Source organism: Cyprinodon variegatus, unplaced genomic scaffold (assembly GCF_000732505.1).
Source record: "Cyprinodon variegatus isolate N-32 unplaced genomic scaffold, C_variegatus-1.0 Scaffold709, whole genome shotgun sequence".
In the NCBI taxonomy this organism is placed as follows: Eukaryota; Metazoa; Chordata; class Actinopteri; order Cyprinodontiformes; family Cyprinodontidae; genus Cyprinodon; species Cyprinodon variegatus.
The window spans coordinates 96,321-228,745 of record NW_015151162.1 but is presented as its reverse complement, the minus strand read 5'-3'; the positions used below and the strand labels follow the sequence as shown (position 1 = coordinate 228,745).

Genomic DNA, 132,425 nt, shown 5'->3' with positions numbered 1-132,425 from the left:
CTCTTAAATGTGTGACATGTGTATGTAAAACAAATTATTCCCCACTTTACTATTCTTTGTCAGTTAGCGCTGCCCATCACTATAATGTTTCATTCCTAATATATAGTGAAATTAGGCCAATAGGCTTTAACTTTAACAGCTTTAAGCATTCAATTATTTTCTTACTTGAGCTCATCCTCCTCAATGAAGCCACTCTTGTCCTGGTCAATGATGTAAAAGGCCTTCTTGACATCATCAGCACTCTTTCCAGCTAGACCGCAAGTCTTGAAGAATTTCTTGTAGTCGAATGCATCTGCACATGAAATCAGAAGAGCTTATTATCCTGCTAAAGACCAAAGAAAAAAAAAGCAGTAGAGATAAATATAGTTAATGGTACTTAAAAAGCACAGATAGAAAGCAGTGAATGAAATACCTTTGCACTCATCCAGGGCTTTAGTAATGTCAGCATCATTCAGTACACCTGCGAAAGCCATTTTGATCTGCAAGGATAAAATATTGATTACCACAAACTTTCTTAAAAACAGTTCACCTTAAAGTGAATGTTATATTTATATAAAGGACATGGTTATTGGTCCCTTGATAGAAAAAAATCAAACAATCTAAAGAAATTTTAAGTGAACCACATAAAGTTAACAGCATGTGCTGCATACACAAAAAGAATATAATGTTCTGTCTTGTGTTATCTTTAAGAGATTAAACAAGACTAGAGAGGGTCCAGGTTTTAAATAAGTCAGTCCAATTCTCTCTGAAGTGTAGGTTTGGCATTTCTTGATTCCTTCCAAAGAGCTGAGCCTTACATGTGCAACTATTGCAAGATGCTGAGGTTTGACCAATAATCCATGTCTCCCCATCTCTCTCTTTTTTTTTCTTTACAACTGATGCTCCCAAAGGTTGCAACTTAGTCTATTTCTTTAGATGCTGCATTGCAGTGGGAAGTCCTCAGTAAACCCCAGTGTAGAATTAAAAAGGTTTTCTCAAAGATGCAAGGCTTGATGCAAAATCCATATTCTCTCTTTTCTTTCCTTTCTTCATTCAGACTCACCTTAGTTGTATCTTTTGCTTTGTAGGGTACAGATGACACAGACAAGACTGGAGTCGACTGCAGTGACCATCCCAGTGCTCCTGATGACCTTTTATATACTCTCAGGCTGTGGAAATCTGAAGCATAAGATAACTGACACCGTGCTGAGGAGGAGGACTAGGGGAAGAAAAAGGAGGGCCTCGTACTGCAGACAGATCTATTTTAAGTTTCAAAAATGAAGACGCTTAAAAGGTGCGTTTGAAAAAGTCTTTAATGTCCCTAGCTGCTAAGAATAGGCCAGCGCACTGCTGAGGTGGGCGAATTGGAAGGGCTGTTGGCAACCCACAACCATATTCATGAGGATACTGAGAATGCATGCATTACAACTGGAGTAAGTTGGATAAACTGATTGTTTTACTACTTTTATCACTTACAAGTTGCACAATATGTTATAATCTGTTTTTGTTTTATTTTGGGTCTTAGGTTTAATTTTGAGTAGACCATATTTTTTGTTACTAAGGTATTGTTTGTATACTGTGTGGAATGCATTATAAATTCACTTTGTAAGGAATTTTGTGATTTGTGATTGTGTGATTTGTCTTAAATGGGTGTATGTGATCATCCTTTGAAAAAATATTTCATTTTTTTCTTAGACCATTTATATTTTTCTGTTTTAATGGTGAATAATGTTTACAAATGGCTAAACAAATCTTAGTCAGTCCTATTTTATCTACCTTATCCTGATCTATGCTATGGGCTATGGAAAAAATATTTATTCTAGAGGGCAGATAACATTCTGTACATACTGCTCTGTTTTGTAAGAGGCCTGTTTAGTTTTTTTTTTTGTTTGTTTGTTTTTTTTTTGGGGGGGGGGGGGGGGTTTTTTTTTTTTTTTTTTTTTTTTGGGTGTGGTTGGGGTGTTTGTTTTTTGTTTTGTTTTTTTATATTAAAACATAGAACAACAATTGAGAACCTTTGAAGAGGGTAAAGCAGTAGAGTTTTGACCCATAGGTGGCAGCACCATGCTGTGGGGTGATTTGCAGTCACCTCTTTCTGTTTTGAACACTGCCTGACTGTAACTAGGTGAGGATGTCATCTGATAGGGATGAGGGTTAACATTTTGATGACCAGCAGTGCCCTGGAAATTAAAAACCCATTTGTATTGTAACTTGGCCCTGCAATAAAAATTAGCTGTTTGAACTAATAGCAAGCCCACTGCTGAAACTGTTTCTGCAGTGGGCTTGCAATTGAAGAAGATAAAGTTGGTAATTTGTTAAAAGCCATTGTAACCCTTTGCAGTGGATTTGAGCCAGAATACAGCCTAGTTGCTGAGGCAGCGGCTGTTAATAGCCGTCCTGTTGCCACAGCAAATCGTTTAACTGATTATGCAGTACTTGTTAAAGAAATAGATCTTGGACTTGGTCATCTAATTACATGAAGTCTGGCAGCTGTCTATTGCAGAACTCTCTGGATCTAAAGATGCATGTGAGCAAAGCCCCAGGGCAATTCCCAGCACATTTCCAATGCCCTGGCCAAAGTCCAGCCACGCTCCCCTTCCCATTAACCAATTATGAGAACAAGTGCCAGGCGAGTCATCTAGCCCATCAGTTAGCACCTCTTGAGCATTCAAGAACCGTGGCAAGTGAGCACTCACTTGACACTGGCTGTGTCTAGTGAGTCCATTGTGTTGAAATGATTTCAGTTAGGAAATGCAGCACACTCAGCCAAAGACTGACCTGAACAAGGTGGCTTCACACCAAAAGAGTATTTATTCCTGGTTTTTCACTCTTCCTCAAAAGTGCAGATGGTGTTGTACAGTTTGCACAAGTCATCATTTCTGAACACATAACACAGTTTGAGTAACATTAACAGCAAAATATGTCTTCTATGTTGAGAAACAGTTCGCAGGCAGCTCATAAATAAGGTATAAAAAATATTCTTTCAGCTGTTGATTAATGAATCTTTGAGGAGTTTGCGGTTCCATGAAAAGAAGTGGATGTTGGTCAGTGGAGATTTATGCCTTTACGAGGGCAGCAAACTCTGCAAAGGTAGAGAAAAACTCTGTTAGTTCAAGAAAGAAGAAAATATTTGCAAAATATATTAAGATAATACTAATTGAGCCAATTCTCATAAAAAAATTACGATTTCTACAACTTAGAGACCAAAGGGAAAAACTCTCAATTGGTATGGTTTTCGGATTGGTAGATGTAACTTTACATAAAAAGAACAAGTAAGGATGCTTTTCCCAGTCTGTTTGCAAGGAAATACTGCCCTGCCTTGTAACAAAAAATGTGCCTTATAGAAAAATAAACTACTACAAAATTCTCTGGAAGGACATCCGCCATTTTTAACATTGGAGATGTCGCCCTTTGGCAGTCAGAGTGCTCAGCGATATCTATAAAGATTTTGAGGTTTTTTCAGGTAGTTCATCAAAGTTTATGTGAAGAACCCTTACCATCAACTCCGATCTTGCCATCACCATCACTGTCACCAGCGGCAAGGAAAGCCTTGGTCTCCTTGTCGGTGAGTGCTCTGGCACTGGCAGAGAAGTTCTGCAGGAACAGCCTAAAAAGTAGAAAAAACAGTGAGTTTAATTAATGGCAAAAAAGCTTTAATGAATTCTTTAAATGTGTTTTGTTCTTGGGATTGTTAAGCAAATGTAATATATGTACAAGTAAGTCAGAAGATAATCAATTTGCCTTAAATGAGGCCATTTTAAATGTACTGATGAAACAACACTGTATTGTAATGTCAGGTTTTCTGAAATCCTAAGGCCAATAGGCTTTGTCTTTAACAGCTTTAAGTCTTCAAGTATTTTCTTACTTCAGCTCCTCCTCCTCAATGAAGCCACTGTTGTCCTGGTCAATGGTGGCGAAGGCCTTCTTGACATCATCGGCAGACTTGCCAGCCAGACCACATGCCTTGAAGAATTTCTTGTAGTCGAAGGAGTCAGCAGCTGAAAGAGCACATTGCAACGTCGTTAGTGCAGGATAGGTAAGAGAGCTGATCGTAAGGTAACTACATCTTGGAGTTTCTGAGGCTCTGCCTCTCTGTTTACACCTACTTTTCAGTGTAAATATTGCAATGTGCCAATAAAAGAAGAAAGTGAGTTATCACCTGCGCAGCCATCCAGGGCAGCTTTGACATCAGCATCATTGAGACCAGCGAAGGCCATTTTTTTTTATTCTTGGAAGGAAAAGAAAAGGTGAAAATTAGTATTCTAAATATTAAGAAGTTGTCATGTGGTCATAATGCAAACAGTTTAACTTTGCATATTCAGTTAAATGCATCAACACAAATGAACATGGAAACACTGCCTGTGATCGGTTCTGTTCTGAAGGTATAAAGTCGCACAACAGTAGCTAAGCCCTGAATATAAAATAGTCTTTTCTCTGCTCTAGCTTTAGGTAAGAGTTATCTCATCTTTTACTGTACAATCTCCCATGGTAAATATCCATGCTTCCCCTGAGCTAAAAATCTTCCTTTTGCCTCAGAGTATTTCCTCGCAGCCCTTTACTGACTGTTCATCCCAAAGTGTTAAGCTGTGATGGCACTTAGTAAGTGATGCTTTCCCCAGTAGACCAAATCACACAAACATTAGTATCTGCCGTACATAGAGAAAAAATCAGATGGCAGCAGAACATATTAATCGCTGCAAAAAACATTATTCTTCCAAAAACACTGATCCTCTGAAACCAAAAGGCCGTCTCTTTTCGTTAACTGAAATGTCCTGAGGTCCGTGTGTTTGCTGCCTATGTTGGCTCCATTTCTCCCTACAGCTGGTAGTCCACAAGGATACCCTTCCTCTGAATCCTTTTCACCCCGGAGTGTGATCTGCAGGAGTCGGGGTAGCATTTAGAAGGTTCCCGTCCCACTCACCTTTGCTCTGCGTTGAGGCGAGTGAAAACCAAGGCGGACTGGAGTGATTGCCAAAAGCCTCTTTCCCCCTCTCTTATATATCCTTGAGCAACACCATTTACAGACGTTTGAGTCTCAGTATCAGGTACCAAGATGCATGGGTTTCGAAAAAATGTGTCTAGTAGCCTAGATCTATTTTTAGGTGAACAAATGAGGATGCTACCATGTGTGCATAGGCCTATAGCTAGACATGTGGAAACCTGAGCAGCTCCGAGACTCCTCGGCTACATTGCACATGTTGCAATCATATGATGATTTACAACCAAAATCTAAAATGTTGGTTTTGATGTTGAAGACCATAAATTTGTATATGTGAGTGTGCAAGGCATCGGCAGACACTTTATCCTGCGACATGATGAGAAGTCAACACTAAGGACAAGCAGCTTCTTGGTGTTTGATTTCCCGATTACTATAGAGACAAAATAATTCTTTAAGGCCATAGGCACAACTTGTTGCCATGTGCTCTAGATCTCCCGAAAGGATTGTTGAAATGTTACCCTTTATAAAAATGTTGCTGGGATGATCAGCTGTGATTTGTGAGCTTTTTTCTATCTTTGCACCAGGCAGATTATTCTTTACTGCTTTATGTATTTATATTGACAAGCAAGAAAATAATGCAATGAGTTCTTGAAATCTGAATACATCTAAACATGCACATAGTATTCAATCACTTGCTTTTTGGTTATTATAAACTGTATAAATCACAACTATTATTTTCATTTTTCATCTTTCAAATTAAGTAATAGAGCTTTAGACTCCATTGACCTCTGCCTATAGGTAGATTATCCTCTGTGCAAAGCATAGGATACAGTATCTTTACATGAGTTTCAGGGAACCTCCACAGGCAGGGTCACATTTCAGATGTACCAGCACGTCTAAACCGGAACAGGACTTTGAGGTCTCTACTACCAGATATCTGTCCTTAGTAGGCAATCTGCCAATCATCTAGACTATTTTTTGCATCCCAAAGTAAATTTTGTGTAGCTGGTTGACAATTTGATGACAAATCTTATTTTCATTTCGTTTGCTTATTTAGTTGTCAGCCATTTGGGCCCAATAAATATAAAGATTAGATATTTCAAATGGCAGTTAATATTTCAACCAGACTCCCCTGTAATTTGACAGTCCAGAAAGATGAACAAATCCTAATAAGGAAATCTGGGTACCGGTACTTTATTTTTGTAAATCAATAGATTTCAGTAAAGGTGATCTTAAGATTAATTCCAAAACATTGGTAAAATTGGACTTGGAATAATTTAAATTAGAGTTTTATTTTTGCTGTTATTAGCATTATACATCAATCATGTCATTATGTATGCTGTAATAGGACATATGATAATTATTTGAACAATGTTGAAATGCATATGAATTATACAGTCAAAATAAATGACAACACCGAAAGAGGAAAATAACTAAGAAACTGCCTCCACATGTGGTTACCAATTACATACTATACAAAAAGAAATATACATATACAAGTGAGTTATAAACAGATGTGCAAAATAAATAAATGTAAAGAGAACAGTTACAAAAGCACATAAAAAGAGAAAAAATTTTGGATATTTATCTTAGGAATCCACAAGATTGAAAATCAAATAACCCAATCCACCTTTAACACTTTAAAACTATAGTTTTTCTTGGGTACATCTAAGTATGTATTCCATAATTTGGCACCTCTCTACTAAACTGATAACCGAACCCTGAAAGTGAAGTATTCAGTAGAGTGTTGTGCTACAGCTTGCCTAGGTAAATAAATATCAACTTAAGAGCCATTTTTTAAAATAATTTACCAGTTGTGTGTGGTTTGTTATTACTTTTATAATAAAAAAATACATATCTGAGAGGTACTGATATCCTAAATATGGAACATTGAATATTGAAGAACAGAAATAAGAACAGAAATATTTTATCATCAAACTAAAGAAGAGCCACATTACCGGAATAATTTCCCCTAAACTGAACAATTTTTATCCAGAGCTTAGTGAGAAATCCAATGCAATTAGATTAGATTAGATTAGATTAGATGAGCTTTATTGATCTCACAGTGGAGAAATTCACTGGTCACATATTGGCATAGTAAATAAAGAAGGTGCAAACAAGGAGAAAAAGGTGCATTAAGAATAAACAATATATATACAGTATATCCAGGTACATACAGTATATCAAAAACATTCATGTACATGATCTGCTCTATTGTTGAGCTTGTGTGTATCATGTTAATGCGTTTGCCTATCTTAAAATAAAGAAAAAAAAATTTCTTCAATACCCTTAGATTATATTGATTATTTGTCCTAAATAAGTGCAAATGAGAGTTTATGGACGTGAAACTCAAGACAGGTCTGGGATATGATCTTGTGGTGCTGCAGCCCATCTCTCGATCCTTCATGCTTGCAGCAGAAGGACAGCTTTAAATATTTGTCTGGTGTAAAACATAAAACATATATCTAGATACAAGATGACATTTTTACACTTTGGTTCACTCCACTGTACAGAGGTGGTCAGCCTTTCAAAGACCAGACAACATACACATGGGGTAAAGCTATTTGATCCACACACACTCTTGAAGAGTAATTTATAAAGAGCAGTCAAACCAATGATCAGATAGATTTTGGTTTGTTGTTCTGTCATTTTCGGGGATGTGGGAGGAAACTGGATTATCTCGAGAGAACCTATGCATGCATAGAAAGAACATTCACAGCCCGGGTAGAAAGCACCCAGATTCAAATCCAAAAGCAAACGAGATCTTAGTAATGTTGTGTGCACCTTCAACCTTTCTACGTCAAGATCATGTTGAACTAACTTTTTTCTTTTGCTAGTTTTTCTTTGATCAATTACTCAAGTTCAGGTAAATTGACTGCTGAGTTTTATTTTCTAAATGATATCAGATTGAATTATAACAGATTCACCGTTGGATTTATGTCTGGGCTTTAACTAAACCATTCTAGCAAATGAATATGCTTTTATCTAAATACTTGAAAACCCAATTTCCAAGTATCCTGAAGACAAAAGGTTTTCCTCCAATATTGTCTGGTTTTTGGCTGCATCTATTTTTCCTATAAGTCTGAACAGCTTCTCTATCTGTACTGATGAGGAGCAATCCAAGGTAATACAGCCACCACTAGGTTTAAAGCTTGAGATGGTGTGATCAGGGTGCAGTGCTAGTTTCATTTCTTCCATAGCATTTCTATATATTGTGTTACTGTGCCCAACATGGTTCCTGATCCTTGGTCTTGATGCCGTTCCTCCTGAAATATTCTCAGATAAATGTCTGGGGTCTTCACAAAACAGCTGGATATACACACATTAAGTTATGCACAAGTAAATCCTATTTTCTGATTAGGTGATTTCTGAAAGATGTTAACTTGACTGGGTTTTATTTCAGGTTTTCAGTTATAAGAGTGTTGAATATAAACACAAGAATAATTTTCTCCATAATTTTTAGTTCACTAGATCTGCACCTTTGAATACCTCTAAGAGGGCCTAAGAAAATGTGGCTATGTCTATGAATGAACTCAAACAGACAAAGGAAAAGTCAGGAAACAGTGGTCTAACACCTGAAATCCATTTATTACTCCATTCAGAGAACCAGCTGGATTGAACACACATATCCAGTTTGGGCCCTTTGTCTGTTAAATGTTTCTAGGTGTTAACACATCAAATGGGAAACAAGCAGGCAGGTACAGAAGTTTAGGGACATTTTTTTTTCCATTATTCATTGTGGAGGGAAAATAATCCCACTGGGAATCAGAGAAGGAGCACAGGGATCTGGTCTTGTGAATTTATTTCTTCAGTTTAAAAGATCACAGAACTCTGCAGGAAGGAAAAAAACAGACAGAAGTTAGTTTCTGCAGAAGAATTTTCCAACAGCATTTATCATTTTGGCTGCTGTAGGATTATTCTCCTGTGCATATGTTAGTTTTTTTGCATCGCTTTTCTTCCAATTCTCTACAGTAAAATACCGTCTATTCCAATTTTGCCATCACTGTCTTTATCCCCTGCTGCCATCAGCGTCTTTGTTTCGGCCACTGTCAGCTCCCTGGCAGCTGGGCAGAAGTTCTGAAGGAACAATCTAAAAGAGGACCAAACAATAAGCATCACTATATAAACGTTTAGTGGGAATTTCATATCTTTAAAGGGATTTAAATGTGTGGCGTTTCTACCTAAACCTTATGTTTATCAGAAAAACATGATATGCCCTAAATATCTGTGATTTAACTTGTCTTTGGGGAGGGCAAATGTGGTTTATGTGGCACAGTTGCCCTTACTTCAGCTCCTCCTCCTCAATGAATCCGCTCTTGTCTTGATCCAGGACTGTAAACACTTTTTTCCTGTCTGTCTCAGACAAGCCAGTCAGTCCAACTTGTGTGAAGAACAACTTGAAGTCAAATGTGCCCGGAGCTACAGTATATTGGTCAGGGAGAGAGAGGGGGGGGGGGGGGCATAAAATGGAGCAACCAGAAGAAACAGACACATGCCTGAGTGAGTGGTCAATTGCTGAATGACATGAAAGAAAGAATAGTGGGAGCCTGAATAGAGATGTCGCTTTTACTCTTTCGCTCAGCTGACTTTCTTTCTTCAGCCAATGACATTTACCAATACACACCCTAAAGCACTTCATGGACTTTGCTCCTATCCTGCTCAAATTGCACAAGGAAAAGGAATATTGCCTCAAGTATTAATACAGACTTAGATGCCAAAAGCTCTTAGCTGGTGGAGGAGCTTTTTATAAGATTCAGATAGCTCAAAGGATTCAGTGTAATACATGTGCAAAATAAATCAATCAATTCACAGATTTACAAACTCTAATGTAACTATTCTATAACCACCTTTATTTAAAATATATCAACTTTTAATGACATTAGAAGTATAGAAATGCTAAAAAAAAATTTCTCACATGCCTTAAACATCCCTAACAGGCAGGTTTGGGTGAATAAAGGGCATAAAAAGCACTGACATTTTCTTTTCTATGGAGCAAGCTATTGAGCTTTGCATGCCTTGCCATGCAGACATAATTGCTAAAGATAAATAATTAAATGTCTCTGCATGTGAAGAGGTTTATAGCTTGCGTGTTTGGGTCAGCTATGCAAATGATGTCTGATGGAAACTCTTTGGTATCGTGTTGGTAACTAGTCTCCTGCCTTATGTTTGCCTGGTAACCAGCACAATCCCTGCCTTAAACCCCTTGTGAACAACATATTGTGCGAGGTTTCTTCCCCTGAGAGCGTTGTCACTGTCTTCTTGCACATATATGCTGTGTGTGTCATAGTGAATAGTTTTGTTGCTTCAATTTTTTTTTTTTTTTTTTAAGTATGTCTTCTTGCATGCAAGTTTTCGCATCTTGTCTGACTCACCTTGACAAGCTTGGACTGCAGCATTGATGTCCTCATCACTCAACATCCCAGCGAATGCCATTTTCCTCAGGGGCTACCTTAGGGAGACTTAAAAAAATGCATGGAAGAAACACAAAGTGACAGAAGTGGAAACATGCTCTTTTTATATCAGGTAGCAGTTTCTGTGAGAAATAAGAGCTGTATATTGATTGATTACTCCCTGGGTTTCTATAAAGACATGAACACTGTTAAGAAAAGACACCAATTAGCACTTAGTATGTAGTCTTTACAAGTAAGATGACTGCAGTCTGAAATATAAATATTTAAGAAAACTTTGCTGGGCAGAAGAAGAAATGAGCCTAAATCTTCAGAAAATGTTAGTTGAGTATAGAAAATTGATAAAAGAAAAATAAATTGTAAATAGCGTTAAATTGGTAAAAAGAAAAAGAAAAAAAAAGAACTGATTTTTTTTTTTACAGATAAGATACAAACAAATACCTCCTACAGTGAAACAGATTTGTCAGCAAAGGATTTGGGAGAAAAAAGGGCACTCACCGTGTGGGTGATGCTTTCACTCTCGGAGCAGATGATGTTGTGGATCTCTGCCTCGTTTGCTATGCACCCGAGTCACAGACACTCTGTTGCAGATTCGTGATCTGGAGAGTAAGAAGCAACCTGACGTATCAGTCCTCAATCCCAGAGAGATTTCCTCCATGCCACGCATTGCCTCCTCCTCCTTCATCAGTTAATCAGAGCAGATAATTCTGTCATTCATAGCCCTACAGTTTTGCAAACTCTCAGTCATATCAGAAACGCTTTATAATAAAAAAATCTGATTAAGACAAATGTTAATTTTTTTACTGTACCATATTTCAAATAGCTGGTGATCTCTAAAAGTGATATAAAGAAGCCTATAAAGCATACTTATGAAATGTTGCAGATAGAAATTTTATTTTTTTAACTCATAATCAATTCACTTCAACTTTTGTTTGAAAAAGCATGCAAAAATATGCATCTAATCACAGAGTTTCATATAAAACATTGTCTTCTAAAAAAAGAAAAGGCCATAGAAAATCATATGGGTATTATTTGATGCCAAGTATCATTTTCAGTTTCATTTATTTTTTCCATTTTAATCACACTATCAAATGTTATTTAGATTTTATATGATAATAGGCCATATTATATAGTATTACTGGGAATAATATGCATGACATTGAAAGTTTTTTGCACCTAAACATCTTAAAAATTTTGTCTGCATTTGTTTTAGGCTGTTTTTTTCCCCAAGATTGCATTGTACTTAGATCGATCCTTTTTCTCATCAACTCTGGCCAGCATATGAAGGATGTCTTAACAGTGATATATAGTGTTAGTTTTTAAACACAATAATGTTTTATGTTGGCTGAAAAAAATAAAGAGGATTTATTCCAGATGTTTTCTGATTAAGCCAGTAATGCAGCTGATAAAAATTGATCATCAGGAAGTCTCTTCTTTAAGAGGCTCTCATACAACAACCCTGGCTTCAATCAGATGCCTCTTCTGCTACACTATAAGGCAGACCCCTATAGAAGATCATTCGTGCCCACAACTAACACTGTCCACTTTTTGATGACATTTATAATCTACTAAAACGTTGTGTTCTTCTTTCAGTTAAAAAAGAACTAAATAAAATCAAACTAAATGATACTTGTCCTGATAATATATTATTCCAACTGAGCTTTGGCTATATGCAACTACTCAAGAGTAACCATGGACCTCAACTGGTTTTGAATCAATGCTCTTTTGCCTTGCCTGTAAATTTGGACAGATGAACATCTCTTTGTGGTTTTACAGCTGAGTCATATTTTTTACCATAATAATATGAAGGGTTGAATAACTGTGGAATGTCTAACATACATGTTAAGCATGTTGTTCAGTGAAGTAATTATCCCTTAAACTTCTACCACAACTATAAAACCTATCTGAGGTGTGTTTTCACATATCAGTGTTTTATTTTCTTAAATGAAATCTGTTAGAGCTCTCTGTAGCAGTTATAAGCAGAGATAAATGAATCGGTACCATTCAGAGCCAGAGGCGTAGCCAGAAATTATTTATAAGGGTGGCCAGGCCATAACCAATGTACACTGAGGGGTGGCCGAAAGTGGATAGGCACCGGAACCTCACTGTCATTCTACACTGTTCCAACAGAAAAAAAATAACGTACAAAACATCCACATATTCTAAATAAAGACTAACTATACTTTCCTACAGTCTTTGCTAACAAATAGATGCATATATTTAAACATCTGTAATTTCTAGATAAAAGGTGAATAAAACTCAGTTTTGAGTTCTTGGGCGTAAATCTTTTCCATTGTCATTACTTACGTACTTGTATCAATAAACATTCTGCATAAAATTTATATTTACAAGCACTAATATCTACATAAATTGATTATTTGGTAAGTTTTTATTGATATTGTTATTTATCTCCTAGATGACTTTCAGAGACACATATTTTTCTCTTTGTCCCATATAACACAAAATCTAGTTCTGAAAAGAGCATGAATTATGTACTTATCATCTTTGATGTTAGTATATTGATGTGTATATTTAACCAGGGGTGGCCATGGCCACCCCTGGCCCCCCATCTAGCTCCGCCCCTGAAGCGTCTGATGTGAGAATCTGCAAAAAGGTTGAAATCAAACGAGCCCCCATTTGTCCACCAATCATATTTCTCTCCCGGTAAATAAAACCAGATATTTATTTATGGGTGGTCGTAAATCCCGAAATAAACATTTTATGCAGGTACACAGTCTTCCGTTGCGTAACAATCACGTCAGCCAAGTGCTTGGGAGTAAAAGGCTTTCCTCGGCTTTGATACAAATCACTGAATTCACTTGACCGATAAGAAAACTACGTGTTGATTGGCTATGCCAGTGTGACGTGCAGGCTTTCTGAGCCTTGATTGGTTTATGTGCCTTTCGGTCATAGGGAATTATACGCCCTTATCCCATGATGTACAGGAACATGGCGCTTTGGATGAGAGGTGTTTCATGATACCAGTGGGTTGTTTTTTTCCTTACGTTTATTTAAATAACGGCTAGGTGTATTGATTGAACATGACAGCTCGTGAAAGGAGGACGCTGTCTTTTGTCTACATAGACAACGAAACGCTCCATGTCCGAGTGGCGTTTGCTGTCGTCAGCTGAAACTCCTTAGCCTCAACATGCTAGCTCAAGCTAGTTAGCCCGGTGGGTAGCAACTGTCCAAAACAGTCCAAAATATGGTCCCGTAAGATGCTTACACTGACAGTAAGCTAGCAATCAATGAGACCACGCAATTTGGCACAGTGTCGGACGTATATTTAGGATAGTTTCAGTGTGCTAACATATCGTTGGCTAAACTTGGATGATGGAGAGACGCCATGGATTTGTGTTATTCCTGGTTACCGGGATTTTTCTGTCTGGATGTTGGTTCTCTGATGCTTTCCCTCTTCACGAAGCTCGCAAAACAGGTAAGGATGCTGAATTCATTTTAAAAATCCAAATAATTCATGGTTAATGAATTTATACGTAAACATTCATGTTAGCTAGCATTTGCTGTCTGATGCTAACAAGCAGCTAGAAAGCTAACGCCAGCATAACAGTGTTTCCTGCTGAATTATGAATATTTGTTATTCACTGTTTGGGTAAAACTTTGCTCATGAGTTTCAAAATGACGTTATATTACTTATGTCTTGAATGAATCTGTAAATATTTTAGAACAATTATGAGAAAAGCAACACAAGTGAGTGAAAGTCACGACCTAGCTAATTGATAACCCGACAAGCTAATCATAAACAAACTTTGCTTGAATCTGCCTCTAAGAGAAAATCGTTTTTTATGTTATAGTTTATCTGCTTCCTATCTAACGGGAAATCACTTTATTATGCCTGTAATGCATTGTGCTGTACATTTTATAAAGAGTAAATTTTAACTTTCAGGAGGTGTTTCAGAGAAATATCCCACTGTGGTTTATCAAGAGTTCACATGGGAGCATTAAAAGAACATCTAAATAACAAAAAAGTCAGTTGTTGAAATCTGTTGGGTTATCATATAAAATTACATTTACATGTTTAGTTAATCTCAGTCCTTCTTGGTGGTTAGTTGACTTGTAATAGTTCATTAATCTATCTAAATGGCCACATTAGTAACTTAATATATGTTGTATTATCATCCTGATTTTTAAAATGGTAGCAGAGAACTATCTGTATTAAACCAAAAATTACATCCCGATTGAATATTTTTTTTAATTGAATATCATATCAAATGTCAAATATTTATATGTATTTATTAGTGCTGCGCCGATGCCATTTTTTGGCCCTGATACCCTCTACCTGGCTGTGGAGTATCGGCCGATACCATACCGATACCATCTGTTTGAAATTGATGTGCGTGTGTGTATATATGAATAACTGAATACTACTCGGATGTAAAATAATTGCCATCATTGCTTTGTCAAGATGCTGCCTACCTTTGTGAAGCAGGAAAAAACACTAATACAAAGTGAATCCAGTAGAACCTTTTATTGCCTACCTGGAATGGGTGACAATAGTTGAATAAACTTTGGGCTCTCAAAATGGTATTGGTGCGCTATTTTTCAGTACTCGCCGATACCGATGCCACCATTTTAGTGCAGTATCGGAGCCCCGTCTGATACTGGTATCAGTATCATTGCGACACCAATATTTATACATATTTTCAATTTTTAGAATTCTAAACCTTTTTGTCAGCTAGTAGAGAACATATTGATGCATCAGATCAGTTGCTTTTCATGAATAGCGTCTTCAAAACATTAACAGTTTAATTGTTTAAAGGGTCCTTGGGTTCAGATAAGTCAAACATTGTTTTGTCACCTATGGTATAGTCAGTCCTGCAGTGTTGTGAACAGGAACAAAAATATAATGGATGATTTTGAATATGTTAACTTCAATTATTATGTTAAACCTCAAAGCTTTGCCAAAATTACAGAGAGCATGGGCAGCTATGATTCTTGGGTATGATTCCCAGTTTTAAATCATAAAAAACCTGTTCTTGACCATGAAGGGTGGGAGTAATTTTAGCGATTTGATGTGAATTCAATGTAAAATTGGTATGAAGATATAAACCCGTCAATTGGATTACTGGTTGCTACTGTATGGCTGAATAATCGGAAGCTAAGCATAATGGGAGATGTGGCTGAACAATTTAGCAAAAATTCTATATTGCATAAAAGGTTTCTTCACATAATATTTTAATGAAAGAAAATCTAAATTGGGTTTTTCAGTTTTCTTTCCCTTTACACTAACCACATGTGGATGTTTCACTTCAGTTTTGTTGTTTTCATTACCTTGAAAGCTTGTTTGTCCATAGTTCATTGTCACAGAACTTTATTGTTGTTTGGAAAAAGGCTTACTTCTACTCGCATGCATGGTTCATCTATTCCTGCATCTATTCCTTTCTTTTAACATATTACTGCCACCCAAAGGGCTGGACTGAGAAAGTCATTGTCTTACTCTTGTTAAATGTAACAACTGAAAATTGAGTGCCTCTGCGAATTGAGAATTGCGTTTTGTAGTGTTGTGATTATATTGCAAATGAAATTGATTGCCCAGCTCTACTGGGAACGACTGGTTGTTATTTTGTAGATTGAAGAAATTGAATTTTCCATGATTACTGATCCTAATATATATTTAAAATATATATTTTACATTTCACATCCTGAAAAGAAAACTAAGGGCAGAAAGGCCCCTATACTAACATCAGCTTTAGCAAATGTCAGTCATGGCATCAAAATAAAGGAACACCAGTCTTTGACGGCATATATTGTCTTTAAACTTGTTGGACGTAAACAACATAATAATAACATTTTTCTGTGTGTTTATATTAATAAGCCCCTAACTAAAAGGGTTCTGAAAATTAACATTTCTTAAACATTTTCCTAAGTTTAGATATCAGTTATTGTGAATGCATGCTAGAAATATGTGTTGGATATTTTATACACTACAGAGTAATGTAGGTGGTTCAAAGCTTTGTCTTGTAACCTTGGGTTATCAATAGAGACAGAAATGACTTGACTTCACCCACCTTGCTTGTAGTTGGTCAGAAAACTCTTTGATGCTGATTGTTTGACAGCCTTGTATCTGTCAGTCTGACCAATGGCAGCTGTGGCGACAATGCAGCTTACCACCATCAGTATGTGAAGTGTTGAACAAGTAAAGGTCATTTTCCATTTAACCGTCTCATCTCATATGGAGAAATGTCTAAATTCTCCTTCTTCTTTTAACATTTGTTCACCAAAATAGTTAAGTGTATTGCAGAGTAAAGTTAATGATTGCATATGAGCATGACAGAATTGTCTCAAAGGCTTAAAGAATAAGCTCTTTAATGTTTATAGCACTTAATTGTTTTACCTACATCACGGGACCTCTCACGAGTAAGATTATATTGCTGTTATCAATCCATCGTTTTTAATGTGCTAATTTTCTTAGATCCAGGCATCTCCTTCAGGGTATATTCTATATGAAATGACCTGAAATAAAGATTTTAGTTATTATGACATTGAAATTAACTTAAAGGATTATGTCAAACTGATTTACATCCACAGATATGTCCAAATCTAACAAGCCTAGTTTCAGGAAGTAGGTTGTCTGTCTTTCTAGATTTCCTTTATTAGGGTCCCTCTCTTCAACCTATTAAGAATACAGCATTAAAAATGTCTAAAGCTAAAGGTAAAAAGGTAAATTGTTGTCAGTAATGTTTAACCAGTAGATTTTCTAATCTTATCAGATCCTGTAAATGATTAGTAACAGTGTGGTTGCTCAGTTGCAATGTAGCATTACAGGAAAGTAATGCATGAACCCATTTTTTATGGTTTTATCACCCCACCACCCTTTCTTGCCACTCCTGTTTGGCCTACATTAAGCAGTGCATAAATAGTAGAGTGGATGTCCAGTTTTGCTAAATAACAGAAAGACATTCAAAAGTTTTCAAATGATATCACGTTAGCTATTGATTTCAGGTTGGTTATCGTCAATTAAAGTCAGATGTACATTTCTAAATTTTCCTGCCATTATTTATGTGTTTTAAAGCCAGTTCATGGTGGTATATATACCCTAGGGAACATTGGCTGTAACCCATTACAGCGCTGTTGTTTGCTGTTTGTATACCAGTCAGTCAGGAAAGGTTATCACACTACAGGCATAATTATCTGTTATAAAGCTGCCAGGGATAACAAATTGTATTTGTATGGTACAGAGAAAAATAGATGCTGATGTTTTCCAAATTCTGGAAAAGTGTCATAGTCTTTTGATTTTTTTTTTTTTTTTTTTTTCATTACGAAACAAACCGAAAAAATATTTGTAAAAGTAAATAAACACAACTCTTAATTTTTCCTTAGAAAATTATTACTCTTTCTCATGGTAACAAGGAGGTAATTTGCACAGGGTTTACCCGATTATTAAGCAATTAATTGGAAAAATAATCTACAGAATCGTTAGCTGCAGCCCTATGCTAGTTAGAGTGGTGGTACATTGAAAACATGACAAGTTTTTGTAAATATTTCCAGATGTCATGAAAGAGGCATTTAAAAGTACAGTTGTGTCTTAATTAAAAGCATGCAATATTCATAGAAAGGACATTAGATTTCATAACTTAATGTAAAAGCAATTTCAGTTGTCTTCCTTTTCTTTGTGATCAATTATTGCTTCACCTAACTTCATTATGAGTCAAAAGAAAAAAAGACAAAGGTGGATATTGGTAAAATACTATCTGTAGTTTATTGAAATACATGACATTAGTGGAGACCTGAACCCCCCCACCCATGGGAGACCTAACTTTATGTTACTGAATGTTAAAGATGATCAAAGACAGACAAATCCTGAACCATCTAGACAATGCAGTTTTCTGTTCCCTACAAATGGGTCAGCTTCTCCTCTGTGAAAATAACTGCTGAAATATGCAGCACAGCTTAAATATGACATGACTTCTTCCTACTGTGTTGGTCCTGGAAGAGCAGGATAGTCTGTTTGAGAACTCTGCCAAGTCACAATGCGATTCTATGACTCAAATGAAACCTAATATAGAAAAACTGATCCCATGCATAAGGGCTGTGACCAGGCTCCTGTTGGCTCCATCTGACTGCTGCAGGAGCATCTCTTGGGGTCCTGAACTTCCTTCTCACTTGTTATACTTGAAGAGACAGCAGGGTATTTGCACTGAATGCTTCCTATATTTAGAGGATTTTGCACAAGGTTGTTTTGAAATTCAACCCTATTATTGTTAGCAGGATTTTACAATTGTAGGTGTGTGTTAGTGCCTGCAAAATTCCACTGGCATTTTGTAGATTTACCGACTGTTCAAAAATTCATTCCTTTTCCTATGCTTGCTAGTATGAGGGTCTTTAGTTAGACTTTTCAGCTGGTTTAGATTTTTGAGTTAAGTGAACATTGGGGTATACAGTATATAATCGTAATTATTGAAAATGTAATTTGTTGTAATAATTTAGTTTCAAAAGTGAAATTGTACCATACATAGGTAAAAATTAATAGATTCATTAAAGACAGGGATGCATTTCATGCATTTGTTTGCTCTTCATTATGGTTATGGCATCTTGGTAATTTAGGACCAATAAAAAAAAATGTTTGGTTATGAAATTATATACCCATGTTACAACCTTCACAATTAGAGGGGAGACTGCTGACGTGATGTTTGTCATTGACAACTTCCACAAACAGGGTTGGCTACAAAAGGTCATGGGTAAAGCAGCTGGGTTTTCAGAGTGCTATATACAAACATGTTAATGGAAAGGTCATTGGTAGAGAAATACTGCAAGTAACAAAGGTGCCTGAGCTACTTTTAGAGGACTGTACAGTAGAGGTCATTTAGGATTTTAGCAGAGGCTCATAAGGTGTGACTGGGGCTGAAATTGGTTGTCTCTTTCAGATCACAGTTGTGCACTAAACACACAAATATAAACCCCTCATTATGAACCATGTGTCCTTTTATATACTGCTGTTTTTTTTTTTTTTTTAGATTAAATTAAGGTCATATTAAGTTTCCAGTGTTAAACAGAAGACGTGTGCACTGGTTTTATATTCCAGATCAGATTCAAATTAGTCTGAAATCCATTCAGACCAGCATCTTGCAGGAAGGACTCTGGAGAGGAGGTTTTATTTACACTGTTGATCATTTCAATAATGTTATACCAATTAAGAAAAATCTAAGATTAAAAATTTTTTTGTAGAGCAAACCACATATGTCCATTTACCTCTTCAATTTGAGTTTTGATTTCAGATATTTATAGAGAATCCCTGTATTTATACAAATTTTTGAAAAAAAAACAAACAACAAAATAATTCCTTGTAAAAGCAAAGTAGACTGATTTACTACAGTTATCTCCCTGCTAAACTAATGAAGTGATGTATAAAAAATAAACAAAGCAAGGTGTGTATGACGTCATCTGCGTGCGCCGGCTACCATTCATTCATCCTGTCCGCTGAACTGCAGCTAGTTTTACTCACATGCCTGGAAGATGTCTAGTGCTACTACCACAGATGATCTTGCTCTCCAAATGGAATTGAACGATTCAGATTAGCTAGCCGAATTAATATAAGGGGTAGGGGTCACAGCTCCAGTCCGGCGCGCAGATGATGTCATACACACCCCGCTTTGTTTAAAAAAAAATATAAATATAAAAAATATAACTGCAGATGTCTGGGTGACACTGATTCGTCTACATTTTATGAATGCTGCCGTACCATAAAGAATTAATTATGAACAGTTTAGTTTGTGCCTTCAACTCGTTGCCCAAAGGAAGACGTTACTTGGATATAACAAAACCAAATATCTTCAGAACAGCTCCACATGACAAAACTAATATGGGTGAGTAGAACATGATGTAATAATGTAAAATCAAGGGGCCAATGTAAAAAAAAAAAAAGTGTTACCCTTTAAGACCATTTTGAAAAGACTCAACCATGGATGTCCACAGGTGATCATCATATACACTTTTCACATATGTATTTAAAAAAAAAAAGAAAAAGACTTATATATATATATATATATATATATATATATATATATATATATATATATATATATAAATTTCCTTCATCCCTGTGCAACTTCCTAATTAGCTATCGCAAAAAAAAAACTCAAAAAAATGAACATTTAGCATATTGTCACTTGTTGGAGACCATTTTAGGCTTGCATACACATTTCCTGAAGAGCTTAAAGACCCCAGCAAATCCTAATCTCGCCATCACTGAACATGTTCATTTATTGTGTATAAGAGTGTTGGTCAAATGTGGTTTCAGATGATACTTCTAGTGGTAGCAGGAGGTAAATCCTGCTGCACTTGAAATTGAGGAAATCAGTCTTGGGAAATCTGAAAATGCTTAGAAGGAAACTGAGGTGTACAAACCACTGTCATTGTCTGCAGCATCAGCTCCTTCTCTCTAAGCTGTTATCATGAAATAAGCTTTGGGTTTAATTTTTTTGCCCCCATTGTTTATAGATATACCTAAAAGTTATCTTGTGATGTGGGTTGGCTTCAGTCTAGAAGCTGAGAGGGGCAGTGGGTGGGCTGAAAGGCTGTTGTTAAAACTGCTGCTCGATTTGCTAAGCCAGCAGCATCCTCGGTCGAGAAACCTCACACCTGCTGTCCCTGCAGCTGCACCATCAGCCACTAATGGGCCCGCGGACGCCCTAATCGCTGTCTCTGAACTAGAAGCTGGGTCAGGGCTTGGAGCTCAGCATAACACTGCTTTTTAAACCTGCAGTGGGGTGCATGGTTGGTACACAGTTGTCTGAAATGAGCCTTTTTCGTGGTTAGATTCAAAAGAAAATGCCTGTCAGTTGCTCTCTTTTATGTTTTGGTCAGACTTTTTTTACTTTAACACTTCTTTTTTGTATTTTTTTCATTCCAGATGCACACACAGGGGGCACTCTGCCTGTCGCTCTCTACCTGCCCTTGACCGTGTCATTAATCGTTCTGGTGGCACTGGTGGTCGTCCTAGTGAACTGTTTGACCTGCTGCAAGGAAAGAGAGATCAACTTCAAGGTGAGAGTCGTGCTGTCAGCTTGTTACAGGAGCTCCTGATATGACTTCTTTTTTTCCTTTTAAATTTGGGTTATTTGCAAAAAAGTATTGACTGTTACTGTGTTGCATTGATCAAACCTCAGGTATTAAATATCCTACAATTTATTGTTGCTGATGCAGGAGTTCGAGGACCATTTTGATGATGAGATCGACTTCACTCCGCCTGCAGAGGACACTCCTTCTATGCAGTCTCCAGCAGAGGTTTACACCCTCGCTGTGTCCCCCGTTCCACTGCCAGGGCCCCCACATCTTCAACCTCTAGCCAGCATTACAGGTATAATATTAAAGCAATTCAATAAGAAGTTAAAACCTCAGCAGGACTGGTAAAGGAGGCTGAAATTCCAGACACTGTGCCTATAATCCTTTGTTAAACATTAAAAAAAAACATTTCTCATTAAATTTATTAGATTTGGATGGTTGTTAGTAAATTGGAGGTTTAAAATGACCCAAGCAAAAAGTGTTAACAGTTAGAGATGTCCTGATTTTATTTGGTTCATGTTTGTGTTCCAGAAACGTCAAGCGGTTTCAAAATAGGGCGCCATAGTTTGAGTTACATCCAGGAGATTGGCAATGGCTGGTTTGGGCAGGTAAGGTGTTTTTGTTTTTGGTGCGTGCTACATGTATTTTTTTTTTATTCTGATTGTTGATTAATGTATTTTGAAGAGACATAGGTCAGCTAGTAAAACAGATATAATTAAAATTTGCTCTGGTAATGTATTTTTAGTTCAGAAGTCTCCTAATACTTTAGCTTGTGTTTATTTACTCTAAGGTCCTGTTAAGTGAAATATACACAGACCCCGGAGGAGCCAGAGTGGTGGTAAAGGAGCTGAAAGCTAATGCCAGCGCCAAAGAGCAGAATGACTTTCTGCAGCAGGGCGATCCATACAGGTAAGAAAACACAGTAGTCATTTCAAACAAAGGGCATTATAGATGTCTTGGTTCTTATGTGTACTATGGTGCTAAGTTCTGTGCCAGTGGTTGTTAATTTGTAAATTTTGCCCCAAATGATCATAAATAAAATAAAATAAATATATATATATTTCACCTGCCTTTACGTCAATTATATTTTCTACATTGTGAATTCTGTTTTAAAACTCACATGTTGGATTTTAATACAACAAATCCATTTGGAAAATGTGTTTTAAATTGTTAATTTTTTATGTGGAGATATACATTTTTTAATAAGTGAAATTTGCATTAATTTGCAGAGAATTAAAGACTATTGGAAAAGGGTCATCAGAGCACATATTGATGACCTTTTACATTCAGAAATCTTTATTGGTGCTACCGTTTCACCTCACAATCCATCACATACATCAATGACCTTTTCTGTCCTCACATTAGCAGCATTACACCGACTTCTTTAACAGCTACTTAACGGAACCTGATATCGGTGAGAGGACACTGATGTGTGTGATGACAGCATTATAGAAAACCACTGCACAGTCAGAAAGCCACTTATTGTTTACTGTGAAATGGAAGATTGAATCCAAATGTGAAGTACCCCATGAGATGATAGCACAGGCCTACCCGTTACAGCAACTTTTTTATACTTTTCTCCTGTGAGATGCACTAAAATATGATACAGTGGTCCATTATCATTCAACTGGTAAACTAGTTTTCGTGATTATGTTGATTAGGAAGAAATGTATTTTAGATATCATAAATATATATTAAGTCAAGCTGATCAATGTCAAAACGGCCACTTAAAATGTATAAACATTTCTAGTTGTATTAAATGTAATTCTAAATATGACAATTTTTTTTTTTTTTTGAAATTCAGTTTCTGCTGCCAAAATGTACTTAAGAAAATAGGTTATTACAGTTCTGAATAGGAATGTTGTTTAGACCAGAAATAATCTTATTTCAGTGATCTGAAAATGGAACAACAAAGAGGAGAGTCCTTTAATAAATGTTAAAATATTCTGCCGTACTCCACTTCATACTCCACTTCATATAAACTTGCACATTAACTCTAGCAGCAATCTTCTCCTTCTCTGTCTTCCTCTCCTTGCAGCTGTAGTGCTGTTTTAAATACATTTTTTATTTTCTTTTTCTACACTAAAATCTTTAGTTCCAGTGGGGTACAATAGGTACATTCTGTCTCCTGTTCTCATGGTGACTCATCGAATCGGGCCTCCACTGATAATGGCTTTTCATCGTTGTTAGGCTCTTGCAAAACTTTGAGTGGACCTTCTCAAAGATTAAATTAACTTAAAGGAGCTGTTGTTAGTTTCCAGTCTTACGCTACATTAATTTGGAGTATAGTCTAAGTTTGTAAAACTTGCTTTGTGAAATAGGCCTCTTAAATGAAGGCAGCTCCTTTGTTTCCTGTCTTTCTCTACTGGATGAACTGATTAATTGAGGGCCGTTTCTGAATTCACGAGAACGCGAGTACGGACTCGCGTTCTCGTGAAGTTCGGTCTTGGCAAGGACAAGTCTTCTCTGATGCATACTCTATAAAGAGGGCAGGGCGAGAACAACATCCGGGGATTTGGTGCATTCTCGATCTGGCGTTCTCGGCAATTGTAACAGCACTCGGGCTGAGGCTGATGACATGTCACGAGTACACGAACACGCTTAAGAACGCATATTGAGAAATGATCTAGGTGTGCCTGACCTCAGTAACAATGACTACAATGACCAGACACTGGATTAATCACTTCTTTGGGTTATGACAAACAGGGAGTAGAGGAATTGGCTTCAGTTCAGGAAGTAGTGGAGTTGTGCATAGAGCCCATTGAATTTTAGAAATAATTTAGATATCATGAGATAGTACTGTGTGGGCAGAAAAACATGAAATTCAGAGAAATGTAAATAGAAGAAAGTTTTAAACTCAATAATTGTGACAAATTATTATATCTTTTTTATTTATTTTTTTTTTCACCAAACATAATTTTTTCCACAGCTGAATCATTTTAGTGAGAATACTGCGAAAACTATTAAATTACTGTTAGCTGTTCGCTCGGTTTTTCTTTTCTTTTCATCACATCTTATTCTATTTTGAAAAAAAATGCAGAACGAAAAGGTTAAGCTTTTCTTTTTTGTTTTACCTAACTGATGTGACATTTAATTTAATTTTTTTATTTGTTCTCAGAGTGCTGCAGCATCCAAATATCCTCCAGTGCCTCGGACAGTGTGTCGAGGCCATTCCCTTCCTGCTGGTGTTTGAGTATTGTGAAATGGTGAGTGAAGACACATTTTCAAATTTCAACGATTCAATCATTTAATAATGGACAAAAACAGCTGAAAAGATCATATTTGTATCGATATCCAGAATTGTTGAGTTGAAATAGCTCTTTGGACTTCAATGCAGCACTGCATCAGATTAGAAAATGTAAAAGTGACTCATGTTTTGGGCAATTTTGACTAAAGGATTAACATAGAAATTCCTCCCATGTGCATCAAATTCACTCATTGGTCGTCATGCTCAGTGATTGTTGATGTTTTTTCACTTGGTTGAAGCAGTGCTGTGCTTTAACTTAGGGGAGCTCCCTCTCCCTCCATCTCTTCTTCCCTTCTTCAGCCAGTTACATATTTACAGTAAGCCCAGGACTTCTCACATTCCCCCCTCGCCCAGTAAAGGAACAGGCTCCATTTACACTCCTCTGGTGTCAGCTCTACCAGTTGCTGTGTTTGTGCTTTTTTATGGGCAACCCGTTCTGGTCATTGGCAGCTGTTGAATGGATTCCTCAGAAGACGAAGCTGTAGCTAAAGAAACTTACAGTAACTGTTGAATAACTCTTGAGTTTGTTTCCATTTCTTGTTACAAACTTTGGCTTTATGTTTGTTCTGTAGATTAACATCTCACTAAGCTGCTTTAAGACTTTTGTATCATTTTGGTTGTGTAGACTGTAACCTGGCCTTTTTAGCATACTTCTAGCCTTGGTGAACTTCTACCTTGCTGCCCGTTTCTCTAACCCATTTATCGTGTTCAGCAGAGTCCAGTGGAATTAGTCTAGCCTGGGGTTGCATCATCCTGTTGGTTTGGGGTATTGTCAGCTGCCCACACTTGGCAGAGCTTCTGGCATTGTGGTCTTTCTCAGCCAGCTCTAGTAATCCCTCTGACAGCACACAGAAATAAGTCAAGGTGAATGACTTGCCACAAGTCATTAGGGAGAGGAGCGTGTGATGAACGAGCAGGTCTTGTATGTTGTAGGTGATAATGTGTAAGGGGAAGCACAATTGAGTGATGTGTATGCTCGTTATCCCTAGCTGGGTAAAGATTTTAAAGTGCTTTAAAAGGAAGCCGGATGAACATGTGTTTTCTTTCTTTGAATTGGGCAACAAGAGCAAAAGTTGAAAGGTGTCCTCTCGCTACTTTAGGTCGTCTCAGTCATCATCTAGATGTGCAAACCTGAAATTTAACCCTACGGCTGCCGCGTGAACAATTTGAATCCTGAAACAAAATAATCGAGTGTAATGTTTCCTCTTTCTGACTAATGATTAATGGTGTGGTTTTTTTTATTTCTGTACAGTAACTGGGTCACACTGATTTGGAGCATTTGGACACGGACGTAGTCCGGACGTTTGATTGAAATTCAGACATAGCCTGACTTGGGCCCTTTAAACTTGTCGACACAAGTTTACATCAGGCAATTTATTACATAAATTTTATCCTCATTAAAATAAATAATTGGTAAAGTTCTACATGGTTACATGGTTTTACATAAAGGTCTATGTAACCATTACAGTTAACATTTTTGGCCAATTTCCTAACCTGGATTTTATTTTTTTGACTTGCTTGGATTTTAATCCAGGGACTAAAACATTTTCCAGCCATGGAAACTCATAATTCAGCTTTAAACAATGAACAATGTCACAATAATTTAAAGAAGGAAACATTTTTTTTTACTCCTTAAAAAGCTATTTCTTTTTAATCAGAACTATATTTACTTAAGACAGCGGTCGCTCATTTTAGTTTATTTAGATATAGATTCTTACTTAACCTATTAATCTCTGTTCAACTCACCTGGTTTCCATAAATGGATGTGTAAAAGTTGCTTAACTGCAATCATCTCAGTCAGGTGTGTGATTTACATTTCCTGGTAGCTTTCCTTGGTTTATTTATTTGACTTTAGGCTGTAAACAGACTGACGGTAATCACTAAAATAGCTTCATGTCTTCCGAACGGTATACTAGGCTACTTATGGGGGGAAAAAATCCTTTTAGTGATTATTTATAACTTGATACTGAAGCAGCTGGGCTAAACCTGAACTTTGTACATTATTGTTTGTTTTTGTTTTAGCTTTTTTTATAACAACAAATTTTCTGGAAACTACATTTAATTACCTACTCCTAAACATTAACAATACAGATGGGCAAAAAAACCTGAGGCCTTTGTAGAACAGTTTCTGTGCTTAAAATGACATGCAAGTGGAGTGTATGTGCTTAGTAGATGACATGAGAGTGTAGTTGGTTGCACAAGATTTCTTAAAGTGGTTTTATAGTTAAAGGGGTTTTTCCGAGATGGCGTAGCTGTCATAAACTGTCCGTTATCTGTGAGGATGGACTTGCCAGGTGGCACTGAGATAAAGAGCGTTTAAAGGAGCCTGCATACAAATCAGCTTGTGGAAAAATTTATTCATTGTAGTTATTCTTATGTAAACCCTAATAAAAATGGATTTGCATGATTAGCTGCATTGCAGGAAATTCCCTTTAAAATTTGTTATACAATAATGCACAAACAATCTGTTGTGTTTCAGTGACTGATGGACACAGGTGTGTTATAAAGCTTCGGCTGAGATGTTGTTGAAAGTCAAATTTACTGTCTCTTTGGCATACCGCCCAGGGGTTAACTATTTGTTCCCATTGCACCTCATGATTGACGTCTCACTGCTCTGTTGTCATGCTGCTCTGGTCAACTCCCAGTGATAATATTTCTGAATGGGTTTTATTTATTATTTTAAGTTTTCATATGACTGTTTTATTGTATTGATTGTAAATAGCTTCCCAGAAGTCACGGTTACAGGGTACTTCCTTGGTCTGACCTAGACGCTCTTATTTATAAATCTCTGTGACACAGCACTGAAGACCATTGAATAGTGTTACCCTTATTTGGCTCGCTCTCACATAAAGTGCTGAAAAGACAAGAAGGAGGGGTAGTCTACTGCCCCTTAGTGGTAATGCCTGCACATTGCATATTAATACAATCCCTCTATTTATCTCTTACAGAAGGAATGTCTTTTTTTTCTCCTTTTTTTTATGTTTGTTTAGAATGGGTTAACAGCTCTAAGTTTATCTTTGCTTGACTCTGCAGGGGGATTTGCGAAGCTATCTGTCTCAGCAGGATTGGACAGTCAGAAACGCTGAGTTGCTGCAGCTGCAGAGGATGGCCTGTGAAATTGCTGCTGGTGTCACTCACCTTCACAAACACAACTTCCTGCACAGGTAGCACTTCAGAACTGCAACATCTAATTAAGCTCACACACTTTTGATCTACTGAGCTAAGCATTATGTTTTGGGCGGCTGCTGTTTAAGGCTGTCGGTGACACTAGATGTATATACATGAACAGAGTACGTTTTTTTTTATGATTACGCAAATCAAAACGTCAACGACATCAGCCTAATGGTTAAATCAGGCTTTGATTTGTAAACAAAGTTATTTACAAGGTATTTAACTATCATATAGGATGTCATAAATGATGTGAAGGTGTAGGTCAACGGTAGTATTTGACTTGCACGCTGTCTGTCCAACCAGTCTCAAGATTACCAGTGTTTTCCAAAAAAGGTTTGTACAGCAGAGAGGCTGCGTTTCGTTTTCATTTTTACCACAGCCAGCACTGGTTGGCTGTCTGCCCCCTACAAGCAGAGCTGCAGGGAGACGTTAAGAACTCTGTGCTTGCAGGTTGAGGTGGGGCTAACATACGATGCTCAGTTCATCAGCTCTATTTTGCATGCTCAGAATAAGCTTAAAGGGTTCCAATTACACAGCTCCAATGCATTGCCACAGTGTCAGCTGTCCCCTGCCAGAGGGATATGATGATTCTGCTCTTCGTATGTAAAGGGATACCCTCATATTGGGCGTTGTTTTAATCCTTGTTACAACTCAGTGAGGTCTACAGGATTTCCTCATTATCAAGGTTCTTTGTTGAGTTCAACTCCGAATGCTTAAAAAATGTTTAAAATCATGATGTAAAGTGTAAAAGGACAGGGTGTACTGCTCTGTGAAGCTACGTAAGAGGGGAGGGCACATCGCAGCAACACAGACAAAAAAAACCCCTCAGGGAAATGCTGTGTGGGCTGATGTCCCAGGCTGAAATCTCAGCTGTGCTATGCAAGGGTAAGAATGAAGGTGCCAAAGAGCAAGACTCAATCAACAGCATGCCAGTTGAATAAATTAGTATTAAGAAACCTTAAAACAGCACATCTTCTTTGTTAAGTGTTTTTTTTTTCTGTTATGAAATAACTTTACATTATTTTGTAGGAGTCTTTATCTAGTGCTGAATACGTTTTCTCCTGCCTTGAAACATTTCTCAAAATCATTTATACAAAAAAGGTTCACATTGTCACCTGCTTCGTTATACAGCTGCTTTTTAAAAACTCATTATTCTTTTCTTTTTTTTGTGTGTCATCCTTTAAAAGTTCATCTTTGAAGTTTAAAATTATGGTTTCTTTTACGTTTGTGTGAATAATAGTTATTGGTAGGATCATTGGAGTCCTTTTTGGGAAACTTAAAGTAAAATGTTTTGTAAATTACCTCCAGAACTTAAAGTATACAAATTCTTGAATAGGTTAGTTTTTTATGATTCCAATTTAGTCGTTACTTAAGTATGAAATCTGCATCCAGTAGGAATATTATTTGTTTTTGTTTATAGTATGAAAGGTTTTAAGTATGTTAAAAACTCATAATTTCTTCCAATATTTTATTTTTAAAAAATAAGAAAAGCTGTATCTTTTCAACCCAATGCAATCAAATTACAAATAAGGAATTAATGTATGATTTTTGTTTAATTGCAGTTTATTTCATTTTTTTTACCCTGTTAATATATAAAAAGTTTTTCATATAAACAGACATTTCTTTAAAAATTTGAACTTTTTTGACAAATTGTGACACTTTAACTTTTTTTTTTAAACAGACCTTTTTGAGTAGATTTTAAAATCTGACAATTTTGAATGTTATTTTTGAAGAAATAAATAGTGACCTCAGTATGACTGAATATCAGAGTAGAAGGGTTTGCATTGAGTCCACAGATACCTAATAGGTATTTAAGCCTCTGGCCATATAATGACCTTGTAGGGCTAAAATGTGGAACATGCTTCCCTCCTTGCTGTGTTAGTTACATGTTGACACGTTAACCAACAGCAGAGGACATGGGAGCGTTTTAAAATACATCTTCATTTTTCTTTTCAGAGGTTCTAGTATGGCTGACGGTTGGCTAAGCCATGCATGAACGCACAAGGATATAGGTGTCTACAGCGTTTGTCATTGGGTGTTTTAAAAAGCACTCTGTAGTGAGAATGCTGGAGGGGAATAGAGTAACACAAGCCTGGATTCCCTGTGAATTAACCACCATGTCTTATTTACATGCAGAGCTTTAGAGCGTGTTATGCCCTCTGCTGGCAGACAGACATAAGGATCTTTAAGTCTGCTTCCTTTCCAGATATATCTGATGATGTGTATCTTAGCAAACATATATCTTCTGTAAGAGATTTGTTTTAATACGAAAAATGACGAGGCTTCTGGTTCATTAATCATATGTAATTCTTCAGACTTCTATCTTTAGAACTATTTTTTGGCCTTTTCTTGCATGGAGATAAATTAAGCATAAAGAAAACACTTGCACAAAGGAGATTAATCATTGAGCCTCTTCAGATGTCTAATAATCTTGTTTTTCTGTGTTCTTGCAGTGATTTGGCTCTAAGGAACTGCTACCTGACTGCAGATCTTATAGTTAAAGTGGGAGACTATGGGATTGGACCCTATAGATATAAAGTAAGGACATTTTGGTTTGTTTCCCTCTGTGCAGTAATTGGATGGTTATGTCATTCTTGTAATAAGCTGCATAATTACTTTATCTGACAATAAGTAACAACATTCCTTCTCACACTAACAATCAAAGATCCTGGGTTTTAAAATACAGTTATGTGCAAATAATCTTTATCTGCAGTTTAGATTCAGTGACGTATTCGTTAAGTCTGGAATAAGGAAAATGTGAAAAGGTAGAAGTGAACCTGCTTAGTTAACTCCAACACGTTGAAAATTAAACAACTAAGTCAGAGAATAAAAAGCTCTGATAACTAAATGTTGTTTTTTTTCTTTTATCAAGCTCCAAAGTAGTTGAGCTGATTTTCATTTAAAGCTCTTTTCTAAATTTCTGTTCAAAATGTTTCATCACTAACTACGTTTACATTGACACAAATAACAGGATCAAAAATGTAAACATATCAGGCTGGCGATTCTAATCCGATTCTGATGGAATGCTTGCTACATGTACACACAAGCCATGGTTTGATAATTTTATTTAGAGTCCATTTAAACAGAGATTTAGGATTTCCGAACAACCAAGATTTATGTTGGATCGGGAACATTTTACACATGCAATTGTAGCTACTGTTAATCTGGAGATATCAACCATACATTAAAGCACATTAAAACCATTCAATGCATGTGGAGTTAATTAGTATTGTCTACATTCATATTATCACTGGGCTGCTCTCACTCGCCATAGATTTTCAGGACCTGGAGGTGTGTTTTCCTCAACAGTGACACAATATTTTGTCCCTTATCTTTACTGCCCATTAATGTCAACATGTTCCTCCAACTCTGGAGAAAGTTGCAGCTAATACAGTCTTTCTCACCGTGTCATTGGAAAGATGAAATGTTCCCAGTTATCTAGAGTTATGCAGTGATCAACATATAACATCTGTAGAATATTTGATAGTTGGATTTTACAGCCAGATATATTTAAGTTACTTACTAATGTTATTTCTTGATCTGAAACTCTGTTTTGATGTTTAGTCTGTGAAAAAAAAAAAACACCGGATGGTCCAATAATCACAGCTAAGGCTCTACTCCCCCTTTTGGATCTTCTTCCCTATGACTTATTTTTAATCTGTCTTTTTTTATTTATTTCTGGCAAAAGATGTAGTTAAGGTTTTCTGACTATGGTAAATTAAAACTCAGCTCACTCTCACAGTTAAGAATTATATCAATCAACGCTATTTTAACTTAGCAACTGCACAGATTAGATGTGCTCCATCTGAGCCGAAACAAATGTTGCCTTTGATCAGACATAGGGCACATTTCATCGCAGAATTCAGATTGTCCTCTCTGTAACTTGATTTGCTGCATATGTCTACAGCATTTGGATCTGCTACATTCCTGAAATACTGCTGAGCCGGCAGTTATGCCGTCTGAATTTAATACTTAGGAGGGAAGGTCACCCAACAAATCTATTTCTGTAAGAAAACGGAACCAATGTCATAGATTTGCTGCATCGACAGCTGCTGAATTTCTCCTCTTTGTCAAGGTTTTTGCTGGGTTTGTCCAAATCCATTCAGAGTATGACACCACGTTTAAAACAATCCTGTTTCTGCAGGAGGATTACATCATCACAGAGGATGATGTGTTCGCACCCCTCCGGTGGCTGGCTCCCGAGCTGGTGGCAGAGCGCCATGGGGGGGTGATTACGATGGAGCAGACCAAGGCCGGAAATGTGTGGTAGGTACACATATGTTTGCTCTGCTAGTCGCCTCATAATGAGTTCATCAGCAGCAAACGGGTGACTAAGTCCCGCTGGAGTATAGAGGAAACAATAACAATGTCCTGTGAATTAGAAGAACACAGGAGAATGTTTTGTGTTGTTCACAGCTTGGGTCAACACCTAAAATATTTTTAGATGTTTTTTGCCTGCAGAAATTAAGTTCAAACATTTTTTAGAAATGTCTTTCTTTTATTTTTATTTTTTGCATAGTGTTAACCGTAATTAACTCTTAGAACTGGCCTCTATAGAGTGAGTTTTAAATTCCAGCTGTCTAAGTTCCTGCTTTACTAGTACCAGTGATACAGTTAATGTCTCTAAACATATATATATATATATATTGATCAAATATAATCATCCTTTACCTAACAACTCCCACTTTCAAAAATAGCAGATGAAATACCCAGCTGATGAAGTATATGCTCACAATATCATTTTTAATTATGTAGGGAAATGTTCCACTAATGTTAAAGTTAATTAAAAAAATTTCAGTGCTGCTATTTTTCATTAAAATTTTATAAAACATACGGTTTCTTGTTGACCTCTTTGAAATGATGGCCTATTACACAGTAGTAATGTGGCTATGTAATAATCAGACTGAAGTCCTCAAGTTTCCCAAATTTAACATGCTAATCAAAGACTGAATAACTTCCTCATGAGAAAGAGAGGAAAGGTGAAAATAGGAACATATTCCTTCTGATATCATCATAGGAGCATTTTATTGCCTAGAGCTTAGAGCAGTACATTAGATGTTGGAGAGCCTTTAAGATCACCGGTTCAGACCTCAGGCAGTTGCTCTGCAGCCCGGAGCAAGACCCTTAAACACCAGACTGCTCTCTGGTTGCTATTTGGTGAGGCTGCTCACAGCTTCCTAGATGATGGGTGAACAGCTCTACTGAGGACGCCATCTCCTCTGCTCTTCACCTGAGCCTGACACACCTGGAGGAGAAGAACACCCACATGCTGATGCTGTTCCTGGACTTCAGTTCAGCTTTCAACACCATCATCCCACAGCATCTGATAGGAAAACTGAAACAGCTGGGCTTCAATACACCCCTCTGCAATTGGCTGCTAGACTTCCACACCCACCTCAGCCTCGTGCTGTTCACCCTGATGACACATGACTGCGTCCCCAGATTCTCCACCAATCACATCGTGAAGTTTGTAGACAACACTATGGTGGTGGGCCTCATCAGAGACGACAACTACCAGGACTATATAGAGGAAATGGAACAGCTAGCGGGCTGGTGCAAAGAAAACAGCCTGATCCTGAAGGAGATCATTGTTGACTTCAGGAAGAATTGGCCCAACCTCGCTCCACTGCTGAACAGCTCAGCTGTAGAGGTGGTCAGCAGTACCAAATTCCTGGGGGTGCACATCACAGACACCCTCTCCTGGACTGTAAACACCACCTCACTGGTCAAAAGGGCAAAAAAGCATATGTACTTCCTGTGGAGGATGAGGAGAACCCACCTGCCCCCACCCATCCTCACCACCTTCTACAGAAGCACCATAGAGAGCGTTCTGACCAGCTGTCTCACTGTGTGGTCCGGAGGCTGCAGCGCCTCAGACTGGAATAAAGTGAGGAGAGTAGTGAGAACAGCAGAGAGGATGATCAGGGCTCCTCTTCTCCCATTAAAGACATTTCATCCCAGTGCTGCATGTCCTGAGCCTGTAACATTATAAATGACCCCTCACATCCCCACCATGGACTGTTCTCCCTGCTGCCCTCTGGGAAGATACTTCACAGCATCCGATGCAGGTCCAGCAGATTACAAAACGGCTTCTTCCACACTGCCAACAGACAGCTGACCTTTTGATTAAAAAACTCATACTACAGTCTCTGCATCACATTGATAACGGCAAACCAAATTACTGCACGTTTGCACCATATAAATTTAATGCTCTTAATTTCCATATCAATGCGTTTTTGCATCATGTTTTTTTTTTCCTCCCACACAAAGTGCAGCAGTGATCAAATGTAAACAGTGTAAACACAGAGCTGCCACCAGTCCAGTTGTCACCTTTAGCTTAACTGATGCAGACCCATCTTGCACCATTCTGTAACGAGCAGAACATAACTAGTGTTTGACAATTAGAGATGTTCCCCACATCTATCAGCCTCATGCATGTTTTTTTTTTCTAATCTTTTTTCCCTGTAGAAAAGGAAATGCATAACCGTTTTATTTTGTTTTAATTAGCAGTAGTTGGCTGAGTAGCAAAGGTGTTTAAAGAGATTAACCATAGCAGCCACTTGTTGTCTCTTTTCAGGGCCTTGGGGGTCACATTGTGGGAGCTTTTTGAGAATGCCACTCAGCCGTATCCACACCTGTCCGACCGTGAGGTCCTGCATCATGTAATCAAGGAGCAACAAGTCAAGCTATTTAAACCACAGTTAGAGCTTCCTTATTCTGACAGATGGTGAGTGAATTCAGCCTTTATCCGAAAATTGTATTTTCATTAAGAAGGTAGATTTGAAACAAGAATTTGCTGTGCTTACTTGCAGGTATGAGGTGCTGCAGTTCTGTTGGCTGTCTCCTGAGAAGAGAGCTACGGCAGAAGAAGTGCATCGTTTGCTCATCTATCTGCGAATGCAAGGGCAGAAGGACATGGAGGAAGATTTCGAGCAACGCTGGGATGCACTGAAGCCTAACCCAACCACAAGACAGACTGTTAGTCACTCATCTTTCCCGATCCTGGATCAGTTCGCTGATGATGCGTTGCGACAAGAGATAGACGAAGTTTTGACCATTACGGAAACAAGCAAAGGTCTCAGCTTTGAGTATGTTTGGGAGGCAGCCAAACAGGACCACTATGACGGCGCCCTCGGGCGATCCAGCATGGACACTACCCTGAACTACCAGAGCATGTTCTTCCCTGTTTCCAGGGAGGACATCCAGGCTCATTTCCCTGATCCTTTACCTGTCACCGGAACAGCTGGAAGTAGTAACTCTGCAATAGGAATACCTGGTATTGTCCCAGTGTTTGATTCACAGAAGTCATCTAATGGGAATGAATATTATATACAGCTTGAGGAACCAGGTGAGAGCGCTGACAGGGATGTTGGGAATGGAGAACAGGACACAGGCTTTACTTCTGGTCAGAAAGACTTTGTTTTATTACAAGATGTCCACCTTGATGAGTCAAGCACAGATGCTGACTTTTTTCACCAGAGCATTGACTCAAAGGATTCTTATTTACCAGACAGCCACATCTGGTCATCTCTGGAAAACGACAGTCCATACCACACTAACATTTTCACTGAAGAAGGTTCAAAGCATGAAGACTCTCCCTCCTGGAGGCGAAATTTCCTAGAGCTCCCAGATCGCAGTGGGAACCCTTTCCTTGATGGCGCTCTGGAAGGCGAAGAAGTGAAACCAAATCCAAGCTATTTTTTGGAGGAGGATTCTTATCAGTTTCCTATAAAGGAAGAGCGAGAGAACACGGATGTGAAGAGGCCTAACAGCACTGAAAAACTGGCTGATAACTTTGTGTTTCTCAGAGAACAGAACCTGATGAAAGAGAACTACAGTTTTTCTAATCCACAGCAGAGCTTTCTCGTACCCGGTGTTGTCCATGAACCGGAAGACGCGTTCAAAATGAATTCTTGGGATACCTTGGAGACTTCAGGCAGCTTAAACACGACCGATATGCATTTCACACCTGCAACAAGTAGCACAGCCTCTAGGGAGGATGTTTTAGATTCTCCAAGCACTGACTTGGGGCAATTTTTGTTAGAACATGAAATTCTCGTGCCTTCCATTACAGTGGTTGCAGATGATAACACAGAGAGCCAGAAGCCAGTTAGAAATGGTTCTTCCTCTGAAGACCTCACTCTACTGCAATCCTCAGACAGGGCTGTAGACTCCGGTTTCAATTCTACCTCAGAGAGGTTTGAGCCCATTACTAACAAAATGGGCGGCCATATCCCGTTTTTCTCTGACAGTGCCACTATAGACTCTTTTTCCACAGATGCCAAAATCTCCAGCCTTGAAGATGACCCTGAAGTCTCAAAAGCCGTAGGAACTAAAATGCCTGAAAACCTTCAAGATAATGTAGTTAGCTTTGAAAATGAACCGAATGGGGACCTAACAAGTAACGATCCCCTGAGTGAACTGATTGAAGACACGGATCTAGACCTGGAAACGAATCTGTCTGATCAGGAGGAGTCTTTCTTGGAAACTAATGGACATCCACTTGTTAGATCTCTCCTTGTTTCAGGTCCGTCTTTGGATCAGATAAGCCAGGACAGTTTGCTAGAAGACAGCATGTCCACCACTGTCCCAACCATCGACAATTCAGCCGAAACGCCGGATTCTCTCGACTCTCTAGACATTCATCGGTTGGCGGAGCAGGCGGAGGACCTGAGCACTCAGATACCCCAAAACAAGCTTCAGCCTCCTTACAAGATATCAGACAGCGGCTATGAGACGGAGAACCTGGAGTCTCCTGAATGGAATTCTCAGCCAAATGTCACAGACTGCTCTCCTGTGAAAACTGACACCAGCATTTCCAACGGCGACGAGTCAAACGCGCATGCTGTCGCCACAAATTTGGCTCCTCCAAAAATCGTCATCTCCGAGATTGAGGGTGTGCCAGAAACTCGGAGTGAGGATCACCAGCCTGAGCCTGTAGCCCCTGCAGAAGAACCTCCTGCTGGCAGCAGCTACAGAGACTCCGCCTACTTTTCCGACAATGAATCTGAACCAGAGAAGAAGGGGGACGAGTTGACTGCAGGAAGTGCTACAGACGACACATGGACGAGGAACCCTGAGGGTCCGACTCTGAGAGATTACAAGGAAAAGGATATTGATGCATTATTTAGCCAGCAAGAAACTGAAACTGTAGAAACTGATGACCAGGACCTTCATCCAGTGACGACTTCACATATTAAAGAGGAACTAAAAAGTGGGGTGGCAGATGCTTCAGTTCACCACAATGGAAGAGAACCTGAAAAACAGACGATCAAAGACTCCTTTCCTGAAACATCCAGCCAGTTACCAGATTTAGAAATATCCCCTCTGCCTGTTGATACCTCCTCAAACGCAACACTAGAGGGTAACGTTCATGCTAAACTGACCAGAACCTATGCCCACGACGGCCATAAAATCAAAGAGCCCGACGTGGAGGGCCGTTACCTCGGCAGGCGGGATGGTCCAGGATCGGAGGGACAGGAAGATGGCGGGGATGCTGACGAGGAGGACGAGAACAGTGAGGACTCTGACGACGACATGCGTCCGTACACGTTGCACAGCTCCAGCTCCGACAGCGAGGATGACACGGTGCACGTGGTGCCGATCATTGTGTCGGAAGACGTCACCGGCAAAAACCTGAAGAGCTTATTAAAACCAACACACCTGAGCATCGATGCATCGTCTTCCCCATTTGCTGGGAGGTACAATGCAGAAAACTCCAGAAGAGCTGTGTCCTTCTTCGATGATGTTACAGTCTACCTGTTTGACCAGGTAATGATTTCTTTCTCCCCTACCTTTCTATTACAATTCATTTTTAATAATTAATAGTAATCCTTTTTACTTATGGTACCAGTTGGCCAATTTTTATTCCTAGCCTTAAACATCTAATTAAAACTAAAGCACTTTTTAAAATGATCTGTTATCTACAACTTTGTTTTCCTGGTTTGATACGATGAGCTATAGAATCCTGTGTCTTCTAACCACTGGGAATAGGATCCTTATTTGCTGGATAATAGTTCGGGAAAGAAATGCTGCTTGTTGGTTGAACAGCATACCCTTTTTATGCTTCGGCATTGTGTACGATTAATAAAGCTTTCATGTGGGTAATGGGGAGGGGTTTTTACAAACTCATTTTAGCTGTGATGCTAAAAACAAATATAATTCAAGTGTTTTTTTTTTTTTTTACTCTTTACAGAAGAACCAACAAATGTGTAGGCCTTTTTTTAATGTGTCCTAATTGTTGTATTCACGTTACCTTGTAGGAGACTCCAACAAAGGAACTGGGAGACCACTCGTCCGGCTTGAGCAGTCAGTCCCCAGAGCTCGGCAGTCCTGTTTCCACAGCCAGCTACCTTAATCGCTTTCCTAACTCTGAAAGCTCAACCGATGAGGAGGGTAAGTGTTAGAAGCCCCTTTAGAGTTTTAATTGTTATGGATAAACTTCAGTCCTGACATGCTGGGTTAATTCTCACAGGTGGTGGTTTTGAGTGGGATGATGACTTCTCCTCGCCTGGGCCTGCCTTCCTGTCCAAGATTGAAAAAGACCCCGTTTCTGGTGCTGTGCCCTCTACTCCCCCATCAGCAGGACGCACGCTTCAGCCGACCTGGAGCAACTCCTCTTCCTATTCCCGTTTCTCCATCTCACCGGCAAACATTGCCAGTTTCTCCCTTACACATCTCACAGACTCTGACATCGAACAAGGAGGCAAGTGGAGCTTCCAGTTTCAGGAATCATTCCGCTGCTCATTTCTCAGGGTTATGTTTTATATGTACGGAGAAGGGCAACAGGGGTAAAGTAAAACAAATTTATAAAACTTAAAGACTAAAGTGATATTTAAAAAAAAAAATGATATAGATACCTCAGCTATTTGATGCTGTAAATTGGTACATTCTTTGCATCCCTGTCCCTTTCCTGCCTACAAAACTCATTACCACATTAGAGCCATCGATTCAAACTGCATTTAAATCTATATTGTGTTTTTATTTACATAAACTTTATCTTTTTTCTTTCTTTAAAGCTTTATAGAGCAGTATATAGAGCAGTCGGTGTCAATTTGGCTTTTTGCTTCCACCGCCATTTCACTTTCATCCTGTTCTTGTTTTATTTTGTGGTGGGTTCTACCTTTTTTTTTTTTTTTTTTTTTTAATTCCCTGATTTTGAAATTTCTTCAAAATGTTATATTTTTCCCCTAGAAGACAACAACCACAAAAAAAAAAGATTTGGGAATTATGTGGAAGCTTATCCAAGGCTATGAATGAAGTAATGGTGTTAGTCATAGATTTAATATATGATCACAACAAGATGCATCTTGAAAGGTTTATTTTTTCCCTCTTTTCTTTCCATCAGGAAGCAGCGAGGATGGAGAAAAAGACTAAAGCATGGAGCGAAGGAACCATTATTGGTGACACTACTGAGGAAGCTGTCCTTTTTGGGAACGTTGGAATGAGGACACGGTTTTTGAAGTGCTCCCCTCAGGCAGAACCGTTCTCAGAAGAATTGGCGTTTAGACTAAAAACGGACTTTCACCCAATATTCAGACGGATGAACCCCAGTCCCTCTCTGAGCCACATGTATTGGTGTAATTTTTAGTCCAGTGCAATTAAAAAGACAAATCTGCTGCTTTATAGACTTATCATGCACATTCCAGGTGTGTATCAGCTTCCTTTCCTTGCCTGCTCTCTGTAAAGTAAAAAAAAAGAAAATATTTTGGATCAATGAATTCATTCTGAGCTGGCCAATAATCACTGCAACCAAACCAGAATAAGCTCTTTGATCTCAGCAGCACTACAATTAAACACCTAACATTTTATATTCATCAGTGCTTTCTTTGTTGTTCTCTCCTTCATGTTGTGCAATTATTACAGTGGTTGCCTTTTCTTCGTTTCATCTATCTTCCGTTGGAGTTGAGTGATTCTCCTATTTGGAGATGAAATTCTGTTGAATCCTTGCGTAGCAGTATTTGAATGAAAAGGACGAGGAATGCAGATGTACCAAACAACCTGTAGAGGTGACGCACTGTATGTAAGGAACACTTGCAGTAAGCTGAGGTTGTTATTGTTTTTATTGATTCTCAGACCTAACGAGGTCAGGGTTCAGCTGTCAAACAGTTGAAACGTATCCCTGATTATTGATCTTTGTAAAGCTTTATTTTAATTGAAACCTGCAGGAATTTTTCTTGATTATTCATCCCTGGGTCTAATCATGGTGCCTGTTGATCCAGCGATCCTCCTTCCTACCTGTAACTGTCACTACAGATATTTCAAATTGTTAAAAAAAAAAAAATTTTGGATAAGCAAGAAATCTCTATTTTGAAAAAGGCAATGAAGTAAGTTGTTTGTAAACAAATGTGCAATGAATTTTCATCGTGTTGATTGGAAGGTCTGGTGGTCATGGTTATGTGACGTGTAGGGAACACTATTAGAACAAACATAAAAAAAAACACTACAAATATTTATGGCTGCTGTTGTAAGTTGTTATGGAAGGTGTCATGCCTTTTTTTTTTTATTTGTTGTATCAAATATGGAAACTTTTAAAAGCCTTCTTTGCCGACCATATTTTGTATATCACTTCCTGTATTGCATAGCTCAATACTAACTAATCATCTTCTGCTGTAATGAGCTTTCTTTGGATGATAAAACCACTTTAAGAACTTCTCACTGGCTATACTTCACCTGTTGTAGATCCCCCACCTCTCTGTTGACACCATATCGACCACTAAAAACAGCAGCCTGCTCCTCAGTTAAACTTGAACACCTATTTAAGGAAATTTTATTTGACCACAGTATACATTTGCTTAATCTTGCACATTTGAAAAATGTAACTTAATGTTGAGATGTTCTAATGTGTATATATGGATTCTGTGTTATTTTTCTGTTTGTAAATTGGGGCGGGTACAAAAAAAAGCTGTAATAACCGAGTTGATCGGTAGGGAGTTTCATTTTGTAACTTAAAGCTGAGTAAAATCAGAGGAACATATCAGTCGTCCACTAAAAGCGGTTAAATTAAGACGCGGAAGCAGATGTGAATTCATTCTGTCCTTTAAACCTGTAGATTTTAAATATTTTTACTTCATATTGATCATGCTTAGTGTAATTGAATGAAATGTTTATAATTACACTGTTTAATATGAAAATAAATGCAAATGGACTTCTAAATAAGGCTTTTGTGGTGCATATTTTTTTGCGTCAGTAAAGGAAGATTGCAGAATCGTTTCCACGTGTAGGTGATGTTTGACTGGATTTACCTGGTGAGTTTACAGCTTATCTTGTCTAACTTAAAGGTATAGAGGAGGATTTATGCGAATTTTGGATTAAGTGAAAATGGGGACGAGCACGTAGGATGTCCTTACGTCAACATATCACCACAATGATTGATATTTAAGAGGACCACTTATTTTGATGATCCACCCGGAAAAAGATCCTTCACTATACCTGACAAGAATTGCATCAGATTTTTATGTTCTGATATTCCCAATCCTCCTAATTTAACTTATATATTACGTTAAAAAATGCAACATGGAAGAAACAAACAAAATTATCAGCATAAAATCAGGAAAACCGCACAAATCCAGCTGTTTTGTCACTGTGAGGCACATTGGATAATGGAACAGTACTTTGTCTTTATTTCACATTTCAATACTCTTTATAACACATCTGGTCATGTTATGATGCCAACACCTGCTGTGGTGTCAACCGTCTCTGCAGGGGGGGTGGAGTGCATGAACAGAAACATTTATTTATTGCAAAAAGGACTGAGGTGTCCCCGGGTGGAAAAGACAAAGATGTTTCACTCTAGTAAAAAAGCTCTGTAAGCAAGTCGTAACACTGCAACAGCAAAGGGCAGGACAGAAAGAAACCCATTTTAACAGTGTATTTGGAATGACTTTAAGTGAATCAACAAAAATGAGAAGAACTAAAACCCAGTCCATTTAAATGACACTGTTCACAGAGATACCAAAGCATAGCCCTTAATTAAAATCTTTCCCTCTTTTCCCCCAGCAAGATGTAAATACCCATACAAGCTTTTTCTTCACTGCAGTGGTCAAAACATGATCAAAGGTCAAACATGCATTTACTTTTGTTTTGAAAGTGAAAAAAGTATTATAGGACATTAGGAAAGCCATACTTTGTCTTAGTTTTTTGCTTTCTCTCCTCTATCCTCACTGAATACTGAGATGTTTTCTATCTGTGCAAAACAGCCCTGCTGTAACATTCATCCATCGATCAAATCCAGTCAAAATACTTTGTTAAAATAGTCAGTTTTTACGGTTGTGCTTCCCCTTTACGTAAAAGGAATGCCATATAGGTCCGAGGAAACGACTGCATCTCCAGGCACAAAGGGGGCTAGGGGCTCTTAGGAGGGACAGTGGGAACGCTACACACACACAGCACTCCCGTTCACTTGGGTCGCAGGGCGTTGGAGGGCCGGGCTGCGCGGGGGGCCGCTAGGAGGAAGGTGAGGGACCCGAAGGGGCTCTGCTGAGTTTCCTCTCACACTGATGTGCTCCCATCCTCCCTGGAAGACAAAGACTGGATTATTTTACGAACCATTCTACCAATCTTAATTTCTTTCTTGTTTGCATACTTCTTGACAACAGCAGATGTCAATGTTTTTATTGAGTTCCTTATTGACAGACCAACTTTAACAAGGTAAATGGTATTAATCTTTTACAAATAACTACCTCAATCCCCTCTCTCCCCTGCTGTATCTACAGTTTGTTGCAGCTTCTAACAGGTTTCCCTCCATATTTTCACCAACTCTAGCTGTCCCTCCATCTGTCCAGCATGATGCTGCCACCACCATGATTCACCATGGGGATAGTCTATTCATTGTTATATTTTTTATCCAAACACAGCACTTTACACACGGATCAACAAGGTTTAGAAACTGATTCAACCAGAGGGCTTTTCTTTTAACGAATTGGCATTTGGAAAACTACAAAAAGAATGTATTTTTGCTTCTTTCTTGTCTCTCTTCCATAAATGTTTCTAAAGATCCAGACCAGCAGTCCTGTTGATATACTACTTTATTTTGGGGTATCCAAGTAAAAGCTATAGAATAGATTATGACATATTGTGTGTTGTTATATCCCTTAGAATAAATCTGTTTAGTACAAATTATTTAGAATGGTGACAAGAAAAACATGTGAAATACTTTTACAAGAAAGTAAAAAATAAAAGTTTGATTTCAAATATGAGGGTAAAAAAAAAAAAAAAAAAAAAGCTCAACTCACTCCTATCCCATAGTCCCAGGAAAGGCCCTTGGGCTGCATTGGTCCAACACCCATCCTGTGGCAGACGGCCCCGGGGGGTTCAGTAGGAAATCCTGGAACTCTGTCTGCAATGATCCAAACCTAAAAGAAAAAGTGAAATATCAAACTGTTGCCGTTGGACCAGGATTAAGCTGTTGTTGACATCCTGTAGGTAATATATATTCTAAATATTTAAAATGTAGCAGAAACTGTTTATCTCAGTTTGAGCATGTGCAAAACAGGATGCAAACTGGCATTATAATTAAAATGTAAATAATGATCTTCAGGACGTTTTCACTATCAGTTTTTTGGCCAAACTAGGTACTAACACCTACCTGGTCCAGGGGCCCTACAGACACCTTGCTGACGTTGTTGGAGATGAGCTCCCATGCAGAGCCCTGAGGATAGCTGGGCGTGAGGCCCTGTCTGTACCACAGATTACCTGAAAGAAATCAGGTTCAATTACATTTGATTTTTACTTTAAGGACACAAAGGAAAGAAAACTTAATGAAACTCACTGCTTTCATCTACAGCAAAGACAGATGTGCGGCCAACTGAGAGCTGTCTGAGGTTCTGCCTGGGAGGAGAGGGTATGTGGTACCAGCATTCCCCTACAGAGAAATAAAAGCTTCTGAAATAGATGATTTAAATAAATCGTCATTCTGTTTCTTTTAATGTGGTTTCATCTTAACTAACAGGCTAACTTCCAAATGCTGACCTGCAGGGTTTTGTGGAGACACAGATCCTCTGTAGAACACAGCCCCATCCCTAGTGATGGCCCACACCTGATTAGCTCCTCCGATGGAGATGGACTTAAAGGGCTGATCTGTGCCAACATGGAGCCAGGAGCTACCCTGTGGGATACAAATACTTTCAAATGGTGCCCAAGATTTTTGACCCACAATCTATTCTTTATAGAGGATATTTTTTGCGGGGCATGGTCTAAAAATACAGATTTCTCACCGCAGGGTTCTGGGGGCTCACTCCCAGGCGACACAGGACATCTCCCTTGTCATTGAGGGCCCACACAGGGACATGCTCCATTTTGCTCTGGGCCAGACACGGCATCAGAGAAATGTCGCTTAGATGGATCGGTGGCACCATCTTCCATGGACCCCTCACTGTTATTTTGCACCTCCTGTATTAGAACAGGTCTCTGTTAATGCTTTAGTGGAAACAGGGCTACAAGCTGGAGGAGGGGAGGTGAGTTTACCTCGTCCATCTTCGGCGCCTCACAAAGTCTTTCATTGTTTTGTGGCCATGAAATGTCCTGTAGGGAAGAAATAAATCAGACAAATGGGTTGATAACTTTTTCATTAAACACACACAAAAAAAAACATTTGAAGAAGCAGATTCTTCATACGTTGGAAAGTCTGCAGCGTACTGCCAGCCTTCTTTGTCTGTTCCTCCAGGAACACTAAAATCCACAGCCCACTCTGACACCTAAAAAAAGCAGTTCACAACAGGACACAAAAAGCATTCATTCACTACATGGGTCTATGGCAAATTTTCCAATGCAAGAATCCAAACAAATATTCAGTGGGAATTTATGACATATTTCTACAGTACTCAGAATTGAAGTGTGAAACCTAAAAAAAAGACTTTGGATGAATGGATTGAAATACTGTGATTTTTCTATTTTTCTTCCATACCTGTCCTGATATGGAAAATACTTTATCAAATCCCAAAGCTCTTAAGCCTTTCCCAGAAAGGGACCCTTATTTCAGGAGACTTCTTACCCAGGACCACTGAGGGGAGGGGGGGTGCGTATTGCCTTTGGTGCACTCCATCAGCCCGGTCTCATCACTCCACATGGGGCGATCGGTAGGAAGTCCTCTGTTGGATCACAAAAGATTCCACAATATTTCTTCGTGTTCTTTGAAATCCATTGGTGTGTAATCTAACAGGTAAATAACCATAATTGTGTGTAAAATGTGGGAGGCCTACTTGTCAGTATAACCAGTCATTGGGTTCCAACGCTGATTCTCATACACATGTATACTCCTGACATCAGTCTGCAAGTTCATCTCATGGTTGACTAAAACAAAAACCCAGATGACATGTTAAGGATGCTTTAGTCTTATTACGTCCACTGAAGCTGGAACCACACCACGCTACAGCAATCCCCATTAAGGGGACAGAAGAAGCCCATTCTGCATGCAGGACATGTGTTACCCTGACTGGACTCCTGTCCAAAGCTCCCGCTGTAGACCCAAGCAGTGCCATCCCACCCGATGCCCCACACCAGCCCCAGACTGTTCGACTCTATGCAGCGCAAGTGGCCCGGGATCTGCCGCCAAAACCTGCAGCAGTGTACAGGTGGAAGCACCCAGTGTTAGCCACAGGAGTTAGCATACAAGATACAAAAAATTAAAATACAATTCAGGAGGCAAAGCAAGAGCATTAAAATTCCGTCTTTGTTATCAGGCTCACATTAGGTCGCAGGCCATAGCGTGAGCCGAAGCCTCCAGGGACAGGGACGGCTCATGCACCATGATGTCTCCCTTGGAGGTGATGGACCACAGCGCCTGCGTGGATGGAGCCCCAGCAATACCTCTGCACTTGCAGCAACACTCTGACAACAGTTCAAGCTGTTGTTCCATAAAAGAAAGGTGGTAGACCAGAGATACGTTGCATTAGCGAAAACATCCCATTTTCTACACCAATTCATGAATAAAGACAAATATCTTACCCAGTCATTCATTTCCTTCTCTGATGGTGCTGCCAAGACCAGCGGCCATCTTTGTTTGGTTCTTTCAGCTGTGTAAACTGCAAAAGTGTAGTGGCAATCCTGCAGAACCGGTACCAGCGCCGTCACTTCATTTATGAACACCTGAAGGTGCTAAACACGCAACAATTTGTCAGTATTTACATATTTAGTACTTCTTGTCTTTTTTTTTTTTTTGCTGCTTTTCCAAATATCCAAATTCAGGACATGCAAACCAACCTTTTTCTCATCATATTGAGTGTAATAGACAAAGAAGATGCTGTCCTTCCTCCCATCCAACCTGGTGGATTGCTCAAGAGCAACGCCTACATCCACCCAGCGCTGCGGCTTCCAGTCTCTCCACCAGCGCAACGCACCTTTACGCACCCACACAGACTGGTCAGGAAAGGGGACAAAAAATTAGATGCTTTTCACCGTCGGGTAGAATTGAGGACAGGCTTGATTTTACTAACATTGCTCCTCTCCAAAGGTTTCCTGGTGATCTCTTGATGTTCCTGTTGCTGGGGCTGCTCGCTCCAGGCTGCTGATTGGACCGGAGTCAGAGACAGGGAACTGGAGAGAGGACCTGGCACACAAACATAAAGGTATGAAGACTCAAATAAAGCTGCCTTTAACAATACTACTGTTTAGTCATCTCCTATTTTTTTCTCTTTTCCATCCAGACAGGCAGGCGTTCCTATAAAACTTCAAAACCGGTCTCAATCTCTAGTTTTTCAAACAATTCGAAGGTCTTTCAAATATCTTTTTATATCACCGACTATGTTTTCTATCATCTTTTACTGTCTATTCCAATTTCAGATCAGTGTGTGTGTTTTTTTAAGTCTCTAAGCTCTGGCCTATAAATCTTCAGTCAAGAACGAAACAACATGTTCTGCAAACAAACTGTTTTTGTTATTGTTGTATTTGAACAACAAAAATATGGTTTCATTTTTTTTCTTTTTACAGTAAGGAAAATAAGTATTTGAACACCCTGCTCTTTTGCAAGTTCTCCCACTTAGAAACCATGAAATTGTCTGAAATTGTCATCATAGGGGCATGTCCACTGTGAGAGATATAATCTAAAAATAAATCCTGTAATCACAATATATGATTTTTTTAACTATTTATACAGCTGCAAATAAGTATTTGAACACCTATCAGCTAGAATTCTGACCCTCAATGACCTGTTAGTCTGCCTGCCTTCAACATGTCCATCTTCGCTCCATTTATTATCCTAGATTAGATATTTAGCTGCATAAAGACACCTAACCCCCCCCAATACAACCAGTAAGAATCCAACTACTAACATGGTCAATACCAAACAGCTGTCCATAGACACTAGAGACAAAATCTTACACCTCCACAAGGCTGTAAAGGGCTACAGGGAAATTGCCAAGCAGCTTTCTGAAAAAAAGGTCCCCTGTTGGAGCAATTATCAGAAAATGGGAGAGGCTAAACATGACAGTCAATCTCCCTCGGACTGGGACTCCATGCAAGATCTCACTGCTGGGGTCTCTATGATCCTAAGAAAGGTGAGAAATCAGCCCAGAACTACACGCGAGGAGCTGGTCAATGACCTGAAAAAAGCTCGGACCACCGTTTCCAAGGTTACTAGTACACTAAGAAGTCATGGTTTGAAATCATGCATAGCACAGAAGGTTCCCCTGCTTAAACCAGCACATGTCAAGGCCCTTCTTAAGTTTGTCATTGACCATTTAGATGATCCAGAGGAGTCATGGGAGAAAGTAATGTGGTCAGATGAGATTAAAATAGAACTTTTTGGTCATAATTCCACTAAACATGTTTGAAGGAAGAAGAATGATGAGTACCATCCCAAGAACACCACCCCTACTGTGAAGCATGGAGGTGGTAGCATCACCCTTTGGGGTGTTTTTCTGCACATGGGACAGGGTGACTGCACTGTATTAAGGAGAAGATGACCGGGGCCATGTATTGTGAGATTTTGGGGAACAACCTCCTTCCCTCAGTTAGAGCATTAGAGATGGGTTGAGGCTGGATCTTCCAACATGACAATTACCTGGCTCTGGCTCTGAAAGGAGAATATCATGGTTCTGGTGTGGCCTAGCCAGTCTCCAGACCTAAACCTACTAGAAAATCTTTGGAGGGAGCTCAAACTCCATGTTTCTCAGCGGCAGCCCAGAAACCTGACTGATCTAGAGAAGATCTGTGTGGAAGAGTGGGCCAAAATCCCTCCTGCAGTGAGTGCAAACCTGGCGAAAGATTAAAGGAAATATTTTACCTCTGTAATTGCAAATATTTACATTGATTTCCTCAGGTGTTCAAATACTTATTTGCAGCTATATCATACAAATAAATAGTTACGGAACTATTCATCATACATTGTGATTTCTGGATTTTTTTTTTAGATTGTCTCACAGTGGAGATGCATACAATGACAATTTCAGACTCCTCCATGATTTGGGTGGGAGAACTTGCAAAATAGCACAGTGTTATTACTTTTCCTCACTATATTTCACTTAAAACAAGGTTTTACTAAGTTTTTGGTTGATTTGGAATGTATATAGAGGCATTAAAATGAAAGTTGAAGAGCTGAAAATGTTCCTTTTTTAATTTATCCTTCAGTTGTTTCACTTTCTATGGCATAAAATCCTAACCAGACATGCATCTGGCTGTTGTCAGGTTAATAAAATCCCATTGTGAGGTTTAAAGTTCTGGAAAAATTAGAATGTTTTCTAAAGCATTTTAATTTGGGGGGATGTTTGAATGTGTGTATATTTCCTGTTTTGCTTATTTGTGAAAATTTCATCAAATCAGACAAAAATTATTTCCGTTAGCACCCCTCCGTTACACAGCTTCAGACACTGGCTGTCCATATACCTGTAGGACTGAGCCAGCTGATGTGTGAACTTGCATCCACATCACATCCTCCACCAGAAACCCATGTCCACACTGGTCCGTCCTCCTCCCCGATGCCCTGCGAGTTCTCCAGACTTCCAAGGACATCGTTCAGCAGACGCCCTGCTGTCTGTGCACCCCGAGCTGCTTCTGCCCCTTCTAGATCCACGTTCATAAAGGGGACATCGTGCCCTCTGGTTGGAAGGGTGGGGAGGAGCGGAGCTGGCGGCTGTTCCACACTCTCTTCCTGCAACATCTCTGTGATGGATGGCTGCATAGTGGATGTTCTGTCTCGGTCAGAGACCAAGCTGTTGATGAAGCTGTCGCTGGCTGGGATGAAGGCTTTCGGAGCATCTTGTTGAGGGTTCGAGGAGGCTTCTTTCAGCTCCTGAGGAGGAGCAGATGACTCGGTTCCCCCCAAAGGAACAATAGAGGGAGCTGCTGCCTCCAGTATAGGAGTAGCACTGTGCTCTGAATTAGTAGGACCCAACTCCGAGTCTGAATCTGTTCCACTTAGGGCAGAGCCTTGTGAGGCCTCAGTCAGCTGGCCACTTATTTCACACTCATCCCTTATTAAAAAAGCACAAAGATGGTAATAAAGTGGTTGATTAAAGTCAGGTAGGAGTTATTAAAGACTTGGCTGATGTTTCTCTACAGACCTGGGTGGAATAAGGTCTTTATTGCTCCCCCACTGGGCTGAAACAGGGATCCAGCCATTTCCACTTGGCTCAGACTGCGTCACACCCATCCTAAAATACACCCCGCGATCCTCACCAACGGCCCACACCTAACAGACAGAGACAAGGAGAAATCTATGTGGAAGAACATTGGTGAACAGCCAGGGTGGGGAAGTAGCTTTGTGCATTTATTGAACTTTTCATGTAATTTACCCCCAGTAATCCCGAAATATGCGATCCATCAAAGCTACATTTTGTTCTTTAAAGACCAATCAGAGCAGCTGTTACTTTATAAGGCTGTATACAGTAACTCTTGCTCCTAAAGCAGCTCCCATAACTGCAACCCTGGAACATGAAATATGGGATATGATGACGATGCCTTGGCCAGCTTCTAATTAGGGAGTCTCCCATATGAAAGGCCAGTGGGAATACAGTCGGGAGATATTTAAGGCTGGACCCTGAGGTGCAACTGCTGGAGGGGACACTGGGCAGAGCGGGAGGCTGTACTCGTGTTACAGCTCTGCTGACAGGCCGGGGGACAGAGGGGGTTGGAATGAGGGTAGGCAGGAGGAGGGCAGACAGAGCTGGGAGGAGGAGGTGTGAGGTACGGGTTTGCAGCGCAAGCAAAGTCTTCAGCAGTGAGACATGGAGCGAACAGTTTCTGCTCCTGATCTGTCCTGAAACCAGATCCATGCAAAGGGCGAGATTGATCAGGCAGCAGACAGCAGCTAAAAACACAGTTCAGTTTGGAAATGGACAGGTTTTAATAAACCTACAGGGTTACATTATATATGTATATAATTTCATAGACAGATTCATCCTCTATACTAGCCCTGGAGCCATAAAGAACAGACACACAAGAGCTGCAACAAAGTTTGGTTTCATATGTTAATCAAAAACCTCAATGTAGTCAGTTAGGGTTTAATTTGGCAGATAAACACAAAGTGGGTCATAATTATAAATGATAGTAAAAAGGAAAAATGTTTCCAAAATGTTCATAGAAGTCTTAATTTTGGCTCATGTGTTTTTATTCTTTAGAACCATATTTCGCTGCAATTAGAAGCCACAGACGTCTTCTGTTATTTGACTCTCCTATCTACATCCAAAAATAGAGTTTTGCATTAATTTTGCCATTCTTCTTTGCAAAAGAGGGTCTCTGAGTTTGAAAAAAGATGGTGAAAATGTGGCACACTACTAAAGCAGCTTTTCTAGCAGACTTTTTCAACGTTGAGCTCCATCCATGTCCCCATCACTGCTGGGGGAGTGGTGGCCTAGTGGTTAGGGCACGGAGCTCAGTATCCTGAGGCTCCCACAGACTGCCACCCTGAGTGAAGACACACTGTTCCCTGGGCGCAAATGGCAGCCCACTGCTCCCCAAGGGGATGGGTTACATGCGGAGAGTAAACTGTACTGTACTTGTACTTGTGACAGTGTAATGACAATAAAATGCTAGGGGGAAAAAAACCCATCAACCCTTCCCTGCAAAGAGCTGCATCCCCACAGCCTGATACTGCCAACTCCCTGTTTTACTGAGGGTATAGCTTATTCAAGCTCATGGGCCTCGTTAGCCACAAATAGATCTTTTTTATATAGATCATAAAGGTATATTTGGTTTAATCAGAACCCCTCTGACCCCTGCTCAGCTTAAGCTTTTGAGGAAGACTGATCAGTGAGCTCCAACTCTTTCTTCTTTTATAAAGTTGATGTCCTTCAGCTGTAAAGCATGTGTGTTAGCCTTGACTTTAAGCTTTATGAACCAATTCTGGTCTGTTCCTCTGAGAATAAATCAGTGGTTATCTTATTTAATAACAGAATAAAGGGAAATAATTTTTTATTTGTAAAAAAAAAAAAAGATATATTGGTGTTTTTGCATTTGTCTCTCACATTAACTTCTAATTTTTATTTATAAAAAATAACAAAAAATAATGTTAGAACTATGAATATACAGTCATATGTTTGTATTACTTTTTTAAATGTATTTATTACTGTTTTCAAGGTTGCACTTAAAAAAAGTAATTGTCTAGAGCTTTTTTAAACGAAACTCTTTTTGTTTACACTCGTATACATACAAAATGACCAAATAAATCTAAGTCTAGTCTAATGACATACCCTCAGGTTTGAGGTTATAATATGACAAGTGCGACAACTGCATAAAAATCACCTCTGACCTGATCATTGAGTCCCACATCCACCATCATCATCTCCCCCCCGATACTGATCCAGCCAGACCCACAGGGGTTGTGGGAGTTTACGCCGCGCCTGAACCACACCTGGACACACGCAGGCCATCAGGTCCAGACATGTAGCAAACAGGTGAGTTACTAACATTCATGTAATCACAGGTTTACCTTATAGTCTTTTGTTACCACCCACACAACACTGACTCCAACTGCCACATGAAGAGCTTCCACCTCCTTTGAGGGTGAGTCTACCTCCAACCAAGAGGTACCTGGAAAAAAAAAAATGCTCCGTAATAATCTGAAACGTTCTGGGTCAACATAAATTTAAAAGAATAAGCTACATAATTCATACATGTAACAGCTGAAATTAATATTTCTAAGATGATAGGACAGTAACGTGGAAACACAGGGGGAAAGATAAGGACTAGGGATGGACAGTGTGGCACAGTGATGCTGACCTGTTGGGCTGTCCAGACTGAGGCCTGTACGAACCAGCAGGTTTCCATCCCACAGTAAAGCCCACAGTAGATCCCCGGGGCCGGCTGATAACTGTGCCACCTCTTTGGGTACTTCCACCTCCTCCCAGCTGGTGCCCTCTGGCACACGGGGATGGATCCCCTCCCTGAACCAAACCTGTACAGCAAAAAGATTAGATGAACATGATGTCCATTCATCATTTAAAAAGCAGCATTCACACATAACAGTATAATCTCAGGTTATAACTCTAAAAACAAATGTGGCTTGCATTATAGAATATTAAGTTTTTAATTAAACTAAATCGATACATTAAGCGCTTAAACTATCTTAATAACTGGGTCAGAAAACCTTTCAGTTTTGTTTGCTGTATTTTATAAAGCTGTGCTGCCATCTAGTGGACATAGATGTTCATAAAAGTGATTTAATTCACTTAAAACTGGATGTGCTGATATAAAAACCAGAAAAGTCTTTAGAAAGTGCAACCCTCCATGGAGTAGCTCACATATTGACCTCCACCTCAAGTTAATACCTGTATACACGGAATTTTTTTTATTTAGAGAAGCTTTTACAGTATATTAATTGTGTATAGCAAGCATTTACTGTTATACTGAAAATTGTTTTTTAGTTATTTCGAAAAGAGATAACAGACATAAAAACAAACACAGTTGAGAACATAACCTCCTTGGCAGAGATAACTGAGAAAATATTGCAAATCATTGTAAATAACAAAAAGTTACCAGTGTGGATATGGGTTTCCCGTGGAGGATGTGATGTGGATGCAATGTGTATATTATACGCTTTATAGAAATCCCAATTGCTGCCCTTAAATTTGAGAGAAAGTATCGGTTTGTACCAGAAAGATCAAAGATTTGTTCTGACTTTCTGACTAACCTGCCCCTGCTGGGTCACACCCCAGAGGTATGGATACCTCCCTGATTGGTCGCTCATCTCCCAGCCACCACAGCTGATGTCACAGAGCGGCAGGGGGGGCTTCCTGGGATTATCCAGCGGGATCTGCAAAGACAAAGCAGCTACTGTTTTACACCTCACAATAACTTTGAGTTTGGATCACCTTGGAGATTTTGTCCAAGTATACAGAGAGCAAAAAGAATCATCTATCATTAGGTAAGTACTATGGTGACACTCTGGAAACTGATGCTTTAAAGTTTTCAATAATGATGTTTACGTACTGGCAATAATAGCTACAATCGGCATATAATCTCACTTGCCTTTTTCATTTTGTCATCCTACAACAAAAACATCTATGCATTTTATTGTTAGTTGACAGCCTTAATCAGAGAAAAAAACAAAAGGTCATTAACTGCAAAGATTCACTATTTGGGAGATCTTAATGTTACAAGGCTTTCAAGGCTGCAAATGACTCTAAATATGGGTGAATGTTGAACTCTTAGCTGGACACCGGTCCAAAACACGCTGTGGACCTTTTCACTATATTAGCAGGAGACTAGGCCAAAATTAAATTTTTAAACATTTGAAAGTATGAAAAAGTCCTTCTAAAAGACGCAGATTTAATTCCACTAGAATGTGCTTCTTCTGAGTACTGATTCAAGTGGGAGATGAACACAAAGGTATCAAAACCGTAAACCATTTTTCTTTGCATAATTACATTGCAATGTGCGGGTCTATTAAATAAAATAGGGAAGATCGAAGCTTGGGAATCTTAGATTCTCTTTTAGGTTTGAAACTGCTTAGTCAGGTTAAGTGATATTTGTAATGTAAAAAAGATTCTTAACTGTGTTTTGGGGTTGTAAAAAAATTATTTAACCCAAAATTCTTGGGAGTTGTACAATACAGAAATAGAAAGTCTGTAGGGCTTGGCAAACCTTTGCCCAAGTTCCTTGTGCTGTGTATCTTCTGTAACGGATCCATCGTCTACGACGGACACAGGAGTTCCACTTCTTGTCTGGTGAGAAGTTTGCTGGGAAGTCGACTGCATACTCCCAGCCCTACAGAATGAGAGGAATAAAGTGCTTGGTGCTGAAAATTCTTTAAAGGAAAGAAACTGAATAAATGGTGTGAGAAAATGAAATGATGATGCAGGGCCTGATGTAGTTCTCACCCCTGTCTGACCAGGTTCTCCACAGCTCTGATCCACATACCAGTCGCCTTCCCACTCCCAGCTTCGAGACGGCAGCTGGAAGCTGTTGAGCGGCTGCGGGTTCATCCCTGTGACATCGCTCCAGGGCCAGCGGTCGGTGGGAAGCAGCACGTCAGTGAAACCATCCACTGGGTTCCACCGCTGACCATAAAAACAAACAAAGGAATATTGTAAAAATGATCATTATTCAGAATCGGAGTTTTGTTTTTATCTGACCTGGTTCTCATAGGTCTCCTCCCGGTAGCGGATGGAAGTCTCACTGGGCATTATGTTCAGATAGATGTGGTGATCACAGCCGATGCCCCAGCAGCGCTCCTTGCTTGCAGTGACGCGCTTCAGCTCCAGCAGCATGTCATCAGCGCGGACCCAGCGCTGCCCGGCTGTGGAGAGGCTGTACACTCTGCCATACACATCCACAGCCCACAGCAGTGTTATAGGCATGGTGACTCCTAACAGAGACAGAGGACAGAATTCATCTCTATCCGCTACATATTATAGGGCTGCGTAATTAAAGCTTGATGATTTGGTGACAAAAAGGGGTGGCTGTGAGGTACACACTCACCTAGAACTGTTTAATTAAAACTTGTCCGCAAAAACTGGAAAAATGATGTGAGCAAGATCTTTAAATTTCACATACAGTGGCAATTTCTCTTGCTTTTTTTTTAAGAGTGCTTGACATTAATGTATTATCTCTTTGTTTTATATGCAGTACAGAGTAGCTACCAATAGTTTACTGAAATTGCATTACATTTTAATAAATTTAAACCTTGTTTACTGTAGAAGTGCTATCCTTTCATTTTCAATTTAATATATAAATACATCCAGAACAAAAAGTAGAAAATTGCACGTTCAGTAGCATAATTTAGCTTCCACAGTGTTACATACTGAATTAAAGCAGCAAACCTTTTTACTACCTTTCTTAAAATAGCCTGCCTTCATCAACCCATGGAGCGACTCTAGGTTCTCTGAACTTGGTTGATGTGTTCAGCAAAATACTATTTTACATGCTCTGCACCAACTTATGCAGATTGATAAAAGAAATGCTGACTTTATTCTGAGACTGATGTTCTGGAAGCATCTTTATGTTTGTTTAAGAACATCACAAAATGCTGACACAGATATAAAGGCCTTCTTGCAGTGGAAAAAACTGAAAACTTTAAACAAAAAAAATTGACTTTGTTCCTGTCTTTTTCAGCTTTAGAGATGAAAACTCCTGTTCCTACGATTTTGTAAAGTAAACAAGGCTTTTGACATTTTCCATGTTTGCCCACAGATTCTTTAATGGGTTTAGGTCTTGCAGACTTTGCTGCATAAGTCTCATCCATGCATACTTTATGCTTCCCTTGAAACCACTTCATTGAGGCTCCAGCTATATAGTTAGCCTTGCTTTGCTGCTGAAAGGTTAACAATCTTCCATTTATCCACATTCTTGCTGCCTCCAACCATCTATCTAGGCCTTTAGTTTTTTTCCCATCCCATGAACACTTCTAAACAAAAACATTAACTTGCATTTCGTGATTTTTTCTTTTTTTTTTATAAACCTTCCACCATGTGTATTTATGTGTGCAAAAGGGACTTCTTACAGTTGCCTTCCAGCTGTTCTTCCATAGAGGACAGATTTGTCAGTTCTAAAGCTGTTGTCCAATAAAAGGGTTTGTCCATCTGAGCTGCTGTTAGTTTTGGTTAAATGTCTAAGTAGGTTGGCAGTTGTTCTGCGATGTATTGCTTAAAGCCTGGTTGTTGTTTTGTTTGTTTTGTTTTTTTAAATAAACCTGCTTTAATCTTTGTTCTCCACACCTTCATACCCAACCAGTCTGCTGTATTAGTCTCGAACAATACTGAGATTGAATGACACTGGATTTTATTAGTCAGATTAATGGGAGGTGAACAACAATTAATGTGACAGCTCAGAGTGCATTAAACATTGCATAATTGTGCTTCCACCTGGAAGTGCATTCAGAGCAGCTCCTCGCCCCCACCTCGGGTCATCAAATAAAGTCTGTCTAAGTCTAAGTCTAAAGATCACTTTTCTGTCATGCTAATTCCTGCATACAGTCCTCAGCTAATCAGGGCTAAACCAACAGTTAAAGAAGTCAGAGTGTGGTCTGAGGGGGCCATGGGGAAACTTCAGGATTGTTTTGAATGCTCTGACTGGAACATGTTCAAAGTTGCAGCAACCTATGACGACAAAATAATTATAGATGAGTATCTCATGACTCTATCAGCCTACATCAACAAATGCATTGTAGATGTCAGCATATAAAAAAAACATCACCACCTGGGCAAACCAATGACCCTGGCTGAATGGGGAGGTTCAGAAATCGCTAAAAACACAGAACTCAGCTTTCAAGTCTGGTGATAAAGAGGCACCGAGGACAGCACATGCCAATTTGAATAGGCCATCAAATCAGCAAAGCAGACCCACAGCCAGAAGATCCAGGATCTCTCCATGATGCCAGCGACACCAGGAGGATGTGCCAAGGCATACAGTGTACATCTCCCCCCCTCCAGTAGATGTAGCAAATGACTTCTTAAATAAACTAAACAACTTCTTTGGAAGGTTTGAGGCACTAGACAGCACTCCAGCAGTGAATGCGGTTCAACTCCAGAGAGGAAGCACTCAACCATGACAAAGCTAAAGTGAGGTAAACTCTGAGGAGAGTCAACCCAAGAAAGGCCCCAGGCCCTGATAACATACCTGGGCGGGTGTACAAGAAGTGTACAGGTCAGCTGGCTGGTGACATTTTTAACACCTCGCTGGACATGCTTTAAATCTGCCGCCATCATTCCGGTCCCAAAGGGGCCTCAGCTCACCTTACTCAATGACTACCGGCCTGTTGCACTGACTCCTATCATGATGAACTGCTTCAGAAGGCTGGTTAAAGAACACATCCTTGCTACCTCTCCACTGAGGATGCCATGTCTGCTGCTCTTCACCTGTGCCTGGCACACCTAGAGGAGAAGAACATCAACGTGCGGATGCTGTTCCTGGACTTCAGCTCAGCTATCAACACTATCATCCTATTAAAAAAAAGGGAACAAAAGCCATGAGACAGCCCACCTGCCCCCAGCCATCCTCACAACCTCCTACAGAAGCACCATAGAGAGTGTTCTGACCAGCTGTGTGGTGTGGAGACTGCAACACTGCAGACTGGAAGAACGTGAGGAGAGTGGTGAGAACAGCAGGGAAGATCATCGGGGCTCCTCTTCCCTCCATAAAAGACATTTCATCTCAGTGCTGCGTGTCCCCAAAACACTGCATATTTGCGTTATATATATTTAATGCTCTGAAGTTCCATTTCAATGTGTTTTTTGCACCATGTTTTTTTTCTCCCACACTGTTTACATTTGATCACTGCTTCATTTTAAGAAATGGAAATGTCATGAACGCTTAGCAAAACAACATTTAGTTTTGTATACACTCTGTGGTTACAAAATGACAATCAAAGTTGTCTAAATCTGAAGTGTTGGTAAGGCTAAAAAGTTACAGGAAAAACATTACAACTGTTGGTTACAATGGGCAAAATGTAAAAATATAAAAAAACAAGAACAAACAAATGAAAAACTTTCAATGCTATAAGTGCCTTTTAAAAGCACTGTGTTTGAAAAAAGAGCAAGCTTTAGGACAGGCTTTTATTTTAAGTACATTGAAGCTTTCTTGGGGAAAAACTAGCATTTTAAAAAGATCTTGTAAATGATTGACGGAAAATCCATCCATCCATTTTCCATCATGGTTATCCCAAGCAGGGTTGTGAGATTGCTGGTACCATCTCCAGCTGTCTATGGGTGAGAGGCGGGGTACACCCTGGACAGGTCGCCAGTCCATTGAAGGGCAACACAGAGAAAAACAGGACAAACAACCATTCATGCACACACTCACACCTAAGGAGAATTTAGAGAAGCCAATTAACCTAACAGTCATGTTTTTGGACTGTGGGAGGAAGCTGGAGTACCTGGAGAGAACCTACACATGCTCAGGGAGAACATGCAAACTCCATGCAGAAAGACCCTGGCCGGGAATCAAACCCAGAACCTTCTTGCTGCAAGGCAGCAGTGCTACCCACTGCGCCACCCTGAACAATTAATAAAATGTCTAAACTATTTCCTCTGTGTGTAACTAAATGATGATAATAATAATAAAAATTAACAACAAAAATAATAATAATGATAATAATAATTGTTATTATTATTTTGTTTTTCAGCCAAGTGAATAGACAAAACCATTTTGTTTTATTTTGAAACTCATGACCGGAAGTTATGCCTTTATTTTGACTGGCGCTCTTGACAGTTGCTTGACTACTGACACTAATCCGCTACGGCAGTAACAATCAGCACAGCAAAGCTGGCCTTATGCGTTCAATTGCACCTTTATTTATCTATTTAAAAAAAAAAGAAAAAAAGGTAAACACATACTTTATTAAAGCCATCAACTAAACTTTATCTGAAAGTATCAATATAGTTAATATTGTAGCAGCACTGCATTTGTCTAAATTGAATTTAGACATATGTACATTACAGTAGCAGGGATATAGAGTAGAGTCTGGGATGTCAAAAAGAAGCCTACCTGTATATTCACTAGATCCGACAGGCGGTTGTCATGGGAAATACCAACAGCGTCATGTCATCAGGTGCGACAGCAGATGCTGCCATCTCTGTCACCCATCCTACAACACATTCAGTAGTAATGTCTAACAGCACCAAGCAGAGAGGTGTCACGCTAAGATGTACAGTCAGGATAGAAATGCTGCAAAGAAGGTTATAAGCAGTTCACATCTTCAGTGGCTGCAGACAGATGGCCTAACCTGCAGGGATAGACCTAAAAGCACTAAGCTTTTACTCACGTATGCTCATGGATGACCCACCTTTGGCGCAAAAATAAATAAATGAATAAAACATACCAATAAAAAATCTGGCGTCGTCTGCGTTCACCCACAGAGCAGCATTTATTTAATATTGCGGACCAGAGAATTGTCCCGTCCTGTCCAACTCCGAGCCCACAACAGGAAATGGAGGAAGCGCTGCTGTGATTGGATAGAACGCAGCAGGAGTGAGGGATCCCTGCCTCTGATTGGTCCAAATCGGTCGGTATTTTTCCCCTTTGCCGCTACTGATCAGAGGGATTGTTTAAATTATTTATTTAGCGGCGGTTTATTAATTATTTAAGCTCAAAGTTTAGTGACAGATGACACCTCGGTGTCACAAAACACCATAAAACAACAGATCCAACAAACACAGCTACTCTAACTTTTGATCAACAACATAGGGATTGTATGGCTCGTGTAATAACCACCTTTTATTTATTACAATAATCTTTATTTCTAATTGTATTTGTGCCTATCAAGTGAGAAATATTCTGAAAGAAGATTTAGCTGAGCAAAAAAAAAAAAATAAAAAAATAAAAATAAAAAATAAAAATAAAAAAAACAACAACAAAAAAGTAGAAATAATTTAAACAAAAAAAACAAAAACGTTTTATGTGCATGCAATAGGTTGGCTAGAATGGCTTCAGAAGTATTAGAACTTTCTCCCCTCTAGGAACCTCTAATAAAGCAAGAAAACGAACTAAGAACTAAGCTGTTTATATCCGCATCAACATTGTCTTGCCTTTTTTTTAAATGTCCTCTTATAAATAAAGCTTATTGGTGCTATTCTATATCTCCAGCTGTGAAATGTGTGAGAAGGTATATTTAAATATAGGAAGTTCAAATTAAGGGGCCAAAACATTTTTTTGACTATAAAGTGTGTTATCAAGGTAATCAATCAAGGTTGTAACTAATACTTGCTAGTATAACTTCAAAGTGAAAAAATACTTGTAGGTTAAACCATTAAATTAATAAAGGCAAGTATTAATTGCAATACTGCAATTAACTTCTATAAACTCTGTTTCAGTATCTGGATATTTGGCAGTCAAAGGTTGGCTAATTAGTTAGGTGTTCCACATAAGAGTTTTTTAAAGTGACCTTTTAAACCGAGATACAAATATTTTATTTTTTATTTTATTTTTCTAAGTAACCAAACTCCCTATCAGTCCAAAAAATAATTTATGTTATTTAAACAAACTGGCGATAGCGGAGGATGTAGTCTGTGGTAGAGGTTGGCGCTGCAGTGCGCTTCATGCAGCAAAATATGGCAAGCAATTAAGTATTTAGTCAATATCTTTACTAATGGTCACCATCTCTCTCTCTCACACTCTGTCTCTCTCATCCTTTCTCCTTTCTTTCCGCAATGATTGCACATTTTTTTGCAGTATTGTAAATCTCAGCACGAGTTGACCAGTTAGTCCATGACAGATACTTTTTGACAGAAGTAGCATTTTCTTCTAGTTGTTATGAAAAAGCTGTAAAATCCATCTTAAGGCCCATTCATACCTCACGTTTGGCCTGCACGTCCGTATTTCTGTCCGTACGTTCTATCCGTTGACTCCTTCATACCTCCGTCCGTTGAGGTGCGCTATAACCCGTATTTCCTCTAGGTGGCAGTGCTGGGCGCCAATGATTCGTCATTGATCAAAACATGGCGATGGTCCAAGACTTGATTCTGTTGCATTCTTTGTGATTTTGTTGACATTTTGTACTAAAAACTCAATAGCGCCCCCACCGTTTCCGGTAGTATTGCTCCGTATTGATCCGTTTCGTCCGTAAGCGTAAGCTCCCAATTTTCGTGTCAAAGTACGGACGAAATCGACGGTTAGAACGTATGAAACACTCCACACGTATCCGTATCCGTCTTTTACGTGAGGTATGAATGGGCCTTTATTCATCAAGAATTCTCATTTCTCGCATTAGAATTGTGTTTTGAATTCCAGAGGGAGAGATGTGGCAATAAAAAAGTGGGTCTCCACCTTCCACCAACCCTGTTAGATTATTTACGGTGATTTTGCCAAATATATGCAATATGTTCAGACTGACAGGTGGACCTGTTAAAACCTATAAGAAGATAGATCAAAGTTTATTAGGTACCATATTCCTATAGTCTCTACTAAGAAGTGTTTTATCTGTGTGTGTTATTTCTAGAATTTCAATAAGAATTTTTTTTAAGACTACAATTCAAGTTCAAATACAAGGATACATATTCTAAAGTGCCAACTTTTAGTCATCTGGCTCTCAAAGACTTTGACTACATATTTATAGATGTTTTCCCTTTAGGTACCATATTCCTATTGTCTCTACTCAGAAGAGTTTTATCTGTACGTATTATTTGTATAATTTCTATAAGAATTTTTTTTTAATTCTACAATTCAAATTCAAATACAAGGATACGTATTCTAAAGTAGCAACTTTTTAGTCATCTGGCTCTCAAGACTTTCATTACATATATAAATGTTTTGCCATAAAGGCTAAACGGCTTTGTTTTTGTGTGCTATCCCTTTAAGAAGCCTTTCAATGCGGGCGCAACAGCAGCCCATCACATGACTCTTTTCTTCTGACAATCCAGACAGAAAGGAAAAGCCTTTCTGACTTCCAGCTGACTTTTTTTAGGTGCTACGATGCTGCTTGGCTGCTGTTTGTGGACAAAAGGACCAACTTCAAACAGGGAAATGGATTTAAGTTAGCCGTTGCTATAACAACCGCGATCATTCCCGTTCTAACTGGAGGACATTCGGTGAAGATTTGTTGTTTCGCTTTGGGACAAAGTTGGCGTATGGAGAGAGACGAAGTTTCATTTTTACGCAGCGTGTTTTCTTTGTTTTTTCCGCTACTAAGCCTCGGGGTTCACCGCGCAGCGCGTCGGGTGACAAAAACCAAATAGTCAGAATATATATATATATTTTTTTATTCGAGTTTTTTCTTTCACTGACAAGACAAGATAAGAGAGTGAAATGGTGGACAACAAACCTCTCCTGCGGGACAGACCTCCCGCCTATAACGCTGTTCCGGGTGCGCATGAGTATGGCCCCCAGCAGCAGCAGCATGGGTACGGGGCCATCCCCGCTGCGGCCCCGCCGCCCTACCACTACCCGGATGGCCCAGGCAAGTTGCTCCCTTAGTTTCACACACTGAGCAGACAATTATTATAAATGCAGCTTGCTCTAACAGGAAAACATTTATTTTTAATTCTCTATAATGCTTTATTAGTCCTTATGCGCTTCAAAGTTTCGCATGCGTAGTGTCCCAATAGAAATGATTGTTATGCCATTTGTAATAAAAAAAAATTGAATATAATCAAACTATTCTATAATAAGTAAATGTACTCATGTCATGAACCATTTTTGGTTAAAAAAAAAAAAAAAAAAAAACTTTGTATGTTTGTAGTACAGTTTTTTTTTTTAATAAATGTGTGTCAGGAAGAATCACCTGACCGTGATTGTATAAGAGCTGCTTTTAAACAGGAAGTAAGGCTGCCTTAAATGTAAAACAAACAAACAAAGAAAAAAAAAAGCCATCATGTTATTGTTCGCTGCAGCCACATAAAATATCTATTTTTGCTGATATGTTTACTTTAGTAGATCCAGTAGCCAGAAAAGTTTTATGAGTGTGGCCAGACAATAACCAATGTACACTAAGGGGGGGCACCAAAACCTCAGGGTCAATCTACACTGCTCCAACAGGAAAATTAATGAGCAAAACATCCTTTTTTCTAAATAAAGACAAACTATACTTTTCTACAGCCTTTGCTAACAAATAGACACATATTTTTATACATTCATGCTTTCTAGGTAAAAGGTATAGTGGATAAAATCCTTTCAGGTTTGAGTTCTGGGGCGAACATCTTTTCAATTGTCATTACTTACCTACTTTTATCAGTAATCATTCTGCATAAAATTGATATTTACAAGTACTAATATCTACATAAATTGATTATTTAATATGTTTATAGTAATTTATCTATGATTTTACTGAAGATTCCTAGTTGACTTGCAGAGACACGTCATATTCTCTTTACCCCATAAAACTCAAAATCTATTTCTGCTTGAAATCTTTAATGTTAGTATTTTAATGTGTATAATTAACCACAGTGTTTTTGTTGTCAAGTATTTGTTAATATATAGAAATTTAAGATGTTTTGAATATTCCACTTGAGAGTATTACTGCTGCCACTGTCTGTATTAGAGGGGACTAAATGGTAGGGGTGGCCAATGATTGGCTAAGGGTGGCCATGTCCACCCTTTGCCCCCCATCTAGCTCCTCCCCTGAGTAGATCAAACCAGACCTGTTTCAGCTTGTCCTTTAACAGAGCAGGTGTGTGTCCAGCTGGAACTCTGATTAAAGTGTCAAAGTCCCCTAATGTTGCATAATCGGATGTATAACAAGTGGTGAAAAACAGTGGAAAACCTAAGAATTCTGTCATGCGTTACTTTATTTTCCCTAAATTGACTTAAACAGAGGATCTTTTTTGTTCAAAAGAGGAGATGTGACTCAGGCTATAGATGTGCAGGAAGATGATGAGTTTGAATCGAACATCAAACGAGGAAAACAAGAATATCTTCATTTATTTAATTATTTTCAACAATTAGTCGAATATAGTTGAATATGAATGCATTTATTGAAAAGAATGAAAATGGGGTGCAAATCGATCAGTCCAGATTTCCTTAATTTTATGTGATTGGAAATTGTCTGATACTAACATTTAAAACTGTTCTTAACCATCATCTATCGTCTACTTCAGCAAATCTCTGACAAGTAAAATTGAGTCTGGTATTAGTATTAGTATTTCAAAATCAGAATTAGCAGGTGAAACTTTTTTTAAAAGATCCAGAAAACATAAAGCTTTGCACCTCTAGAAGGTTAACAATGAATTAGATATTGTATCACAGAGTAGTGATGATCTGAGGAATAAGGCATATCTAGGGTTTGATTTAAGAATTTTAATGATTCTAAACACTAAATATTTAAAGATCATAAAAAGCTACATGGCTATTCCTTAGACAGATTTAGCCAAAAGCAAAAGTAAACTAAGTCAGGGCCTCCAGGACCCAAGAGATCTTATCTTAATAAAACACCTCTATCAAATTCAGATAGCAAATTATCTTAATTCAAGCAAATTTTAATGACATTAGACCAGCCTCTCTCAATGTTAAAGCAAAAAAAAATGATGTATTTTTAACAGTTGTTTTTTTATTTTTTTATTTTAGTGAATTGGATGTAAACAATTATTCATGCTCTTTTTAAATCAATGGAAAAATCTTCCTTATAATTGCTGACTTTTTAATTTTTTCTGGCCCATATACTTAGGACTGCTCATCTTTTGATATTAACTCAAAGCGTTTAACATCAGAAGGTCTCTACACAATCACCCTAATCTTTACCACATATTTATTTCAGTAGAAAAGGAGTCAGGACTCCAGCTCAGCCAAAGCCAATACTTCTAAATTACCCCAAGTATAAATTTGGTATGAATTATATTCTTTTGAACCCCACTGCAGGTCTCAGACAAAATGTAAAGACTGGGTCTAAATTTGATATTTGCTCCTACCTGTTTAAAATGGAGAATTCATTCATTGTAAAGGTAAAAAAGTAAAGAACTAAAACAGAGGACTGCACCAATCGATGGCTAGTGGTTAGATCAAATCAACTTTGTTTGATCAGTTTGAATTCCCGCCATGTTTAGTATATAAGGGCTAAATGTCTAAGCTTTGATATAAAAAAATTGGGATTAATCATGTTATTTATTCAATTTGTTTGAATCCCTACTAACACCTCTATAAAAAAAATTTAACGAGGGAAAATAAAGTCGCCTATTGAATTAATTTGAAAAATTTGCTCTGTCTAAATGGTATATGTTTCAATGTGCTACTGTCTACTTAAATTATTGCAAAACTCCAGATTTTCTCATTTAAATCTACTTAAATCTGTGTTAAATTAGAATGAAAGAGGTAATCATAATGTTCCTCATATTTGGGGATGTTTCAGGATTCCCTCCGGCTCAGATGGGCCCCGCTGTTTCCCAGCAGCCGTACACATCCACCTACGCCATCATCCAGCCCTCTGTAGTGGTGGTGGGGGGCTGCCCAGCCTGCAGGTGAGGACACAAACATACCAATATGTCTGAAACTCATAATTAAGCAGCGTTACTCTTCATAAGGAGACATCTGGAGAGTGATGTGCTTACTGTGAATAGGCTGTAAGCGATGTGTGTTTATTTTCATTGCTGCCGCACGTATCAGGAAGCTATCAGGGAAAAGATAAGATAAGCAAGGGTGACTTTCAGTTTTGGGAGTTTCTTGTTAGTTTCATTGCGGTGAGTCAATGTCCTGTCAGTCAGCTGAGTGACATGTGATTGGACCAAAGGTTGCTGCGGGATACGCTCACAAAGATGGGAAAGTAAAATGGAACAATAAGGTTGCATGTTCTGGAACAAACTGAACAGGTCGTGATTTAAATTCTTTGGTCCCTCGTGAAGGGTCAATGCTGCCTCAGATGCTTTACATCTACATAATCACTTTGTTCAAGTAAACATGCAGCGTTTACAGGAACTTTACTCAATAACCTCCTATCTGGCTGACTTTGAAACCCATGAAGTCACATATTTACAGTAAGATGAGTCAAATGACTCAAGTTGATATTTTTAAAATGAAGAACTACAGTTTTATGTGAAAGTATGACCAAAAATAAGAAGGAAAATTTGTCATGATTAAACATGGCGACATGTTGTCATTTCCCTAAAAGAAGAAAACACTTTAGTAACATCCCTTCTTGTAAGCAGAAAGCCTGATACTATGAAAGAGCAAGTAGTCAAACTATATAAAGCCAGAGGAAAATCTTATCAGCAGTTTACCATTGTATCAATAAAAGGCAGAACTCTGTATAGCTGATGACATTTCAGATGACCCAAAAACTCAAGATAGTTAAACGTTTTGATATTGGAGGAGCTGCATAAATGATAATGCATTCCTTTTTTTTTTTCTTTTTTTGTGGGGTGTGTGGAAATGCTGGCAGACTATTAGTCCACACTTGCATCATGGGCATGTTTTTAATTCTTCCTGCCTTCAGCATTGCAGATATCATCTGCAAACACTTAAAAATATTGCATTGCAGGAAACGAGAGTGGTGCAATGATGGACCCAACTTACACGCTTTTTTTTTGTAAATCCTAACATAATTAGGATGCTTTTTATTTTTTAAATGACTTTAAGCAGAGTCTTAAAGCGACACAGTGTAAGTTTTAGCCTCTAGAAGCATTAGACCTCTAACCTTTATGTTAAGCCCCTCTGAACCCCACTGGCAACACTGCACTGTCACAAAATTAAACAGCACTTCACTTCGGACCAGCAGATTGAAAACTCATTGTAAAGACAAGGCCACATTCACTCATCTGGATTAAATCCTACATCAAAGAACCAAAAATACATCTAACCAATAAGCATCATATCTGTTTTGTGACCTAATAACTTTTAGCTTAGTTAGCTGCTGATTTTGAGCAAAGCTCATCCTGCTGTAAAGCTGCGTTCTGGGTCACATGACCCATTCAGTGACGGATCGGACCCTTTCAAGCTACATAAAGCTGGTGTTTGAGAAGAGCATCGATATGCAGCAAGAACCATATATTGACTTTGAAAATCAGTTAAAATATCACAAATTAGGTGGAAACTTGGTTGAAAAGTTACTGTGTTACTTTAAATTAGGTTTCAAATTTATACTTTTTTAAAATCGAAGTTTCCTCTGTTGTTCGCTGTGCGTTGATTTGCTCCAAAGACATCTGGTTTCTTGTGGTGCAGTCTTGTGACCAAATGACAACTTTCTCAGCACACAAGCCTTAACATACTTTAGCCACTGTTAGACATTGTGTTAGCAGAATGATGCTGTGAAAATGCTTCTCTTCTGCACAGAATGGGAAACTAATGAGCTGATAGGAGGGTAAATGGAGGAGAACTTGTAGGTAGCCTAAACATACAATCAAAGCCTTTGTGGGATGGTTTAAATGTATGTGTTAATTTGGAATGGGCTGGTTAAAACCTGGATATAAATCCATTTAATAATCTATAGCAAGTTTTGGTTTGATGGTCACCTATTCTATCTAATCGGAATAAACTTGAGTTAGAATCAGCATATGTTTTGAGTTTAGATGTGCAAAGCAAGAGGAATTTGAAGCAAAGTAAAGTTCTTGTTAATAATAATGTTTAAAATAATTCTAAATCTGATGTTTATAAGCAGAGCCTTTCACTTCCTGTATCTTCTAAAGGCTGCAGGCCACACTGGTTGTTATGTTGCCGTCATATGACCCAGTCAGTGCTTTGTTTATTGCTGAAGATACTCTTGCTCGTTGTTGCATAGCTGTTGTTTTGCATTTTGGTTGAAAATGGGGCTGTTTTTCTATATATATCCATAAATATCAATGTCAAGAAACCTTTTAACCCTAAACATAGACAGAAATTGTTTTGTTTTTTATTTGTCAAAATGAATTGTAAAATACTTTTAAGTTGTGAATTTATTAATATTAAAGTAGAAAACAAAACTGATAAGAGTTTATTATATTTTATTGGTTCATTTTAGAGAAACTTTATATCCAACAGAAGCTTTCTATTTCCTGTTCTGGATGATTCCATAGAACAGTGAAACAGTTTCTTTTCAAAGAACCAGAATCCATCTTTCTGTTCTGTTTCACAGGGTCGGTGTTCTCGAGGATGACTTCACCTGCCTGGGGATCCTGTGCGCCATCTTCTTCTTCCCTTTGGGCATCCTCTTCTGTTTCGCGCTGCGTCAGAGAAGGTGTCCCAACTGTGGCGCCACCTTCGGCTAGAGGGACCAAACCGCAGCCCTTTCATGCACTTCTCTCATTCACATGCATACAAAATAACAAATGATAAAGATTACAAAGTGAATTACAGTATATGAAATCTATTTTTCATCTGCAAGTTTAGTATCTATGTTATCACACAAGAGTCCAGCTGTTGTCAGTGCCTTCGCTACATGCCGGGTGATCAGATTCCATCATTTTTATTTTCCCAGGTCTGAGCAGATTTTTTCTTTTTAACAGTCTGAGGCCATTAATTATTTTTTTTTTGTCTTAATTCTTTATATTTGCTTGCAGCCGCTACCTTTTAGTAAGCATTGTACTCAGCTTTTTTGTGTCAAATGTGTGGTTCACGTAGGCATTGAAGTAATGCTGTGAATTATAGTAAAAAGGAATATCTATAGATGTATCCTGCTCCGGATGGAACAGTGGACTTATCCCTGATGAAGCATTTTGCCTGATATTTTTTATTTTTTTTGTTGATATACATTTTTGGGGCCATATTTTGCACTGACAGTTTGTCCAGTGGTGAATCTGCTGGGTTGTGCTTCTCCAGGGCCGCTGCAGATCTCAGGTACACACAATCTGACATGCCCTGGACTTTTACAACCTCACCATATTGGATTTACTTAGAGAGGAATGTTTTTGTTAAAGCGCAACCTCCTCTTTTAACCCCGTGGAGGACTGAATAAAAGTTAAAAACTGGTATATCCTCAGATTTTAACCTCCATGTTTCTGTCTGCGACAAATCACCTTCCTCCCAGCCTGACAATCAATTGACAGATGTATCTGTCTACGTCTTCCTCCACTGCAGGATCGTGAGCAATTTGATGACGAAGAAGAAATTAGTTGTTGGGAGTAAAAGAGAATTGGCGTTAGGAAACACACTAAGCACGCTCTTATGATTGAGGTTCTTACTTTTTATATGAGTTACTGTAATTAAAAAGTAATGCAACATATGTCTGTCTCTTGGTTTTTTTTTTCCCCGCTTCTAAAACAGGATGACTTTGCAAAACTATTCAAACCCCTTAAGCTGATGAAATTCTTTTCATCTGAACCACAAACTTCAAAGTTTAATTTGGATGCAAACAATTATGGTCTATTCCTTTAATTACCCTGAATAAAATCCAGAGCAACCACCAGCTTTCCATAAGTCTCCTAAATAGTTTTGCAATTTTAAACATTTTTAAGAAATTTATGGCACATATGCATTGGTCTATGGAAGGTTATGGCTCAGTATGAAAACTACCAAGACATTGAGGGTGTCCACTTAATTAACAGATCATAAAAGAGAGCGTTAGATCAGAGTACAGGTTGATGTTGACAGAAAAATGCTCTGCTGTGCACTCCATAGTCTGAGCCTTTTTGGACAAAACCAAGATAAGGGATTAATTAAGGATTTTATGTATATCCTGGTCTAATTGAACCTCAACTTGTCTTTGTGAAAGCAGTATCCATGGTGAATTTGAGTATTCTGTGTAGCTAGTCTGCTCCTGACCATGCTTCTATCCAGACTTATTTAATCCTGGTGTTCTATCTGCTCAATCAGCAGAGCCACCAATCAGAAACCAACAAGATTTTTATCAGTGAATCTATTACCCCATCTGTAGGTTGTATAGTTTATCATAGGGCTGCAACTAACGATAACTCTGCAAATCTATTAATCTGATTATTTTTTTGATTAATAATCGGATAACAAAAGGTTCCTTAAAGAAGCCTTTTTGCAAAATTAAACCAGGTGAAACTAAAACTTTTTCATTCGAGGAGTTCTGGACAGAGGGGAAAGATTTTTATTTTAATGCAAAATTTTTACATATTTTTGTTAACATAATTTAATTTACATAATTTGGTTATAATTGCTGCTCAAGGAAAGGTTGCTCTGTAGGCTAAAGGCATGCTTTAGAGTTTCTATACTCCAGTTAACGATTAATCAGTATTTGATTACTAAATTAGTTGATTTCCATAATCGACTACCGGTAATCATGATTGTTTTAGCCCTATTTTATTAGCCAACATTAAAAAGAGAATATATATATATATATATATATATATATATATATTTTTTTTTTTTTTGATACTCAAGTACCTCAGTCAATCACCTCATTCATTTATAATTTTTCTGCTGCGATGGACTGCACAAGCTTAAAATATAAGGCCTCTCTGGGTCACATTTTTTTAACAGAAAATCCTCACTGTTCAGTTAATAGTGAGTCATAATAATAATAATAATCAAACCTGTCCATTTAGCCCATCCCCTTGGGGAGCAGTAGGCTGCCATTGTGCGGCGCTTGGGGAGCAGGGTTAAGGTTCTTTGCTCAGGGACCCAGAGTGCAGGTTGTGGGGATTGAACTGGGAACTTGCAACCTTATTCAGGTAATGGTGAGTTATGGTTAGGCTTACTGCCAAATACCTACATTGGTATGAATTCCATTATCTAAAATCTTATTGCTTCCTAACCTGATTCTCCCTTCTGATATTGCTCTCCATTCATTTTTTTCTGATGTGAATTCTCAGAACAACAATATTGTAAAAAAGAAACTATATCCAATGTTTATAAAAAAATTGTAGCTAGATGACTTTAATGCTGTACCCACTATTCTGTTTCCATCTTTGAAGGCAAAGCATTAAATCACTACAGACCATATAAACCAAGTGCTGAAAGAAAGAAAAAAAAAGTAGGAAATTGTTAATTTGAGGAGAATTCCAAATAACTATTCAAATTAAGACCTTATAAGTTAAGAGAAGTGGTTAGGGGATGTGTATTTTAATATGTTAAGGCATTTAGTCACTCGGTTATTTCTTAGTAGTAAGTTTATCTGTGATCGACAACATGGTTTCTTTAAGAAAACTACAGACCTGCATTTAGCTTGATTCTGTCTGTCATCGGTCTGGCTTAGCATTTAAGGAACAGGTGAAGCCAGGATGCTCTCCTCACAGTAGATAACAGTCTGGCTTCATCTATTGTCCTAGAATTTCAGAATTCATCTTTTGTAAATAAAATAAAAAAAATTCCAGTGAATTCAACAGAAACAAGCAATGATCATTTTTAAGCCCATTGAGTGATGGCCAAGGTTTGACCACAAGGCAAACTAGGAAAATGACCCACAAAGAAAAAAATGACCCTGAATTGAAGAATCTTAAGTATTTTTAAATTTGGAGGGACTGGGAATGATTTAGATTAAGGTGAAATCCTCTGTATGTATACATTAAAACACCAAGCTGAAGAAATAAATCTTTATTTGTTACATAGCAAATTATAAGAAGGATGTAATGAGTGATGGAAAAGCATACATAAGGTTTCACCATCTGAGATGGTTATATCAGAATTGCACAGCTGGGATAAAGTACAGGTAAATATACTTTACAGTATATATGGAGCATTAAGGCACAAGTGTCCACATTACAAAAAAACAAAAAAACAACCCTTAATTTAGATGGCAATGGACAAAAAAGAATCTATTAAATGTCTATACAAAAAAAGCAAAGAAAATCCCTTTGTGCCTTTTAGGACAAACTTGTTTTACATCATCCTTCTCCTAATAACATTTCTGTGACCTTCGACAGCGAGTCTACACATTAGGACCTAAAGGTGAAATGTAGGAGTCCTCCACATTATTGTCCTTGGACCACAGAATGATTTCTAACAGTCGGACAAAGCAACGTCAACAGCATAAATACAATGCAAGATTCTCTTTGACCAGTTTTTAATTCGTCCATGTCTCAAGTGCAAGTGAGAATGTGGTCGTTTAAATCTCACCACCACACACAGACCGACTAAAATATAGACATAGAAAATATATATCTATCATAAATAGATGAACATCTTTTAGTTACTAAAATGGTCCCAAAATACTTAGTTTACTATATCAGTTTGTAGCAGATTTAAATGGCCTTTTTCTCCTCTGCCCTGACCCAGAAAAAGCTGCTGGATCATGAGAGCAGAGGCCAAACTATTAGTTGAGGAGCCTGATGATGGATGGAAATGTTGGAAATCAGATGACGGGTGCAGAGCGATCATTAGTCACAGTTGGTCTTAGCCTGACTGTTGCAAATGGATTCCCTCCGCTGTGAAAAACAGACAAGAAGCGTGATGAACACATGTCTGAGTGTAACAAAAGCCAAAATGTTGATAGTAGATAACCTACGCGAGGAAAGCAGGCGGAGGTCTCGAGGTGCCGTTGGACTGTGCAGCCTGTGGGGAAAAAAAAAAAAAATACTCGTCAGATCTGCATTACAGGCAAGGCTGATGTAAAATGTTACAGTGAGTCACAAAACCATGAAAAACGGTACAAATCCACAGGTCAACCCATAACTGCTGATCAAACGTTTGTAAGTTTACAATACAAAACATTGAGAGAGACTGAGCAGGTCAGAACAATGGATGAATGAGTTTGACACCAGCGTGCAAAGAAAAAAAAAATGACTACGTCACAAGCAATCATGAGGAACCTGGAACTTCGAGAAATTCAAGTCTGTTACAAGATGAGCCATGCGAATGTTTCCGGTAACTAGTTAAGTTTTAACAGTGCACTGCAAAAGTATTTCTACCTACAACCTCCCAACTTCTTATCACATTACAGCCTCAAGCTTCAGAGTTTTTTTTAAAGATTTTATGCTGAGCAACATAATGATGACGGGGAAAATGATAAAATGACTTGAAATTCAAATGAAAATATGAAAAAGTGTGGATCAATATATTAATTACTATAATTTAAACTAAAAAGTTTGGAATCTAACCTAAGGATAAAAGCAACTATTCGTAAGAATTCAATCGAGTTCAAAAATACTGTATTGATCCTAAAAAGAAAACAAATTATTTAACTTAAGAGTTTCTTTAACAGTTGTTTGTAGATGCTGATGACTGCAGGCAGGAAGGATCTCCTGTGTTACAGAAGGTCTAGACAGGCCTCTGACAGAAGACACTATGTTGTATAACAGTTTAACTAAGGTTATGTTCACAGTTTTTCCATAATAGTCTTCATTGTATGAAGAACTCTTCTTTGTTAAAATCCCCTCCAGGTTTAGCGGCCTTCCTTATCAGCTTGATGTCATTACCCCACCAGAAGATGTCAGAAGTGACAACACTCTCCATAAACAGACTTCAATGAGATTTGCAGCATCTTGCTGCAAATACCAAACGACCTAAACTCTGGAAGTACAATCTGCTCTGTCCCTGCTGGTAGTGAGATCTCCAGTATCGTCTGTTGTCCAGGTGAACAAAGAGGTATTTATAGTCCTCCACCGCCCCCTCTTTTTTTCCCATGATGTAAAAAGGATTTAACTTGTTCCTGTTTGTTTTTAAATCAACAATCATCTCCCTTTTTTTGTTCACATTCAGGATCAGATCATTGTTTCCAAACCATGCAACAAAGCGGTTCACCGTCTCCCTGTACTTACAGAAGCTTCTTGTCCATCTTTGATGCATCCAGGGACTAAATTACATTTGACACTCGAGAAATCTGAGAACATAATCCTCAAAGAGCTGTCTGTCTTGCCCAAATGAACACAGAGATACTGCAACATAGAGCTATCATGAGTAGAGACATTCTGGAAAGCCTCAGAGGTTAGTTTGTGAACATTAGTGTTCAAACAGCATTATGCAAACAGCTTTAGTTGGTGGAAAACTAACACTACAAACCATCTCATTGTGAAGGAATGGTTTAAGCCACATAGTGTGGCCAGCGTCATTATGAATACAGAAACTGGTCAAATATGAATGAAGCAAAATAAAGAGAAATCCAGAAAGGAAATCTGTTAGAAGTTGAAAAAGATCGGAAGCAGAGGCAGAATTTAACAGCCTTAAATATTCAACCAGAGCTAAGATATAACTTTACATCAAAAATAAATATAAGGCAATAAAGTGGCCCAATCCAAGTCCAGGTCAACTCAATCAGTTGCAAAACATAAAAAATTGCATTCAGAGATGTTCAATCTGACAGAACTAAAGGAACAATAGAGGTAAACACCCAATAGAGAGATAAAATGAAGTTCTAAAGCACATTAAATTGGGAAGTGAAACACAAATAAATACCCTACTTTTCTGATTTTTATTTGAACATTTTAACACCATGCATCACTTTCTTTCTATGTGACTATTATGTGCTACTTTGTGTTGGACTATTACCTAAAATACGAATGAACACCTGGGATGTTGAGCTTTTAAAGCATGGAGATCTATGTGGATTATGAAGACCTTTCTTTACTGCTAAACCTCTGATGTCATTAACTTTGGTTTTACTTGTACACGTTTCTAATTGCAAACACAATCATGGACTATAGAGGAATGGAATAATGCATGAATGGGTTTGATACTGGCGTGCAAAAACACGTTTACTTGCGTCATCAGGAGACACATGTAACCTGGAGCTTCTGGAAATTCAACTCTGTTCCACAATGGGCCACGCAAGCCGTCATAAATTGGGATTTATGCCAGTCTGCATGAACAGGAGGAGTTAACAGAAGATGTCAGCATGTCAGAGTTTAAGGTATTAGCAGGAAAAACAACCTTTACAGTTTTAGCAAGTCATTTGGTTGTTTTATTAAAAACATGTATTTATTTCTATTAGCTGGCCTCAGTGACGCACTTGTGTAGAGAGAAAAGGGAAACCAAATCATCATAATTTTCAGGTTAGAATAAAACCATAAATGAAGCCATCAGAAGGGATAGAAAGATGTTAATATTTAGCAGACTCTCCAAAACACCTACATCATTTGTGATTACCATTGTAAGTTTGCTGAAAATAAAATGTTGCTTGTTTCTACTACATTCTATTTTCCAGCCTACACAAATGACGTTATTTATTCTTACAGTGTGTAGGCAGGTTCAAGGTTAGCCGACCAGCTGTTTCGTCTGGTCAATGATAAATCTGAAGTGGAAAGATGATTGTTGTTTTTTCCTGAGGCAGGGCCCCCAGTTAAAAAAACCAACAAACAAAAAACAAACATGTTTTTTCTCTTTGAGAAAAATATTATCTTTTTTCCGAGTCTAGAGTGTTTTAATTTTCCATGTTTTTGTCATCTGGATGACTGAGCCGATATCCTGCTAAACAAAAAGTTTCCCTTCTGGAAACTGTACAATTGTTAGTGTTTTTGTTTCAGCTCATAGCAAACATTATACTCCGATAAGTTTAGTTTGTCAATTCAGTAGAAAAAATGTCACTTAAAAAAAAAAAAAATTCTCTACAAAAAATATTTTGAAACTATAACCTGCAAGTGAAATCAACACTCTTTTCCCCTTAAAAAAATGCTTTTTATTTCAAGAACTTTCCAGTCTGCAGTACCTATGAGTGTCCACAAGATGGCAGGAGTGAATAGAGAGTTTGTTCTCTGGTTGTTTAGGTTAGTATTAGTGTGTTTTTTTATTTTTATGCTGAGGATTGTGATTGTTCATCAGCTGCTCTAGATTTATTGAACCCAATTTTTCATCCACTACATCTAGAGAAAATCTGAATTCTAGACACTGGAATCTATTTTAGCATTTCTTCTCTAGATAATGGAAGATCTATTATTAGCAGGTAGAAGAGAAAGGCTTGTTTCCATCGATTTCTCTAGTTTAACTATCAAATATCTGCATCTAGTTTTCTCCCTTCTTAGCCTGGACTTCTCTTTCTCTCTCCGTTTATTGATTCCTGTTAGATGTTATCTTTGCCTTCACACTAAACATGAAAACCAGTGAGGGCGCATTTTTCTGTCATGGTGAAAGAGCATTCCAGGGTAACCCCACCTCCCCACCCCCACACCTACTTTGCTTGGGCCTATCACCCTTCTCACCACATCTGGATTAACTGCATCATCAGGTAAAAAAAAAAAGCGACTGATACAGCTTTTAATCAGTTTTATGTTTTATGGCATATAAAAAATATACAAAAACCTTCTCCACCTCTAATGCCTCAGTAATTTATCTTTATTCATTTAGTTAACAGGGACAGTGTGCATTAATTAGCATTGCTGCAAATGCACCAGAATTAGCCAAGAGGCTGTTTTTCATCTATTGTCCCAGTAGAAATAAACACTGGTCTATTGACTAAGAGAAAATAAGCTATTTAACACCTACAGGTGTTAAAAACATGTAAACATTCGGAATTGTTTGAAAGTAACAATACTTTATAAAAGTGATGAAACTTTATTTAGTTTTCAACCTACTTAACAGCCACCCACTAGGAGAACGAGGAACATAAACTAGGGTTTTATAATCTAATCAACTGTAAGGGATCTTTTCCCACACGAGTCTGTTCTGCAATCAGTGTGCGTGAGGTTTATGATTGAATAGGGATGGAAGTATGAAGATGAATGAACAAGTGAGTCAGATGTTGAAAGGACTGTGAGAAAAACTGAAAGAGGAACAAGGAGAGAGATGGAAGAGGGGTATCAGATTCATCTGAGTGGAAGTGCAAAACAAATCCTAGCCAGTGATAGAAATACGTGGGCCGGATATAGACCAATGAACCTGCTCTGAAAACATTGGTCCCCGTTGCAGCAGGTCTGTCTATAGCAGTGAATCAGATGACTAGTAAATAATGATCAAAAGTTTTATATTACACATTTCTGAGCCTTCTATAGGCATAGAGTAATTGACACAGAATGTAAAAACAAAGTGTCCCACAGGTAGTCTGAACAGTCTGTATGATGCCATGTCATGCTTGTAAAACATCATAAAAAGTCATTTGGGAGCGCCGTACCGCAAACACATTTACATTCATCCGGCTGATGAAAACTATAAAGCTTCTGCAGCGAGAAACCGCAGCTTTGCCTGAGACTTTGCATTGCATGCAAATAAAAGGTCATTTGTACGGAGGTGATGGAAATGGAAATGGCTGTGAAAGAGACACTGATGTTTCCAGTATTTTAAATAAATGTTATTAGAAAAACATATTTGAATTATTTTAGAAAATAATATATTAATATTAATCTTTAATATTTTGTAAATCAACTTATGTAAAGTGTAAATCTTCTTTCAGTTTTTGAACTGATGAAACACAGGAATTTTAAGGAAATTGTTTAAAATAGAGGCAGCATGCTCCCTGTTGGTTTTTATTTTATTTTTTTTAGGGAAACCTAAACTGAAGATTCTGGAAGAACTGAAAAGACCCGCAGGTCAGATAGGAGAAGCTGTCACGAAGTAAGATGTCTGTAGATCTAGCCTTAATGGAAAAGTGGCAAAAAGACCGCCTTAATAAGCCCAAAGCTCTTTCTCCATCAAGGCATCAAGTGGACACAAGGAAAACATGGATGGAAGTACTCTAATCTGATGATTCTAAAAAAAACGAAAGTTTTTCGCTTATGAACAATGTATGATCATGTAATTTCCATATTGATGCATGGTAGTGGCAGCCTCAGTCTGAGGGAATGCTTTTCTTCATGATTTATATGTGAATTTGAAGTTTTTGTTTTGTTTCATAAGAAGATGCTTTGCCTTAGTCTACTAACATGAAATTCCCCCAAATCACTTATAGTATTTGTTGTTGTAATGTGACAAAAATAATAATTCCAGGTGCATTATCAATTTGCAATGCACTGTTGGTAAATAATCTAGACTGATGACCACAATGACAATAAGTATGACAGACTGACATGAGTCACAACACTAATGCAATTTAAGGAAAGTGGGAGTTTTTTTTTTTTTTTATATATGTATTGCACATCTTGTGTGTTATTGTAAAGAGAAGGTGAGAACTTCTTGAAGTATGACAAAATATATTTGGATTCTATCCTCTTATTGTTTAACACCTACAGTAGGAGCAGTTAAGTTGTCTTATCACACAAATAAAGTGAGAATATTAAAAAAACAGAAAAAGAAAAATAGATATTATCCACTATTTGCAGGGTTACAGTGTATCTATACAGTATGCAACAAACTGAATCCCAATAACTGACTGTGTATGGTCATGCTACACTGAGAATATGTTGTGTTCAGGTTTCCTGGACAGACACATAAAGCTCATCTGACACCACCTACACACACATGTACCTTCATCAGCAGTCAAGATAAGGCTGTACAGCTGAGGGTACTGTAGTCACGGTGCTGAGGATATCAAGTGAGACATAAACTTTACAAAGCCAACTGGGCCAGAACAGGAGAAAGCTTTGTCAGAACACAGCAGATTAGATTGTTCTGTACACAGTAACATTCTCAAAACTCTTGTAGTCGACATTTGAAAGGACTCCTTTAAAACCTGTGCAAATGTCCAAGAAATGGCAGGATGACCAAGTCTCCTGCAGCTGACTCACCATGTTCTGATCAGAGGAGAAGGAGGATGCTGCTGAGGGTGTTGGGGAGTGCTGGTGGTTATTTGTAGTGACGCTTGCGGCCGACAGCGCGTTGCTCTTGACGCCAAAGTAGTCCGTCTGTGGTAGCACCATAGTCGCTTCGTCTGTCTCTGAGTCCTGATGGTGCAGGTTGACTACACTTCTGCTGCGGTGATGGCCGCCAGTCTCACTATGGAGGAAAAAGAGTGGAAGGGGATGAGAGGAGAATTCTATTATCAAGGGGTTGAAGTATATGTAGGTTTCCTTTGAACTGATCAGGTCAGAATAATGACTGGTGACTGGTGCAGCTATACAATCATTATAGGGAGGAGCCCTTGTAATGCTGGATATACGGCCTTTAGTATCTTGCATAAGAAACTTAATCTAATTTGGTGATTTCCTGGCATTAAAAAAACATTTATGCACAGCCAAAAAATTTCCAATAGGAATAAAGTCAGGTTAATTCCAGAAGATCATTGTTGGAGCTCAATATTAATTCCCAAATCTGTATTTATGTCTGTTGGGATTATTGTTCTGTTAAAACATTAATTTCTAGCCTGCTATCAACAACCTGAGCTAAAATGTCCACTATAGATGCAGGGATATTAATGTCAGTAAGCAGGAACAGCCCAGGAACCAACAATGCTCTAGTCCACAGGCCTGCAAAGAGTGGGAAACGTCCTCTAGTGGGGTCAGGGGGTACTGTATGGGTTCGTGCTCTTTTATTCTTTCAAATATGGTTATGGTACATTCATACCGGTGAAATGCACAAAGCATATAAAACAATCAGCACAGTGGTATACCGCCAAAACAACAAGATAAAGATTTAAAAGTTCAACACAACAAGGCCAAAATCCAAATAAAATTGTTACAGAATAAACACATGACATTCTGCAACCCGGTAAGAAAAATTATTCAAATAATATGAGGGTATATGTACAGAAATTTCACTTTCCACACTAAATATGATTCTGACGATGCAAGGATATGACAGAATTCAACTAGATTATAAGTTGTGTACTAAATTACTGCTTTTCAAATTCATTAAAGTTGAGTGTTGTGTTTACAGTTCATTCTGAAAAAGAAATATGTTGAAATATACGTTGGTTAGAAACTCAAAGTCTTTGTGGCAACATTAAGTGTCTACCCAAAACTTCATATTGTAACGCTAATGTTTGGCTAACTAAGAAGAAATTTGAGCCTAACAAGTCAGTCAGACATTAGCTTCCTTAAAACCAACTTTCTTTCTTGCTCTCTTTTATCCTTTTTCCCAGAATGTGACTTTAAGATAACAGGAATCAAAAGTTGAGCAACAGGAGAGAGCCCGTGGGATTAGAAAGGTTATCACCTCAATAGGAGTAACTAGAGGAAACGCAGCCAACAATACAGCTGGCTGCAACATGAAACCTGCCGGTATGTGTGCTAGCTGGAATGCAGAGTCCCCTTACCTGTTGTTATTCACGAGTTGCTCGGTGAGAGCGCGGCAGTAAGACGAAGGGAACCAGCCCCTCCTGAAACAGAAACAAGGAAGGCGACTCAGAAAGTGATAACAATGTTTGTCATACCCATCTCAGTTTACATCTAAATGTTACTCGGAATCACTGTTAAGGAGGTTCCTCCATTGTCCTCAGTTAAAAAATATATATATCCAGAGATTAGAAGATCTAGAGAAATATGACCGTTTCATTTCAAATAGAGAAAAAAATAAACCTTTAAAATTCAAACTCCTTTGTATGAAAGTAGAGTTAATCTCTGTGGGTCTAATGAGTTAATTCCTTAGCCTAGTTTCTGTGTCCTCTGGAAAAATTATGCAGCCATTTGTTCCTTCCTTCACACAAACCAAAATAAACCTCAGTTTTTCAACTGAAGTAATTAAGTAAATAAAATAAGACAGAATGGTGAGCTTTGAGCTTGAAAATCTTAATATGGACATTCAAGGGTAAAAAAGGGGACAAAATACCAATGATGTAGGGTGCTTCCAGTTTTCTGTTTATAGACTGAATGCAGCCACAGCACTGTCATCCAATCAGTTTGGAGCAGGCAGGTAGGTAAACACAGATGGAAAGACAGAGAGAGCTGGAGCTAAAACATTTTAATGTTTAGCTTTTTTCTTTTAACTGAACTAAGAACATGGACCTGCATATAAATCAGAGCTCCTATTTAGCCCCAAACATTAATGCACCTAACTCCATAAAGTGGCAGTGTTGAAACTGAGTGTAGATTAAACAAAACTCAGAACCAACTCAAGTATTTGAATGAGTGACCCAAAGCCAGTCAGAGTTAAAGTGTGTTTGTGATTGTGCTACCATGGTGCGAGATTGTGTTTGATCAGTGTGTAAATGAGCCTCTCCCTAACTGTGGATGAAGGTCAATATTTAAGTTTGAGGTCTGGAGAACAGACATTTTCTTTCAGTGTCAATTGAGTCAGACTCATGAATAAATGCTTATGTTTACTCACGGTCTAGTGTTAACAAAGAAAAGAAATTCACTTCCAAAACATCTGTTACTATTTGCCACTACATAATTCAATGAAAAGAGCTCACTGTTCCAATTAATGGTTAATGCTGGACAAATGAGTACAATAAAACTGACAATGCTCAGATAATTAGACCCAATACATTATATAATTTATTCAAAGTTTGTTTTAAATCATATTTTAGAGGCTGATAACAAATATATAAAGCATAAAGCAAACTCACTTTATGTAAGAAAAGTAGGTGATCTTGATAAAAGTCAGTGAGTTCCTGCTATTTAGACCTTTTGCTTTTAGTTAGAATATTGGCTGAATAGATGAAAAACACATAGACATTGGATGAGTTCGCAACACGGTTCATGTGACAATCACAGCCCATAGCTTCCACAGTCAATAACCAGTTTTGGGCTGAAACAATCAATCATGATTAATTGATTATTGAAATAATCGTCAACTAATTGCGTAATCAATCAATCGTTAACTGAAGCTTAGAGACTCTAAAACATGCCTATAGCTGACAGAGCGACCCACTTACAGTAATTATGCCAAGATTGTAAAGAAATACACAAACATTTTGCATTTAAGATAAAAAACAAACAAACACATTTGTCTGTCAATATGCTATATGCAGAATTTGCTCAAGTGGAAAAGCTTGAGTTTCACCTGGTTTAATTTCGTAAAAAGTCTACTTTAAAGAACCTTTTGCTTTCAAATGATTAATCGATTAATTGAAAAATAATCAACAGATTAATCAAATTGCAAAATTATTGTTAGTTGGAGCCCTAAACCAGACTATCAAACACTTGTTTGTTTGTGGGTATAAAGTTTCTTAAATGTAAAATTTGTTTTTTAGGAGTCCTTTATCAATGAAAAAGATCATTTTATTAGGCCAGTCTGTGATCGTTCTCTGCAAACATTTCCATGGCATAGACATGATGATCAACACATTTATCCTAAGTATTAGTAATTCCATCAATCAAATGAGATGGACTTGAAAATACGGTCCATGAAATTCTGTTTTAGAAGTAGTTTAAAATGTACAGAAAGATCTGTTTAACAAAGAGATTTTCCGCTGCTTTATTTGCACTATATAAATTATTGGTGCAAGATTATTGGTGTTCCACATGTCACACATTACCACTTTGAAGAAAACTTTTGTTTGCAATCATGCCTGCCTTTCTCTTATGTTTTTTTAAATATAAATCTAGATTGTGCATATAAAATAATAAGAACTATGAGCTACAAGTCTAAATGCAACTGAAAAAGGAAACACTGAGAAAAGGATGACTAGTCCATCAATAATACAGATTGTACAACTATGTAAATGTATGCATGTCACCTGCAAAGTTTCTATAATAAATTCAAAATTCTTGAGTCCATCAGCAACATTGTTCTATCGGAGTAGTTTTAGGGTTTTCCAGAACAGCTGGTAGGAAACATTTTAAAGCTTTGATTTATTTTGAATGGATAAGAGCAACCATAAAAAAAATTAAAATATCACCATCAAACCTCATGTGTGGTATGATGCATCTCGTTACAACACATTGCTCTGATAAAGATAATAAGGAACAACTTTTAGGCCTTTGGGCGTTTTGGTTACTGTATGCCTCTTCACAGCAAACAGAACAAAGTCAGCAGCTTCACATATGAGAGCAACTCTGAAAGGATTGTCAGGTAATTTCCCTTGATAGCACCAGGGATCAAAGCTAATGAATTATTAAAATTCAAGCCCACTTTGCTGGGATTCAGAACAAATCTTTGTTTAAACGTCAGACATCACAGAAAAGAGGGAGAGAAGCTTTTGTTGTTTATACTCTGTGTGGGGAAACAGGTGGTGTTCTGAACTCCCTTCTCAGCCTCACTCATGCCTCCTGCTGTCATCCCACCCTAAAAGCAAGCTTTACCTTATTCCCTTTTCTTTCAAACTTCCAGATCAGTCAGCACCAACATAGAACAAGCATTTGAGGAAATAAACCTGGGTTGAAATAATAATCAGACAAGAGGGCAAATGAGGTTAAAATGGCACTAAGATTCCTCCTGAATGGTCTGATCTTGCTCCGACAGCTTGAAATTAAGCTAAGAGAGTAGACTCATTCAGGATGATTCCTTCTCAGACCACCTTTAATCTACATTAGTTTAGCAAGATTAAAGCAATCTGTCATTTAAAGACCACACACAGACTGGATGTGATTCCCCTTCAAGCAATAGAGGTGTCAACTGGATAAAAAAAAATGTCTTTTTTGTGAGGCTTGTTTATAAGTTAGTCTTTACTGAACGTAGTCTCCTCTGATAAGCTAAAAAAAAACAAAAAACGGATTATGCGACAAAATATAAGACCAATTGACATAAATATTTAACTGTATTAAAATTAAGCTGCACTGGCAACAGAGATTTGGCAACTTGTAATTTCAACATATAAAGAAGGTTACAGATCTGATTACTCAGGGAAAATTCTGACTTTCAGTGTGAATCATTGGGCTTTACTCAGTTTCCTTTTACCCAAATCAGTTGGGATGCAGGTTAGCACTAGATCTGAACATGTTCCTCATAAAAGGGTGGAAGAAGAAAAGGAGTGCCTCATTGATGACAGGTGGTGAGAGGCGGCTTATGTTGACACATCTATGAGGCAGGTGGTCATATGAGTAAATTTCAAGTCCACATCCATGTCCAGTTTAAAAATATAACTTAGTGGGTGTGGCTTATAGTGAGGTGCACCTATAGTCTGGAAAATACAGTAAATTGAAATTACAACAACTTTACAGAATTAACCAGGAACACTGCCATTAATCTATTAAACAGTTAATATTAAGTGACAATCTGGGTGGTTAGATTTTCTAATGTTTTTAACTAACAGGACACAGAGAAAAGAGTCTCTCAGAATATAAACATACTTCTACAAGCTTGTGTACTGTCACCTCTACTTTTATTCTATACACATAGACTTGTCAGAGCAGACATAACATCAGGTTCATTAAAATTATGTAGATGATTATGTTATTGTTAGCCTTCTTAAAGAGATTTTAAGCAAGCACAGCCAGGTGACCAACAAATTTGTGCAATGGAGTAAGGAGTCTTAAGGGCTGGTAATACTCCCCGCAGCAGTGTGTCGCAGTGAGCTTGATGCAGACATTTTTGATTTATGCTCAATTTTGAGCGTGGTCTATGCTATACGCTGTGGGTCTATATACGGCCGAGGTGGTGAGGAAGTGGGGGCGAGTTTGTCCGACAATGGAGGGACATGAGAGCGAAAAAGGGCAGGGATCCAGGTGAAAAAAAGGGTCCCAGGGTTCTCGTGCACCTCGCTCTTCTAGCTGCTCCAACTTCACGAGTTTTTTTCTGCAATTGCAATCATAAAAACAAAACAAGCCAGCAAGCGGATGTAGATTTGACCAATCAGAGGCCTCCTGTCTGCGGCACTGTCTGCGGTCACTTAAAATTTGGGAAAGGTGGCAGGGACGTCTTTTTGTTCACTGCGACACCTACGCAGACGACTTAGTTTCGAAGTATAAATCAGCCTTTACCTCCACCTTAACACTTGTAAAATCAAACATATGCTAATCACGTGCACAAAGTCCCTTTAATTACTGGGCAAACCTTCGGAGTATTTAAGATGTAAAATTTCACTTTGAGGGGAACTGTAAAACTTCTATCAGAAGGCCCATCAGTGCCGTTTCTGCTGAAGGATACTCAGCCATTTTTTACTTTGACTAAACCCTAATGACTATTCTATTGTGCTTTTATAGAGTTGGTTTTAACTTTTCTTTAGTTTCATGATTTAGTAAAGCTACCTTGAAAGAAAAGTGTTCCCTGCAGCAAATTGTTAAACTGTCATCTAGACTTATTGGAGAGTGCCAACTCTAGGCTGCATCCCTGTACATCAGGCAGATACAGCGGATAGTCTCTTCTATTTTAAAAGATGAATTTTATCAACTTCACAAACAGCTCAAGCTTGTTCCCTCCTGAATGAGGCCTTAAGCCCCTAAATGTAGACAAAGACATTTTAAAAGCTTTATTCCTACCGGTATTGCTGAAATGACACAGACACTCTCAAAGGATTTGAATGGGTTTTCAGTGATTTTATATTTCTTTTGTGGAAATCCCAGCCCAGTATGTTTTCTTCAGCCGTGTTTTCATTTTTTCTTCCATTTCTACAGTACATTTTTAATAACATTTCTTTTGATTTTAAAAGTCTCTCCCTCTTCTGTGCCCTGCTGTTTTTTTTTTTTGACTTGTGGAGCTTCAAGCACTTCAGCTTTCCCATCTGCCAATCATTCTGGGTTATTTTGACGTTTTTACAGAGCATGTGTGTATGTATGCGTTTTAAACCACTGAAAAACAAATCTTGCCACAGCTATAAATGAAGAAACCTTGATCTTAATATGGAGGAAGTCCACAACCATATTCTGAATGTTTTTTCCCTTCTCCTCTCCAGTTTTACATTATCTGTTGTTATTTCAGCTTTTTTTTTACTTTAATGTTCTCGCTCTGTTTTACTTTATAGTAGCTACATCTTGCCTAGCGCTCGGTTTAGCTGTGATACCATCCTGGAGGGTGGGCATGAGGTGAGCTACTGCTGCTTGTGGAAACTCCATGTTTTCCTTGTATCGATTACCCACTTGGCTCAGAGCTCATCTGTTTTGCTGTCTTATCATTGCTATTAATTTTCTGTTCTACGTTCAGCTCTTAATAAGTGACTGTTGTTTTTGTGTGTCTGATTCACACAAAAAAGATGGCTTCTTGTTAAAGGTGAATTTTCCTCTCCACTGTCCCTACATGCATGTTCATAATGAGGGATAGCTGCAATGCAAGCTCATCCAGGAACAGTGAATGCTGCGAACCAATGGCCCGATGCAACCTTCTGGGTTTCCTATGATAGACACTTTTACCTTCATAAGTTTGTATGAATTGATTGAACCATCAGGAAATTGCCTTGAGATTACATGTGTTATGAATTGGTACTACTCTAAATATAAAAGCTGGAAGTGGAAAATGTCAAGAAAGGAAAGATTATTGGTTGGTATTTTTTAAAAAGAGATGCTCTGTCTTTTTTTAAGTTCAGTATCCATATCTGGTGCAAAGACCTTTAAAGATAACCTGAAAAGTGACACTTTAAAATTGTTGAAAACAGTTCAGCGTGTCCCTGTCCAGTCACACCATTTTAATCAACACACTGTTCTAAATTATACTGACTCCATTAGGGAACTCATATCTGCCAAAAGGACAAAATGTAGTGAACACTCACTTTCCATTCTTTTCCATTTCCCCGTACATCCAGCCATCCCTCTCGTCAGGGATGAGCAGGGTGATTATGTCCCCCTCATCAAAGCTGAGCAGGGTGCTGTTGTTGCCAGCATTGTGGGGGAAGATGGTCCGCACCCTTGGCCTCCTCGCCATGCTGTTGAGGCCGGTGGCGACGGACACAGACCTGGCAAGATTACTGTCTTCACCATTTTCACGGTCTATGTGAGAAAAGGAGGGTGACCGGTGGGAAATTGAGAGCATATAATAATGTTATTAAACAAACATTTTGCAGGTATCTAATTATTATTATTGATTAAATAACTCATAGTTCATCCTCTGATGCTGTGAATCTACTTTAAATAGTAAATGTGCCCAACCCCCCCCCAAAAAAAAAAACAATTTCCTGCAGGCAATCATTTTAACAGTAAAAGTTCAGTCTCTGCATCCTACAAAGATTCTTCGTCTTAGAATGCAGAACACAATGTTCCAAGAACAGCTTTGTCCCTGCAGCTATTATTGACTTGAGGAATATGATACTTTGCCCATTTTATGGACAATGCAGCATATCTTCATTTATTTATCTTACCCTGATGTAGTAATTCTAATTAATTCATCTTTGCTTGAGTACTCTCAGAACTTTTCATGAACATTTTTTCTGTGGTCTGCTATGCATTAGCTTTTATAGTGTGTTTAAAACAGGAGTTATTCTGTCCCTTATTTTTAATCGCCCAGTAAGTAATTGGTGTATTAATAAAGGAACCTTAACCTGAAGTGAAAGGCTTCCATTACTGAAAAATAAGACGAGAAAGCATACTAGAACCCCCAACCCCCCACTCTAAAACAAAAAACTGAAATCGCAGTCGGCAGCACTTATAAACCTCCCCCTGAAAAACACATGCTGTGGGCTACAGAGCAAGATAAGGACTATGAATAAAAAAACAAAACAAAGAACAGATATATGTTAAACGGTTTTAAGTTAAGTGGTATTACCTATGCTTTCTTTGGTAGGAGTAGGAGCAGTCATACTGTTAGGGCCGTTGTCCTGGGGGTCAAACATGTGAGCCAGAGGGCTGGATTTATATTTCATAGGTGGAGCAGGGGGAGCAATCTGGTATTGGAAAGTGGGAAACAAACAATTCTTACTTTCAGCAAATTTGTCTCAACAATAAATTGAAAAGACAGCTTTGTTAAAAGTAAAACACTGATCATAAAATTGGTTTTAAAAAGAGGCAAATCAAAAACACACCTGTACATCATTAGTAAAGTACATCAGGTAAAGAAAGTAACACTTATCATTGATCTTAAATATTTTTATGAATAATTGTTTAACATTCTGGTTATGGCATTTGAACATGCAGTATAACTTTTACACTGGTTACCAAATACCAAGATCATTGTCCCAATTTATGAGATTTATAAAAAAAAAAAAAGGTTCAGGGAAAAAGTCTGGTGAATAGGAAATGCAAAATATCCCCTAAATGCACACTTTAAAGTAAGTTAAATTAATCAAATATGTAGCTAAACTGTAAGGAAGCCCAAATTCCCCAAATTAAAATAAATAAATAAATAAAATTGTAGACATCTCAATTGTCTTCATCTTGAAATGTAAATGATTAATCTACCTTAATCAGTAACTTAAATTTAATCCATACATATATGAAGTTGTAAAATAGTTCAGTCATCATTTCATTAAACATTTTAATAGTTCTGTGCATTTAGTTAAAGTAAAACCCTTTAAAGTCACAAAGTAGGACAGAAGGAAGAACCACTGCCTTAGACAATGTCATTGAGTTGCAGCTGTGTTTATATGCAGAATTTGAATTATTTCAGAAACTACAGTAACATAAAATAAGTAAACACTGAAATAAGAGATTACTATGATAAAAGATGAAACTTTAATAAATGATTTCCACAAAATGAATTTCATTACCATTGAAACTTTTGAATATTTGAGAATTTTTAAACTTTATTTTCTCCTAATTCATTTGAATTATCCCAAGTATAAAGATTCATCCAATCAAATGAGTTGCATTAAATTAAACGGCATACGTTTTAAACAAGTTTTTATTCTTGTTTTGGAGAAACTTGCTCTGAGCAAAGTCCATTATTAAGTTTTGTCATTCATGTTTTATGCAATACATAATGCTATTTATATCTCTTGCTCTATCACTGATATGTACACCCACACAAGCTACAATCACCTCACTGAGGTGTAATTATTTTTTTCTCATCCTGCACTAATGAGTTATTGTTTTACTTCTTCCTCAGACTGCACACAGGAATTCAACACTTTGATGTGGTCTTGTTCCTCCTTTCATACCATGCTGTGTCGTGACGGGGTGGGGGAAGGCATCGGTGTAATAGTGACTGGCTTGCGCAGTTCGTCAATCATGGACAGAACGCTGTCAGGCATGTTGGTGGCGTCGTTGCACTGGTCCTGCCAGCTGCTTAGCTTGGTTGTCAGTATGTCTCTGGCCTACCCAGCAGCCATGCAAAAGATAAAAGATCATTTAAAAAAATCATGAGTAAGCAGTGGAATAGCGTACCCATTCCCATCCCCATGGTAACATTATATACCACTAGGCGGATTTGTTTCAGCACCTTCTATCATGCATCAGTTACCTCAGAACAATAAAGATTATGTTTTTAAATACCTGAGTGAGGAAATTTTTGAACATCAAATTTAAATAGTAAAAGAAGTGCATCAAATTTAGAGTGTTTTAAAAGTGGGCATAGAATAAATAGAGTCCATAAGCCATGTGTCTTTAACTAATTCTCAGACATCTACTGTAAAACACATACCTGCAAACAGTAGATTTTAAAGGCGTCTAATGACTGCTAACCAACGTAGTGTCAAACTAGCTGGTTTATGTAAAAAAAAAACAAAAAAAAGACCCTGAATCATGTATTTTACCTTGTCATGGTAAGAGGCAAACTGATAGGTTAGCATGCAGTGTTTGTCAACAAGAAAACAGAAGCGTCTCTTCTCCTCCAGTAGAGCCTCCTTGCAGCCATCTGCGAGGAACAACTGCATCTCTGTCTGTCGAGATGTCAGAACTTCCAGGATCTAATAACAAGCAAACAAAACATAGGAGATTCAATCTGCATGCCAGGTGGAATGATTTGACTAACGTTCAGTGCTTCCTTTGATACACAAAACATCAGCTTCCCTTATAATCTACAACATGGGTCAGAAATCATCCATAATCATTTCTATGTTTCTTGGCTCTCTCTTTTAGAATACAAGTATGGGAAAAACAGATTTACATTTAGCCTTTGGACTTATTATTTTTATAATAAAATATCAAAATTAGGTAACCTGATCAAATAAGTAAATGAAAAGCTTAAGTAGTGACCATTTTAGAATTGTTTATTTAGTCCTTTTGTTACGCCAATACAAGACTAATCAAAGTTAACATGCCCGTTAACCAGGTGGTGTATCAGTGGTGTAGCTAAACTTGTCAAGTTTAACCAAAAAATTCAAAGAACTGTAGATCTAAAATTTTAATTCCAAATGTTAAAAGTCTCATTATTGACCCCTTGCTAAATATTTACAGCAAGGGGTCTAAAACTATAACAGCTATATTCTAATAGTCTAGTAAGAATTAAAAGTAATACATGAAAAATGTAAAGATTTATAAAATGAACGCTAAGAAACTTTAGTAAAGCAACTCTGATTCAAATGCATAACTGGACTACAATGTTTTATCAAAGGTTCCTCTGGATCTCTTCTTCTGGGCATCCTTCCTCTGGTCCACATATTGCAAAATATAGCAGGAGACTTCCATGGAACAGGAAATGAAGGAGGCTCACTTCTTAACAATTGGTGTCAACTTATTTTAAAAAAATACAAAACCTGGGTTGGCTAATAATGTAGGAAAGAAAACAGTTAAAAGGTTTCAGAAATACCAACAGATTAAATGATTTCAATGCACAGATACAGAACAAAAAAAACAGTCATGTCACTTTTGAACCTGGTTTTGCATCAAAGGGTTAAACATAGTTTCCTTTAGGGGGACTCTCTTATCTTGCATTGCACATGGTCTCCAGCCACCAAAACCTTTTCATTGTTGATACATACACAAGCCCAATAAGGGTGTATTACATGAAAGCAGCAGGGCTCTTTTCTTAAAATCCTAATCTCTGCCATGCAGGGGAACAGGTATTGTTAGTTTACAGTTTCCTGTATTGACAGACTCTTGTGAGCGTAATATTTAGAGAAAAGAACAGCAGCGGTAACATGGAGAAAGAACAGCACCTATGACCGGAGGGACAGCGTTATCTTCACTGACAGACAGCGATTGATGAAAGGTCGGCGGGGTCATTGAAAGGATTAAATGTGTAAATGCATGTCAAAGCAAATCCTGCAGTCTCAGTCTATGATATTACATTTTAGATTAGAATTACTTAATAATTTTTTTTTTACAGTATAGAGAATCGTTTTTTTCATGACAACATATAATTTAAAGGAGACCAAGAGTGAATTTGTAGCCTTAGAAATAAGCTTATACAGAATTGACCAGTTTTTCCTGCAAAAGAATCCCACAGCATAGTCAAATAGAACTCTGAGTGAACCCGCCTGTTAGGATTGTCCCTGATTTCTTGACATAGTTTGGAGATCCATATCTCATTCAACTGGCTGCAGGTGACACGCCTGTAACGACTACCTAATGCTAAGGCACACACACCCCTGTTCTGTTCAGTTGAACAACAGCAGTCTTCTGCTAATTCCTTTAATGATAAGGGATGACATTTACTTGGAAGGGGAGGTGGGTTAGGACCTCTTCAGCTTCTAATGTGTGAAACCTAAACAGGAATAATCAGCTGATGGAAAAATTGAGACTTGGAAAAAGCCATACCTATGGAATACTTTTCACCTTGTAATGTGTTAAAACCATCAAATTTAATGGGTTTTCATGGAAAAGAGGTCTGTCAACTGAATTTAGTACTCGTTTTTGTTAGGCATAACCTGACAAAACAGGCAGAAGTGTCACATATTTCAGCAAGACAATAACTAAACATTCATCCTCAGTTACTGTGGATAAGTTCAGATAAAATGTATGTGTTTCAATGGCCCATTTAAGTCCAAACCTTAAAATCCAATAAGAAATCTGTTATAGTTTACAAACACACTTCATCAAATCAGACAGCGCTTGACTATATTTTGAAAAGACAAATGATGAGCAACAATCCTCGTTTCTAGATCTGTAGATCAGATGGATGCATGCAATGGACTTGCAGCTGTTTGAACAGCAAAAGTTCAATGAGGTCTTAACAAGATCGGTTTGAACACGAATAGTCGCCACCCTTTTCAGATTTTTAGTCACTTAATATAAAATATGCATCATTTTATTACAATTACACACAGTTTTGTGTTGGTTATTAAAAAGCGTTTAGTAATATGAACAAAAATGAAAAGTCAAATTTGTATTTTTACATGTATGTCAGTTTTCTATTAAATGTGAAAAATTATATAGAGTGCAAAAAAAGCATACTTTTCTATGTTCTACACTAATAGAAAAAATATATTAATTATTACATAATTAAATTATAATTTCTAAAATGTAGATGATCAATAATTCATATATTGCTGGTAAACTTGTGCATAATAGGAAGTAAAAAAAAAGAGCACACTGCATTAGATCAGGGGATAACACCTTTGACTACAGCATCCTAGTCCAGTGAATATCAGTCTGTCCAGTACCAGAAAATCCTGCATGAATCCATCTGTTTAGATCTGCCAATATCCCTGTTGAAATCCAACACTGAGAGAACAGACTTCTGATTGAGGCAACACGCCAACAAACAAACAGAGGCAAATATCAGCAGCAAACACGCAAATCTTTAAAAACAAGACTAATATTAGCACAGCGCACAATGCATCCTCTATATTCCTTTTGAAGCAAGAGTTTTCTCCAAATAACTTTTATAACATGTTGTGCTGTAAAGACGAATAGAAGATAATGTTGTTCCATGTTGAGATTCATGAGGGATCTAGTCATTTAATGGAGTTATTTTGTTTTTAGGGATGTAAAGATGACCTACATAAGAAAGGAGTATCTCTAAAATGTATATAGAGGGTCAATTTCAAAGCTTCTGTTAAATAGTACAATTCTGAATTTTATTTTTCCAAACCATCATCATCCTGATAAAACAAAGCTTATCTTTCTTTACAAATCACCACAGGAACAGTAAAAAGAATAAAGAGTAAAAGAAAAACATTCACTTTGTTGCCTCCATAGGGTTAGTATTAGGTAAGTTTAGTTAAAGGTGCTGAAGGAAAGGGTTAGAATAAAGAGATACTGACCAGTTACTTTAGACAATATGTCTGAGACAGTTTTTAACTGGGCCTGATAAGAGGAATAAAAATATCTGAGACCAGGCTGGTAGGAGCCACAGCTGCTATGAAAAGCATCTTTCATACAAGACAATACTTTCTGTCGGCAGGCCTTCAGTTCCAGAGCAGCTGCCCAGAGGAGCTCCAAGGAGTATTGGAGCTTTATCGCATTAAAAGCCAGAGAGCAACATGGAAGGAAGGCCAAAACAACAAATACTGTTCTTTGGAAAGTATATGTGGCAAATCAGGACAAAAACTTGTTTTCTATGAGAGCTTTTTTTACAAATTTGAGCTTTACCATTGAATAAAACTTTAACTATTCCTCAGCAGTGGATTTGTTTCCGTTTTTAGATAGTTTTTTTTCTTCTTCATTTTCCTGATCCCATGTATTTTCTTTCTGATTGTTCACTTTGAAGACCTTTTAATGTGTTTTGAATCATCTAGTGTCATTTTACAGCCATGACGTCCTGTCTACCCATATCTGTCAGGTGTCTTTCTGAGTCACCAAAATCCCACAAACTTGCTTTAAATCAAACAGGCGAGCACAGAGGAAAGGAAACAAAGTGTCTCAGCTCCTGGGGGAAGGTACGGGAGGTAAAATTCAAATAAGAGTGATACTAAAAGGATGAGCAAAGAGGAAGCGGCAAAACAATGGAAGGTACAGAAATGCAAAAGAGGTCAAAGGCTAAGAGGTAAAGACTTTCTCATATTTTCTGAATGAAGTTACCCTAAAGGAAATCCTTAAGTTAAATGATTTACCACCCTGTTTCAATTAAAGATCATAATTCAAATAAAAAAAAAAATGACAATGTGCTTATAGAGTTGTAAATATTTATGTACTAAAAAGGAAACAAAACCATGGGCTCTGGATGCAGTTAGGTTAATAGCTCAAAGAATGAAAAATAAAAAAAAAAGCTAAAAAAAATATTTTCTTAGAGGGCTTTGCTTTCGTGCTTTAAATGTATTTAGTTGAGCCAATCTCTACTACTAGAAGGTACTGTAGGTCTAAATGCATTTCCAGAATACACAAAAGAGTTTAACTCCACAAAAATACATTCACAGGAAGCCAGGTAAAAAGGCGGCTTGACGACATCAATAAGAAGCCTGTTTTGTAGGATTTTGATATTGCAGTGGTTTCAGGGAGCCGACTTCAAAAAGAAAGTTTCTGCTCTGCAGAGTCACTGAGAGGGTGTGGCTGTACCATGTTAAAACAACCTACAATAATGATTTAACATGCCACAACAACCTAAAACACTAACAGTAACAAGAATCCAAGAGCACTAGTCTCATTTTCCAAAACAGATATGTTGTCATAACTATGGAACAATGACGTTCATGATCTGAACAAAAAAACAAAAACAAGAAAAAAACGATATTTTATCATTAAATAAATTGAAAATACTGATACTTTCCAGGCTAAAAGTTATTCAGCATTTCTTAACTGGTGCACAGATGTAAGGTCATCATCTCAAGATAAGCAGATGAATAAGTTTTGTGGCTTTAGCCAAGCTAATGTTGGTATCTGTAAACATGAAGCTAACAATAAAAACGGTTCAGATAAAAGAAATTGAAAGTAAACAGTAATAGTTTCATGCCTGACTGCACAGATTGAACACCAACTAACATCAACCAATGTTTCTCTTCAGCTCTGCTAATGTGCAGCTCGGGTTTCAAAGTTTACGGAGCAGAGAGTGCATTAAGCAATCACTGTATGTTGACATAAATATGAACATGACCATGTTCTGCGGGGGTTTTAAAGGGAGGGCATCTTTACAAGGTGTATGACATGAGTGTGGGCGTTTCTGTGTCCATCTCACCTCGCTTTCCTTGTGTTCGTACTTGTTGGCGTTTTTGCCTTGGCTCTTCCTCCTCAGCTTTTTCAAGTCTGCCTGGGACCTCTCCAGAGAATCCTGCTTCATCTTGTGCTCCATCTGGTACCTCTTAAATGTGGCCTAAAACCAGAGAAATGACTCATGTGAATACTGGAACAACAAGCTGTTGATATTTGACCAAAAATAGGAAAGCTTTGCTTCTAAAATGGGTACAGGCCAGTTTCAAGATGCACAGTACCTTAACAAGTATTTCAAAATCCATAAACTTTTTTTCCCTCAGTTTTTGTTTGTATCCTTTGATTTATTTCTATTAAAACGCAAGAATGAGTGATATTTCTGGGTCAAATGTAAGTATGTAGGGTAACACTTTTATCCCAACGTGTTAGTGTAAGCTATTATGTCTCTTTTGCCTTAGTAAACACCTACACACACTTTAAATTTAAGAAAACTGCATCAAACACTTTTACTGAGTTTGTTCTCTTTTGTGCAGCAAATAAATGTGTGTGCAGCCATTACTTCAAATATATAAAGATTTTAAAGGTAGGTCTACAAAAGGTCAACCATGCTGCTTCACATTATTCAACTGAAAAATGGTGTCAATGGGTAGTGCATGTAATGGTTTTGCCTCTACTGCCAAAATGTTAAATATTTCATATAAAAGGAAAAAAGTATGATATCACCACGGGAGGCTTTAACATTTGCATGACATTTTCACTTTTAAACCTCCAAAAGGAGGGGTCATAAATAAAACAAAACTAAACAAACCATTTCTGTTAATTTGGGTAATGTTAAAGAGGCCTTATTCACCTGCAGCCCTGAGTTTTTATTAGCACCCCTAAAAGTCGCTGCAGGACTATTTTTTCAGAGAAAAACAGCTTAGAACTCTGTATGAGCCAAGTAAGGAGGGGACCATGGAGGATTTCTCCCTCTTAAAAGGGCAGCCATGTTTTTTACTGCCTACAAAATTTCCACAGGGGTTTACCTGCTGCTCTTTTAAGGTAGCACTGTTTTTAATTAAACATTTGAAAATCTGCAAGCGCTAGTATTTCTGTTGGGAGACCAAATAGCCAACTGGAAGCTGGCTGTGAAGCCAAATGATCCATGTGATTAATCAAGTTAACACATATATGCTTGTTAATCTACCAATGCCAGACACAATTATGTTTACTTAGAAGTCAGACTGGGTGAACATTAAGTATTAAAAATTATTGAATTTTTTTTGTTTTACAGAACTTTTCCAGTTTATCAAGAGAACAGGTTTATCTTCAATAATTTTTAAAACTATAAATTGTTTTCATTATGTAGAACATTATGTTAGTACCAAGGTTTGTCAGGATATTAAAAAAATCTTGGGTTAAAACAATTTCTATGGATTTCAAAACTTTAAATGTAGTTTAAAGGCAGTTTTAACTAGAGTCAGTTCCCAAAAATGCTGTTCAAGCCATCAATAAAATCTGTACTTCAGATGACGGGGGAAATACACATCAGTGAATTAACACTGAAACCATCCCTGTGTGTTGAAACAAAAGTTTGATTCAATCTACAAGAGCGAGCATGTCTAAGAGGAGAATAAACAGCCAACTGTAGCCAAACTCTGCAGATTAGGGGATTATAAAATGTCAGAATTAAAACGGACCTAGGCAAACTTTCAAATATTAAAGATAATATCTTTTTTTGGGGAATTTCTGTTATTCATTTGACTTCCAGATATGTATGAAAAAATAAAAATCTCCAATATCTTTATAAAACATTTCCCTTGTTTCAAGACACTTCAACGTTTCAAAACGAAATTTTTTAATTAGAAAATTTCTAAAAACTGTTCTTGTGGTTTAGATAACTAATCAGATGCCAGAAATATAATGTGAGGTTTCTGCAGATCAAGGGCAATTTAAAGTTGCTCCCATCCAAACATCTATAAATGGCTACAAGCGCTAGCATAGAATAACCTGCCTTATAAAATAGATCACATTCGTTTATGGTTTTGATCACGCTTATTCTCATAGACATTTCAAATGATTACAGCTTGCTAATATTTCAACAAAAATTGACATCCTGAAGCAGAATTAATGGTTGCTTTCTACATCTGCCATGCAATGTAAATTTGACAAGAAATGTCTTATTCTTATTAAGCCTCAAATACATCATCCAGCAAAGACTGCATGGGTTTGTGGCTGCTGGATAATGGAACCTAATTTGTCTTTAGTGTTGTGTGCCTGAGATAACCCATTTTAAATTAATTATCATCCCTGCAGTCATAATTATAGCCAGAAATATGTGATCAGATTATAGTGGCGTTTTCAGCGTTGAAAATACAAAAAACAAAAAAAAAAAGCTTCACATCATTTACTAATCCTCTTTAGCTGCTCACCCTGTCCTTGTTCTCCATTATCAAATATATGAGAATTTTGTTCCATCACACACTATTTTATGCACGTCTATCCTTCCTTGTAGTCCCTGAGCCAATATGCAAACCATAATAGAATCTATTTAAATGAAAGGCTGTTTTGTTGCAAGAAGGGCTTATGGTGCAGCTGCTTTAGACATACAAAGAATCTACTTACTGTCATGTATTTGACGTCCATATCAGTCTTCCTCTCGAGCTCGGTTATTACCTCCCTGTGGAACCTCTTAAACTTCATGTATAGAGGAGGAGGAGGAACAAAAAAAGAATGGTGATTATAAACATGATAGGGGCATAAAGGACTGGCTTTTTAGCTTTGCTGACAACAACAACAAGAAAAATTAGTCAAATTTCATAAAAAAAAGGAAAGTAATCATAATAGAGGGTATTGGCAAATGTCTGCGGGGGTGAGAGCTAAGTCCAAGGTTGTGCTTATGAATGAGTCAGAAACAAAGCGTGGGAATGCCCATGGTCCTCCATCGCATCCTCCCCTCCTCTGCAGCTCTCATTTATCTGCAGGTGTCAATGCGTTCATCCAAGCCTTGTTGTGATGCAGCAACAGCTCCCAGGGAAAGATTATCTTTATATACCATAACACAGAGCATCAAAGCACCAGAAAGGCTTTCCTCAAGTTAAACTGAGGCTTTAACTCACAAACTGGAGTTTATTAAGAAGAAAACCCACCCACAGGTTCTGCTGGCAACACTGTCTCAGAGGACTGCATCGCATCGCTTCTGCCTCCAAGTTCATTTTTAATGAGACACTCTCAAACTGGTGCAGTTCATTTTTCAGAAAAAAATATTGTGTCATTACATAAAAATAATATTGTCTCCCTCTAATGAATTTTTCCACAGTTCTTCAACAATATAAATGTCCCAACACATTAAACTCCAAATAAGTTGAAAGAGGGTAAAATGAAAAGAATAATTCCCCAAACAAAAGCATCATTGGGACAATGTCTCCAGCAGAAAGAGCACATGGCTATATATTGAATCTTTAAACTGGTTAAAAGTTCAATTTAGCATATTCTTTAGATTATATAATAAAAAAAATAGCTCACTAGCTTAAAAACCTGGCCACCAGGGAGTCCAGAAGCAATTTCTGTCACTGCTTAAGAAAGTACTAATGCACATCTGTTCTATTGGAAATCTTTGAAGAATACTCAATACTAAACACAACATGATAGAAAATTATTAAATATCTAGTAGTTTGTTGTTGTTTGTTTTTAAATGAAACTATACACAATAAGTTTAGAATTTCAATAGGGATTGAATTCTCCCTTTTTTTTAGCCATTCTGAAACTTTATTTCTTCTTAAAGAGAATTTATAAAAACAAAAAGGCAGTGACCTAGGATTTACGAAAGTTATTTGCATGTACATTCTGCCACAAAGGTGTTTATAAGTATTTGTTCAAGATGCAGCAGAAAATGACCTGAGAAGCATAAGAAGTGGCCTCACTACGTTATGATTTCCTTAAGCTGGGCATACACTTTGTGATTTTTTAATCGTATAACAAAACCGCAGCTCACGATGCATGTTCTCACACTGTACTGCCCGACGCTCTGATGCAATCTACCTGCTCACACTGCAGATCCAAAAACCACATGTCTGACTCAGCACCGAGAGATGGCACTGGTCAGACTTGTCAATCTGGAAGATGACGAAGAAGAACTCTCTTGTTTGCACTTGGGCAATGCTCGAGGTTCTGGTAAATAAGCTGGTAGATGTTGGTACCTCTGCTTCAACAGCAGGATATGCCCGCGAAAACACCTCACAAGGGCCGACTGAATTTCAATTTCTCCCGACCTTACGATTCCTGATCAGGAGATGATCATGAGAGGCTGATCCCCCCTCCTTAACCCCTGTATACTACACAACCCAGGATGCAAAAAAAACAAAAACAACAACAAACAAAATCATACAGTGTATGCCTGGCTTTACGGAAACATGTCATAATGTGTTAGCTAATATTAGTTAGCACTTTTTTCTTCCTTTTTTCCCCCATTTATGAACCCAGTTTAAGTTTAAAAATGACTGTTTATGGTCAGTACCAGTCCTGTCCCTTTTCTCCTTAGCACGGGTGTAAGACACTTCTGGCATCATCAACATCTACATAACTCAAGGCCTATGTGTTTGGCTAAACTAATGTGTCCAGCGTTCTGTATCTCTTTGTGTGGTGCTTCTTTAGGCTCTGATTCCACCCAGACTCAGCACCTTGTGAATCTTTCAAAAACTATTAAACACACCTCTCACAGTTGCAGGCATCCCTGTTGCTAAAGCATTATTTTTCCTTTCACTAAACTTTCCATTAACATGGTTGTGTACAGCAATCTAAATAGGTAACTTAATTAGCAATGATATTTTAGCACAAAACATTAGGGTAATACCCCATGTTTCTTTGAGTGTATCAGACCTTTTAAAAGACATCTGGCTTCCCCCCAGTCCAGAGTATTACAGCACAAACCCTGGTTATGCTGAAAGCTGTCAAACTGACACTGTTATTAGGCCGATGCACTGACCTTTGACGAGCTTAACGCCTTAATGGCGTTTTTAAACATATTTGCTATATTTACATACTTATTTGCAAATATGTGTGGGAAAGGGTCTGTGGAAATGTGAAATCTGGGATAATCTGGTAGTTTGCATATAAAGGGGAGGTATGAACATTCACATCCAACATGGTTGGAAAGCAGAAAGCTGATATGGCTGTATCATAGAATAACCCCCACCGATATAAAAAAAAAAACTGGAAGAACCCCGACTTTGTCTAGTCGGCAGTCCTCCCTATTATTTCATAGGCCTTCCTGAATAAATATTGTGTCATGAAAAAGTCTAGAATGTGTGCAGATGGATGAGTGATGGATCTAGGGACAAAAACATTGCGAAACAAATCTGATTAATTGTGTTCAAAAAACAAAGTGTGTTACTAGGTCCAAACAAGCTGGATGACAATGAAGACAAAACTTAGGGAAAAAAACCATGGGGAGAATCCAGCATGACACATTCAGATAAAGCAGTGGGAAGCGGTGCATGTGCAGATGCAAGTTTAATGAATCTTAACCAGCTACAGCCAATGTTTTTCCAGGGCTTGTTTAGACTTGCCCTTGTAAAATAGGAAAAAAAAAAAAAAAAAAAAACAGCCTTCATTGTCATTAAATCTCTTCTACATTGCAGCTGCCCATGTGGCTACTGTACATGTAGGTGGGAAAGGAGGCGAGGTGTTTTCTATTTATGCGTGTAGAAGAAAGACCTACCAGTTGAATGCGTCAGAAACAGCATGTTGCTGTGGAAATATACTGAGCAACAGGTTTACAGAGAGGATGTGTCTGACAAAATGCATTAGGGTTAGGTAACATAATCACAGAGCGATCAGACGACAGCTATTTAAACTGGCAATCTGTACAGAGTCTAAAAACATCTGTGGCACTTACATTTTCCTCCATCTCAAGATGAGCCCTCCTATGCACCTCAGAGATTTCCACCAGAACTGCACCTGGAAGATGGAAAGAAAAAAGAAGGGAGGGAAATAAATACACAGGTTAATGTGAGAAGACCTTTCCTCCTGCTTGCTTTTTACTTCAATCCTTCCAGCTCTATAAGTGAAAGCAATTCTAACCTCACCATACACGCAGAACAATGTACCTAGCAAATAGTACAATGCACAGTATGTACTGCATAAGCTGCACGACAATGAAATGAGTCACTGTAGTTGTGAAAATAGCATTTTCATGAGACTAAAGTCATAAAGTTCTTTATGTTTGACATCAAAGGAAAGGCAAACATTGGCTTCAGCAGGAAAAACTCAACCACCTGCTGTTCAGGTGATCAAAAACAGCTTTAATAAAAGTAGCAGCAAATTACAAACTATTGCTGCATGTATACTTGGAATGCAATTAAAAAAGGATAGCGTGGGAAATCAGGAGATCAATCTTCTGATTGATCACACTGAACCATTTATCATAAATAGAAAAATATGAAGAAAAAAAAAATTAGCCTATTTAGTAAAGTTTGTGATTTTCACAGTTCAGTCATTGGGATTTGTTTTCTTCTCCAATTCAAATTCTATGTCTTTGAGTGGTTTTCATGAGCTTGCTACCTCTAATCTTAATGGCTGGTATTGCAAATCAAGGAATCTCTGTGTTGCTGAAGCCAAATTCTGAATCAATACTTTTAAAGCAGATAATCCTTGCTGACTGAAAAGCATCAGAGTTTCCTTATTTTGGTAGATTTAAGTACATGTCGGGGTTGTGGTCTTGCTGTCTAAAAGATACAGAATAAAATTGAGAGCTACCACAAGACTATTTTGTAGCTTTTCCAACAGGTATACACACACCTTGGGCTTTTCATAATTTTCCAATCTTTTTTTCTTATACAACAGGCCACCCAAAAGATGTATAATAATGGTGAGACAGTTTTTTTTTTTTTTTGTTTTTTTTAAACATAAAAAAGGCTTAACCTGCAGTATACATTTGTATCTACACTCACCGGCCACTTTATTAGGTACACCTGTCCAACTGCTCGTTAACACTTAATTTCTAAGCAGCCAATCACATGGCGGCAACTCAGTGCATTTAGGCATGTAGACTTGGTCAAGACAATCTCCTGCAGTTCAAACCGAGCATCAGTATGGGGAAGAAAGGTGATTTGAGTGACTTTGAACGTGGCATGATTGTTGGTGCCAGAAGGGCTGGTCTGAGTATTTCAGAAACTGCTGATCTACTGGGATTATCACGCACAACCATCTCTAGGGTTTACAGAGAATGGTCCAAAAAAGAAAAAAACATCCAGTAAGAGGCAGTTCTGTCGGCGGAAATGTCTTGTTGATGCCAGAGGTCAGAGGAGAATGGCCAGACTGGTTCGAGCTGATAGAAGGGCAACAGTGACTCAAATAACCACCCGTTACAACCAAGGTGGGCAGAAGAGCATCTCTGAACGCACAGTACGATGAACTTTGAGGCAGATGGGCTACAGCAGCAGAAGACCACACCGGGTGCCACTCCTTTCAGCTAACAACAGGAAACTGAGGCTACAATTTGCACAAGCTCATCGAAATTGGACAATAGAAGATTGGAAAAACGTTGCCTGGTCTGATGAGTCTCGATTTCTGCTGCGACATTCGGATGGTAGGGTCAGAATTTGGCGTCTACAACATGAAAGCATGGATCTATCCTGCCTTGTATCAACGGTTCAGGGTGGTTGTGGTGGTGTCATGGTGTGGGGAATATTTTCTTGGCACTCTTTGGGCCCCTTGGTACCAATTGAGCATCGTTGCAACGCCACAGCCTACCTGAGTATTGTTGCTGACCATGTCCATCCCTTTATGACCACAATGTACCCAACTTCTGATGGCTAATTTCAGCAGGATAATGCGCCATGTCATAAAGCTGGAATCATCTCAGACTGGTTTCTTGAACATGACAATGAGTTCACTGTACTCAAATGGCCTCCACAGTCACCAGATCTCAATCCAATAGAGCATCTTTGGGATGTGGTGGAACGGGAGATTCGCATCATGGATGTGCAGCCGACAAATCTGCGGCAACTGTGTGATGCCATCATGTCAATATGGACCAAACTCCCTGAGGAATGCTTCCAGCACCTTGTTGAATCTATGCCACGAAGAATTGAGGCAGTTCTGAAGTCAAAAGGGGGTCCAACCTGTTATTAGCATGGGGTACCTAATAAAGTGGCCGGTGAGTGTACATCCCGGAATGCTTTGCGCAGAGAGCTCTTCTGGGATTTGCTGTCACAGAGGCCTGCTGTTGCCATAGACAGTCGCTACCCATCAGACTAATAACAAAGATGCCGCAGGCACCGTGCGGTGGAGGAGTTACGTGACCAACGGCGAGCAACAAGTAGTGATCATCTGTCTAAACAGTCAGTTAACAGAGTTCGCCGTAAAGTACACTAAATAGTACCCGCTCTATATAGTGATTTAGGAATTTAGGGGTTAGGGCGGATGTTCGAACAAAGTAAGCTTGTATGAGCTATGACGACAGCAACTTTTAAACAAAGCGTGCACGAGGAGAAATGTGGTCATGCATGCCCTCGCATGATTTAATAGGGGTTCCCTCTTGGGAGTGGGTAAAGGGTTGTGCATGTGCATTTTTTTTTTTAAAGTGGAGAGGGCCGGTCTTTTAAAAATCCTTCACAAAACCTTTAAAATAATCATCTAGAAATCCAACTGGGAGTATGTGTAAGACATAGAAATCCTGTTGAAAGGTGCAGCGCTTTCAAACTGACTGAGCTGGAGTTGTTTTGCAAGGACAAATAAAAAAAGAGTGGTTCTAATACAACTAAATGTGATAAATTCAGCATTGTCAAACACATTTGGAAACCAACTACTTTGCAGTTTGAAACAACAAGTTTATTGTAATGTATGCATTTGCAGTTGAGGTTGTAACCTTATCATTTCTGAAAGACAGATTTTCCAGAGAAAAATAAAAAGGGATCACCTGCCATTTAAGTGGAACATACATGTTTCCATTTCAGCTTTTTTATAACATTAACCTCAGTCGAATCTATCATCGATTATACCCAAATAACAAAATAATGCCTCCAACTAAATAACTAAGTTCACATGTTCACAAACAGAAAAGTCAGAAAAGGGATTTAAAAAGCTAAAAAAAAAAAAGAAAAAGAAATACAACCCAGTGAAATTTCTCTTTCTTGATAGTAGCATGCTGCTCAGTTCTCCCTGAGCATGCATCGGTTCTCTCCGGGTACTCCGGCTTCCTCCCACAGTCCAAAAACATGATTGTTATGTTAATTGGCTTAATTGCAATGGAGAGGCGACCTGTCCAGGATGTACCCCGCCTCTCGCCACAGCTGGAGATGGGCACCAGCACCCCTCGCGACCCCGCTTGTGATAAAAGTGATGGAGAATGGATTGATGGATGAATAGAAGCAGACAGAGATGTTTATATCTAAAATTGGTCTGATATCAGTCGAAAAATGCCTGATACAATCTTGGCCTTCTCTGTAAAGTTTATGTAACCCATTGGTTGATAACAAATAAGTCAGTTGTTCTCATACCCATTGTTACCGAATATTACTTTCAGTTTGAGTAACATCACTTGATTCTGGTATCGTGTTAGGTCCAAATCGGTATTGGTTAGTACTCAAAGCTGCAATATTACTATAGAATAGGAAGTGAACAAGTTGTATCAGGACACCCCTACAACTAAAAAAAGTAGGAAAAAAAAAACTTGAGTTTTGATGAGGCAAATAGAAGTAAAGGTTAACTGAATACAAACTAATGTAAGGTTAACTTCTCACAAAGGCAGCTTTTTTGGTTTGATAAAAGGTATTACATCAACAGTAAAAGAATTAAGATATGTTGATTTTAACTGACAAAGGGCAAAGCCCCTACCCTCACAAACAGAAACAACTGCACAATTCTTGACAGGCACTGAATGTGCTGCCAGATGGATATGTCACTATGAGCTGTACATGCATCAGTATGTAAACAGCACCCTTCCCTTGGGTGACACACCACACCTCCCCTGCCCCACCTTGCATTACGGTGAGACTGCTGTCAGAGTTCAAACAGTCTGCTAGAAAAAAAGGCTTCAAAAGAACAGGAGCTGACAGGAATGCAAAGAGTTGTGTTAACATAGGAGAGTGAAAGGAATAATGCCAAAAAATGTGTATAGGAAGGCCAAGACAGAGAGAAATGGAGCAAAAACAGAGTTTAAGCATTGAATGTAGTGAATAAAAACTTTCCAGAAATAAAACATGCTGAATGTTTGCAAATAATCACAAAGGTCAATAATACCACATGAAGCAGGGCTAAAAAAAAAAACCCACGGTAAAACCAGGAGTTAAAGGTCTTAATGGCTAATACACCTGACCTTAAAATAATCTTCAAAGGAGGACTCCTAAAATGTCAGCAGGTGTGGTTTTGAGTCAAATACCAGACAAACAGGTTTATTTGTACAGCACATTGAGTGTTATCCAAGTAATGAGCAGTAAATGGGAGTTATGATGTGTCGAAAGATGTTTGAAATTACTGAGTGCATAGAAAAATGGCTTAGTTCAGTGATGTCACTGCCATCAAAAGACTCATTCCAGTGTCTACCACTTATTTGTTCAACATTGATCGGCACCAACCACTGAGGGAAAAGGATTGGGAACAAGTCAGCAAGTTTCTAGAGTCAAACATGTCATGATGATAAGAAGCCAAAAGAAACCCACCACCATTAGCCAACAGAAAATAGGAAAACAGGGGGAGATAAAGCCACAGAGCTCAGACAGAGTGCCTTAACGGTTGTTTGCCCAGGCTGTAAAAACAGGGCTGGACTCTACATGACAGAATGCAGCCGCTCATGAATGAACTAAATGACTGGTTTGTTAAATGAAAATAGCTGAGCTATTTAAAACAAAATAAAGCTGCAAAAGTGTTGCAAATTTATAATTTTCTACTAGAGGGAAAATCCCTAAGAAAGAATAAATTATTTCAGCTAAACCAACAGCACCAAGCTTATCACTAACCAAAGAAACAACTACATGATAAATGTAACTGTAGCGTTTCTTTTACCTTGTTAAGAGTAACTGGCACCATAAACAGTTTGAAACAGTAGACATTAAAAACGTTACAGACTGTCTAAGAAGCTGAAAATGCATTGGTGCTAAAAAATTTATAAAGATCTAAAAACGTGTCAAAAATCAAAATGGAGAGAGTAGTTCAACCAACATGCCACCTTAAATGCCCAATTCTCCTCTATCCCCACATGTCTGTCTTCAAACCAACAGTATCTCACAAAGGTGACAATATTCTAGGGCTGAACGATTTTACCAAGAATCCAAATTGCCATAATTTTTAACCAATATTGTAATTGCAATTTTATGGCAATTTTCTTTTGGACTAAGCACAATCATGTCCATATTTTACTCCAGGATTTTCGTTTTTTTTTCACGACCTAGAAAGCCCGTTTGTCCAGATTCCAGTGTTGCAGGACTTTAGTGTAACATTTGCATGAAAAAGTTCTTAATTCTACTATAATGCATAGATCTAGATGGTAGCTGCAACTCCCTGTTCCCTTCTGTGCAATATCATACCCACTCTAATTGTATTATTGCCACCTAAATGGCTGAAGGGAGAAATGCAGTGACTTAGTCTTGTTAAATATGTTTTTCTAAATTGAAATTATATTGCAAATGCAATTAATTGCCCAGCCTTAGTAAATCCCTCACATAGCATCTTGCTAACAAGTTAGCAACTTAGTGCTAGTAGGTTCGCAACCGGAAATTACGTTTGGACCAAGTAGCACTTAGCAACGACACTGTCAAGGAATGCTATGGACAGTGGAAACATGCAAGAGGAGGAGAGTTTTGTTTCGGAAAAAGTCAAAAACTTTTTTTATTAGAGGAAGAGGGGACAAGTTTTTGTGACAATGGTGGGACAATGAGGGCGATCCAGTTGGAAAAATGGTCCCAGCGTTCTTGCACACCTCGCTCTTCTATCTGGTCCAACTTCTCGAGTGTTTTTTTTCACAATAGCGGTCAAACAATCAAAACAAGCGGGCAAGGTACCAAACAGGAAATAGTGTAGATCGGATGTAGATTTGACCAATCAGAGGCCTCCTGTCTGCGGTCACCTACAATTTTGGAGAGGTGCACCAGAGAGTCTGCGGCAGGGGCAGGGGCACATTTGCATTCACTGCGACACATATGCAGACGACCTGGTTTCTGAGTATAAATCAGCCTTTAGAGGTATGCTTGGGGTTGTTATGTCTGAAAAATACAGCCCAATTTCAAAGATCATGCTCATCTTTGGTATTTCACAGTGGACTTCAATATCTATGGTTCTCTCAGTGAACAGCAGCTCTCCACAACAAACTGCACACATGCTGCCCTAAACCATAATACTCCAACCAGCATACTTGACTGTGGGCAAGACACATTTATCTTTGTACTCCTCACTGATTGCACACTTGACACCATCTAAAAGCACATTTATACAGGTGGTCTGGTCATTGGAATAGTAAAGTGAGAAAATTCACACCTTCAGTTTGCCCACTTTGCATTTACACAGATTTTTTAGGCTAAAACAAACATCATGCTGTTGAAGTAGATTTTTTGTGTGCAGGATTTCTCCAGTTCAGCACTGATGGAGAGGGAGAAAAACAAAGAATAAAGTGTTTCTCCCTGGGTTTCTGTTGTTACTTTGGTGTGGACCTGCACAATTTTATTACACCAAGTAACTCAAGGAGACATTTTAAAACCCTTTCATCTTTGTATTTGCACACTTAATTTGCTTTTCCTTTCCTTTCGTTGTACGTCACATCCTCTCTTCCTGCTTTTTTTTTCATGCTAGAACAGACACACATTTATATTCCAAGTGAACCCCTCCACTGACGAGGAATATCGTACGCCACCATGGTCCTTGATTGATCAACACTGATATAACTCGTTCCAGAAAACAGACTATGGCAAGATTGAAATTTTTTTAAAAGGTGTTTAGGGAAAGAAGTGAAAACTCAGATAATCACCTAAAGTTAAAAAGAATTAGCAATTAAGTAGTTTTTGATGTGAATAAACTCATTTGAGTAGATTTAAATGACATTTGACCAGTAGGATTGAACAAAGGAACCAGCTGTTTCATAGATTTTTGACTGCAGATAAAATAATCCTTGCATCAGTGAGAGTCAATTAATGCTCCAAATGCACTAGATACGATTTAGATATTGTCCACTGTGCGTTTTTCTACAGATATAGGATCTTATAACAAACATATCAACACTAGATAAAACTAGAAACTACCTATTGTGTTAAAATGAAGTTTGATTTTAGAAGCTAAAGGGGTGATCTGAAAGTATTAAAAACATCAGTGAAAGCAGAAAGCTCTACTAGATTAAACCGTAAAAATTTACACTAGTATTAAAATTGTTGCAACCCTTAAATGGCGTGTTCAGGGGCAGAAGTGTTAAAACTGCAAAGTGTCCTGTTTTTTTTATATATATATATATATATATATATATATATATATATATATATATATATATATATATATATATATATATATAAATGATAAGTTGTCGAGGGAGAATATGTTTGCATAAAATGAGAGATGAGGGAGTGAAGCTGAGCAGTGGAGTGCGTGTTGATGTCAGCTTTGCATGCATAACAAGAATGGAAAACATTGAACCAAAAACTTCAATGGAGTATTTTTTTTTTGTTGTTGTTGTTGGTTTCTGGAAGACTTTTAAAACTTCAGAAAAGTCAAATTGCATACAAGTGCTGGATTTTTTTTATAGTGAATTGCTAAAAATTGATTGGGTGAAACCATTTCTCAATTACATTCCATCTGGATTAAAAAGGACAACTTTCTGCTGCTTCATGAGCATTTGGATACATCTTTAGAGGCTGGTTGGGGAGGCCTCAGGATAAAGGAATCATAAGTAGGCAAAAAGAAGGATAAGGTACAGAGGTCCTACAATTTCTTTCCAGGGTATTGGGTTTCTGGCGATGTGTCAGTGGAGCTCGGGTTTCTGACAGGGCAGCTGCTCTACATCCACAGGCAAGTTCCTAATGACAATGTAGACACTCTCTTATTTACATATATTACTGGTCTTGGGAGAGTGTAGACGTCACAGCCACATCACAAAGCACCAGGTTTCTACAGTCAGCAATCATTGAAGACGTACAACTCCGTATGTATCTACTATCTTTCTAAACAATCGAAAATAAAGACACAGACAGAAATGATTTATCATGATTCTATCATATATATTTCTTTATCCTTGTCACTGATGGACAGTAGAGGTCCTGAGGTTTCGTTACACAGAGGTTTTCAATCTAAACTTAAATGATAAAACGGCAAATCTGATTAATAAATAGAGCACTTTATGTCCCTTTAATCAGAACCATTGAGCTGAAAATTAAAGAACAATCATTCCAGCTGCTCCCTCCAATATCTGAATGAATGGGTGCATAAAATCTATGTGTTCAAATGGATCTGCCTCCATTTTTACCAAATCCATTTGTGACACTAGCTACTGCTGAGAAAAAGGGCACACATAATGCATGGCACTCTGGTAGAAATGACTAACTGTAGAGAACAACACTGCAAGGAGCCTTCACCATCTTTAACTGTAGCTTTCTCTGCAATGCTTGTTCAACAGTAATCCAAAGTCTGGTGTGGTGATACATTAAATCTGTTTCTTAACCGGCTAGAGTCAACAATTGGTATGGGAAGTTAGACATTTCCGATAAAATACAGCAGCCGAACCAAAGAAGCCGACCCAAGGAAATAAAAATATGCGAAATACACAAACAGTGTTAACTCCATCAAACCATATAAGCAATCCTCTGCTGTTTTTTACTTGCAGATACTAGCATCCCTTTTTAACATTTTTTCTATTTAATCTAAGACAGTCTATTATACGTCCAAAAGGCATCAGAATAGAAGCAAATACAAAAAATATTACCACTCTATATGAAAAATCTTTAATAAAGCTAGCACAAGTTATAACTTTACAGAAAAAAAACAGTCAACAAATGAAAGTGGTACAAAGTGAGCTGATGCCAGCACAGCAACAGGTGGCTCTTTCAAATGTGCTGCAGAATTTAATTAGCGTTTTCGGTCCCAATGCCCAGGGGAGAGGAGAGGCATACAGTGGCTAAATCAAAGTGTGCCACTTGAGAAAGAGCTCAGATCCCAGTTATCTCCAGACTGCATATTAGCCAGGAAGAAGGTGCAGCTTGGGGATTTGGCCGGGAACAACCAGATGACTAAACAAACTCTGTGCCTGTTTACTTATAAACTCTCATTTATTACCAGCTTCAACAGCTAGATAAATTTAAGATTATAATATGCATGTATTTTGAACACTGTTCATCAAAAGCTTACTATCAGCAAATGATCTAAATCAATTAAAGTATTGGTAACTCAATAAAAAATACAAACAGGCTATTCATTAGCCGATCAAACATGAAAAAACTGTCACCCAACAAATCTTAAATCCACTAGAACTGATTTAGCATGACAATGTTGTGGACACAGCGGACAAGTCTCCCTCATGACCTTGGCAGCTGTTTCCTTCGACTGAATAATTGAGCCCAGTTTGTGCAGGGCCACCGAACCGCGACCAAATGAACTGTTGCAGCACACAGCTTCTTGTACAAGGGCCATTGTCTATGCAATGATTACATGGCATTTCCACATGAAAATTATGCCTATCTTAACTGAAAATGTTTGAGAATATTTGGTAATGGCGATTTCGGAACACCGACACCAGTTCCAAACCTTAGATGCCATTCATGCAGCCACTTTCACCACATTAAGCATAGCTGCAACTAACCTACCGGAAACACTTGCATCAAGCATGTCTAAAACCATTCCGTTAAACAAAAAAAATCACTATCAGTAGTGTTGCTGGTTAAAACCAAGGGAGTTGTTCTTTGGAAAAAACATTTCAAAACAAAAGTCAATCAATGTCTTTCATTGGATCTACAGTCTTGCAAAGACTCTTAAAATACATGGAAAACAGACCTACATCAGGAGAGAGAGTGCCATCTTCACAGTCTACAGATTTCCCTGTTAATCCCAGGAGAGAGCCAGAGAACAAAGGAGCATAGAAACTTACCCAACTCTTTGGAGACAGGAGACCCAACGGCATTCTCTCCAATCTTAGACAGTGCATCAAAATACAACTTTCCTGCCATGGACATAGCTGGGAAAATGATAAAATGTTTGTGAGAGGTGTCCATAATGGTCGAAGACCACAGAATAGCTTAAGGTGAACTATACCGTCTTAGATTCTGTCCATTTCTTAAAACTGACAAGTGCATCATGAATTGCAATAAACAAACTATATCAATAAAAAATAAAAAAAAGACTAAAATACTCAGCTCACCATTAACAGACTTCTCATAGCTCTTTCCAAGGTTCACCAGGTTCCTAAGCCCTGGGTTGAACTGTTCCATCACATTCTGCAGAAGATAGTGGGCAAAAAAGAAAGTTTCATTAAACAAGAATAACGTGTGGAAATAAAAAGTTCAGCAGCAGTTAAAATAAAAAAGGGTTTTTGAAAGCAGATCAAGGTTTTTATTTGGAAAAGCAGTAAATCATCATTTCTTGCAGTTTTATTTTGTTTCTGATTACATCAAATTTCGAACAGTATTCAACATAGTGAGGTGTGGATCACCCCAACTCACTCCACTGGCCTGGTCCATTAATTGCGTTCCAAATTCAAGTTTTTCTTTTCTTTAAATTAACAAGTATGAACAATTTATATTGTAAATCTGATTTATATCTGACTAAAACCATATTTTTTGAAACTTCATTAATATGCAAGCTGTACAATATGACAGTAGGATTAACTGTTTTTCACAATAGTTTGGATAGATGGATAGAAAACTGAATCAATTTGACCATATGATGTTGTTAAATTGTAAAGTGTCTTGAAAAGTCATGTGTTGTGAATTGGCGCTATATAAATAAACTAAATTGAATCAAATAGGATTCATGCATCTAAAGCTGCATGGACAGATTGCTGAACCAATGAAAGGGGGGACAAATCTATAGCTTGAAGGATGGACTGACAGATGACTGAATCTATGGCTGGGTGGACAGACATGAGGAAGGATGAAAGAAAGTACAGATTTATTTAGAGATTGATGGACAGATTTATTGACGGATGTACTAATCTACATTTATTAGAGGTGCACAGTACTGTGTAATGCTTAGCACTCATTGCAAATCAATACACGTTATGCTGTAAACACAGCAGACTGCTTGAATGCAATTATAATTGAAATGCAAATTCATCTTGCCAGTTATACATTTCCTCAATGCTAAAAAAAGATTTATATAATACATAGCTGAAAAGCTACAGCTTACACAGTGGGCAGGAGATAGTGATGTAGAAAAATAACGAAAAGAGCCAGAGCATTGTAGGTTAATCATAACCTACATAATCATTCCAATAATCAGCAACAGAATAACAATAAGATGTTTCTTGGTATTGTGCAGCCCTAATAGGTGCAAATATACTGTGCTGCAATGTAGTGATGCAAACAGTTTTCCACAGCGAAGTTTAGTGAATTTCTAAGGAGTGAAATGCCTTGTCAAGGTACTTATTATAACAGACAAATTTTCACAAAACTGCTAATAGTTAGACCTACCATTAAATACAAGTCAGTTGAAGACAAGTGAGCACAAAGCTTAAAAGGGTCAATTAAACAATCACAAAGAGTGTTAAGATATTATTTCCACAGTAGGTAAATGAAAAAAAAAAACAATAAAAGCAATTTTCATATCTAACATTCCTTGGCAAAGTGAAGGACAATTATGAACAATCATGTACCAATGACAGTCACTTAAAGCTACAAGCGCCTGCATCCAACCTAATGCCTAACTGTGGGATAACTACAAAGGAAAACCTTAAAATTGGGTGTTCATCCATGTCTGCAAATGATCAAACCTCAGTAAAGCACAGCCAAGTCACCCATTGCAATCAATGTTTCACCATCAGTCATGTGATGATCACCTATTTTGTATTCATGCCTTAAAAGGCAGTGAGTAAATTTAAAGCTAAATAGCTCAAATGATAAGAAAGATGTGTCGAATAATAAAAACTACTTCATAACCCATTAGCTCCATATAATTCAGCTATCAATGTCATAATATCTATTAATCCAACTGCAATAGCCAAAAGCTGTTAATCCATCAAACCTACACATGTTATGACATGTACCAAACTTCATTTAATTTCTCTGCAAAACAATTCTCTTTCCACGATTGGTTCCAAACATTTTGTTATCATTAAATTTTAGAACAAGGTGACGGCTTCTGAGGAGCTCGCTGTATAATCTTACCGCACAAAACACACAGGCGCCTGAATTATTAAACCTGGAGTCTTTTTCCTGCATTTCACCACTTCAATGAGCTACGGGGGCTGCCCTAACAGGAGGCCAGGCAAATAAAAGCTGTTCAAAAAGACTAGGGACTTGAAAGAAAAGCCTTGAGTCTTCTTTTTTCACCCCCCCATTCTAGCACTTTATAGTCCTTCACTCTGCTACCTGTGGAGGAGTGTAAGAAGTGGCAACTGCTAATGTTTTTTTGAGGAGATTTCAATCAGACACCTTTTGTCATATATTTTACTTTGGAAAATCAAAAATATGCAGTAGTAACAATGCATAAGGTAAAAGTATTGCAGATAAATTTCACTTTGGAAATGTCAATCTTAATAGTAGCAAAGCTAATTCTCAGTATTTTTATTTGTTTTTATTCCTTTTCTACCAAAGCACCTTCAATCCCATTTAACCAAGGTGGGTCCTATAGATTATGTTCATAATGGCTGTTCCTCACATGACTCAGCTGTGTTGACAAAATACAAAACAAAGGCAATTAGGCACATTATGAAGCAGTTTTCCAGGTCTAAAACTGATAACTTTGTAAACAGAATTTTGATTATGAACCTTAGAACCAATATCCTGGATAGTGTGGTAGCTGTAGAAACACAACCTAGAACCCAAGCCTTAGGAATCTTCCCTAAACTTTTAACCTTTCCATGACAATGTTCCATGTTTGCCATAACAATACGTTCAATTCAATTCAGCTTATTTCTATAGCGCTAATTAACAACACCTGTCATCTCAAAGCACTTTACAGTTCAACCAAATCATCCAGTCAAATTGATTCAAAGTTTTCTATCCAAGGAAAACCAGTTGATTACATTGACTCTTTGACTGGGATGCAATCCCTCACACTAAGCATGCTTGTAGTGACAGTGGGGAGGAAAAACTCCCTTTAGATAGATAGATAGATAGATAGATAGATAGATAGATAGATAGATAGATAGATAGATAGATAGATAGATAGATAGATAGATAGATACTACAATGAATGTCTATATAAAATATAAATAAACCACTCTTTTTGCCATACAGTACCTGAGATAAGCAGCCTTTCCTAAAGAAAACAATAGAATTGGGGTGGAGCTATTTTCCTCAAAACCAGGAATACATCCCTCTCTCACTCTCAAAAAAAAATAAAAATAAAATAAAATAAAAAAAAAACACAACAAAAAGAAAACAGCTTTCTGAACTGGAAAACTGGGATCTTTTAAGTAGTGACAGGTTGAAATTGCCAGGTAAAGCAGGCAAGTGAAATAGACAATAATATATAAAAACGTTTGCAACTTTGGTACTTAACAGTCCAAGTACTTTTAGCTTCCCTTGTATAACTTTACAGGTCTGTCAAATTCAGGGTTGGAAAAAAAAAACTCTCCATTGAACTTTTATATATAACAAAACATGCAATTAATCAGAACACCTGTTGAGTTTTGTTGCGCGTGAATTGGGAGAATTTTCTCCACCTTCATGGTCGCACCTGTTGTCTTCCCATCTAAACCCACCTTATATGTACTTTCGGCGAGCTTGTTCGCCTCCTCCACCTTCTTCGACATCTTTATCCTCCTCTTAAAGCCCGATTAAATGGGGGGAAAAAAAGGTTTTCCTTGAAATAGTTTCTCAGGCGCAACGCCAAGGAAAGCTAGAAAAAAGGGAAGTATGAATCCCAGGATGAAGAAGTAAGAAAAACCTACAAATGTAGAAATTCCCTCATAGCCAACAAGAAACGCCAAACGCACGCATGGCGACAACAATAAGGCAAAATCCGGCTGGAAGTAAAGAAAGTGTGTTTTCCTATCGATGCCGCTGTTGCTCGATACTAAAAGCCTGAGCTGTCAAACTTGTTGTAGGTGGTTAGTTCACAGGAGGGGAGGAGACCGGTGGAGGGAGGTATTATTAGCCTATTTTAACCCTTAGCTGTTCTTATAAGGCGGATGAAGCTTCAAAATGATTATTTATTATCACAAACAGTTACCTGTTTTAATGTGACAAACATACATGTCACTTTAAGAGTTTGTTTTATTTTTATTTTATTGTAAACTTGAAGGAACATACACTTGAACGCACCTCCCTTGATTTCAATACCTTTGTTCCATCTAGAAACTGCATACTCCTGCGTTTGAGGAGGATTTTAATGTTAAATATACTTAGATTCATGAGAAATCATGTTTTTGTTTATATTATTTGGATATACACCTGTAGCCATATGGTAGACTGAATAAAGACAATCAACTACTGGACACGGGTGCCCCCTAGAGGTTAATTTGTAGATACTAGAATAATCGGATTTAAAATCTTTTCACATTTTACGACTTCAAAAGTACAAACCCCTGTAGCCTCTAATAAAATTTTATGTGAAATACCATACCAAAGTAGCTCATAACTTAAAAGAATAAGTAAAGTCTGATGCTTTAAATTATTTGGAACAATTATTTGGACAATAGGGAAATTGTGGTGTTATAAAAGAATTACAGGAAAAACTGGTCACACAAATGTTGACCTTAAAAAAAGAAGAGCTAAAAATAAATAAATAAATAAATAAAAATACTGTACTGAACAGTGTTTTTACAAATATAAATATGATGCAGCCATCTGAAGGATAAATAATCAATATACAGCTGTGGACATTTTTACAGTAACTGATATGTGAAAATAGCAGCAACACCAGAAATGTGCAAAATGATGCAGCATGTTATTTAAGTGGCTAAGAGAGAAACTGTGCAAAAATCTGCATGAATGTAACAACTTGTTGAGGTAGTTGGGAAGAGTGATGCTTATAAAGTCTTACAGCTGCTGGGAGGAAGGATCTGTGATAACATTCCCTGGTGCATTTAGAGTGCAGCAGTCTGTCACTGAAGCTATCTAGTTCTGCAACAGCTTCATGCATGGGGTGGAAGACTTATCCAACAGAGATGTTAATTTAGTTAGGCTCCTTTTGTTTTCCCACCTCCTGCACTTAGTCCAGGTGGCATCCAATCACAGAGCTGGCCTTCTTGATCAGCCTATCCAACTGCTTTCTCTCAGCTACAGATAAGCCACTGCTCTAACAGACAGCTCCACAAAAGATGGCTGATGCCATAACAGAATCATAGAAGGATTTTAAGAGTGCAAAAGAACTCAGCCTCCTCAGCAGGAAAAGTCCGCTCTGACCCTTCTTATAGAGAGCCTCAGAGTTGTGAGCCCAGTCCAGTTTATTGTTCAGGTGTATATCTAGGTACTTATAAGAGTCCACCATCTCAATGTCCGTTCCCTGGATTTTTCCCGTGTAAGTAGAGTGGATCTGCTTCTGTGAAAGTCCACCAACAGCTCCTTGATTTTCCCTGCGTAATCAGGAAGTGGTTCTGCTGGTACCAGTCAACAAAGACTGTTTTATAAATACAAATCTAAAAACTGTGCCAAACAAAATTGCATGTTTGAAAGGGACCACATTGATTTTAAAACAAAACTAGTTATGAGTCTATTATTGGATAAATACCCCATGGATGATTAGGTTTAAGCTCATTCCAAGTCGTCCCTAGATACAGTGAGTGGTGTCTAATTTCTGAAATAACTGTGTTGAAATATACATCCTGTTGTCTCTGAAAAGTTGTTAATCTATTTCAAAAAGGTTTGAATTATGCACTTCAAGCAAAGTGACACACTGAGGTAAACTGCATTAAAAAGTAAAACTGGGTTAGAAACTGTCTAATAGATAATTTAAAACTGGGACCGTTATGGGGAATCATCCTTTTGCTGAGGAACTGTGGTCATAATAAAAATCTCAACTTCTTTTAAGACTTTAACCCTAAATAATGAATGTATGAAACCATATAAAACAATATTAGAAGTCATGGTGCTCAGTAGTGAATGTAAGAGCACGTTCATCCTTATAATACTAAGGGAGATTGAAGGGTTGGGACATGGCTATTCCATCAGGGAACGTCTACGTTCCTAATGGCTGATATTCCTAAATTAAATTGTCAGAATTCCGAGGGCTCAAACTCAAACTATAAATTGGCCACTACAGATTTAAGAGCTAGAAAAGAATATGTTCAGCAGTTTATCACTCCCTTCACCTCTTTAAGATCTTGGCAAAAATTATTCAAGCAAAAAAAAAAGTGTGACATTCCAGAACCTTATTGAGAAAATGGTTTGATTAATACATGCCATAGTTAAAAAGAAAATCGGTCAAATGAAATATTAGAGTGCATAAGCTGTTTTTTTGGTCATGGAGTGTGTTTAGCTCCTAGGTCAATATTAACTTGGGCTTTCAAATTCTCCATTACTTATCTTTGACCTATCTAGCAAGTTTTGCAGTCTTCCCAGTAATGTTTATTGACTTGTCAGTGCTTCATACTCAGATATCTGACACATTTGTATGAATATATCAGAGGTACATTGACATTTATATACTACCAGCTGCATCATTAATAGTTTTTTTCCACAATGTAAATTCAAAGTGTGTTGTTTTTGCAGTGTAATTGCTATCTAAATATCATTATCAACCACTAGATGTCCCTCACATGCAAGACGAGAAAGGTTTCATAACCTTCTGCTTTTTACCAACACCTAACACGTGTTTTATCTTGTATTTGTTTCCAATATCCAGTTAAACTTCTCATTATGACACAATAAAGGCATCAGTTTCAGTTAATCCCTCGCTGGACCATTCTAAATACACCCAGACTGTTCAAGCATCCAACTAATCAAACAGCAGTCATTGTAAATATCATGTGCTGCAACTGTGAGAGCAAATATGTCAAGGCCTTACTTTGTAAATGTCATTTCTGTTTAAAACTTTGGAAAAAAATCTCTCTTGCCATCGAGGGGGTTGCCAAAGGAGCTGAATGCAAAATGAGACTGTACCCTAAGGCTCTGAAAGTCTAGTGCTGCTCTCCCAGCTTTCAAAATGCTGTTAAGTGGCACACACAGAGTAATTAGTCTCTAAAGCTCCATTGTGAGTGTTAGGTCTAAGTATTCCTTCCTCTCTAGTTGGCACCTTCTGCAACATGTCTGTCTTGACAAACTCCCAGTGGGTGGGCGTAAATCGATCCAAAAGGAATGTAAAGTTAAATAAAGCAACACAAGGGTCATTTATAACCAGTTACATCTCCCAAGGTGAAAAAGAAAAAAACATCTACACAGTGTTACAAGCCATGTTGTCATTAAACCTGATTTGTTCCATCTGTATAATAGATGCCAGGGGATGCAACTCACTGAAATTATTACCAAACATAATGAGAGTTGGAGGTAATGTTATTTAGTTTTGGTTTCTTTGAAAAGTACTGTAAACCCTTTGGACTTTTTCACATAGTTCTGACGAAATCCTACACTTCACTTTATGTGACAGATCATGACAAAGCAGTGCACAACTGTGAACTGGTTTTCAAAAAAGCCCGCTGGCTAATAACTCCAAATATCTTGCGTTTGACAGATTGACAGGAAGAAAGTAATTGTTGAGGAAACAACATAAGATGTCCTTTTCACAGTTTGCCAAAAGGCATGTAGGGGGAAACAGTGAGAGGGGAATAGAAGCATAAGCATAGGGTCAGGATGACAAGGATGTAATTTAGGTAAAAAGATATTTAGATGCTGTCATTGTTCGGACAAAGTCCAGACCTTTCCTGAACTGAAATAATGCGGCAAGACATAAAAATTGATGTCCACAGATGATCCTTATGTAATCAATTTGGATTTGAGATGTTTTGCAAAAAGTATTGGTCAAAAAGCATTTCTCTAGATGTGCAAAATATGGCACAGCACTCAAGCCTTGCAGCTGTAATTGCAGTATTAGGTGGTTCTACAAACTAATGACTCATTGGGGCTTTCATCAGTTAAAAAAAACAGCCACAAAAAGGGCTTTACATTGCTGTTTGTTGGTATATTTCATAAAAAGAATCAAAACCCATGAAATGTTTGCTTTAGTTCAATGGATGGATTGGTATGGATACTGTATAAGGCATCGTACACTTATTTTTTCCCTTGAGATGAAGAACCCTTGACCTACCACTAAGGCTATACTTTCCAGCACTTGGCTGTAAATTCCAGATATTCAAGGTATCACATGTATGTCTCGATCTTCAATAAGCCATGATGATATTTTTTCTCTGTAGAGGTATACTTTATGTTTTCTTGTTGATAGTAATGCCTCTTTGAGTCTTTTTTCATGGAGTCATTTAAGGTATAGTGGAGGATTTTTGCAAATTTTTTTGAAAGACCCGTGCTCTCGACTTAAAAAGAATAAAATGCACGTTCAAAACCCTGCAATGCTTATTAAACGTGTGCAAAAGCCTTCCGTAGCCCATTTCTCCTCATGCTCTCCTCTGTTTTAAAGTTGCTGTTGGCATCACTCATACAAGCTTACTTTCTAAAAGAAGATTTGCAATTTTTCCACTATGTCAGAGTCACCACTGGTAAGGGAAAATGGGGGCGAGGAGGACTGCCTTATTTAAACATATCACCAGAATGATTGACAATTAGAAGGACCACTTATTTTGATGATCCACCCAGAAAAAGAACATCCTCCACCTTATCTTTAATGTTAAAGATGCATTGTACACTTTGCAGACAGAGTGATGGTGGTGAAAGTTTAGTGTTTTAAATATCATGTAGGAATATTAGAGGTTTCTCACCATTCCCATCCCTAATATTGAGCATGGCTTCTTTGTGTTTAAAACACAGGCAAAGATGCAAAATAATAATGCTGCTTTGTTGTAAGAATATAGAAAATACAAAGAAGTAGATTTTTATAACCAAAAGTAGTTAGTTGGCTACCACACAATTAGCATATTTCAGTTTTTCCCTTTGTCTAGGATATAGTTAAGGTAAATTTGGTGTCATTCTCTGATCCATTTTGCAACACCAGAGGTTAGTAATTGCCTACTAGCTCTTTTCCAAGGTTATTGTTGTCCGTTTTGGTATTTAACTGCCGAGTATAAGCCTCCCTGTCCCTTGTTTTTAATGTTTTTATCTAGAAATGGGTTTGAACAATGCATCTTTTTGGCTGGTATCTTGTTTGTATGTTCTTTTTAACAGTTGATGACAATCTCTTTTCTTCCTTTGTGTACTATTAAAGATAATTTTGTTAAAAATGCTCCTATACATTTTCCAGTCATGTTCTATCAGCTTTTACTTGTATCGGTCTGTATGCTGTACTCCCCTCTGATGCTACCCATCACTTACAGTCACTATAGCGAATGTGCTCTGAAGAAAAGCTCCCTATCTATTGTGACTGAGCACCTAGGTACATGAACACATTCAATTCAGAGCCTGCTTATGCTCTGCCAGCAAGGCCACCTTCTTTTCACACATGCCATATTATTCTCAGCAGCTCTCTCAGAGAAGTGTTAGACAGACAGTGGGAATGATAAAAAATGCTTTTTGCCCTTGAAGATGGTAAATGAGTTTACCTATTACAATAAAGCACATGTGATCACCTCTACCTACGTTTTTATTTCAGCCTTCATTCTCAGAAACTATTTTTCTCGGGTTATTGACGTCAGTCATGCTGTTCTTTAAATAGAATAAGGACATAATGAAACTGTGAAGGACAAAGGCAGAAAAAAACTCATTATACTGATCAGTTATGACCAACAACAGAACCTGGTGTGCTAAATAACTTCTGTTTCCAAAGAGTTGCCATGTTGGAACTAATTTTCTTTTAAGTAAGATCCTACGTCTAGCCCCTGTCAGCTGTGACGGTTTAATAACCCAAGGCTAAATCAACTAAAGCTTTCTACATCAATATTTGCACACACTTCTTGTAGTCTTTGTATGCAGTTTGAAACTGAACAGAAAGAATAAAAAATATACAGATGGTGAAAACATAAATATATGACATATATTTATACATATGAGTAAATATATATAGGTTATGGTCAGTCCTGCTTCAGGTATACTCTTCAAAGGTTACCTGGAACCAAAGTTTGGTCCACAACTTGAAATCATTCAATCTAAAACTAAAATGAAACTTTTAAAATGCCTGTACAAAATGAAAGGGCAACAAAGAATGGATGTTCACTCCCTCATTCTGCTGTGACAGGGGTAAGTGTCTGAACTCATTTTTATTCTGAGCTGACAGGAAGTAAGGTATAAATTTGTATGCTCACAATGAGAAGCCGCTGCTTCTCAAAAGTGCTGAGTCATCTGCCCAGGTATCCTTCACTTTTATACATAGATGCTGCAGAAAATTATCTGATGCAGAGCATGCTTCAGGGAGCAAGTTAGTTACTGGGGCTTTTTGTTACATGGTATACTTTCTGAGCTTCATGGTGGTTACACTGTTGGCGCTCTTCTCTTAAAGTAAAAAGATCATGGGGAGAGTTTGCCTATTTTATTTGTTTATGCACAGTTTCTTTCAGCTTCTTCCAAACCAACATGAACAAGGTTAATTAATGACTTTTTGTTAGCTCCGTGAGGTATCGACACGGACTACCAGAGGAAATTAAGTGAAAAATGTAAAACCTGAATATCAGTTTTATAATTATCTGACAGTAAATACATAACTAACTCATAACCCACTTCAATAGCTTTGCACAAAGCTGTTGCTTTTTTGGCTTTGAATTTCTAAAGGAATATCAAACTTGCAACATTGAGGAAGGTTGCTTTCATGTTTGCCTAACTCTTACTGTGTATTTTGGTCAAGGGAGATGTTCAATGAACTTGTATGTCTTCATTTTCTTTCATCTGCTTCTAAAGTTGATTTTTTTTTTTTTTTTTTACAACCACATGCTCTAGTTTCGCTCTTTCAAAGCAGGTGCAGGTCCACGATTATTACTGTATCCTGGTGTCCTTCCACAAATCTTTGGTCTTTGCCATAGTTGAGTATGGAATCTAAAGCAGTCAGTGCATCAGGTTTTATTTTAAGTTCAGTGGATCAGCTCTACTCTCCCAGTGCCTGTCTTCCTGTCTGGCTCACTTGGTTTTTAGAAATTAGTGCATTTTGTTGCGTCCTCCCTCACAGTTAGACTTGATGCTTACAACCCTCTCATCTTTCTGAGTAGGGGAACCTCCACAATCAATGGCTGACTAAATGCAATACTGTTGTACCCCACTTTATAATTCAAGCTCTTTCAAGAACTTGAATAGGATCAATACCAACCACCTCTTTAGCCATGTTTGGTTTACCCTCTTAAGATCTAAAGCTGAACTAAAATGGAGATAAGTCATTGGCCTTCATCACCTTAATGGCCAATCATGAATTGGCAAAAGAAAGCAATAATCCCACAAGTGATGCAGTAACAGTCACACTTGAAGATTTTTCTAAAAAATACTGACTGAAATTTGGGAATAGCTAAAGGAGATATTGCTGTTGATCTGATTTCAGCAAATGATCAGATATTTTCTTATGATTCCCTAAACTATGCAAAAGCATCTCAGACAACTCAGCCATTATAGGCTGTGTTTCTTAGGGGAAAAAGCTTGAATATCAATCGGTCCAAGAACCACCTGTGCCTTAACACCAGTAAGACCAAAGGGATGGTGATCGACTTCAAGAGAAGACCCCCACCTCACTCCCCCTTGTCATCCAGGGACAGGACATAGGAACTGCAGAGTTTCAAATACCTGGGGGTTCATGTCAATAAAAAACTGGACTAGACTCATAACACCGACGCCTTATATAAGAAAGGCCATAGCCGCCTCCACCTCCTGAGGTCCTTTGGAGTGAGAAGGCCCCTGCTTAAAACCTTCTACGACCCTGTGCTGGCAACAGCCCTCCTCTACACTGTTATCTGCTGTGCCCCTGGCAGCACAGAGCGGGACAGAAAGAGACTGGACAAACTGTTGAGAATAACCTGTTTCATCTATATAAATACCGATGTAACCCTATATTATAATCCTGCTATAAAAAAAGAAAGCTGTCATATGCACTTTATATATATATATATATATATATATTTACTGTATACCCTATGCACCTCTTTTCTTCCTTTGGCACCTTTGTCTTCTCTTTTGACTATTTCAGCTGATATAATGACTACATTTCTCCACTGTAAGATCAATAAAGTGATTCAATCAATCAATCAATCAATCAATCAATCAATCAATCAATCAATCAATCAATCAATCAATCAATCAATCAATCAATCAATCAAGTACCACCAGAATTTAAAAAGCAGGGATACATTCTCTGTTGAATAAAGAAATAGTTTTATGAATCTGTCTTTCTGTATATACCCAGATATTTCTTGATGATGTGTGTTCTGTCTCATATTTATTTCACAAGCAAACAGGAAGTCTGATCAACCTATAAATGTAAAACATAAACATGCTTTTAGTCAAACTATTTTAAATTAATCTTTGGGGTACCAGAAGGTATGCCACTGTCTATTTTTTTTTATAATACTTAATCACTTGTAAAAATTACTTGTATCTAAATTACAGCCTGAACTTTATGCTTCTCTGCCTAATGTTGATTTCACAGAAATAAGCATATAAAAACCAAAAACATGATTTAATAGGATTTTTATCCAGAGGGTAACATAGCAACAGGTTCATGCTGTGGATAATATTGTGATCAACGGTGTGTAAAAATTTAATAACAGCAAAAATGTCAAGTTATTTGAAACTTTAGACCCCAGTCATACAGGGCACTTTCTACTTCAGTGCACGGAAAAATACTCAGCAATATCAATTATGTTTTGCCAGATTTAATTGTTTTATTTCAGAAGATTCTACATTTGTACAGTGGGTTTATTTAGGTGCTTCTTTGAATCAGAGTTCTGTATCCAGACCCTAAATGTAATCAGTAAGTGTCACAGAGGATACGCCCTGATTAGTAATGATTAATACCAAACAGTATGTCTGTAAGCAGGCCACGTAGCCTTGATTGTGCGAGTGACAAATTTATCACCTTCTGTCAAATCCGTATAAACATCAATTGAGTTTAGAAAATGCCACACATACAATAAAAGATGTGCCAGAATTTGACACACTCCTCACAGTTGCTTGCAGCCTAAAGCAGGGATATAATTCAAAGTTACAAACAGTTGTCCTTTAGAAACTCTAAGCCTTGTGGCAAACAGGCATTAGCATGCACATTGATTCCGTAATCACTGTTTTTATGTAGAGCCCCTTGTATAATTTAGTTTTTATCGCACCAAACATCTCAAAGCTGTGAAAGCTTGTAAAGCGGAGCTGAGACATCTCGCCTACGATTCTTGTCTGAGTGAGACAAGACCTGTCACTTTTAGCTACAAAGCACTTCACAGGGGGGACTTTTGGCTCAGTGTGTTTCAAGCTCCCAGCACTGACACATACACACGCTTGTGCTAATTGCTGTCTGTGTTATATTGATGCCGTCTCTAAATACTCCAGGTTTGTATCTGGGTTAATTACACCTTCCTAATCCCTCTGAATCTGCAGCTCATTTGGAATCTGTCATTTCACTAAAAGAGAGAAGATTTTAACTACTATTGTAATGTTACCTCAACACCAGTGGCTAAATTCAAATAAATCTTCCTGTTGTTAGAGGTTATTCACTCTGCAACCTTTAATATTTGATGTTACGGAATCATCCTGATAATTTGCTAGAATTTGATGAAATCAAAAAAGGTGAAGCTATGTCTTGTCAGCCTCTTTTATTTAATGTTTAACCACATCAGCCACAACAGAATAAAGAATGGTGAGGAGTTTTGTTTACCAGGTAAAGGATTTTTTAAGGTTGTGCATGACTATGAATTTTCTGAGGCCTGTAATGGATGTGCACATATTTACACAAATCTTTCTCACCGATGCTTTAACGCTGTGAGAGGCAGAGGAGATAACGCAAAGCGCTTGAGCCCTTTGAGTTGGAAACCATGTGACAATAATCCATAAATCCCATAAGACTACATGAGGGATGCTGCATGTGATGGGATGGGTTATAAAATAAATGTAATTGTCATGGAGAAACCGAAAAAAAAAAGCATAGAAAAAAGCTAACAAAAAGAAATCAATTAATCAGGAAATAAAAAAGTGAGGAAGTGGCAAACTTGACGCTTTGTGGTTATAACCCTTTCACTAAAAGGCATCAATGTTCAAGGCAGCACAACATTTATTTTTAGTTTACAAAGGTAAGTGTCTTTCTAATACCTTTGCTGGATTTTTCCCATCCAGTTCTAAAGTTTTAGCATTCATTGCTGCCTTTTATGTTTGACTTTTTGTTTTATCTGTTTTTTCCAATAAGCCATAGAAACAGCTGCTGCTGCCATCAACTCTCCATTCTCTGTTCCTTGTTTTCCTCAATGAAAATACTCCTTATGTCTGTCTTTACCTATGATTATTTACTTATAAGACCACTAACATTACATGTGTTCACTCTACTTGTTGTTTATTTCCTGTCAGAGGTATTTTTACTTGAGAACCACCATTTTAGACCACATCCCTCTTCTAGATGAACCTACTAATAACATTTTTGCTTCAAGTTGCTATTTTTACTCATTTTTACCTGTTTTCTCTTTAACCCCAGTATGCTGTGGCACACACCAAATACAGTAAATATCCTAGTTCTGCTGTCAAAGTAAAATGGTTTCTTTCCACTGTCTCAAATTGCTTATTTTTAATAAGACATTCCTGCAGTCTGCAATTTGATGTAGTCAGTTGGGGTTCCTTAGTTAGATCTTTACCATCTGGCCTCTTTTTATGATCATTGGAATCTGACTCCATGGTATTTTATTTTATTTTTTGGAGTAAAACATGTTTATGTAACTGGATTTGAATTCAGCTGCATGATTAGACTGGGCTCAAAAGAAATGCACCGATAAGACCCGAATCTGTGCAAAATTGGATTTTAGATAATGATGAGTTTCATCTGCATGTTTTGTAAAACGGCATACGATGTTATTTCTAATGAACTGGCATGATAAGCAGTTATTTTTAAAATATTTGAATATGCCTTCTAATGAGGCTTATTTGTCAGATTAAAGGTATATTTTGAAAAACAAACATTTTTTCAAGACCACATTACAGATTTTTTCTGATGTACTATTCTAATGCTTATGTAGTTTCTTTTAGCTGTAAGAAGAAAAATATGTATATAATTAACAGAAATAAAGGTCTTGAATGCATCAGTCTATGTGTAAACAGTTTATATAATGTTTCACACAATAACATGAGTTCATACTGTAGACTGACTTACCTTTTCAGTAATTTAATAAATGAAATTATTTGAACTTAGTTGTAAAATTAACTTCTCTTAGTAAGGTAATTGATTAGGAATTTATAATAAGAACTTATGATGTTTGATTTAATATAATTAAACCAACACAGATTATTTTGAAATTATTTTAACTACTGCTTGTTTTAATCTTCCCTCTACACAACAGCATGCTAATGAACTGCTTTACCTAATGTGAGATGAAAATACTTTTTACCTGATAAGTATTTACAGCATCATTCATGTCATTAATTTCCAAGTCAAATTATCCCATTAAAAAAAATAATAAATTATTATCAGTCAGCTTAACTTCCGCTGATAAAACAGAGAAGTGTACATAAAATCCTTTTGTAATGTTGTCTGTTGATTAAAATATATATTGATATTTATATCTTTATAAAATACATCAACTGAGGAAAATTGTAATAGGAAGAAAGTTGTTATAGATGACATACCCTTTGGAGAAACTGCTTGTTTATACTTATTGTTCTTAATTATGCAAAATGTAGGGCCCCAGACGTAAGCAACCTTGAAACTCTTGTGGGACATCAGCATAATCGCCCACAAAGGTTTTATCTGCAATCAGTCATGGCTGCTGTAACTAAGGTGAAGGATGGGTTCTTGGGCGCAGACCAACCCTTCACCAAGTGTCTGCCAAACTCAAAGCATCCTCCTGTTATGCATATCAATGGCATTTCATTGTTCTGCTAACAGGATATATAAAGAAGTTGATTATTTGTTAAGTTACTGATTTCATTTCAGTTTTTATCATTCAGGAGGAAAAAATGCAGAAAGTACAAATCCAAATACGTACATACTGATGCCCCTTGAAATTATAATAGCAGTCATACAATTTCTCTGTTTTATTGGGCTTTTGTGTTATGATACAAACAGTTTATAGACATTTGAGGTTCTTACATGACAAATTCTGTTAATATCACAGGCTAGTGTTAGTTCTGTAATGTGGGGCACAGTATAACTACAGTATAGCCTTATGGAAATTACATTTACCATACTAGTCGGCAGTAAATAATATTTTTATACATTAAGGATTGTTGACAGTTTACGATTTACTCATGCCTTAATCAATTTCTCATCTCCTCATTGAAAACTTATAGAGCTCACATGAGACATGTGGGGAATGTGATGGATGTAGACAGCAAGCCTGACTCACATATATTGAAATATATCCATTCTCCTCACAAAACTCTCTGAAACACTGGTGTTTTTCATGCTAACGGTGAATCTGCTGATCCCACTGGTTCCCTCGGTTGCCAGAAGCTCATACGTCTAACTCAAGCTATTGTGTTTTTTTTTTCCTCTGACTACTCCCTGAATCATGCTCAGCCATGTTTACCATCTGTCTTACCAACCTGCAGTGTCTATTCTGTATTTTGCTCCAAGTAAAGCAATAAAGTTTGAGTTTGGTGTAGAATCAGGAGGGGCTTAGGTTTAGCCGGCAGGGGCAGAAAGATCACAGTCAAAAATAGTAAGCAAACAACCAGGCTCTATTTTTAGAAGCTGCACGGATTTATGCTCATGAAAAAAAAGGTTTAAGTTTTTTTTTTGTCCTAAAATCCTTTTCCTGATGAAAACCACATGATCTGCTAATGTCAGAGGAGAGCAGGCTTTAATCTCACCAGAGAGACTACACGCATGCGCACATACACTCTGTCATCTAGTTGCAGGCAGGATGGGTTTATCTCTTGGGTAAGGAAACGTTGGCTGCTGGTGATTTTGTTAGCAGCAGTGGAATGATCTAGATAATGCACTTATCCTCAACCCTCCTGGGGGAAGGCAAGCCACCAACATGAGATTAGATTCCACACAGATAAAAGGATCATAAAGAGTCACATGTCTAGTTTATTACTAGGCGAACTGTAGGAATTTATCTTATGAATGGACATCACATAGTATTAAGTGTACTAAATATCTAGTTGAGAAAGTGATAATTGGTTTCCATTTCTGCTAAAAAAATATGTCTTCTATTTTCACATCTGCTCCTTGGATTACACTGTGTTCCTCTATTACAACAGAATATGTGCTTTATAGTGCAGGAGTTATGGTTATAGTCTTAGAGGTTTTGGAGCGAAGCTTGGAGGGGAGCTCAGTATGCAATGTAGGATACATTCTGTTCTGTATTGTTCCAAGATTTTGACAAAATCATCCCATATGGGTTACTTTACAAAATGATATCTGACTCTAAACTTGTTTATTGGCTAATATTCTAAAGTGACTCAGCTTTGCAGTACTAATTGTGCATCAGTCTCACTAAGATGTTGTTGGCTGGAGTAGAAAATCTTTTATCAGAGACTAAACTATACAGTTCTTAAGTTTCTTTTAATTCTTCAGAAAAAGTTAAACATAAATTGATGTGTCACAAATTGTTTCAATTTTAAAATGCATTTCATACGTAAAGTAATTACCTCAGTAGTTGTAGTTCAGAATTCCTAAGTGTTCAATTTTCTATCAAATTTATTCTTAAATCCTCTCTGTAAGAACAATGTATTCCCATGCCTGAAGCAGGAAAACAAATATCTTATTAACTATTATTTGCTTAGTAATCAGTGAGTCTTATCAAAACACAAAAAATATAATAACATTCTCGCATGTCACCTGAATGCTGTAGATAAAAAAAAAAAAAAAAAACTTTCAGCTTGACAAATGAATTATTTTCTGTGTGTTTATACAGGAGTGACAATATCCCAACTGCTTAAAATTACTTAGCCATGGTGTAAACATATTGAACAGGAGACATATGTAACAAAAACAAAAAATCCACATGACGGTGAATAAGATTTCATCATCATTTGGACTAAAACTACTGTAATCTGACTGTAGATGAGCCAAACCATAAAAAAGATGGATGTGCACTGGACAGACTATATAATGGGTGTACAGATTAACAGCTCAAGAAGGTTGTTCATTGTGAGTTTCTGCAGGAAGTAAAGTCTCTGCTAGACCAATTTAGCAGTGTTTATGTGTGAGAAGTCTCTCAGGTCTCACAAAAAGGGTAGTCTCTACAAACCCGAAGTGATCAAAAACTAGAAACAATGCTTTTGATGATGGTAAAGGTAGGTCATTTCGAGATGTTCCTCAAAGTCCACAGTCAAAGTCCACATAATAATTTTGGCAAGACACAATGTTTGACATGTACACATGGTGTATTTAGCTTTTGCTACTAAATTGGTTATGAAGTATAGCAAGAAGCAACTTATTAATGTGTGCTGTATGTATTCAGGTACACTATCTGTGCGGTCAGACAAAAAAAACTAAGACACAGAATGACGAAAACTGCCCTTGTGTTTGGAAAATTGATAGGCAACAGAACAGATCTGAATAAAAGAAGATGGAGGAGAAGGTAGACAGGAAGTAGCAGCCAACTCCTCAGTGCAGACATTTGTTTAAATGTAATATGTGCCTTACAACCGCACACCTGGAAAAATTTTTTCCCATTGTACAGAGAACCTCCTGCATTAAATGAAATGCCCTTGTCTGGTTAATATGGATACAACTAAAATAGAGTAAGAAAATCAGGATATCTGAACTCAATAGTGTTATTTGTAATAATGATTAGAAATTCCAAGTTGCTAGAAATTTCATGAGAGCTGCTTCAGATATTTGTTTATTGAAATTTCAAGGCATAGAAGGGTGCCTGCCCCTAAAAGAGAAGGTGACAGGGATGAACACATGCTACAAAGACAAGCTCATTCTGCTCAGATGGCTCTTGTTCCCTGTATACACAAAGCTTTTCTTGGTTATGTAACGGCTAATGATGACATGTAGGGGCAAAGTGTTTTTCCCCTTACTAAAGTCATAAAGTACCTCGGAGTGCTGCTCATTAGGATGAACTTGACTCCGAAGATGTTCTCACATAGTCGTGGTAGACTCAACATAGAGAAGTACATCTAAGTCTATGGTTCAAGCTTGATTTTTGTGAACATGTACAGCAGTGCCACACAGTAAAATGAATGCCTCAAATTTTCTGCTAAGCAGCAAAATATCTTCACATGAAAACACTCCATATGTGTCACCGGCAGAAACACACTGCTCCCCAACCAGTTGGTAGGACATGGAGTTTCCCTGATGCACTGTGCAATGCACTCAGATTTGCACTAAGTATTCGCCTTCTTGCCTAAACTAGCTCTTCGTCCTTGTCTGATGGGACTGTTGCAGAGGGAAGTATAAGAATTTTTCAGGAGAAATGTAATATAAGAAGAGTATTTCGGAGTCGTCCCTCATCCATTAGCTGTCTATTCTGGTTACTGCTGGTTTTCTGAATTTCTATATCTGGTTAAATAGAACAAATAATAATAAATTGCTGATTAGTATACAGAGGTTGCAGCAGTTGTCACACAGGTAGATATCTGATACTTCAGGTTTTTATCACACGTTGCTTTTTGGTCACTGCTAGCAATAGCTGTCCTGGAACCTTTCTCTCCCAGTGTGACCCATGACCTCAGATTTATAACCATTAGTTTTGATTTCTCCATGATTTCTTTCTTGTGGGTGACACAAATCACAATGTGAATACTGTTATTATTAGCAGAGATGGGAAGTAACGAAGTACAAATACTTTGTTACTGTACTCAAGTAGATTTTTCTGATATTTTTACTTTACTTTACTACTTATTTTTATGGCGACTTTTTACTTCTACTCCTTACATTTTTACACAAATATCTGTACTTTCTACTCCTTACATTTTAAAAAATTGGCTCGTTACTTTAGTTTTGAATCATTTCAATGGAGTTACCGTTATTATTTTTCACGTCATCAATACCAAATTCAATCTAATTGGATGGGAATCTACGTTGCATGTGACGCACCACTACAAGATGAATCGACAGATTCGGCGGCATTCATTCGCGGCAAATCATTGCAGCTTGGTGGCGGTGGCGTTAGCATAGTAGTATGGATGACGAGGTGATTGAAAATGAACACAATGGAGATCTAACCTATTGACAGACATCCATTTAAAATGTAGGCAACGGCATGAAAAAAGTGGTTTCTACTTTTACTTTTATACTTTAAGTAAATTTACAAGCCTGTACTTTGTTACTTTTACTTGAGTAAAGAAGTTTAATCAGTACTTCCACTTTTCCCAGAGTATTTTTTAACACAAGTATCTGTACTTTTACTCTTTTACTTTTGCCATCTCTGATTATTAGGTATAGGCTGGCACTATGGTTGAGCTTCTAGTAAAGGGATTGATGATGTGAAGGTTTAACTGAGTTCCAAAAACAGAATGTTCTTATAGATAGTCAAGATGATGCAGGAGGAAGTGCTGTCCTAAGCTAACTGCATCATCTGCAAATCTGCTTATAGTTGGTGAGCAGAGTGAAGAGGGTCCAACAAGGAGCTTGTGAAGCCCTTTGGTTGCTTTAACACCAGCTATTCAAAAGACATGATCACTTTGTGTTAACTTAGACAATTTCCAGTGAAACAGGGTATTGCAAATCAATGGAAGGTTTGGTTTGACATGCTGAGATTGAGCAGCCTTTTTTTTTTCAGCAGCTAGACAGATGGGAGCGGAGCTCATGGTCCCAAAAGGCAGACATCGACAAGCCCCCTCTGTTTTCCCCATCTGAACCTGGTCATTTCTACAGAGAGCTGTTACATTTTCAAACAACATCTCTGAAAAAAATAGTTCTTTGAATCATTGAAAACAGGAGAAAAAATCTTTGAGGGAAAGCTACCTCATACTCAGGAGTCGCTCTGGAGTATGTAGCATTAGAAGACCAGTGAAATATGACAACAACAGAAAAACAAATATTTTGGAAGTCAAGATGGACCCAAGTGGAATGGCCACAGATGCCAGCAAACTGTTCTGAAAAAGCTTGTGGGAAGATTCAGAATGTCATTTCAAAGAGACCTAGGAAACAGAATTTCATCAAAACATTAAGGGGGAAACATTGTGTACATTTCCGGTGTAAAGAAACAGGTTTTTCCTAAAAATGTCTCTCAAACATAATCTTTTTTTTACTCTGACATTTAGGAAACAAAAATGGTTTTATCATTCTGGCCTAAAACAGGACATGTTTAGTTTCATTTCATGTCTTACAGTGAGAATAAAAAGGTTGTGTGTCTTTTTATTCATAGCATGACTGCTTCAACTCGACATATTTTTTTCTGTACTCTAACTCTGAGAGAACAAACAACACCAGATTTTTAGATCTTTACTCTTATCTATTTTACCTCAGTTTCTGCTCTGACGGCAGAAATACGGTTTTAGAGGAAAATGAAGAGGAAGGGATTACATTTAGGAAGGACATACAAATGAATCAGTACATAGGGGAAAAAAAGAAGATGCATGATGTTTTGATCTAAAAAACAAACAAAACAAAAACAAACCAATGAGTTCACTGATGCTGGATGGAGCCATTAGTTCATCTTTATTTTGTTAGGAAATCAAATGTTACATTCCAGAGAAAAAAAAAAAAAACAAGCATTCAAAGCTAGAATGTACTGTGTTTAATCTGAGCAATGCCTATTCAAAACAAGCTAATCTTATACTGATTTTTTACATGACAGAATGACAGAAAAACAGCGAAAATTCAAATTTAAAGGTACATTTACTAGATACATGCCATGGATGCGGTCCTTCGTTGATTGGATGAACCTTGATTGATGTGCATGTCAGCAGGTGTTTCAGGCTGAGTCCATGTTGAATCTTCACTGCCTCATGTGAACTGAAAAGTTAAACATTTCTTTCTGTCTGCAATTTTAACAGCTACCCCTTTTACAACATTATGTCCCCTAAACCATAACACACCCTAGCTATAACAAGAATATGCATGGTAAAATACCATAATGTCGTTTTTTGGCATGTAATTGATAAACATGTAAAAATACAAGAAAGGGCCAAACCACTTAATGAAGAGAATTTTAAAACAACGTTTTTTTAATTGGTAAACCAGTAAAGAGAATTTAAAAGAGGAGCATTTTAGATCAGGTGGAGTTTACTGAGACATTGTTTTGATTTTTCAGAAAAAAAGAGCATCTAACCCACTAGATATAAAATTATGATTTAGTTTTTCAAGCTCTGGTTTTAACAAGGATTACATTTATAAATTGGGACCTGTTCCTTTGATAAAATCCAGACATTGACAATACTGTTAATACTTATGCATGCCCTATGAGTCCAGTTACTTCGTTAAACTGACACCAATTCTTTAAACTTTTGACTGATATCACCCTTGTT

The 132,425-nt window shown here is 37.8% G+C and overlaps 7 protein-coding genes across 8 annotated transcripts in view; 2 read left to right on the top strand and 5 right to left on the bottom strand.

The window, feature by feature from the left end:
• Positions 1–1,192, bottom strand: part of LOC107097605 (parvalbumin beta-like) — a 2,567-nt gene extending 1,375 nt beyond the window's left edge. The window contains exons 1-3 of the mRNA XM_015394810.1: positions 1,043–1,192; positions 413–479; positions 166–292 (exon numbers count right to left, since the gene is read on the bottom strand). Of these exons, the coding sequence (XP_015250296.1) occupies positions 166–292; positions 413–473 (188 nt within the window). The 5' untranslated portion in view covers positions 474–479; positions 1,043–1,192. The remainder of the gene's footprint in view (positions 1–165; positions 293–412; positions 480–1,042) is intronic.
• Positions 1,193–2,771: 1,579 nt separating this feature from the next.
• On the bottom strand, positions 2,772–4,978 carry LOC107097603 (parvalbumin beta-like). 2 transcript variants are annotated; one of them, XM_015394806.1, is made up of 5 exons: positions 4,901–4,978; positions 4,139–4,207; positions 3,845–3,977; positions 3,477–3,586; positions 2,772–3,061 (listed from the first exon to the last, which is right to left on the bottom strand). In XM_015394806.1, the coding sequence occupies exons 2-5, from the start codon at positions 4,194–4,196 to the stop codon at positions 3,036–3,038; spliced, it is 327 nt and encodes a 108-aa protein (XP_015250292.1). In that variant the 5' UTR covers positions 4,197–4,207; positions 4,901–4,978; the 3' UTR covers positions 2,772–3,035. The 2 variants fall into 2 exon arrangements, with proteins under 2 accessions (XP_015250292.1, XP_015250294.1); XM_015394808.1 differs by lacking the exon at positions 4,901–4,978 and adding an exon at positions 4,635–4,653.
• A 3,663-nt stretch (positions 4,979–8,641) lies between these two features.
• On the bottom strand, positions 8,642–10,946 carry LOC107097604 (parvalbumin beta-like). The gene is made up of 5 exons (XM_015394809.1): positions 10,825–10,946; positions 10,291–10,377; positions 9,205–9,337; positions 8,899–9,008; positions 8,642–8,749 (listed from the first exon to the last, which is right to left on the bottom strand). Exons 2-5 carry the CDS (start codon positions 10,349–10,351, stop codon positions 8,727–8,729), a joined length of 327 nt encoding a protein of 108 aa, XP_015250295.1. The 5' UTR covers positions 10,352–10,377; positions 10,825–10,946; the 3' UTR covers positions 8,642–8,726.
• A 2,368-nt stretch (positions 10,947–13,314) lies between these two features.
• lmtk2 (lemur tyrosine kinase 2) lies at positions 13,315–40,194 on the top strand. The gene is made up of 14 exons (XM_015394811.1): positions 13,315–13,762; positions 21,194–21,327; positions 21,487–21,640; positions 21,877–21,953; positions 22,136–22,254; positions 24,464–24,551; positions 27,626–27,756; positions 30,217–30,301; positions 31,908–32,029; positions 34,341–34,490; positions 34,576–37,534; positions 38,026–38,158; positions 38,238–38,468; positions 39,111–40,194. The coding sequence occupies exons 1-14, from the start codon at positions 13,657–13,659 to the stop codon at positions 39,137–39,139; spliced, it is 4,518 nt and encodes a 1,505-aa protein (XP_015250297.1). The 5' UTR covers positions 13,315–13,656; the 3' UTR covers positions 39,140–40,194.
• Positions 40,195–41,371: 1,177 nt separating this feature from the next.
• tecpr1 (tectonin beta-propeller repeat containing 1) lies at positions 41,372–59,049 on the bottom strand. The gene is given in 27 exon segments (XM_015394793.1): positions 41,372–42,245; positions 42,248–42,278; positions 42,997–43,116; positions 43,350–43,456; positions 43,533–43,625; positions 43,733–43,868; positions 43,978–44,152; positions 44,228–44,284; positions 44,378–44,457; positions 44,754–44,850; positions 44,962–45,052; positions 45,190–45,317; positions 45,448–45,605; positions 45,707–45,856; positions 45,962–46,117; positions 46,195–46,307; positions 48,581–49,167; positions 49,258–49,385; positions 51,444–51,545; positions 51,624–51,724; positions 51,914–52,088; positions 52,824–52,946; positions 53,777–53,899; positions 54,013–54,192; positions 54,268–54,500; positions 58,616–58,715; positions 58,950–59,049. Coding segments are annotated over 25 exon segments (3,474 nt in total). The 5' UTR covers positions 54,493–54,500; positions 58,616–58,715; positions 58,950–59,049; the 3' UTR covers positions 41,372–42,207.
• Positions 59,050–61,453: 2,404 nt separating this feature from the next.
• Positions 61,454–68,675, top strand: bri3 (brain protein I3). The gene is made up of 3 exons (XM_015394789.1): positions 61,454–62,021; positions 64,902–65,010; positions 67,596–68,675. Exons 1-3 carry the CDS (start codon positions 61,871–61,873, stop codon positions 67,726–67,728), a joined length of 393 nt encoding a protein of 130 aa, XP_015250275.1. The 5' UTR covers positions 61,454–61,870; the 3' UTR covers positions 67,729–68,675.
• A 2,294-nt stretch (positions 68,676–70,969) lies between these two features.
• LOC107097607 (brain-specific angiogenesis inhibitor 1-associated protein 2-like protein 1) lies at positions 70,970–113,944 on the bottom strand. Its single transcript, XM_015394812.1, has 14 exons — positions 113,615–113,944; positions 110,111–110,186; positions 109,841–109,927; positions 99,683–99,744; positions 96,412–96,483; positions 93,836–93,970; positions 88,596–88,748; positions 88,002–88,157; positions 86,672–86,789; positions 85,683–85,899; positions 79,416–79,478; positions 77,950–78,157; positions 71,868–71,914; positions 70,970–71,787 (listed from the first exon to the last, which is right to left on the bottom strand). Exons 1-14 carry the CDS (start codon positions 113,663–113,665, stop codon positions 71,715–71,717), a joined length of 1,518 nt encoding a protein of 505 aa, XP_015250298.1. The 5' UTR covers positions 113,666–113,944; the 3' UTR covers positions 70,970–71,714.
• Between the last annotated feature and the right edge of the window lie 18,481 nt (positions 113,945–132,425).

Coding starts and splice junctions, on each gene's coding strand:
- LOC107097607 (XM_015394812.1), bottom strand. CDS start 113,665: ATGTCGAAGAAGGTGGAGGAGGCGAACAAGCTCGCCGAAAGTACATAT. Junction 99,745..109,840: donor TCCTGTCTCCAAAGAGTTGG/GTAAGTTTCTAT, acceptor TCCATCTTCCAG/GTGCAGTTCTGGTGGAAATC. Junction 96,484..99,682: donor ATCTTGAGATGGAGGAAAAT/GTAAGTGCCACA, acceptor CTATACATGAAG/TTTAAGAGGTTCCACAGGGA.
- bri3 (XM_015394789.1), top strand. CDS start 61,871: ATGGTGGACAACAAACCTCTCCTGCGGGACAGACCTCCCGCCTATAAC. Junction 62,022..64,901: donor CCACTACCCGGATGGCCCAG/GCAAGTTGCTCC, acceptor GGGATGTTTCAG/GATTCCCTCCGGCTCAGATG. Junction 65,011..67,595: donor GGGGGCTGCCCAGCCTGCAG/GTGAGGACACAA, acceptor TCTGTTTCACAG/GGTCGGTGTTCTCGAGGATG.
- LOC107097603 (XM_015394806.1), bottom strand. CDS start 4,196: ATGGCCTTCGCTGGTCTCAATGATGCTGATGTCAAAGCTGCCCTGGAT. Junction 3,587..3,844: donor ATTGAGGAGGAGGAGCTGAA/GTAAGAAAATAC, acceptor TCTACTTTTTAG/GCTGTTCCTGCAGAACTTCT. Junction 3,062..3,476: donor TGGCAAGATCGGAGTTGATG/GTAAGGGTTCTT, acceptor CTACCTTTGCAG/AGTTTGCTGCCCTCGTAAAG.
- lmtk2 (XM_015394811.1), top strand. CDS start 13,657: ATGATGGAGAGACGCCATGGATTTGTGTTATTCCTGGTTACCGGGATT. Junction 27,757..30,216: donor AAACACAACTTCCTGCACAG/GTAGCACTTCAG, acceptor GTGTTCTTGCAG/TGATTTGGCTCTAAGGAACT. Junction 38,159..38,237: donor AAGCTCAACCGATGAGGAGG/GTAAGTGTTAGA, acceptor TAATTCTCACAG/GTGGTGGTTTTGAGTGGGAT.
- LOC107097604 (XM_015394809.1), bottom strand. CDS start 10,351: ATGGCATTCGCTGGGATGTTGAGTGATGAGGACATCAATGCTGCAGTC. Junction 9,338..10,290: donor TGCAGTCCAAGCTTGTCAAG/GTGAGTCAGACA, acceptor AATATACTGTAG/CTCCGGGCACATTTGACTTC. Junction 8,750..8,898: donor TGGCAAAATTGGAATAGACG/GTATTTTACTGT, acceptor TCCTTCCTGCAG/AGTTCTGTGATCTTTTAAAC.